At 45.0% G+C, this 118,502-nt stretch overlaps 2 protein-coding genes and 1 long non-coding RNA gene across 7 annotated transcripts; 2 read left to right on the top strand and 1 right to left on the bottom strand.

Moving 5' to 3' along the window:
• Window positions 1-824: 824 nt before the first annotated feature.
• On the bottom strand, window positions 825-34,508 carry LOC140719073 (uncharacterized). Of its 2 annotated transcripts, XR_012096854.1 has the most exons (4): window positions 34,380-34,508; window positions 7,671-7,847; window positions 5,840-7,304; window positions 825-972 (listed from the first exon to the last, which is right to left on the bottom strand). It is a non-coding gene; the product is annotated as an uncharacterized lncRNA (long non-coding RNA). The 2 variants fall into 2 exon arrangements; XR_012096853.1 differs by lacking the exon at window positions 825-972 and having other exon boundaries at window positions 5,246-7,304.
• Window positions 34,509-34,562: 54 nt separating this feature from the next.
• On the top strand, window positions 34,563-74,717 carry LOC140719068 (sodium-dependent neutral amino acid transporter B(0)AT2-like). Of its 4 annotated transcripts, none has more exons than XM_073033442.1 (13): window positions 34,563-34,694; window positions 39,934-40,184; window positions 50,676-50,919; window positions 53,182-53,339; window positions 54,209-54,335; window positions 54,451-54,626; window positions 55,972-56,082; window positions 62,293-62,534; window positions 62,982-63,162; window positions 64,388-64,589; window positions 65,298-65,457; window positions 66,163-66,325; window positions 69,867-74,717. In XM_073033442.1, exons 3-13 carry the CDS (start codon window positions 50,733-50,735, stop codon window positions 70,227-70,229), a joined length of 2,070 nt encoding a protein of 689 aa, XP_072889543.1. In that variant the 5' UTR covers window positions 34,563-34,694; window positions 39,934-40,184; window positions 50,676-50,732; the 3' UTR covers window positions 70,230-74,717. The 4 variants fall into 4 exon arrangements, with proteins under 4 accessions (XP_072889543.1, XP_072889544.1, XP_072889545.1 ...); XM_073033443.1 differs by lacking the exon at window positions 34,563-34,694 and adding an exon at window positions 39,259-39,404; XM_073033444.1 differs by lacking the exons at window positions 34,563-34,694; window positions 39,934-40,184 and adding an exon at window positions 45,773-45,906.
• Window positions 74,718-89,436: 14,719 nt separating this feature from the next.
• On the top strand, window positions 89,437-105,083 carry LOC140719491 (apoptosis regulator BAX-like). The gene is made up of 6 exons (XM_073034201.1): window positions 89,437-89,597; window positions 93,781-93,829; window positions 95,223-95,390; window positions 96,002-96,137; window positions 102,053-102,157; window positions 104,687-105,083. Exons 1-6 carry the CDS (start codon window positions 89,489-89,491, stop codon window positions 104,780-104,782), a joined length of 663 nt encoding a protein of 220 aa, XP_072890302.1. The 5' UTR covers window positions 89,437-89,488; the 3' UTR covers window positions 104,783-105,083.
• Window positions 105,084-118,502: the final 13,419 nt, after the last annotated feature.

Raw genomic sequence — 118,502 nt, 5'->3', positions numbered from 1 at the left:
CTGGCAGGGGTATTAGTGAAGAGCCAACACTGGCAGGGGTAGTGAAGAGGCAACACTGGCAGGAGTGGTGAAGAGGCAACACTGGCAGGGGTAGTGAAGAGCAAACACTGGCAGGGGTATTAGTGAAGAGCTGACACTGGCAGGGGTAGTGAAGAGCAAACACTGGCAGGGGTATTAGTGAAGAGCCGACACTGGCAGGGGTAGTGAAGAGCAAACAGTGGCAGGGGTATTAGTGAAGAGCTGACACTGGCAGGGGTAGTGAAGAGGCAACACTGGCAAGGGTATTAGTGAAGAGCCAACACTGGCAGGGGTAGTGAAGAGGCAACACTAGCAGGGGTAGTGAAGAAGCAACACTAGCAGGGGTAGTGAAGAAGCTATCTGGTAAACTCTCCTTAATGGATTTCACTGGTACATCCCTATCAAATCACCTCTCATCCCCTTCACTCCGAAGAGAAAATCCCTGGCTCACTCAACCTTTCCTCATAGGACAAGTTCTCTAATCCAGGCAGCATCCTGGTGAATCTCCTCTGCATCCTTGCTAAAGCTTCCAGAGCCTTCCCATTTTTTTTTTCTCTTCCCACGGACCTGCTGAGTATTCCCAGGATTTTCAGTGTTCACTTTCATGTTCCCGTTTCTGCAGCTTTGTTTTGATCTTTGCGTTGTAAGGGTACAACGTGACTCACTTGCTTGTGTACTCCAGGCCTCTATTTATAAAGCCCGGGTTCCTGTTGGTATTTTTAACAACGTTCTTAACCTGTTCTGCTGCTTTCACTGAACTGCTCACAAAAGCCCACAGATCTCAACACACGCATACCATTGTCTCTTTGCATTCTTCCTCATTATGCGATACCTTCCACATCTCCACCTCAAACTTCGTTTTCCATCCTCAAAGTTCAAAGTAAAATTCATTATCAGAGTACATCACCACGTACGACCCTGAGATTCCTTTTCCTGTGGGCATACTCAGCAAATCTAAAGAAAAGCAATTGTAAATAGGATCAGTGAAAGATCAAGTAGAGGATAGGAGACAACAGACTGTGCAAATGCAAATAAATATAAATAAATAGCAATAAATAACAAGAGCATGAGATAAAGAGTCCTTAAAGTGAGATCGCTGGTTGTGGGACCATCTCAATAGGAGAGAGCAGTTGTCCTCCTTTGTTCAAGAACCAGATGGCTGAGGGGTGGTAACTATTGTTGAACCTGGTGGTGCGAGTCCTGAGGCTCTTGTACCTTCTACCTGATGGTAACTGTGAGGGAAGAGTAGGCCTGGGTGGTGAGGATATTTGAAGATCAATGCTGCTTTTCTACGGCAGCATTTCATGTAGGTGTCCTGCACTCGACGTCAGCAAGACCAAGGAGATGATAGTGACTTCCTAGAGAAGTCACTCACTCACTCACACACACACACACACACACACACACACACACACACACACACACACACACACACACACACACACACACACACACACACACACACACACACACACACACACACACACACACACACACACACCCCCCCCCCCCCCCCTCACTGAGGGGTCAGCAGTGGAAAGGGTGAGCAGCTTCAAGTTCCTGAGTGTCAACATCTCGAGGGTCTATGCTGGGCTCAACTCATGAGCAAGTTTCTACAGATATACGGTGGAGGGCTTTCTAACTGGTTGCATCACCGTCTGGTATGGAGACGCCAATGCATAGCAATGCAAGAAGATTGTAGTCTCAACCAGCTCCATCACGGGCATAACCCTCCCCAGCATCGAGGACATCTTCCAGAGGCGATGCCTCAAGTAGGTACCATGCATCGTGTGGGCCCTCACTATCCTGCACAAGGCCCTCTTCTCATTACTACCTGAAGACCCACACTTGATGTTCCTCACCTCCACTGTCAGGTCTCTGAATGGTCCATGAACCCATGAACACCACCTGACTACGGTATTTCCCTCTCTTTTAGCACTACACTTTTAAATTTCTCGTTGTAACTTAGAGTAACTTTTTATGCGTTGCATTGTACCGCGGCTACGAAACAACACATTTCGTGACATGCAGTATGCCAGAGATTACAAGTCTGACTGTGATATCCTCCCTGAGAGCAAGTTTTATCGAGGTACACCAGGTTTTTACAGGGGAGAGGCGGTTTCCCCTGATGTGGCAATCTCAAACTCAAGATTATTGTCACACGACAGACAGGCATACACCATTATAAATGCCCTGCTAATTAGCCTTTCATAGCAGCAGTACAACACATGATAAATGCCGGTTTAAATTCTAGATTCAAGATTGTTTAATGTCATTCCTGGTACACGCGTAAAAAGGAGAACAGTCTAATTGTTACTTCGGATCTGAAGCAGCACAAAAAAAAACACAGAAGATAAAGAACACAACAATAATAAACACATGTAAATATGTAGATATGTCTTATGTAAATACATAAGATAGCTTATATAAATAGATCGATTGTATGTCCGTGAAGTGACACTAGGCCGTACATAGGTGACTGACAGGAAATAATAAAGTGGTGGTGGAGTTAGTGGGTGGAAACGTTAATCAGTCTTACCGCTCGGGGAAAATAACTATTTTTGAATCTGGTGTTTCTGGTCTGGATGTTTTATTTAAATTTTATTTACTGAGATAAAGCACGGAATAGGCCCTGGCCCCTCGAGTCGCACCGCCCTGATTTAATCTTAGCCTCGTCACGGGACAATTTACAATGACCAATTTTGCCAGGTGGCCTTCTCTCTGATGGGAGCGGGGGCAAGCAGTCCGCGGGCAGAGTGGGTGTTACTCGCCCTTCCCTGGCACCTTTCTGTATATATGTCCCTGAGGGCGGGTGATGTGTTTACATCAACTTAGGTTAACGTGAGTTATCCATAACTTACGTTGCACAATAAGCTGAGCAGTACTACTGCAAGTCGAGACAGAGGAATTTAGCCTGAGGTGGCGTTAGCGTTTTGCAGGTCGGTTCAAGAACTTCCCGCCGCTGCCTGTCAGGAGTTTGCGTGCTCTCCCTGTGACCCCGTGGGTTTCCTCTGGGTGCTCCAGTTTCCTCCCACAGTCCAAAGACGTACCGGTTAGTCGGTTAATTGGTCATTGTATAATTGTCCCGTGATTAGACTAAGATTAAATCGGGGAATTGCTGGGCAGTGCAGGTCGAAGGGCCAAAAGAGCCTATTTTGCACTAAACTCAATCAATCAATCAATAGATAGATAGTCAGAGATAGATAGATAGACTGATAGACAATCAGACAGTTAGATAGATTGATAGGTAGTCAGACAGATAGATAGACCAATAGACAGTCAGACAGATAGACAGACTGATAGATAGTCAGACAGATAGATAGACAGATAGACAGACAGTCAGAGATAGATAGATAGACCGATAGACAGTCAGACATATAGATAGACTAATAGATAGTCAGAGATAGATAGACAGACAGACAGACATATAGATAGCCTGATAGATAGTCAGACAGAGATAGATAGATAGACTGATAGATAGACTGACAGACAGACAGACAGATAGATAGACATAGATAGATAGATAGATAGATAGATAGTCAGTCAGACAGAGATAGATAGACAGACAGACAGATAGATATATATACAGATAAATAGACAGATAGAAAGTTGGACAGATAGTAAGACTCTTAGATAGTTAGTTAGTCATCATCCTTGTGCCTATCTAAGAGTGTCTTAGATATTCCTAATGTACCTGCCTGTACCACCACCCCTGGGAGGGCGTTCCATGAACCCACCACTCTCTGTGTAAAATCTTACCTCTGACATCCCCCTTTACGTTTCTCCAATCACCTTCATGAACAGTACCTTAAAATATTTTTAAAAATTATTTCTGCACCATTTATTTTAACTATTTAATAAGCACATATAGATTCAGTTTCTGTAATACTGTGATTCAGTTTCTGTTCTATATTTATCATGTACTGCTGCTGCAGAGTTAACAAATTTCATGACATATGCCGGCGATATTAAACCTCATTCCGACCTTAAAATTAAGCCCCCTTTCCTCCCTGGGAAAAAGTCTCTGGTATTCCACTCGATCTATTCCTCTCATCACCTTGTACATCTCTATCAAGTCGCCTTTCAACCTCCTTCGCTCCAAAGAAAAAAAGCCCTGGCTCGCTCAACCTATCCTCATAAGATATGCTCTCTAGTCCAGGCAGAATCCTGGTAAATCTCCTCTGCACCCTCTCTAAAGTTTCCTCATTCTTTCTATAAAAAGGCAAACAGGCTGTATGGTCTAAGCAGGATTTTACAGAGCTGCACCTGTGCTTCGTGGCTCTTGAATCCCCGGCTAACGAAGACCAACCGCCCATATACCTTCGTGGCAATTTTGAGGGATCTGTGGACATTGACCCCGACATCCCTCTGTTCCTCCGCGCTGCTGAGAATCCTGCCATTGGCCCTGCATTCTGCCTTCAAACTTGACCTTCCAAAGTGCATCACTTTGCACTTTTCCGGGTTGAACGCCATCTGCCATCAAAACCCAGGTGAGCGAAGAAATACTCAGCGGGAAAGGGAGCCACTGCAGAGAGAGTAGGACAGACATCCCACCTCTCCCAGAAGTTCCGGGAGTCTCCCACATATTGATAGCAGCTCCCTGACACCCGCAAATTAGATACAATATCCTGGAAATTCTTTTTTTTTGAGAGCGAGGGAGAGGGAGAGGGAGAGGGAGAGGGAGGGAGAGAGAGAGAGAGAGAGAGAGAGAGAGCGAGTGACAGTGAGGGCATCCTGATTGGTCTCTCTTTGTGCTAAGTTGACCTATCAGTTTTCTCTGTGGGCGGGCTTTACAGTCGACCTCCCTCTCTCTCTCTTTCATTGTCCGTCAGTTCAGTTTAGAGTCCTGCAGCACTTTGGCAGAGTGTTCCAAAAAAATAAAATATAAAACGTATCTCACCCCAGACTACACTAAAGTGTACCCCTGCCTAATAGGGGTCAAAAATAATGACAGTGTTGCTCGCTGCGCTGTTTGCAACGGTGACTTTTCTATTGCCCGTGGTGGGTTAAATGACTGTAAAAGACATGTTGAGGAAAGACATGTACAAAGAAAGTTTGCAAAAGAAATAGAAAAGTTATTTGCATTAGCATTGAGACTGCCAACAAAATACAACAGGGAATATATACAGTATATATGTGTGTGTAAATAGTTTCAATATGTGATCAAGTAAATTGTTGTGTTCTTTCATAATCAAATACACCCTTGGAGGACGACGGGGGGGGGGGGGGGTGCTACCTCCCTGAAATGAATTTTTGCAGGATGGGATGTCTGGCAGAGAGTCAACACTGCGGGTCCAGAGCCTCCTAATGAAGGAATGATTTAGAGAATTCCTGCATTCAATCGACGGGTTCGCACCGCCCTCCGCTGGCGAGAGGAGCAAAATGCAGCAATATGCGATTACGGTCGTATGCGATGTTCATCGGCGATTTATATAATGTGAAATTTAAGAGCAAACACGAGGAAATCTGCAGATGCCGGAAATTAAAACAACAACACACACAAAATGCTGGTGGAACACAGCAGGCCAGGCTGCATCTATAGGGAGAAGCGCTGTCGACGTTTCGGGCCGAGACCCTTCGTCAGGAGCAAATTTCGTAATGTGAAATTTGTTGTTTTGCCACAGAAGTACAGTGAAAGGACATAAAAATTACTATAAATAAATAGTGCAAAAACAAAAAGGAATAACAAGGTTGGGTTCATGGACAGTTCAGAAATCTGATGGCAGAGGGGAAGAAGCTGTCTTAAATTGCTGAGAACTCCTTTACAGGAACACAAGCTGACGGTGCAGAGATCTCGATCTATGAAGATCAAGAAGCTCACCACTTTAACTGGGACACCGCAAAGGTCCATGACGCAGGCAAACCCGAAGCAGGCGCACAAGTTTTTGGAAGCGTGGCTCTCTGACGATAACTCTGTAGACAAACGCACCGAGACAGGCTCCGTCTCCGAAGGTCAGCTGAAGAGTTAACCAATCAGGACCGAGGCAAGCGAACGGGGGCAATGAAGACGTCACCTCGACGGGTGAAGAAACCTCGGCAACCTCATTGCCAAGATCGGCGAACACCGCAACATCAAATTGCTGAGTGAGGGTCTTCGGGCTGCAGTAACTTCTCCCCAAGAGTGGTCATGAGAAGAGGATGATAGACGCTAGGTTCTGGAGGCGGCATTTTGAATAGTGGGGAGTGTTCTGCCAGTGATTGAGATGGCTGAGTGAAGAACCTGCGCAGTTTCTTGAATTGACTTTATTCCTTACGTCCTTCATATGCATGAGGAGTAAATAATTTTATGTTATGTCTCCAACTAAATGTGAAATGTGCAATTTATAGTAATTTATAATAAATAGTTGTGTTCATCTGCATTTTAGTCTCTGTACCAGGCCACGATGCAACTAGTTAGAGAGTTAGAGTGCTTTTCACGATACATCTATGGATTTTTAGAGAGTCTTTTCTGATAAACGTTGACTGTTTATTTCCATCCATAGATGCTGCCAGACTTGCTGAGTTCCTTCAGAGCTTTGTGTGTGTTGCTCAGGATTTCCAGCACCTGTGAAACCTCGTGTGTCTCTGTGGTAGGGGGATCGGGGTTTCATTATGGATAGGTAGTTTCCAAAAACGTCCTCGTGTTGCTGTTGATCCGGGCCACTCTTTCCACCTCAGTTCCTTGTTTCTGCACGTAGAGAAGGCCGTCTTCCGATTCATTGACATCTACATGTCCAACATTTTAACTGCCTGGTCTTAGCCTCTTCATTCACGCCAAACGTTTCTAATGAACTGCTCGACCGGTCTGCCACATCCACATCCTCCAGACCCTTGGTGCGGCCCTCATCTCTTCCACTTGAATGGACGCAGTGGAGACCTTCACCCATTCTGGACAGGGCTGGACTCCAAAAACCAGTACCAGGCTCTGACCTTAAACCCAAGAGATTCTGCAGATGCTGGAAATCCAGAGCACACACACACACATACACACACACACACACACACACACGCACGCACGCACACAATGCTGGAGGAACTCAGCTGGTCGGGCAGCATCTATGATGGGGAATCAACAGCTGATCGCTCCCAGTGCAGGCTCCTCCACATCGGTGAGACTGACATAGATTAGGGGACAGTCTGGCTGAGCATCTTCGCTCCGTCCACAGCAGGCAGGATTTCCAGCTGGCCGGTCATTTTAATTCCACTCCCCATTCCCATTCCGAAATGTCAATCCGTGGCCTCCTCTACTGCCACGATAAAGGTATTCTCTGTTTGGAGAAGCAACATCTGTGCGGGTAGCCTCCAACCTGAGGGAGGTGAGGAGAAGTGAAGGGGTAGGAGGGGAGCCGGAATGGGGAATGGAAAGAGAGAGGAGGGTGAGAAGTTATCAATTTCTCTAACCTCCATTAATTTCTCTACCCTTCCCCATCTCCCTTTTCCCATTCCTCATTCTGGCTCCTCTCCTACCCCTTCTCCTCACCTCCCTCTGGAGCCCCTCCTCCTTCCCTTCCTCCCCTGGTCCACTCTCCTTTCCTATTAGATTCTTTTTTTTTCAGCCAATTACCCTTTCCACCCATCACCGCCCAGTTTCTACCTTCATTTCCCCCCCCCCCCCCACCCACCACCTTCCCTCTCGTCTGGTGTCACCTATCACCTTCCAGCTTTCTCCTCACCACTTCATTCCGGCTTCTACCCCCTTCACTTCCAGTTCCTGATTAAGGGTATCCAACCGGAAACATTGACTCTTCATTCCTTTCCACAGATGCTGCCTGACCCACTGAGTTCCTCCAGCATTTTGTTGCTCCAGATACCAGCATCCACAGCCTCTTGCATCTCCACGTGTTCATGATCTGTGTAAACAGTAATCATCTGTCATTGAGACAATGTCACAGATGTAAATTTATTATCAAAGTACGTATATGTCATCGTACACAACTCTGAGCTTCATTTTCTTGTGGACGTACTCAATAAATCCACAATAACCATAACAGAATCAATGAAAGACCGCACCAACTTGGGCGTTCAACCGGTGTGCAAAAGACAACAATCTGTGCAAATACAAAAACAAAGATTTAATCATCAATAAATAAATAAGGAATAAGTATCGAGAACATGAGATGAAGAGTCCTTGAAAGTGAGTCCATAGGTTATGTGAACAGTTCAGTGATGGGGCAAGTGAAGTTATCCCATCTGGTTCAAGAGCCAGATGGTTGAGGGGTAATAACTGTTCCTGAACCTGGTGATGTGAGTCCTGAGGCTTCTGTACTTTCTTCCTGATGGCAGTAGCAGGAAGAGAGCACGGTCTGGGTGGCGGGGGTCCCTGATGATGGATGCCGCTTTCTCACGACAGTGCTCTGTGTAGATGTGGTCAATGATGGGGAGGCCTTCACCCGTGATGGACTGAGCTGTATCCATTACTTTTTTGCAGCATTTTTCGTTCAAAGGGCATTGGTGTTCCCATACCAGGCTGGGATACAACCAGTCAATGACCTCTCCACCACACATCTGTAAAAGTTTGTCAGAGTTTTAGATGTGCCGAATCTTCGCAAACTCCTAAGGATGTAGAGGCGCTGCTGTGCTTTTTCACAATTGCCCTTACGTGCTGGGCCCAGGAGAGAGCCTCTGAAATTATAACACTGAGGAATTTACAGTTGGTGACCCTCTCCTCTTCTGACCACCCCGAATGAAGACTGGCTCATGGACCCCTGGTTTTGTCCTCCTGAGGTCCATAATCAGCTCCCTGGTCTTGCTGACATTGAGTGAGAGATGGTTGTTGTGACACCACTCAACCAGATCTTAAATCTCTGTCCTATATGCTGATCCGTCACCACCTGTGATTCAGCCAACAGCATTGGTGTCGTCAGCAAACTTGAATATGGCATTGGAGCTGTGCTTAGCCACACAGTCATAAGGGTAAAGCGAGTAGAGTGGGGGCAAAGCGCACAGCCTTGTGGTGCTCCTGTGTTGATGGAGATTGGGAGGAGATGTTGTTCCCAATCTGAACTGCCTTGGAGTCTGCATGTGAGGAAATCAAGCATCCAATTGCACAAAGCGATATTGAGGCCAAGGTCTTGAAGCTTATTGATTAGTTCTGAGGGGATAATAGCATTGAATGCCAAGCTGTAGTTGATAAAGAGGACCCTGATGTAAGCTCCTTTGCTGCACAGATGTTCCAAGGTTGAATGAAAAACCAGTGAGATGGCATCTGTGGCTCCAGTCAAACTGAAGTGGATCCAAGTCACTTCTCAGGCGGGAGGTGATTTGTTTTATCACAAACTCTCAATAGTCATTGAGGCAGGTTACCGCACACTCCTTCACAGTATAAGTGAAGTCTGCTCGGAGCAGGTGGGCGCCCCAGACGGCCAAAGTGAGAGGTTAAAGATCTCAGTGAACACTCCAGCCAGTTGGTCAGCTCAGGTCTTTAGTACTTGGCCAGGTACCCCATCTGGGCCAGATACCCCATTTAGGCTAGGTACCCCTTCTAGGCCAGATGCTTTTCAGGGGTTCACCCTCCTGTAGGCTGCTCACGAGTCAGCCTCAGTGACTGAAATCACAGGATCGTTGGGAGTTTGTGATGGCTCCTCCACGTCATAATGGTCAAAGCAAGCATTGAAGGCATTCAGCTCATCTGGAAGCAAAACCCTGGTGTCGCCTATCGCTTGATTTTACTTTCTAAGAGGTGATCGCATTCAAACCCTGCCACAACTGTCGAGCATCCTTTGTTGGTTCTACTTTAGACCTTTCGCCTGTGAGATAGCTTTCCGGAGACCGTTCCTGGACCTCTTGTAGCTCTCGGTCACTGGACTTGAATGCCTCTGATCCGGACCACAGCAACCTGCAGATCTCGTGGTTCATCCAGGACTTCCGCTTGGGGAAGACTCTGAACGATTTTGTGGAGACACACTCGTCAACGACTGTTTTAATAAAGTCTGTGACAGCCATGGTGTATTTATTCAGATCCACAGATGAGCGCTTGAACACGGCCCAGTCCACCAACTAGAGGCAATCCCATAACTGCTCCTTTGCCTCCTGTGACTATCTTTTTTTGTTGTCCTAATCTCTGGAACTTTGCTCTTTAGCCCCTGTGTGTAGACAGGTATGAGAAGGACAGCCTAGTGATCAGATTTACCAAAATGTGGTCTGGGCATAGAATGGCCAGGAAGCTAAGGGCATTCCTTAGCTTAGCATAACAGTGGTCGAATATGTTGGGACCCCTGCTACGGGTTATATGCTGATGGTAACTGGGAAAGAACTCTTCCAGTTCTATCACATTCTTTCATCTTCAGCCCTTTATCTTATCACCTCTCATCACATTTCATCCTGCCCTCCCACTCCCACCCACCTTCCGCCTCACCTGGCTTCACCTTCCAGCTTGCGGCTCTTCCTCTCTCCTCACCACCTTATTCCAGCTTCTTCCCCCTTCCTTTCCAGTCCTGATGAAGGGTCTCGGCCCGATACGTCAACCCTTTATTCCTTTCCTCAGATGCTGCCTGACCTGCTGAGTTCCTCCAACATTTCTCCACACTTCTCATGCTTTGAATTTTTTCAATGATTTTAAGTTCCCTGGCCCCCTCCGTCTTATTTTCACCATGGACGTCCAGTCCCTATACACCTCCATCCCCCACCGAGATGGTCTCGAAGCTCTTCGGTTTTTTTTGGATTCCAGACCTAACCAAATCCCCTCTACCACCACTCTCCTCCGTCTAGCGGAATTAGTTCTTACTTTCAATAATTTCTCCTTTGGCTCCTCCCACTTCCTCCAAACCAAGGGTATAGACCCGTATGGGTCCCAGTTATGCCTGCCTTTTTGCTGGCTTTGTGGAACAGTCCATGTTCCAAGGCTATACCGGTATCCATCCCCCTCTTTTCCTTCGCTACATCGACGACTGCATTGGCGCTGCCTCTTGCACGCGTGCTGAGCTCATCGACTTCATTAACTTTGCCTCCAACTTTCACCCTGCCCTCAAATTTACCTGGTCCATTTCCGACACCTCCCTCCCCTTTCTTGATCTTTCTGTCTCCATCTCTGGAGACGGCCTATCTACTGATATCTACTATAAACCTACAGACTCTCACAGCTACCTGGACTATTCCTCTTCCCACCTTGTCTCTTGCAAAAAGACAATTCCTCTCTCACAATTCCCTTCTCACAATTCCTCCGTCTCAGCCGCATCTGCTCTCAGGATGAGGCTTTTCATTCCAGGATGAAGGAGGTGTCTTCCTTTTTTAAGCAAAGGGGCTTCCCTTCGTCCACCATCAACTCTGCTCTCAAACGCACCTCTCCCATTTCCCGCATATCTGTCCTCACCCCATCCACCCACCACCCCATTCGGGATAGGGTTCCCCTTGTCCTTACCTACCACCCCACCAGCCTCCAGGTCCAACATATAATTCTCCGTAACTTCCGCCACCTCCAACGGGATCCCACTACCAAACACATTTCCCCCCCCCCCCCCTTCTGCTTTTTGCAGGGATCGCTCCCTACGCGACTCCCTTGTCCACTTGTCCCCCCCATCCCTTCCCACTGATCTCTCTCCTGGCACTTATCCTTGTAAACGGAACAAGTGCTACACCTGGCCTTTACACTTCCTCCCTCACCACCATTCAGGGCCCCAGACAGTCCTCCCAGGTGAGGCGACACTTCACCTGTGAGTCGGCTGGTGTGGTATACTGCGTCCGGTGCTCCCGGTGTGCCCTTTTATATATTGGCGAGACCCGACACAGAGTGGGAGACCGTTTCGTGAAACACCTACGCTCGGTCCGCCAGAAAAAGCAGGATCTCCCAGTGGCCACACATTTTAATTCCACGTCCCATTCCCATTCTGATATGTCTATCCATGGCCTCCTCTACTGTCAAGATGAATCCAAACTCAGGTTGGAGGAACAACACCTTATATACTGGCTGGGTAGCCTCCAACCTGATGGCATGAACATTGACTTCTCTAACTTCTGTTAATGCCCCTGTAGTGTTCTCGCACAGGTGTAAAAGAACTCTGAACTAAACACCAAGCTTAAACCAGTCAATGAAGCGGTCCCAGTAAGATTAACCGTTTACTGTTCACTCTTCCACATTAACATATGGTGAAAACTGTTGATAAAACAATACAAAATATATACAGTATTTGTTTCCTTCTTGGCATCACATTTACATCATAAATACTTGCAAAAGTAAAACTACAACAACTATATTACATTAAAGTGCAACATACAGTCAGAATCTATCTACGCCATCGACTGGCTTTAAATACACTTCAACACAAACTATCCGCAACTCTTTAAATAACAAAAAACATAAACTTTATCAACCATCATTACTTTTAACAGAGTCAGCATTAACATTTTTAATTCAACATATCGATTATCTTATGAACTTATGGCGTTGCTTCACTGACGTTTCTAGTGCATAGAAATAAAACTTTTCTCGCGCTGATCCTGCACACACATAAGCCCCCTCCTTCCTGTTCCTCCAAACCGGTATTTTCCCACAAGACGCGGCGTAACCGGGTGTGACGTCATCGCATGCCGCGTTATATCACAGACAATGAATTTACTTTAAACAACTTTGACTTTAACTAGAAAACGATTACAAATGAATTACTAAAGCGAAAATATAATAAACTAAACAAATGCCTTAAAGGCAACACACTCCCCGCCTGACCTTCGTAAGGTCACAATGAACATAATACAAAACTTCAGTCTCTAAATCAGTCCTGAGGTAGAAGTAGAATGACTTCTGCAACTGGCCTTTGGTAAGTTTTCACATCCCCTTGGTCAGAAGTTTTCAACTCAACCTTCCTGACATGTCCATCCCTACTAGGGAATGTGGCAGTGATTCTGGCCATTGGCCAGCTGTTGCAGGTGATTTGCTTGTCCCTGAGCAGGACTAAATCTCCAACTTGAAGATTCCTGTGGGGTTCTGTCCACTTTTGTCTGTGTTGCAACAAAGGTAGATATTCATGTCTCCAACGAGATCAGAACCGATTTGCAAGAGCCTGAACCTGTCTCCATTGCTTTGTGTACAAATCCTCATCAGAGAAGTCCCCAGGTGGAGGGGGAGCTCCTGCCTTCTGCGTAAGGAGCATTGATGGCGAGAGTATGAAGGGGTTTTCCAGGTCAGAAGACACAGGTAGGAGTGGTCGTGTATTTATAATGGCTGTGACCTCTGCCATTAGTGTGCACAGTACCTCGTGGGTCAATCAGGTGCGTTGCTGCAGAAACAGTGAATCAAGAATTCTTCTGGCGATACCAATCATCCGCTCCCATGCGCCTCCCATGTGAAACTCCCAGTTGCATCCCTGCTGACTGAGGTACCTTTGCACCATTTTGTCCATCCCCAGCTCCTTGGACGCTCCAACAAAGTTCATGCCGCAATCAGACCTTAACTGTTTTGCAGGGCCTCTTAGCGCAAAGAAGCGCCTGAGAGCGTTAATGCAGCTGGATGTATCCAAAGATATGATTACCTCAATGTGTACCGCTCTTGAACTCATGCAGCTAAACATAATGGCCCACCGCTTGCTCTCTGCCTGTCCCCCTCTGGTACGCCTCGTAGTGATAGTCCAGGGACCAAATACATCGAGCCCCACATATGTAAAAGGAGGACAGGCTTCGAGGCGTTCTGGTGGGAGGTCCGCCATACGTTGAGCTTCCAGCTTCCCTCGCAGTTTCCTGCAGGTTACACATTTATGAAGTACTGAATTGATCAGTGTTTTACCTCCCAAGATCCACAGTCCCGCTGCCCTTATTGCTCCTTCCGTCAGGTGACGGCCCTGATGCCTTACTTGTTCATGGTGATGGCGAGTGAGCAGTAAGGACACATGGCTATCTTTGGGCAGGATTACTGGGCTCTTTTCTGCAGCTGGAAGGTGGGAGTGTATTAACCGGCCTCCAATGCAGATGATATCGTTCTTCAGGATCGGGTTGAATTTCCTCAAGGGGCTGTCCTTTGGTATTGGTTTATTAACTTGGAGAGCCAAAAACTCCCTTGCAAAAGCTGCTCTTTGAGTTGCTTTAAAGATGACGCCCTTTGCCTGGGCCAATTCATCCACAGTGCGAGGTAAGTTACATTTGCGCCATAAGAAACGGAGGAAATTGCGATGGTCCTCCTGTACTAAGAAGCTATGGAACATCTGCTGGATGTCCGCTAAGATTGCGACCTTCTCCTTCCAGAAGCGCAGCAGGACCCTGAGAAGGGTATTGTTGATGTCGGGGCCTGTAAGGAGCACGTCATTAAGGGAGATACCAGCGCACTGAGCACTGGAGTCAAAGACCACCCTGATCTGATTGGGCTTTTGTGGGTGGTAAACCCCAAACGTTGGGAGGTACCAGCACTCTTCACCTTCTCTCAGTGGCAGTGCTACCTCAGCATGTCCATTAGCGAAGATCTTCTCCATAAATGCTACGTATTGTTGCTGCATCTCAGGTTTCCTTTTCAGGGTTTTTTGCAAAGACGTGAACCACTTGACTGCCTGCTCTTTGTTGTTTGGCAAGCACTGGCGTGGTTCTCTGAAAAGTAGTGGGGCGACCCAATTATTTGCTTCGTCTCTGAAGACCTTGGTGTCCATTATTTCTAAGAAAATGGCGTCTTGTGCTGATGGAGCAAGTTTATTATCATGCTCAGTTTGAGCGAAGACTGACTGACCCAGCGTCTTGTCGGTTACTTTACATTTGTTAAAGCCTTGTCGTGCTTCCTTGATACACACGAAACTTGTGCAGGGTTGAAAAATTGAATGGCGGCCACTCTCCAGCACATTGGTCTTGAGTGTGTTAACTGACAGTTTGTGTACATTGCCAAGGCACACCTCTCCTATCACCACCCAGCCCAGATCCAGGCGTTGGGCAAAGGGGGCGTCGTGTGGTCCATTGACCTGCTGCCTAACCTTGTGCACCTGGAGAACATCTCTTCCTAATAGCAGGAGTATTTCTGCTTTTGGATCCAGTTCTGGGATGTGCTTGGCGATGTGGTGGAGATGCGGCTGGTGTCGCACCGCACTTGGCGTCGGGATCTCAGTGCGGTTGTTCAAAATTTCATTGCACTCTAAGAGTGGAGGGAGACAGAGGACAACTTTACTATCCAGGGACTCGAGCTGGAAGCCTTCTGCCTTCCTTCCATAAGTTTCCACGCTGCCTGAGCAAGTTCTAAGGTAGTATGGGAACTGATTACTCTCAATGTTGAACAAGTCAAAGAACTCTGGTCTGACTAGTGAGCGATTGCTCTGGTCATCCAGAATTACATAGGCTTTGATGGCCTTGTCTTTGGCTCCCTTAGGGTACACCTTAGTGAGGCAGATCTTTGAACAAGAATGGCTTGACTGAGCTTGACCACAAACTTCTGTGCAGCTCGAGCTGACAACAGTTGTCCTGGAGTGAGCCTCTCCCTCCCCGCCGTCCTGTTGTGAGGATGAAGGAGCTTTGTCGGTTTGCGGTAACGGGCCAGGATGCATGGTCCCATTGTAATTAGTGCTATTACATTCTGGGCACTTCACAGAGATCGTACACCCTCCAGCAAGGTGAGAGTTAGAGGAACAGCATTTAAAACATATTTTTTTCTCCTTGAGAAGGGCCATCCTCTCTTCAAAGGGTTTTTTCCTAAACGTTCTGCATTTTTTGAGGGGGTGGGGTTTGTTGTGCAATGGACAATTCTTGCTAGGGTCATTGTTAGTTGTAAAGACTTCAGTTTTACGTACTGAGACAGGTTTATTTATGTTGAAATTATTCGAAGTGGATTTAACTGGCTTGGTGTAAATTGTACTGCTACCTGGACTCATGAAGCTAGGGTCGTTTCGCTTCTTCGCCTCCTTGCACACAAACCTAGTGAAATACTCAAAGGGAGGAAATCGACCATCGTTCTCTTCCTTGTACTCTGAGCCAACAGACACCCACCTTTCCTGCGGCCCAAATGGAAGTTTGTCCACGATTGGTCTAATCCCGTATGAAGTATCTAGGTGTGACAGACCAGTTAAGTAGCCATCTTCTTTGGCGCCTTGAATCTCCATGAGTAGATCTCCAAGCTCTCTTAACTTAGTGTGGTCCTTGGCTGACACCTTGGGAAAATTTTCCAGACATCAAAATAGTGCCGTTTCAATAATTTCAGGGGCCGCATAGCACTCCCGAAGTCTCTCCCATGCTTTGTGTAAGGCTAGCTTGGGGTTGTTAATGTACACTGAGCGTATGCGTCTCACCTGCTCGCATGATTCTTTTCCCAGCCATTTCGTCATAAGATCCAACTCTTGGGTTGCTCCGAGCTGGACTCCGTGGATAGCGTTGGCGAATGAGGAGTACCATGCACGGTAATTTTCAGGTTTATCGTCAAACTGGTATAGTCCTGAAGTGACGAGATCTCATTGTGCTAAATACTGTGCCATGGGTTCAACTGCAAGTGGCATGCTGGCTGGGGGAATATGTCGGCGGGTATATGACTGAGGGTGTACATTTGTTATGGGATTTGCTGTTCTGAATTCAGCCTTTGCCTCTCCTCTCGCCAAATCTGGTAAGTTTGGTGTCGAGAAGTATTTGTTATCAGCCCTTTCATTCTTCAATTCGTAGCGGAGTTGCAAGGGTAAATTGTCTTCCTCAGATGGATGTGATGCAATTGGGCCTCTCTGAGTCTCAATAACATCCTCATGAGGTAGGATATTAGCATATAAGTATGGAGAGGAAGAACGAATCTTCAAGTCCATTTGAGATCGGACATAGTCGCTTGTGCGTTCCAATTACGTCATCCAGAACATGCATTTCTTCAGCACTTTCTAATATCTCTGCTTCCACCCTGGCAGCTTCTGCTTCTCGGTGTAGCGTCAGCACTTCTAACTCTGACTCTATCCTTACCTTTTCCAACTGGTTTTCGGCTTCTCTGGCAGCCGCTTCCTTTTCTCTGGCAGCCTTTTCCATTTTCAATTTTGCTTCTTGTTCGGCGTACAACGCTCGCACCTTGGCGGCTTCTGCCTTAGCGCTTGCATGGGCATCCTTATTTGTTGATGCCCTACTGCCCCTGTCGCTGGATGGCAACGACTTGATGCTGGATCGAGTTGTTATTGCAGCACTTGAAACACCTGGTAATGCCGCCTTTTCACTGCAGTGTTCTCGCACAGGTGTAAAAGAACTCTGAACTAAACACCAAGCTTAAACCAGTCAATGAGGCGGTCCCAGTAAGATTAACCGTTTACTGTTCACTCTTCCATATTAACGTATGGTGAAAACTGTTGTTAAAACAATACAAAATATATACAGTATTTGTTTCCTTCTTGGCATCACATTTACATCATAAATACTTGCAAAAGTAAAACTACAACAACTATATTACATTAAAGTGCAACATACAGTCAGAATCTATCTACGCCATCGACTGGCTTTAAATACACTTCAACACAAACTATCCGCAACTCTTTAAATAACAAAAAACATAAACTTTATCAACCATCATTACTTTTAACAGAATCAGCATTAACATTTTTAATTCAACATATCGATTATCTTATGAACTTACGGCGTTGCTTCACTGATGTTTCTAGTGCGTAGAAAGAAAACTTTTCTCACGCTGATCCTGCACACACATAAGCCCCCTCCTTCCCATTCCTCCAAACCAGTATTTTCCCACAAGACGCGGCGTAACCGGGTGTGACGTCATCGCATGCCGCGTTATATCACAGACAACAAATTTACTTTAAACAACTTTAACTTAAACTAGAAAACGATTACAAACAAATTACTAAAGCAAAAATATAATAAACTAAACAAATGCCTTAAAGGCAACACAGCCCCTCCTCCCCGTTTTACCCCATCCCTGACATATTTAGTTGTTTGCCTGTTCTCCATCTCCCTCCGGTACTCCCCCCCCCCCTTTCTTTCTCCCGAGGCCTCCCGTCCCATGATCCTTTCCCTTCTCCAGCTCTCTATCACTTTCGCCAATCACCTTTCCAGCTCTTAGTTTCATCCCACCCCCTCCGGTCTTCTCCTATCATTTCGCATTTCCCCCTCTCCCCTCTACTTTCAAATCTCTTACTACCTTTCCTTTCGGTTAGTCCTGACGAAGGGTCTTGGCCCGAAACATCAACATCGCTTCTCCCTATAGATGCTGCCTGGCCTGCTGTGTTCTACCAGCATTTTGTGTGTGTTGCTATTTTTTAATAATACTTTTTTAAATGAAATTTATACTGTTAACAAACTTGTGTATTTTTCACATTCACTGGCAGTAGCTAAACTAACAATCTATCACCTTTCTCATTTTTCGTTGACTAAATATTAGCACATTACCCATGTGATGTAATTGTTTTTATTATGTAGCCTATTAACTAGTTTATCTCCATCTAGGAATTCTTTTGTCTTACTTGGCATCAATTCCTCTCTTAGCATTGTTTCTCTGCTCTTTATTAGTTTGCTTAGTACTTGTACATTTGTTTGTACTCTAAAATAAATAGATGTGTTGGGGCGTGGCCTAGTAGATAAGGTATCAGGCTAGTGATCTGAAGGTCACTGGTTCAAGCCTCAGCTGAGGTGGCTGTCCGTCTGTGTTGTGTCCTTGAGCAAGGCACTTAACAACACATTGCTCTGCGACGTCACCGGTGCCAAGCTGCTTGGGTCCTAGTGCCCTTCCCTTGGACAACATCGGTGGCATGGAGAGGGGAAGGCTTGCAGCTTGGGCAACTGCCTGTCTCCCATACAACCCTGCCCAGGCGCAAATCCATGGGCTCACGAGACTAAAGGAATTTCCATTTATAAAATAAATGGAAATCTTGGAATGAAGACTGCTTGTCATTCCTGACTCCCAGAAGAAAGCTAAGGATCAGAAAATGAACAGAGATCCAATACAGCAACCATCTGTCACTGAGACGATGGCAACCCTTGTTGTCACAGCTGCACACTCTGGGTAACGGTAAGGTAACGATTAACGTACCATCCAGGCATCCAAAGGACTTTAAAAGGCTACTCAAAGACCAATTGTCCAGTGGTGTGGAGAGCTAACTAATAAACTAGATGAAGTCATTGACCTTCCAAATTTATGTCATCAGGGAACAACTTTATTCATCATATACATACATTTACATATATTAGGAATTTGCTGTGGTGTGTTGGCGTGACATGCAAGAAAAAGCAACATTCAACAATTATAAAGAATTAGATAAAAATCTTATTTTTTCATAAGGAAACATTGTTAACCCTCCCCCCTCATCATTGACACTTCATTATGTGATATTCTGCAAAGAATAAACTGGACAATAGGACCACATTCTTCATTGACAATGGCCCTGAATATCCAATGATCATTGAGAGATGCTGACAACATTAAGGTAGCATTTAATGTTAATTCAAGTTTGTGTTAACTTATGCTTTAAATGTACTGGGCTGCTGCTAAAAGCTCATCTTTGTGGAACTTATACCCTGGGTATGGATGTTGATGACAGTAAATTTGGATTATTTTTATTGCCTAGCAACCCTTCATTGGTACAACCTATGGACCAGGGTGCTATCATTACTGTTATGTTTTTGTAACTTCAAAACATTAAACTAGTTCAAAGGAAGACATGGGAGTCAGAAAATGCAGGTTTAATTTCAACTTTACTTTATGTGAGACATGCATGTATCACCTGGTAGAATGATGATGTATGCAGTTAACATATTTATATATATAAAACCCATAATGAATTATTTAAACGAACAAGGTTGCTTAATCAAACAATAAATATAATTACTCAAATATTATTGAAATATCAAGTTCACAACTCTCCTCCCTGCTTAGCTATAAACTCCAACTCTATATAGAACACATCTCAACTATATACACAGTACCCTATACAACTACTATATACAGACGTCAATGGCAGAGTAAATTTTAAATTGTCCCATTCAGGCCTAAAGATTCAATCACAGTGGATGATTTCTTACTCTTGTGGGATACATCTTTCCTGACAAGGAGGACCCCTATGCTCGGTCAGTGAGACTTGTGGCTGGGACCTCCTCCGTGATGGTTGCAAGAGTTGACTTTGGGACTACAGGAAGTGGTTCATACAGCTGTAGACACCTTTCTTCTCCTTCCTTTTTCTTCTTCAAGTTTGTGCATCTTCATCTTGGGAAGGTGCATTTAGTTCGCTGGAGTATCCTCTTATTAATCCTTCAATGCTCCTCTTGGTTCCCTCACCCCCCAACATCATCTGAAAATCCTCTGTCTTCGTACCTCCATTGACTTCTTTCTTTTTGGCCTTCCATTCGTCCAGCTGGGCTTCGGTCTTTGCGTCTCCTTTCACAAGCAACTTATTGTCTCCCACTTGAAATTCATGCAATAATCTTAATGCAGGCCGAGCAGATTCTGGTTCTTTATACTCACAAAAGCTGAATGCTTGCAACTTCCTTGTAGCTCCTTAAAGTCTCTTCCATCTTAAAATCAAGTCACATTTCGCAAGTAACTGCCTGATTAATGTATCAGAAGTTTTATCAGATATGTTGCCAACATAAACTGTTGCAGTTGGACCGCTACTTCCGTTATTTTCACACTTCCTCTGAGCAGCACGGTCCTTCCTTGGTCCAATATTCTTTCCAGCTAGAGGCTGAGATCTGTTTATCCTCCGTTGGGCAACAGTTCATGGTGTCCAGCTTGGAGACCTTCCTTAATTCACATTCAGCTGGCTTCATTTCAGGGGATGTGGCATGCAAATGGTGGATGGATCGCCAATCAAGCTGTAGTTGCCTCAACTAGTCACATCCCCACAATGCTGGCCCTCCTTTTTTTTACCACATTTCAGGCCCAATGTGGCTTACTGGTTGTTGTGTTTCACTGTTACAAATGTCATTCCCACATTGGAGTTACCTTTTCCCCATTATGAGTTGGATATCTACAGACTTCAGCTCAGTATCTTTGAAATGCCCTTCAAACTCATTTTCTGAAATGACTGAAACACAGAGGTAGTGTTCAATTCAATTTTAATTAATGTGTTGCTCACTTCTGGTGTAAGCCATATTACTTGTCTATTGTTAATTTTCACACTTGTAAATCTCAAGGCTACTGTCCTGTGTCACTCTCACCATTATCCTTTTTTTTTAATCAACAGTGTGCAGTTTAGTGCTCTTTATGTAACTTCAATTTTGAGCTTTTTCTCTTCCCTGTGTAGTCCATTTATTTTTGTTAGCTCAACGTACTCGTTGTATGTGTCCTACTTGGTTGCATTTTCTGCAAGTTTCACCCTTAAACCTGCCTTGGTCCGGTGTGTGAGAGCCCCTGGCACAATGTTAACACAATTTGTTCGGCCAGGCAGGCCTCCGGCTAAAGACTGCAATTTTGTTCAAGTTCACTTTCATTCCTGACTGCAACTCAATTGCATCTCTGTCTGCTGTTTCCACTGAAACAGCAAAATCAACTGCTCTTTTGAAGGTAAGTTGTGCTCCAGTTAGGAGCCATTTTTGAACTCTTTCTTGTAAGATTCCACAAACTAGATGATCTATTGGTGTAACATTAAGCCCGTGACTGAACTGACAATGCTCAATCACTTCAATTCAGCCACCTTTGCTGAAATGGACTCTCCTTCCTTTTGATTCCTGTTATGAAACCCCTAAAGCGTTCTGAAATCAACAACAGCTTCAGTTCTAAATAGTCTTACATTACTTTGACAATATCAGGAAAGCTCATTTCAGCTGGTTTGATTACCGCAGTTCGACTTTGAAGCACGTTTAAACCCAATGCACTCAGCACAGTTGGTTCTTGTTTCTCATTGGCTATTTCACTTGCTTCAAGATATTGTTGAATTAGCTCAGTATACATGAGCCAATTACCCATTGTGTAATCAAACACGTCAATCTTTCCGATATAGCCAGCCATTTCTGATTTTTTAAATAATTATTATCACTTAGTACTCACTCTTTATGAACTCATAAATTCTTACTTTTTAAAAAACTCGATCATTTCTTCCCTTCAGAAGTACACATGCCGCGCTGTTTTTTATTTAATTCGATATTCCTCACTGCATTTTCTTTTAGTAGTGCTTCACAGGTCAATAGCTGTCACAGATCCATTTTAAAAATAACTCCTCCCCAATGTTATGTTTCGTAACTTCAAAACGTTAAACTAATTCAAAGGAAGACACGAGAGCCGGGAAATGCGGGTCTAACTTCGAGTTTACTTTAAGCGAGGGGTGCACGTATCACATGGTAGTGTGATGACGTATGAAATTCATGTATTTATACATATAACCTGTAATGAATTATTTAAATGAACAAGAATGCTTTATCAAACAATATATACACAAGATTAGTAAAATATTATTGAACTATTAAAAACTCAAAGGGCTACTGCCTACAAACCTACCATTAGGGAAATTCGGACAAGTTACAATATCAGGTTAGGTGCAGAGGACATCAGAGCCTGTTGGAAGGACAGTTACCCATACAACAATTAGTGGGAGTGTTGGATTGGGGTGTTACTTATCTTGTTTAATTTTACCCTGCTTGAATGTATTTTTATATAATCACCATTGTTCAGTGAATTTCCAGTAATTACGGTACAGTTGCTTCTGTATTTTTTCTAGAAATTTCTTAGTTTCCACACAAGGTGTCACACTACTTGAATCTGGCTATTTTGTAGATGAATTGTTCTCACTGAAATTTGTTCATATCATTAGTCGGAGTATGACACAACCGCAACTGCCTTTTCTTTTTCCTTTGTTCTCTCAGTTCCTCTTTCTTTGTCCATGTAACACTAATAAAATAAAGTGGGTGGCAGTTCTGTGGGCAAAAATGCCCCGTTAATGATGGAGGTCAGAGGAGAATGGTCAGAGTGGTTCAAGCTGACAGGAAGGCGGCAGTAACTCAAAAAACCACGCGTTACAACAGTGGTGTGCAGAAGAGCATCTCTGAACGTACAACACGTTGAACCTGAACTAGAACAAGCGGGATGTCCCAGCGGCCACCCATTTTAATTCCATTTCCCATCCCCGTTCCGATATGTCCATCCATGGCCTCCTCCACTGTCATGATGAGGCCACACTCAGGTTGGAGGAACAACACCTTACATTCCGTCTGGGTAACCTCCAACCTGATGGCATGAACATTGATTTCACAAACTTCTGTTAATGACCCCCCCCCCTTCACCATTCCCCATCCCCCTCTCTCACCTTATCTCCTTCCTCTGGTGCTCCTCCCCCCTTTCTTCCACGGCCTTCAGTCCTCTCCTATCAGACTCCCCTTCTCCAGCCCTGTATCTCTTTCACCGATCAACTTCCCAGCTCTTTACTTCATCCCTACCCCTCCCGGTTTCACCTATCACCTTGTGTTTCTCTCTCCCCTCGCCCCACCTTTTAAATCTACTCCTCAGCTTTTTTTTCTCCAGTCCTGCTGAAGGGTTGTGGATCGAAATGTCAACTATACTCTTTTCCATAGATGCTGCCTGGACTGCTGACTTCCTTCAGCACTTTGTGTGTGTTGCTCTGATTTCCAGCATCTGCAGATTTTCTCTAGTTTGTGATTGAACCTTGAAGTGGATGGGCTACATCAGCAGAAGCCTACAAACGTACACTCAGCAGCCACTTCATTAGATACAGGAGGTACCTAACAAAGAGGCTAATGGATGTACCATCATCGCCATTATGTGCCGTGCCATACGATGTCAGAGGTCATGGATGACCTCGATTGGTCTTGGCAAATTTCTCTGCATAAGTGGTTTGCCATTGCCTTCTTCTAGGCAGTGTCTTTACAAGACGGGTGACCCCAGCTGCTATCGTCAATACCCTTCAGAGATTGTCTGCCTGGCGTCAGTGGTTGTATAACCAGGGCTTATGATATGCACCAGCTGCTCATACGGTCATCTACGACCTGCTCCCATGGCTTCACAAGACCCTGATCGGGGGTGGGGGGCTAAATAGGTGCTATACCTTGCCCATGGGTGACCTTCAGGCTAGCGGAGGGAAGGAGAACTTCATACCTCCTTTGCTAGAGACGTATCTGCACGCTGCCATCGAATTGAGTGTACAACAGACATTTTTAACCTCCCTTTAATTCCTTTAACGGTTCCCACCTGGAAACCACCATCTTCCCAGAAGAAAAATAAGGTGAGGTGCCTTAATGAGAACCATCCGGGGGCTCTGACATCTACCATCATGAAGTGCTTCGAGAAGCTGGCACACAGCAGTTCCAGTCTCCCAGACAGCTTCAACCCTCAGCACTCTGGTGAAACAGGTCTAAGGCAAACGCCATCTCCCTGGCCCTGCCCTCATCTCTGGAGCATCTGGACAGTAAAGGTGCCAATGTTAGACAATTGCTCTTTGACTACAGCTTCTCCTTCAATACTATCATTCCCAACGAATTTACCTCCAAATGCCTAGACTGGGACTCAACGCCTCCCTTTTAATTCCTTGACCAAACTTCTGACATGCCATGGAGCCTTACCGTTAAACCAAGGGGGTCCATGATGTGCTGAGCTGTCTGCAGTTCCTTGCAATCTTGGGCAGGGCAGTTGGTGAGTTACACTGGTGAGACCCATCGTAAATTGGGCGACCCTCTTCATTGAGCACCTCAGCTCCATCCGCCAAAAGCAGAATTTCCTGGTGGCCAAGCATTTTAATTCCCGTTCTCATTCCAGTCCAACGTGTCGGTCCACGGCCTTCTCACGGTGGAGGAGCAACACCTTATATTTCATCTGGGTAGCCTCCAACCTGATGGCATGAATATTGATTTCTGCTTCCGGTAAAAAGAAATGTTTCCCTTCCCCTCCCCTCTTCTTCTATTCCCCTCTTTGGCCTCTTACCTCTTCTCACCTCTCCCCCAGGTCCACTCTCCTCTCCTATCAGATTCCTTCTTCTCCAGCCCTTTCCCTTTCCCACTCACCTGGCTTCACCTATTACCTGCTGGCTCTCCTCCTTTCCCTTCCCCCCACCTTTTTACTCTGGCAACTTCCCCCTTCCTTACCGGTCCTGAAGAAGAGTCTCTGCCTCAAACATCAACTGTTTGCCCATTTCCGTAGATGCTGCCTGACCTGCTGAGCTCTTCCAGCAGTTTGTACGTGTTGCTCTGGATTCCCAGCATCTGCAGAGTTTTGTGTGTTTATGTAATATTTCAGAAGGTAATAAATAACATAAACAGGTGAACGTTGAAGTGGAACACAAAGTACACTGCAGATGCTGTGGTCAAATCAACACGTACAAACAAGCTGGAGGAACTCAGTAGGCCGGGCAGCATCCGTGGAAACGAGCAGTCAACGTTTCGGGCTGAGACCCTTCAACAGGACTGAAGAAGGAGGGGGCAGGGGCCCTATAAAGAAGGTGGGGGGAGGGTGGAAAACCAATCAGAGGGGTGGGGGAGGGGAAGCAGGGTGGGGATAGGCAGGAGAGGTGAAGAAGGAATGTAAGGGGAAAGCACTATGGGTAGTAGAAGAAGGCAGAAACATGAGAGAGGTGCTAGGCAGCTGGAAGAGGAGGCAGAGTGAAAGAGGGATGGGGGAAGGGAATTTACCGGAAGTTGGAGAATTCGATGTTCATACCAAGGGGCTGGAGACTACCCAGACGGTAGATGAGGTGTTACTCCTCCAGCCTGAGTTTGGCCTCATCATGGCAGTAGAGGGGTATGGACATATCCGAATGGGAATGTGAAGCAGAGCTGAAGTGGGTGGCAACCGGGAGATCCTGTCTGTTGTGGCGGACGGAGCAGAGGTGCTCGACGAAGCGGTCCCCCAATCTATGTCGGGTCTCGCCGATGCGGAGGAGGCCGCACCGGGAGCACCGGATGCAATAGATGACCCCAACAGACTCACAAGTGAAGTGTTGCCTCACCTGGAGGGACTGTTTGGGGCCCTGAAGTGGAACAAATGGCTCAGCATCAGCTTCTTGAGGCTGAAGATCTTCAGTGTGAGGTCAGGACTGACAGGCTAGGTACTTCAGGGGTTGAAATGGAGGTGACTCTTTGATGCCCCACCCTACCCTTGCCACTTCATGAACCAGGAGCCTCCATTCCTAAGAACATTGTGGGTTTCCTGCGCAAGTTAACTCTCAGCCCATCATTAATGCACTACTGTAGGAGCTGCTGGTCACTTCCACTCCCTCAGCAGCTTATTGAGAAACACTAAGACCAACACTGCTAAAATATGGCGTGCTGTAGACATTGAAGATACGGCATTTATGTAGTTTTGGGCCCCGTATCCAAGTGTAACATGCTGTAAGGTTTCACAGCTGTGTAACGTGCTGTAAGGTTTCGCTGATAATGTAACGGTTTCTCTGGAGCTGCAATGTTTGGGTTATGACTGGAGATAACGGGGTTTGGAATGCTGTGGTTCTTTCTTGTGAGTCTGGAAAAAAGATTTTCGCGGTCTTTTGCTGGGAAGAGATGAGGAGAGAAGACGCGAATGGAGATAGCTGGTAGACCGCCAGACCAAGTGGACTTGGAGCGAGGGTCCGAAGGGCAGCGAACGATTGGAGGAGGTCGATGGTGGACGACCAACATTATCAGTGAGCTCCAACGTTGCGCAATAGACTGTTTCAAAAGATTGGGCCCTTTTTCTTTTTTAAAAAAATGTTCTTTACTAACCATATAGTCAAAGGAGAATTATAAAGCTTTAATCAAATATTGTGTACTATTTGTTACTTCAGGGTACTGATTTGCAACAGGCGACACATTGCACAGCATCCACCCAAATGAGATTTCTTAAGTTTGGCTGGGCCGGGGGCTGTCACCCCCTATATTAAGCCGCTAGCTGAAGCGAGAGGTGCTCGCATTGGAGAGGGGTCCAGAGGAAGTTTACAAGAATACCCCCAGGAATGAAGGGGCTAACATATGAGAAGTGCTTGATGTCTCTGCGCCTGTACTCGATGGAGCTAGAGGAAGGAAGGGGAATCTCACTGACTTTACTCACTGACCATTATGCTGCAGGCGTTTAGGGCAGCGAAGAGGGTCCTCCATCTCTGGCGGTGTTCAGGGCTTCCTTCATCGTGGCAGCAGCTTCCTCCCAGTATTCACTACCGTCAGTCATGCATTTTCTGGGTGGAGACTCGGGAATACCGTCACACTCAGGTGTAGAAGGATTCCTCATCGCTGTTCCCAGAACAGTTGTGTTTTACCGCTCAGGGTCGTTGAACATGGAGGACCGGAGGACCACTCTGAGTCTATTAGTTTTGCTACAACAAGTGTATGGGACATTGGAAAAAAAGTTGAATTTCCCCATGGGGATGAATAAAGTATCTATCTATCTATCTATCTACCCTTTGACCGGTTTGGCATGGGTGACCCTACCAAGAGCCCTGAATCCAGCTCTCCGGGTTATTGAGACATGCAAGCCTCCAAACACAACGACAAGGATGTGGTCCTCTTGTTGGAATCTCATTGATACATAGTGGATACTGAAAGGACTGGAGAGAGTGAGCATGGGAAGTATGTTTCCAATAGTGGGAGAGTCTAGAATCAAAGGACATAGCCTCAGAATACATAAACATCTATTTAGAATATCTATGAGGAGGAATTTCTTTAGCCACAGGGTGGTGAAGCTATGGAATTCATTGCCACAGACAGCTGTGGAGGCCGAGACATTGGGTTGACAAGTGGAGGTTGATAGGTTCTTGATTAGTAAGGGTGTCAAAGGTTACAGGGAGAAGGCAGGAGAATGGGGCTGAGAGGGAAAATAAATCAGCCATGACCAAATGGCAGATGGCCTAGTTCTGCTCTATGCTTTATGATCTATGATGGTTATTAAGAACCACTACTATCATCTCTGATTTGAGTTAATTAATATGGTTTCCTTCCGGTTTTTGTTTAAATGGATTTGAGTTGGCAGATTGATGATTTTCTTCTATGGAAGCTTGTATGATGTATAGCTCCGGGGTTGCCCTCCCAATGTTTTTTTTTTTCATTTTATTTTAGTTAGTAGGGGTTCTTTTTTCTCTTTCAAAAAATATTCTTAACACTTTATTTTTTCTTTGTATTATTGATATATTGCTTAGCTTTGTTAAACAGTTATTTGCTAATTTAATTCTTCATTGTACATAATGATGTATTGACTTGATTACCTTAATGTATCTTTTGTTGATCTCTAATAATAATTAATAAAAAAGATTTTAAAAATGGAAGAATTAAAACAGGATTTTGTTCAGCAAGATAAATGGGATGTATAAGGGCAAATGAAGATTAATTCAGAGCTGTGCAAGTTACTGTATTTAAATCAAGACTTGAAAACACCAGGGCCCTTGGCAGTGTTGTAGAAGAGGGACGGGAGTCCATTCGGCCCTCCTTATCCACAAGGGATAGGTTCCGGGATCTCCCGCGTTTACCTATAAACACGGATGCTCAAGTCCCTTAAATAAAATGGCGTAGTATTTGCATATAACCTACGCCATCCTCCCGGATACTTTAGATCACTTATAATACCTAATACAATGTAAATGCTATGCAAATAGTTGTTACACTGTAGTGCTTAGGGAGTCTTGACAAGGAAAAAAACTGTACATGTTCCTCTCGCTCACAACACAAGCAGCGAACGAACGAGACGCGAGGCGAACAATGATCAAACGAGTAAAACTTTTAATCATCTCTAGATTACAGAATTTATAACATCTAATACAATGGAAATGCTATGTGAATTTGTGACGAGATCTGAAGGATTATTTTAAAGTGGACTGTTCCTTTCAACGAGAGAGAGAGAGAGAGAGAGAGAGAGAGAGAGAGAGAGAGAGAGAGAGGGGGAGCGAACAGCTTGTGTACTAATTCAGCAGCAGGGACGAGAGAGTCGGTGATTGATTTGCCTTGGAAACTGAAAGGCAGAGCTATATGATGGGCAGCTGGTGTTCCGCGCTACTGAGATAGATACAAGGACTTTTTAATGAGACGCACGACTCCAGAGGCAAGTGGGACGGTGAGGTTTGTGTGCCCACGACAGGGGTGGGGGGTTTTGCTCACAGTGTGGACAAAGGGGTGACCGGTGGGGAGCTATCGGTGTGTTTAACCCTGGTCTGGGGTTAATAACTCCACCACAGAAGACGGCATCTCCTTGTTTCTGGTCACAGGTTGGTGGCTTTTAAATAGGTTTCAGGAATAGGAGGAGATCTATCTCTCTCTCTCTCCCTCTCCTCTCTCTCTCTCTCTCTCTCTCTCTCTCTCCCTCTCTCTCTCTCTCTCTCTCCCTCCCTCCCTCGCTCTCTCTCCCTCTCCTCCCCCCCCACACACACATATATACACACATATACATATACTCTGCTAACCTGTTTACTTTATCTTGTTTTATATTAATTTATTCACGTAATTACTAGTAAAATAGAATTGATAAAGGAAGACTCAGACTCCAGGTGTGTCCATTTCTCTGATTCTTTTTGACCCGTTACGGGACACGTAACCAATTGTCTTGTTTAAGGAATATTGACAAAGGAAAAAAAACTACGTTCCTTTCGCTCACCACACAAGCAGCAAACGAACAAGACGGGAGGCGAACAATGATCAAATGGCGAGTAAAACTTGTAATACCTGTACAGACCTGACGAAGGGTTTCGGCCCGAAATGTCGACAGCGCTTCTCCCTATATCTGCTGCCTGGCCTGCTGTGTTCCACCAGCATTTTGTGTGTGTTGTTGATACCTGTACACTGTCTTGTTTAGGGAATAAGGACGCTTTGGGGGAGGCTCAATAATACTAAAGTCGGGAACTGTGGAGGTTGAGGGCTGAGGATCTTCAGGCGTTGAACGTCGAGACTTCAAAATTGAGGATGCTCTAGTTAGAAACATTGTTATAGGAAGCTGTCTCTTCTTTTTCTTTGCATCGTCAAACAAATCTTGCGAGGTAGCCTTTCTTTTCTGTGAGTTTCTTGAGCTCCTCTGGGAACGCCCTCGAATGCCGATTCTCCCGTGATCTTTACGTTCTTGAGGCTGTAGCGCTTTTCATAGCCAGCCAGCCATTCCTGACCAGCCTTAAACTCCTTTCTCTCGCTCTCATCAACCCCATCACAGTAGTGCTCATAGAGACTAAGAGCTTTTTCACGTATAATTTGGCCATCGACAGGGACATGCTTCTGTGACATGTCCTCTAGCCACACACTCGGTGAGAGATAGCACTCTGAGGATTTGCTTTGACCACGTAATAGCTTTTTAGGAGCCATTTTTTTCCACGGGAACAAAGTAGCGCACGATGCTTGAATGAATGCTAGAAGAGAACTTCCAGGTTTTCTCGATTCGTGGTTGGTTGAATTCGCGCATGCGGAACCCGCGGGTAAGGAGGGCCGACTGTGTATATGGTTCCCTGACAATAGACAGTAGGTGCAGGAGTAGGCCATTCGGCCCTTCGAGCCAGCACCGCCATTCAATGTGATCATGGCTGATCATCCACAATCAGTACCCCGTTCCTGCCCTCTCCCTATATCCCTTGACCCCGCTATCTTTAAGAGCTCTATCCAACTCTTTCTTGAAAGCATCCAGAGAATTGGCCTCCACTGCCTTCTAAGGCAGAGCATTCCATAGATCCACAACTCTCTGGGTGAAAAAGTTTTTCCTCAACTCCGTTCTAAATGGCCTACCCCTTATTCTTAAACTTTGGCCTCTGATTCTGGACTTCCCCCAACATCGGGAACATGTTTCCTGCCTCTAGCGTGTCCAATCCCTTAATAATCTTATATGTTTCAATCAGATCCCCTCTCATCCTTCTAAATTCCACTGTATACAAGCCCAGTCGCTCCAATCTTTCAACATATGACTGCCCCGCCATCCCGGGAATCAACCTCGTGAACCTATGCTGCACTCCCTCAATAGCAAGAATGTCCTTCCTCAAATTTGGAGACCAAAACTGAACACAGTACTCCAGGTGTGGTCTCATCAGGCCAATCACAAAAGCCAAGACAAGTAGACAGGGTGGTGAATAAGGCTTTTGGCGTGCAGGCCTTCATCTGTCAGGGCACTGAACATGGATGTCGGAACGTCAGTTTGCAGTTGTGAAGCATATTACCGAGACTTCATTTGTAAAATTGTGTTTAATTGTGGCCATTCTGCAGGAAAAGGTGCACAAGAGATTATGAGGATGTTGCCAGAACTCGTTGGCCTGAACTATAGGGAGAGACTGAGCAGACTAGGACATTATCTATTGCAGCATAGGAGAATGAAGGGTGACTTTAGCAATCTCCTCATCATGTGCCGTGGGCAATCACGGCCTTCCATCTGTCTTCAATCTGAGAAGTTCTTTTCGATCCATGACCATGACGGTTCTTGGCAATATTTTTCTATAGAACCAGTTTGCCACTGCTTTCTCTGGGCAGTGTCTTTACAAGATGGGGGACCCCAGCCATTGTTAGTACTCATCAGAGTCTGTCTGCATGGAGTTAGTGGTCACATGGCCAGGATTTGTGATATGCACCCGTTGCTCATACGACCGTCCACCACCTCTCCCATGGCTTCATGTGAGCCTGATTGGGGGTCTAAGCGAGTGCTATACCTTGCCCAAGGGTGACCCGCAGGCTAGCAGAGGGAAGGAGCACCTTACACTTCCTTTGGAAGAAACGTATCTCCACCCGCCACCCCAGGTAGCCTTATAGAGTTGTTTAAAATCATGAGGTGGATAGGTAGGGTAAATGCACAAAGTCTTTTTCCTGGGGCAGGGGAGTCAAGAGTTAAAGGACAGTGGCCACTTTATTAAGTACAGGAGTGTACCACCGAGTGGAGCCTGGCGTGGTCTCCTGCTGCCGTAGTCCATCCACTTCAAAGTTCAATGTGCTCTGTGTTCAGTGATGCTCTATTGTAATGTGTAGTTATTTGAGTTACTACCCGCCTTCCCATCAGCTTGAACAAGTCTGGCCATTCTCCTCTGACCTCTCCCATTAACAAGGTTTCTGCCACAGAACTGCCACTCACCGTATGTTCTTTTCTTTGGTTTTCACACTATTCTCTGTAAACTCCAGAGAAGGAGTTCCCAACCTGTTTTATGCCATGGACCAATACCATTAAGCAAGGGGTCTGTGGACCCCAGGTTGGGAACCCCTGCTCTAGAGACTGTTGTGCGCGAAAATCCCAGGGGATCAAGTTTCTGAGATACTCAAACCACCCCGTCTGGCACCAATAATGATTCCACAGTCAAAGTGACTTAGCTCACATTTCTTCCTCATTCTGATGTTTGGTCTGAACAATTGTTCATGCTTGCATGCTTTTATGCATTAAGGTAATTCCACACGATAGGTACCATGCAAGAAGGACATGGGAATCTGAGGCTACATCCACACTAGACCGGATGATTTTGAAAACGCCGGTTTCGCGTAAAAACGACAGGCTATGCTATGCGTTTTTGAAAATATCTCTATCCACACTGAAACGGAGATTTCGGCGGATCTCCTCCTCCTGCGCAGGACACATCTACCGAAAACAAGCGACATGTTTAGTGTCGAATCTCGCCTTAGAAGTGCGCGTTTGTTCAGTCACAGACTAAAAAAACTTAAAACGACAGACAGCTGTTGGCTCTCGCGCAGGAGAACTTAAAACTAAAAATAAACAAATACTGGAGCGTACGGAGGCAACCGACAGGGAGTTCACGGACAGATTGCCCCGGCTGATGACGAACATTGAAAAACTGATTAACTCTGTTTCATTAATAAAGCAAATTATTATATGCATAAAACATGTCAGCATCAGTGTTATCTTGTATTTCCATACAATGTTACTTTAGGCTGTTACACATCTATTGTCAGAGAAGTACTTGCATAAATAGGTAAACCACCTTCATACGAGCAAGGACAGAAAACAGGGCAAAGTGAGTACAGTATACTTATTTATTCAGTAAGTTATGGGTCAAAGTATTTGGTGAGTACATTTCTAACTCTTCTGGCTTCAGTCTCGTTGCCGTCTGTTCTGAAATTGCTAGGTTGTGTTTAAGAAAACAATGAAATAGCGCGCCGCTGTCTGATAGTGTTTTCAAAAGTCTCCGGTTACCCCATCCACACTGATCTGCCCGAGCAGCGTTTTCAAAAATACCCACCCTGCAAAGCGTTTTTGAAAAGCCCTGGTTTCAGGAGACGAAAACACCGTTTTAGTGTGGACGGAGGGTAAAAACAAAGAGAAAAAACTTTGGTTACAGATTTATCCAGTGAAGTGTGGATGTAGCTTGAAATAGATTATGTACCAGGCACTTCATTATGTCAAAACCACTCTGACAGACTGGACAAAAATGAGATTGGATGGCCCACCATCAGATTTAGACAGGCAATGGTAATTTCAGTCCAATCTCTGCCACATTAGCCTGTGAATACATTTGCACAGACATCCCACAGATGAATCAGGCATTAGCCTGGCAGAGTTGTTCTCAATCACCACCCAAGCTGATGTTCAATCTGTCCGGCAGAATTGACTCACCAGAGGTTCAAAGTTCAAAGTAAATTTATTACTAAAGTATATACACTTAGTGGCCACTTCATTAGGTACACCTGCTCATTAATGCAGATATCTAATCAGCCAATCATGTGGCAGCAACTCAATGCCTAAAAGCATGCAGACGTGGTCAAGAGGTTCAGTTGGTGTTCAGGTCAAACTTCAGAATGGGGGGAAAAGTGACTTTGATTGTGGAATCGTTGGTGCCAGATGGGGTGGTTTGAGTACCTTAGGAAACTGTTGATCTCCTAGGATTTTCATATACAACAAGTTTCTAGAGAGTGTGGTGTGAGAAACAAAAAAACGTTCCGTGAGCAGTAGTTTTGTGGGTGAAAATGCCTTGTTAATGAGAGAGGTCAAAGGAGAAGAGTCAGACTGGTTTCAAGCTGACAGGAAGGCAACAGCAGCCCAAATGTGCACTCTGAGTTGATTTGCCTGCACCTTCTTTCAGCCAAGTTCCCTTGGCCCTGGCACAGTTGCGTGACAGTTTTTCAGTATTCAATGGACTATGACTCAGCTTACCACCCTAGCACACCCATCCAGCTTCTTTACTTTGCCCGACTGAGAGTTGGGAGCATGTTGACCTGTACAGAGAGCCTCGTAACATGCCCCATGTGCTGTTCCTATCTGACATGGGGTGGGGTGGGGTGGGGTGGGGTGGGGGGGGGGACGTCTACAGTCCACACACAACTGAAAAGCAGAGGCAAAGTAGAATGATTTCCTTGTAAAGGCGACTATTAACCAAGGTCATTCTCGAAACAAAATTTTAAATACACAGCTGTGGTTTTATTGCCTACAATAGGTGTGAGCAAATATTTAAACAAGGTAGACCTTTTGTCCCATCCTCAACTTGAACCATATTTCTTCGGCACTTCTAACCCTTATACCACCTTCCAGTGCCGTAGTGATCCTTCACTCTGCCCTCAGCCTGCAGATGCAATAGTACTACAGTATTTCACAAGACCTACATTTTTTAAAATGAATTCCCTCCCATTTACTGAACTTTTTTTTTAAAAAAACTACGCTGTTCCTTATTTTGCACCATTTACCATTCCCTTTAATGCATATTTCCTCAAATAGGCATGTATTTGTATAAGCTTACGGGTTAACGCCAGCGGCTCTGACAGACTGGAAGCGAAGCACAGCGCCCACGCCCGCCGTCTTTCTCCGTCGGTGCCGGAGGGTCGGCACCGGGGCAGTCCGAGGCTCCCTTGGCCTCGGCCACGCGGTGGGCTGAGGGGAAGCAGAGGGCGGACAGGCCCGCAGGCCCAGGCCGGGCGGCGGCTGCAGCAGCAGCAGGGGTGGGCGGAGCTGTGCTGATGCAACGTTGTGCTGCTCGGAAGGGACTCCATGTGGTTGCGTGGCGGGTCGGCGCGATGGTAACGGCGGGATCGAGTGGAAGCCGGCGCGGTCTGAGGTAAAAAAAAATATTAAGAGTCGGTAGGAACGGGGTCCGAGCGAGAAAATGGTGGGGGCAAGGAGCGAGTGCAGGAGATGGAGGGAAGGGGAGGGCAGTGGTCGGAAGGAGGAGAGGGGTAATGAGTGGGGGAGGGGAAGGGGTTGACGGGGTTAGCAGGGCGAGAGGTAGGGGAAACGGGGTAGGGGAAGAGGTAGGGGAGACGGGGATGGGGAAGAGGAAGGGGAGACGGGGTAGGAGGGGAAGAGGAAGGGGAGACGGGGTAGGAGGGGAAGAGGTAGGGGAGGGAGGAGTAGTGCGGATGGGGGTAGGAGGGGAAGGGGTAGTGCAGATGGGGGTAGGAGGGGAAGGGGTAGTGCAGATGGGGGTAGGAGGGGTAGGGGAGACGGGAGTGGGGAGGGAGGAAATGGTATTGCAGATGGAGGTAGCAGCAAAATAAATGCTAACATTGCATTTGTTTTCTTTGCCACTTACTCAACCTGCAAATTAATCTTTAGGGAATCCTACATGAGCGTTCCCAAATTCATCTGCACCTCAGATTTTTGAAATGTCTCCCCATTTAGAAAATAGTCTATGCTTTTATTCTTTCTACCAAAGTGCTTGACCATACACTTACCAACACTATATTCCATTTGCCATTTCTTTGCCCATTCTCCTAATCGGTAGAGTCTTTCTGCAATTTCCCGGCTTCCTCAACACTACTTCCCCTCCAACTATCTTTGTATTGTATGCAAATTTAGCAACAAAGACATCAATTCCATTATGCAAGTCATTGATATAGAACATACAAAGAAGCGGTCCCAACACCAACCCCTCCAGAATATCGCTTATCAGCAGCTGCCATCCAGGAAAGGCTCTGTTTATGCTGTTATCTATCCTGTTACACCAGGGACTCTTGTTAAGCAGCCTCATCTGCGGCACCTTGTCAAAAGCCTTCTGAAATTCCCAAGTACTCCACGTCCATTGATTCTTCTCTGTCCATCCTGCTTGTTACTTCCCCAAAGAATTTCAGCAGATTTGTCAAGCAAGATTAAGGAAACCATACTGACTATGGCCTATTTTAACTTGTGCCTCCAAGTACCCTGAAAGCACGTCCTTAATAATCAACTTCAACATCTTCCCAACCACTGAGGTCAGGCTAACTGGCCTATAATTTCTTTTCTTCTGCCCCCTCTCCCTTCTTGAAGAGTGGAGTGACTTTTGCAATTTTCCATTCCGACAGAACCATGCCAAAATCTACTGATTCTTGAAAGATCGTTACTAATTCCTGTCATTTGGCATTTACCTACACAGTGCATGTAGCAAGAATCTGGAGCCACACAATGATAGAATGTGTGGCTCCACACAGACAGCATTGGGGCTTGAGGAAGCCATGCTAACTTCAGTGCTGATAGGGTCATGGAGTTATAGAACACAGAAACAAGACACCTTAGTACAACTTGCCAAGGTGCCTACCTCAGCTAGCACCATTTGTCGGTGTTTAGCCCATAACCTCTAAACCTTTCAGAATCAAGTTTAGTATCACTGGCACGTGTCGTGAAGTTTGTTAACTTCGCGCTGAAGCACTATGTGATTAGATTAAATTCAACTTTATTGTCATTGTGCCGGGTACAGATACAAAGCCAATGAAATGCAGTTAGCATGTAACCAGAAGTGCAAAAAGATAGTGTTATTTACAAAATAACTAGAATAAAAAGTAAGTAGTACATGATAATAGAAAAAAACTGTGAATTACAGTAAGTATACGGTATATATAAAATAGTTGATAGTGAAAAAAATAGGAAATAAAAGGCAGTGAGGTAGTGTTCATAGGTTCAATGTCTATTCAGAAATCAGATGGCAGAGAGGAAGATGCTGTTTCTGAATCGCTGAGTGCCTTCAGGCTTCTGTACCTCCTACCTACAGATCTGATCGAAAAGCTTCAGAACCTGAGTCTCTGGACCTCCGACAACTGCATCCTCGCCTTCCTAACCAGAAGACCATAGTCTGTGCGGATTGGAAATAACATCTCCACCTCACTGTCAATCAACACTGTCACGCTTCAGTGATGTGTTTAGCCCGCTGCTCTACTCTCTCCATGAGAACAAGGCATGTCCTGGGTGGTGGGGGTCCTTAATGATGGATACCAACTTTCTGAGGTACTGCTCCTTGAATATGTCCTTGTTACTATGGAGGCCAGTGCCCATGATGGAAGCTGACTAATTTTACAACTGTAGCTTAACTCGATCCTGTGCAGTAGCCTCCACCCCCCCCCCCCCCCCCCAATACCAGATGGTGAATCCAGTTAGAATACTCTCCACAGTGCACCTACAGAAATTTACAAATCATTTTGGTAACATACCAAATCTTCTCAAACTCCTAGTGAAATACAGTCGCTGTCTTGCCTTCTTTATAATTGCATGGGTCCGGGTTAGGTCCTCAGAGATACTAACACCCAGGAACTTGGAATTGCTCAGTCTCTCTCCTTCTGATCCCTCTATGAGGACTGGTGTATATTCCCTTGTTTTAACCCTTTCTGAAGTCCACAATCAGTTCTTTGGCTTCACTAACGTTGAGTGCAAGGTTATTGCTGCGACACCACTTCACTAGCTGGTATATCTCGCTCCTGTACACCTTCTCGTCACCATCTGAGATTCTGCCAACAATCGTCGTATCATCAGCAAATTTACAGATGGCATTTGAGCTGTGCTTAGCCATACCATCGTGGGTGTAGAGAGAGTAGAGCAGTGGGCCAGGCATACATCCCTGATGTCTGCCAGTGTTGATTAACAGTGAAGTGGAGATGTTATTTCCAATCCAAACAGATTGTGGTCTTCCAGTGAGGAAGGCGAGGATCCAGTTGCAGAGCGAGGTACCAGGTTCTGAAGCTTTTCCATCAGAGCTGTAGGAATGATGGTGTTAAGTGCTCAGTTGACATTGTAATTAACCGGCTCTACCCCTTATTCTGGCAGATTGTTTCGTATTCCTTCTACCTTGTATAGGAAAATACTTGCCCTTTAAATCTCTCCCCCCCCCCCCCCCCCCCCCAAATCCGTGTCCTCTTAGACTCCTCCACCCTGGGAAAGAAACTGTGACCATCCATCTTAGTTAATCCCCCTCGTGTTTTTACAAACCTCTATAAATTTACTGTAAACACGAGGAAATATGCAGATGCTAGAATAAGTTTGCATAAGTGTACTGCTTCAGTATTTAGCTCCAGGGAAAATGGTCTCAGGCTATACAGTCTCTCCTTGTGAATCAAGACCCTTGTCCAGGACCTTTGGACCTTTGGTCCTGAATCTTTTCGTTTACCTCCTCTTGCCGAATTGAATTGACCTTTATTTCTTACATCCTTCACATACAGATAGATAGATAGATAGATAGATAGATACTTTATTCATCCCATGGGGAAATTCAACTTTTTTTCCAATGTCCCATACACTTGTTGTAGCAAAACTAATACATACAATACTTAACTCAGTAAAAATATGATATGCATCAAACACTATCTCAAAAAGCATATCACTATCTCAAAAAGCATTATCACTATCTCAAAAAACATGAGTAAAAATCTTTACGTCTACTTCTAAATGTGCAATTATAGAGATTTGCAATAAATAGTATGTACACCAGGACAGTCCAATTTAGCATAGAGTACAACTGCATCAGTGTGAATTAACCAGTCTGATGGCCTGGTGGAAGAAGCTATCCCGGAGCCTGTTGGTCCTGGCTTTAATGAACTAGCGGTTTTAAGTTTAGGGTGAAAGGTGAAATATTTAAGGGGAATCGGAGGAAGTGTTAAAGTGGAATGAGCTGCCGGCGGAGGTGGTGGAGGCGGATTCAGTTGTAACATTTAAGAGGAGTTTGGATGGGTGTTATGGATGACAGTGTTATGAATGGGTCTACGCAGTAAAGCAATGTCAGCATGGACTAGATGGGCCTGTGCTGCTGCTCTGCTACTGAAAGCCACTACACACCCCTCCACATCATTAATATATATGATAAAGAACAACAATCTGTGTGGCACAAGTCTCCACTACTGTCCGTCGGCCTCCCTCTACCCCTCCCTCCCTCTCCCTCCAGCCTCCCCTCCCCCTTCCCTTTCCCTCCAGCCTCCCTCCCACTCAGCCTCCCGCTCCCCCTCACCCTCCGCTCCCTCCTCTCCCCCTCCCAGCCTCTTCCACTTCCCCTCTCCCCCTCAGCTCCTCCCTCCCTCCTCCCCTCCTCCCTCCCCTCACCCTCCTCCTCCCCCTTCCTCTCCCCCACCCCCAGCTCCCCTCTCTCCCTCCACTCTACCTCCCCTCCTTCCAGCTCCTCCCCCCCCCAGCCTCCCTCCCCTCTCCCCCTCCCCTCTCAGCCTCTCCCTCCCCCTTCCAGTTTCCCTCTCCCCACCCCCCTCGGCCTCCCTCTCCTCCCACACCTGCCTCTCCCCTCCCCCATCCCTCCTGCCCCCACCCCCACCTCCTTAAATACCCCCCCTCCCCTATGTGCTGGGAGCCATCCTCTACTGGAGCTCCTGTGCCAGGTTTGTCCACCTTCCCAGCAAGGGAACCAGTCCAGCTTTCCTTGCTGATGTGGCAGCAGCTGACTGTGCCTTCATTCCAGCCCCCAGCCCCTGCTACCGGAGAGCGGCCACAGCAGCTCACTTGAAACCAAGCTGCAGCTGTACACTTCACTCTCAGACTGAGGCCCTGCATCGTAAGGCCACAGATCAGCCGTGGCAGCTGACAGGTAGACTGAAGCTCAACAGGCCGCTTGTTCTTTCTCTTCCACAAATGTTCTTTCTCTATTCTAAAAAGTAATGTCTTTACCGGTTCTCCGGCAGGAGTTCTCCGGCAGGAATGGACTGCTACTTCTGCAGGAGTAAAGTGGCTGTGTGATTGAAGCTTGTGTCTTTTCCTATTCCCTCTTGGGTTGGACATTGTTTGGCTGTATATATTGAGGGTGTAAGAGACTGAAATACTTTATACAGCAGAGACTGTGAGATGTAGTGCATGGATTAAGGGGCACTGAGACCTGACGTGGGGATATAGTGTGTGTGTGTTCGTTCTAGAAGTACACAGAATTTAGAATGAGTGCTCTGTCTGTCGCTGTGTTTCTGTTTATCTTTCAAAATAGTTTGCAGGCCTGTTAACCTATTAATTCCCAAAATGGTGAACATTTTTCAGACATTGCCAGTCAACGTTACCCTCTTTGAATGCTGGCTTGCTTTTCCCACGAGCAGCTCACTTCAACATTAACAGAGTTGCTCTGTCTGTAGGTTGAACTTACTCAGCGACTGAGGGGCTCTGCCCGATGAGCCTTTGAGGCTGTTGGGGTCCCAAAGTGAATGCCTCGCTTCCTGTGGTCGCATTCTGAACTGGGCATTGCTGCTGGTCTCCTGCTTGGACTCTGCTTTCATCGCTTGGACCCCACCCGTATGGAAGCAGCCAGAACCCATTTCGCTGCTCGGAGCTGAAGGAATTCCGACGGCAGCTGTGTGCAGGAACTGGGACAAAGCTGGAGCAGGAGGTGAGCCAGTGCTCGATCGTTACCCCCGGTGTTGGCACAGATGCAGACCTTGGGGTTAGTGTTCATTAGGTGTTCAGCTCCTCTCAAACTCCGGCTGAGTACTGAGTGGGCTTGTTTGTCTTCAGTAAAAGTTTATTCACCAACAGAACATCTGGCATTATAATTGTACAGTTTCAAATTCAAATATTAATATCTACAGTGCATTCAAGCCCCTGAGGGGCCCGCCGATCCTGGAAATCCCTCACTGTGACTATCTGAGTGGATTCTGTCCTGCAATATCCAGTTTTGCCCCTCTAATCTTTCCAAGAGACTGGGCAGCACAGTGGTGCAGCTACCTATCAGAGGCGCTGTAGACCCAGATTTAATCCTGACCTCCAGTGCTGCCTGTGTGGTAAAGGTGTTGGTTTATATACAAATCAGATCATTACAGCGTGCACTGAGCTAGAACAGGGTACAATAACGGTGTAAAAAACATCCAAAAAAGTGCAACAACAAAGTGCAAGATCATAACGCGGCAGATTGTCAAGTTCGGTTTATTGTTATTTAACTATATACACGTATATAGAAACAATACAACGTATCTCCGAACCAGGTTGTAAATGCGACAAGCATAAACAACAGTTCATCACTACGACAGGAGAAACACACATCATAGTACAATAGTCTTGTTTTATTATTTCATACATTATTATTGCACATTAGTGAATTATTGTGTATATTCTGTACTTTATTATTAGTTAATATTATTATCATATTTATTATTATTGCTAAGTTGCTGCTGTAACAAAATAATTTCCCACTCGGAATAAATAAAGTACTTCTTATTATTAAAGCACAGTAGCACGCATAGCCACACAATAACTTGTGAAGGTAAGGATAAAATCCACAGATGAATCATGCATAAATCATGGAACTAAAGTGTATAAATTAAATTCTGTTAGGTTCCAAACAGATTAACCAGGGACATTTCGAATACAATGCAGCAGAGAGTTCAGAACCTAATTGTCTGAGGAAAGAAACTGTTTCCCACCCTCACCGTTCTTGTTTTTGTTCATCGGAGTCTCCTGCCTGATGTTAGAAAGTCAAAGAGGATGCTGGATGGATGGGTGGGATCCTTAATAATACTAAAGGCCCCTGTATACACAGTGTTCCTGATAAATCAGAATCAGGTTTATTATCACTGGCATGTGTCATGAAATTTGTTAACCTTAGCAGCAGCAGTTCAATGCGATACATAATCTAGAAGAAGAAAAAATAATAATAAATAAGAAATTCAATTACAGGATATGTATATTGAATAGATTAAAAATCGTGCAAAAGCAGAAATAATATATATTAGAAATGTGAGGTAGTGTTCACAGGGATCAATGTCCATTTGGGAATCGGATGGCAGAGGGGAAGAAGCTGTTTCCTGAATCGCTGAGTGTGTGCCTTCAGGCTTCTGTACCTCCTACCTGATGGTAACAGTGAGAAAAGGGCATGTTTAGGGTGCTGAAGGTCCTTAATAATGGATCCTGCCTTTCTGAGACACCACTCCTTGAAGATATCCTGGATACTTTATAGGCTAGTACCCAAGATGGAGCCGACTAAATTTACAACCCTCTGCAGCTTCTTTCAGGCCTGTGTAGTAGCCCACCCGATACCAGACAAGTGATGCAACCTGTCAGAATGCTCTCCACAGTACGTCTATGGAAGTTTTTTGGGTGTTTTTGTTGACATGCCAAATCTCTTCAAATTCCCATTGAAGTATAGGCGCTGCCTTGCCTTCTTTGTAAGTGCATCAGTATGTTGGGACCAGGTTAGATCTTGACACCCAGGATGGTCCCTGATCATCTGCCGGATGAATGATAGTGAGACCCCTATGATCCTCTCAGCTGATTGTGAGGCCAAGTGTCCATCTTAATCGTTCAGGAAGTCTGTTTAAGATTCTGATAACAGCTTTCCTTGAGCCTGATGGTGTGTGCTTTCAGACTTTCGTATCCTCTGCCTGATGAAGGGGAGATGAGAGAATGATGGGTGGGTGAAGTCTTGATTTGGCTGCTTTACTGAGACAGAGTAGGTAGGAGGGATTAGTGTTTGGGTGTTTTTGATTTGCTTTTCAGCTGGTTCACCACACTGTGGGCCGAATGGCCTGTTCCTCTACGGTATTTTTCGATGTTCAATGTCCTGGAGTACGTAGTGGGAGACTGTTTCCTGTGATGTACCGGGCTGCGTCCATAACTCTGCAAGTTTCTAGCTATCAGTTGCCACTACCAAGCCATTATGCTTCTAAGGTGCATCGATAAAAATTGTTAAGAGTTGATGGGGCCATGCTGAATTTCTGTAGCCTCCTGGGGAAGTAGAGGCGTCGGTGAGCCTCTCCTTGGTCTAATGTGATTAGAGCAGGACAGGCTATTTATTGGTGATGTTCACTTCTAGAAACGAGATGCTCTCAACCTCAGCACCGTTGATGTAGACAGGGACGTGTGCACCATCTTCTCCCCTCCCCCCCCCCACTGAAGTAAACGGCCAGCTCTTTTGTTAACATTGAGGAAAATGTTGTGATACCATGTCATAAAGCTGTCTGCCTCTTTCCGGTACCCTGACATTGTTTGAGATGTGGCCCACTACAGTGGTATCATCTGCAAACTTGTAGACAGGGTTAGAGCAGAATCTGGGCAACCACGGTTGTGGAGTGTATTGCAGAGGGCTGAAGAAACAACTTTGTTGAGCACCACAAATTGGTGGAGGTGTTGCCGCCTATCCTGTCTGATTATGTTCTGTTGGTCAAAAACCAGGGATCTAGTTGCAGAGAGAGATATTAACTCCCAGGGTCAAAGTTTGCTTAGTATTGAAGGCAGATCTGTAGTCAATAGTGTGACCTAGGTTTCTTTACTGTCCAGACACTCCAGAGATGAGTGCAGGGCCACAGAGATGGTGTCAGTAAGGCAAATTACAATAGGAAAGGTTGTCTGAAAACTGGAGTTAACATATGTTATGAACAGCCTCTCAAAACACCTTATGATGCTAGATGTTACCATCATGGTGGATTTTGCAAGTTCCCCAGTGACTGAATGATTTTCCTCTGGGCTGCCCTCTCCCTACCCCCGACCCCTCCCCCCTTTCTCATCTCCCTAGCCCCCACCCCACCCCTTGTTGACTTTCCCTCCTCTGCTATAAATTGTCCCTAGTGAATAGATGGGTGGTAATATCTGGAGGGAGTTGATGGGGAATTTTAAATATGTATGATTAGTATAATTGGATGGTTGATGGACAACATGGCCTGCTTCGGTGTTGAGGGCATGCCCTGTCCCAGGGATGCAGAAGTGGCCAGGAAGGCTTTGTCCCGTACCCAATGCCAAATGGCTGGAAGCTCACAGAATCCATAGCTTGAAATGAGAGGATTTGCACGTCTCCAACCCCCATCACCACCTGCCCTTGCCTCTGCCTCTGCCCTCCTCACGGCACTAACTGTCAGACCCTGCACTCCCACTCAGTGTGTTCATCACCCTTCTGTGCTCCTCATCCGACCCCCTCCACTCTCCCACTCCTCTCCCCCTCTCCCCTCTCCCTCCCCACTCCCTCCCCCCTCTCCCCACTCCCCCTCCTACTCCCCCTCTCCCCACTCCCCCTCCTACTCCCCCTCTCCCCACACCCCTTCTCCCCCTCTCACCCCACTCCTCCCCCTTTTCTACCCTCCCTCTCTTACCCCCTCTTCTCCCTCTCCCTCCTCCCCTTCCCCCTCCTTCCTCCCTGTTACCCCGCCCCTTCCCAGTGCTTGCTTTTCTTCTCTCCTATTGCACTCCAGCACCCCACCCTGCTCCCTCCTGGCCTGTTTCCAGCTATTGGTTTGAATGACTCTCAATATTGTGTTTCAAACCTGCGATAAACTCCACAAGAATAAACACAAGCCAATGCTTTCTTTGTTGGTGGGGGAGGGGGAGGTCATTGTTTCGCTGCTGCTTATGCCTGTGGGAGGGGGGAGTTTGGAGGGGCTCTGGGGTTCTAACATCTAAATGCCATTCATATCCTTGGGGCACACCTCTGTTTTGTGGATGTTTGCGAAGAAATAGGATTTCGGGATATATATTGTGTACATTTCTCTGACATTAAATGTACGTATTAAACTTATTAATTCAAGGGTCCACACGGAACACTTGCCCTATGGAAAACAGTCTCTGTAATCATTAACCAACAGGCTCCCGGGAAGTAGAAGTCACCACAGAGTTTTCAGCATTCCGTGACCTTGACCTACCCTCCTCCCACTCCCCAGACCAATCCCACCCCCAGTCCCAATCCTTCAGCCGTCCTTGGGACCATCTGTGAGGGAGTACGATCAGGTATCTACTGCTGGCAGAGTACAGACTGCTTGTCAAGTGAGGATCTGAAATAGATACATTCGCGAAACAGAACAGGCATCCTGATTCTGGCTCAGCGAGAAGTGTGGAAAATGTTTAGAGGTTTGGGGTTGTAGCAGATAGAACGCTAATTCAAGCGTCCGGTGAAGTGATCCTGTGCTGTGCCTCGGCGTTTCGGTCAGAGCTGGGGTGGTGGCGGTATTGGCTTGTTAGCCATTATGACGTTATGACGTGGGAATCCATGTCAAAATCATCTGTAACTTTCCATATGTCCCCTGCTGTTAGAGCAAGGCATTGGCACCGTTAACTTTCAACTTTACAGCTCAGGTTTAGAAAGTACACTGGCCTGCAAGCGGATGGCTCGGTTAAAATTGGGCATCTCTGCCAATTGCTTGGAACACCCAGTGATCACCCAGTTTGTACCCTCATGCTGCGTCTGCTCTGGGCTGATACAGAGGATACACATCGCTCCCTTTCCAACATGTGCAGCATTTGTCTGATGCAGTGGCTTCAACCTGACCTGGAATGTTGGAAACCACAGTGCAGATGGCACCTTGCCCTGTAACTAACCCAAAGCTACTGTCACCACAGCCTATCATCTCCCTGTGGTGTCCCTTCGTCAGCCCTTTACCTTTTCCACCTATCACTTCCCAGCTTCTCACTTTGTCCTCCCTCTTCACCCACCCACCCACTGTCTCCTTCGCCTGGTCTCACCTATCACCTGTTGACTCGTATTCCTTCCCCTCCTCCTTACATCCTTTTACTGGCTTCTCCACTCCCTTCACCTCCTTATTCTGGCTTCACCCCCTCCTTTCCAGTCCTAATGAAGGGTCTCAGCCCAAAAGGTTAACTTAATCACTGTCTCTAGATGCTGCCTGACTTGCTGAGTTTCTCAAACATTTTGTGTGTGTGTGTGTGTCTGGATGAGCTGTTTGAAGTGACTCCGAATCTCTTCTGATTCCCGTGCAGTGTTCTGTGACAAACGGGGTGGAATGAGTTCCAGTGCCCTGTTAAATCTAAGTTAAAGGGTCAGGAGGTACCACATCAGGGATTGTAGACTGACTTTAGGCTTTTGACAAATACAAGGGACACGTCGTGGGGGAGCTCGTGGTAAATTTGTTTTTATTCGGGAACACTGTGTCTGATGGTCTCCCACTGTTCACAAACATTTGGCTGAAGGGCACGTCCGTGTGCTAGGAGTCTGATTGGGTGAGTGGCTGGGGGTGGTGGTTGAAATCGACACTGAAGATTAGCTTTTCAGAAGCAGTGAGCAGCTGTTACTAAGTATTGCACTCGAATGTGTTCACATACTACAAGCAGGGATCAGGAAGCAACGGGAAAGGTTGCCGCTGAAGTAGTGTGTTGGGGAGCTTACAGGAGGCTACGTGAGTGTATCTGAATGAGAGAGTGTGTTTTCTGTAGAACTTGAAGTTGCTTGAATACTGGTGTCTCTCAGTCTTTCTCACTGATGCCTGTACCCCGGTGTCTCTCAGCCCCTCTGAGCAATGCCTGTATACTGCTATCTCAAACCTGCCGGGGTGATGTCTCTCTCCAGTGCCTGTAGCCAAGGTCCCTCAGCTCATTTCCCTGATACTAGTACCCTCATGTCATTCAGCCTTTCTCTCAGATGCCCGTATCCTGCTGCCTCAGCCCCTTTCACCGACGCAGTACCCCAGTGTTTTTCGACCCTCTCTCCGATGCCCATACCCCGGTGTCTCCTGGCCCCTCTCTCTAAAGTCCATACCCCAATGTCTCCCGGCCCCTCTCCAATGCCCATTACCTGGGGTCTCTTGACTCCTGTCACTGATGCCCGTACCAGGAGCATGTGACGCTAGTTGTTGTGTTTTGAAGTCTTCGCATAGCTGGTGTACATTTCAGTACTTGGATAGTAAATAGGTAAAACAGCAATACTATTTGGAAACGATATTACTTTTCAATTGTCTTTTTAAAAACTTAATAATTTTTGAACGGGTTTTCTATAATGCTTCATTTATTTCAGTCTGTCCCTGTTATACTTCTATTAACAGTAAAACAATGAACACATGTAAATAAGCAATAGAACTCATCATTTTTCTTTTTAAAAAAGTCCATAATTATTATTACTAATTTATTAACCTATGATAATCTCTGCTCAGAATTACCATGGCACGTGAGAAAATTTTTAATTGCTGATTTGGGCTCGCTCTCAAAAAGGTTCACCGCCCCGATCTATGCCGTCTCTACCACGTCTCTATCCACTCCTTCACAGCAGATTTACCCATTGGCATGTCTCCTAGGAGATCAGTGCACAGTGTTTGCTGTCTTTCACCTTTCTTGGGTCCCTACTGTAGGAAGAATCAGTGTTATCACAGGCATCCCTTTGCATCCCACTCTACCTCTATGTCAGCATTACCTCTAATTGTTTTTTACAGTTACATGAACCAATCATTGCTCTGAGAAGGAAATTTTCACATGGCCTGAAAACTGTGTGGCATTTTAGTATTAGCATTATATTTTTTAAAAAAAAGGACATTCCAGTTGCGTGGCAATAAAGACCATTAGACCATAAGACAAAGGAGCAGTAGTCGGCCTTTCGGCCCATCGAGTCTGCTCCGCCATTTTATCATGAGTGATCCATTCTCCCATTTAGTCCCACTCCCCCGCCTTCTCACCATAACCTTTGATGCCCTGGCTACTCAGATACCTATCAATCTCTGCCTTAAATGCACCCAATGACTTGACCTCCACTGCCGCCCGTGGCAACAAATTCCACAGATTCACCACCCTCTGGCTAAAAAAATTTCTTTGCATCTCTGTTCTGAATGGGCGCCCTTCAATCCTTAAGTCATGCCCTCTTGTACTAGACTCCCCTACCATGGGAAACAACTTTGCCACATCCACACTGTCCATGCCTTTCAATATCTGAGATGTTTCTATGAGGTCCTCCCTCATTCTTCTAAACTCCAAGGAGTATAGTCCAAGAGTGGTCAAATGTTCCTCATATGTTAACCCTCTCATTCCCAGAATAAAGGCTACGTGCGTGGGAGCATTTCTGCAGCCACGCATAGGGAAAAGTGTTCTAAGCCCAGTCTCTGACCTCCCATGTACTCCTCCATAGACCCTTCCCCATCCCTTGATTCTTTCCCCACTGTTTGCCTCTCCCTCCTCCTTTTGTGATATCTGTTCATCAGCAGGTGTGTTAAGTAACTGTACCTCTCCTGCCTTTTGTTAAGTGTATATTGTCTGATGTCTCCAGTCTTTTCAGTAAGTTATCTGTGCAAAGACTGGTGAAACTGACCACCTCTCTCATGGCTATTTTTATATACAGTTGTCTTTCAGTTCCCTCTGTGTCCCTGGGGATTGTGTGGCTGAAATACTCACTCACTGGCATAAGAACCCCTAACTGGATTCAAAGATTGGAGGTGCATCCGTTATCGAAGATTGTATAAATTATACAACTTAGAGATTTTTCTGCTCACAGGCAGCCACAAAGCAAGAAACCCAAAAGAACTCAATTTTTTAAAAAAACAAAGATCAGCCTCCAATGCGTAGAGAAAGAGGGCAAAAAAACAAATTATGCAAACAATAAAAGCGAGCAATGACAACAGTATCCCAAACCAAGTTAAATCCTTAGATGAGAATCCCCAGAGTAGGCCCAAAGCCTTGGCACCAGTTCATATTAGCAGTGCAAGTCATTTGCAAAGTTCGCAGAGATGAAGCACAGCAGCCGAGGGCAGTCTCACAGCCTCAGTGCCATGCAGAGAGGAGCCCCCAGTCTATTTGGGCTGGTGTTTAAGTTGTCCAAGCAGCAGATCATACCTCACATTAGGACCCATGGCGAATTGCTCCAGGTCTCGAACATGCAGCCCAGCGATCTGCTTCGGGCCTAGATTTCGCTGCCAAAGAATCCGTTCTCAATCTCTCCAAACACTCTGCTTTTCCAATCTATCTGAGCTGGTGTTTAAACTAATTATACTGCCTTTAACATACTCCATAGTCACAGAGCAGTTCGTGGGAGTGTTATCAGGCAGGATTAAATAAGTGTAAGAGCAGATGGTCAAAAGCTTGTGTGTCTGTGTAAAGAATGTCACGTCTCAGTAGCTAAAGACACGATAACTAGTGCAGGAGGGTCTAAAGTTAAGGCCAAAATTGGAAATTCATGTACTAGTAATTGAGTACTTCAGGGCTGAGTGGGCTACAAAGATGGGAGGGAGCATGCACAGAGAGATTTGAAACTAAGGGTGCCTATTTATTTATTTAAAATTATTTAGATACACAACGGAATAGCTACGCTGCACAACAATCCCCCGATTTGATCATGGGACAGTTTGACACTTCGTCAGGACCTCCATGGATGCTGAATTCCTCCATCATTTCTGTTTTATTTATTGAGATACAACACAGAACTAGCACTTCTGGCCCTTTGAGCCACACCGCCCAGCAGTCCCCGGATTTAACCCCGGCCTAATCACAGGACAATTTACAATGACCAGTTAACCTCCCAACTGATATAACTCAGGAGGAAACCCACGCGGTCACGGGGAGGATGTAGAAACTCCTTACAGGCAGCAGCGGGAATTGAAACCAGATCGCTTGTACTAGAGTCAATCTAATACAAAACTTGTGCTTATGGTGAATGTGACCTGGTGTGACGTAGGACATGTGATGTGATAATGGAAAGATTGATAACAGATGTTACAGTGGTTAGTTACAGGTAACTAAAGGCTCTTAGCAGACAGCAAACTGTTGCTGTTGAGGATTGGAAATGAATCAAAGGGTTAATTGGTTTGTTATCAGTAGATGGTACTCAATGGTGAGAAATCGGTCCTGCTCTTCATACTGTATGCCTAAAATCAGTGATATAGGTGAGGGGACCAAATGTAATGCAAGATAGATGGGTATGCAAGCTCTGTGGAATACACAAAGAGATTGCAAATGGATTCAAACCTTTTGTGCCATTATATAGGCCTTCAGCAGTGTTGGCGATGAGGGAGGTGCAGAGGCTTCAGGGGAGTGTAAATCAGACCATAAGACGTAAGGAAGAGAATTAGTCTGCTTCTCCATTCGATCATGGCTGTTTTACTTTTCCTCTCAACCCTATTCTCACTATAACCTTTGGTGCCTGTACTAATGAAAGGTCTCTCAACCTCCTGGTGACTTGGTCTTCACCGCCATCTGAGCCTAAGTGAATCTGCAAGGGCTTGCAAGATAGAATATAAGATGAAAGTAATGTGAGGTCATCCACTTTGGAGCTAGGGCTTTACTCTTTGGAGAGAAGGAGGATGAGAGGAGACATGATGGAGGTATACAAGATATTAAGAGGAATAGACAGAGTGGACAGCCTGCACCTCTTCCCCAGGGCACCACTGCTCAGTATAAGAGGACATGGCTTTAAGGTAAGGGGTGGGAAGTTCAAGGGGGATATTAGAGGAAGGTTTTTAACTCAGAGAGTGGTTGGTACGTGGAATGCACTGCCTGAGTCAGTGGTGGAGGCAGATACACTAGTGAAATTTAAGAGACTGCTAGACAGGTATATGGAGGAATTTAAGGTGGGGGGGGGGGGTTATATGGGAGGCAGGGTTTGAGGGTCGGCACAACATTGTGGGCCAAAGGGCCCTGTAATGTGCTGTTCTATGTTCTATTAAAGAAGAAGGGTCTTGGCCCAAAACGTCGACTATTTATTCATTTCCATGGACGCTGCCAGACCTGCTGAGTTCCTCCAGCATTTTGTGTATGTTATCTTAGAAAGGGCTTGAAAGAATACAAAGGAGATTTAAGCAAAAAGATGAGCTTCTTCTTGGTACAGAGAAAGCCAAGCGATACTTAGTTGAAAATATAGAGTCATAGTACATTGGAAGGGCCCAGTTGTGGGGGGGAGGGGTTCAAAAATTAGATAACGGAGCTTTAAAGTAATTGTTAGATAAAAGAATGATTTTTCATTGGAGGTTGGCAGGAGATTGGAACTCACTGCCAAGAATTCTGTTCAAGAATGAAACCTTATACTTGGATGTGTTCCCATCTATTTGCTGTCAATGACTGATACATGGTGTGATTTTGGTACTGAGATACTTCTCTGCTTTAGAGGGTAGTGCCAGTGGAATTTTCCGCTGCTGTAATGAGGCACTTCAGATGTTGGGATCCTAGATCACGCGTTGCATTTTACCTCCCTCCCCAGCTAGTTCCTTGAAAGCTCACTGCCACCAGGCTGCGTCTCCTTCACGTTTGACCTCTAATGGAAAAGAGCAAGACGGACTCCCCGAGTGTGGATGCAACTGAGTCCAGCACGGGGCTGGTGCTGGAGCAGCCTCACAGACCGGCATGGGGGAGCAAGCTGCAGTATATCCTTGCCCAGGTGGGGTTCTCCGTGGGACTTGGAAACGTCTGGAGATTCCCATATCTCTGCCACCAGAATGGAGGTGGTAAGTAACCTATTACATGTTTATTCGCTGTTCCTCCCTAAGTGACGATCTGTTGGACGATTCATAACAGTTCTTCAAACAGCTCACCTCAGTCTAATCCAGAAGCTATTCAGTTGTGGCACTCAACTGCCGGCAATACACTGGCTGAAGCTAACCCTTCAATGGGTGATGACTGTAACTCAGATGGGAAATTTGCAAAATACACTCCGCTAACTTTTCACTGGTGTGGCTCTCCACCTTTCAGGGAAGTCATTCCTTGTTGCAGGGAAGTGGATGAAAAAATGCAACACAACAGACTTTTAACATCTTAAATCAGCGAGTTGTTTGTTATGTCTCCCCTCTCTCTGTGAAATGGGGATACCTCTATTAGGGAGAGAGAGGGCTTGTGGTATGTTGAGTTACCGTGTGAACAAGTAGGGGTACTGCAAGCCTGTGTCTTTACTGATGTTTTGCTGCACGCTTGAGTGCTTGGTTGAGGGTGCCGGTGCTTTTTTGCTGGTTGGAGGGGGGGTTATTGCCTTGGTTATGCTTGTGCGTGGCAGGAGGGAGCTGGGGGAGGGGGTCTTTGGGGTTCTAATGGTTAACTGTCATTCATTCCTTGAGCACTCCTCTGTTTTCATGGATGTTTGCGAAGAAAAAGCATTTCAGGATGTATATTGTGTACATTTCTCTGACATTAAATGTACCCATTGACCTATATATTTGTGGATTTTTAGATATTTGGGCAATTCATCTTCCTTCGTACATTGGTTGTTTGTCAGTCTTTGCGTGTAGTTTTCATAAAACCATAAAATATAGGAGCAGAGTTGGGCCACTTGGCCCATCGAATCTGCTCACCATTTCATCATGGCTGATCCATTTGCCCTCTCAGCCCCAGTCTCTGCCTTCATGCCCTGACAAATCAAGAACCTATCTACCTCTGCCTAAAGAAAGCCCTATGACTTGGCCGCCACAGCTGCCTGTGGCCATGAATTCACAGATTCACCACTCTCTGGCTAAAGGAATTTCCTCTTCATCTCTGTTCTAAAAGGACACACCTCTATTCTGAAGCTGTGTTCTCTGGTTTTAGACTCCCCCACCTTAGGAAATATCCTCTCTACATCCACTCTATCGAGGCCTTTCAAAAGGTTTCAATGAGGTCACCCCTTATTCTTCTGAATTCCAGTGAGTAGAGGCCCAGAACCATCAAACATTCCTCATATGACAAACCTTTCAATGCCGGAATCATTTTCATAAACCTCGTCTGAACCCTCTCCGCCGTCACCACATTCTTTCTTAGATAAGGGGCTCAAAACTGCTCACAGTACTCCAACTGAGGCCTCACCAGTGTCGACCTGCAAATTAACCTTTAAGGGATCTTGCACAAGGACGTCCAAATCCCATTGTGCCCCATATTTTTGAATTTTCTCTCCATTTAGAAAATAGTCCATACTTTTGCTTCTTCTACCAAGGTGCATGACACCTCCCAACATGGCGATCTATCTGCCACTTCTTCGCCTATTCTCCTAATCTGTCCAAGTCCATCTGTAGCTTCTCTTCTTCCTCAAAATTACCCGCCCCTCCACCTGTCTTCATATTGTCTACAAACTGATGCAGTCATCAGTTCCGTCATCCAAATCACTGACGTATAATGTAAATTGAAGAGGTTCCAGTACAGACTCCTGTGGTGCACCACTATTCACCGTCAGCCAACAAGAAAAGACTCCCTTTATACTCACTCTTTGTCTCCTGCCAATCAGCCAATGCTCTCTTCATGCTAGTACCTTTCCTGTAATACTACGGGCTCTGAACTTGTTAAGCAGCCTCATGTGTGGCACCTTGTCAAAGGCCGTCTGAAAATCCAAGTACACAACATCCACCAATTCTTCTTTATCTATCTTGCTCGTTATTATTTCAAAGAATTCCAACAGATCTGTCAGACAAGATTTCCCCTTAAGGAAGCCATGCTGACTACGATTTATCACGTGCCTCGAAGTACACCAAAACCACATCCTTAACAATTGACTCCAACATCTTCTCAACCACTGAGGTCAGACAACTGGCCTTTAATTTTCTTTGATTCTATTGTATTTGTGTTTTTGCCCACAAGAAAAACATCTCAGGGTAGTATATGGTGATATATATGTACTTTGATAATAAATTTATGTTGAACTTTCAACTCTGAACTGTGTTCAGAGGACAGCGAGATGTGTATGTACAAAGCTGTCTCTGTCAGTGAAACCTGTAGACACAGACCTAATCAACAAAATGTAATTCTTGCAGGAGCGTTCCTTTTCCTCTATCTACTTATGCTTGTGGTGATAGGAATCCCGCTGTTTTTCCTGGAACTGGCAGCAGGACAGAGCATCCGCCAGGGCAGCATTGGAGTCTGGAAGCACATTAACCCAAAGCTGGCTGGCATTGGATTTGCCAGTTGTGTGGTGAGTGAGAAAGTAGGGGGAGGATGGTGAAGGAACGACTGCAGGGCCAGCTATAGAGGAAGAGGGCACAGTGCATGTTGGTGAAATTGGAATTACATGTACTAAGATACAGTGAAAAGCTTGTCTTACAAACAGTTCATACAGAGCATAGCACATTGAGGTAAAACAGTCTGCAATAAACTTTAACAGTTACAGAGAAAGTACAGTGCAAGGAAACAATGTACAAGATTATAACAAGACAGACTGTGAAGTCAGGAGTCCATCTTATCATGCTAGGGAACCATTCAGTAGACATGAACGTCCTTGAACCTCGTGGTACGTGCTTTCAGGGTTTTGTGTCTTCTGCCTGTTGGGAGAGGGGGGAAGGGGGAATGTCCTGTGTGGTTGGATTCTTTGAATGTGCCGGCTGCTTGACTGAGGCAACAAGAAGTGTTGACAGAGTCCATAGAGGGGAGGCTGGTTTCCGTCACTTGTTGAGCTGTGTCTGAAACTTTTTTCCTGCAGTTTCCTGCAGTCATGGGCAGAGCCTTTGCCATACGAAGCGCACTATACATCTAGACCGGAGATTACCAACCTGGGGTCCGCGGGCCCCTTGCTTAATGGGGCAAAAGGGATTGGGAACGCCTGAACCAGACAGAATACTTTCTATGATAGACCGATAAAAATGGTAAAGATCAAATGGGAACCTTTCAGCTTCCTGAGGAAATACAGAGTGGAGACAGGTTCAGTTGGTATGAGGTAACTGGGGTGGGAGGGGTAACTGCAGTATTCCAGGGAGTATGATGGGGTGGGGATGTAGATGGTGAGATTGCTCTGTGAGACCCCCATAAGACTGACATCTGCTTTACTTGTTGCCTCTGCCACCACAGGTCTGTGGCTTTGTCTCACTCTACTATAATGTCATCATTGCCTGGAGTCTCTTCTACTTTGGTCACTCTTTCCAGTACCCACTGCCCTGGGAATCGTGTCCCTCTCTCCCCAACAACACAGGAGTAGGTACGTATCTACACTTAAGTTGTCTTTTCACCACCCCCCACCCCCACAACCCAGTGCCTGCTCTCTTGTGCGCCGGTACTTGCCCTGATTGTTTTATTTCCACTCTCTGCCGCAGTGACCGAGTGCAGTAAGAGCTCCCCCACCACTTACTTCTGGTACCATGAAACCTTAGAGATCACCGGCTCCATCAATGAGAGCGGAGGCCTGAACCCCACCATGACAGGCTGCCTGCTTGGAGCGTGGGTCATCGTCTGCCTCGCCATGATCAAGGGGATAAAGTCCTCGGGGAAGGTAACACATGATTCCATTATCGTCATTTCCACAGGGAACAATGGCAGCTCCTGCCAGTCAGGTGTCTGAGGGAGTTACATAGATTTAACAGTCATCTCTTGAATAAATTGAGGTTTGCCTCTCCAGGTGCTCCTGGAATTCCACCAAAGGAGCAAATCAGCTCCTGGAGAAAATGGGGTTGATTTTTTTAAAAATGGGAATGATGAAGAAAATATCCCACAGGATTTTTGCAGAGCAGAGCGCGGAAGTTTCAGAAGGTTCTGAAAGCTAAAGTTCTCACTAAAGGGAGAAGGGATGAGAGTTCATTGGCAGTTGTTTCGACATGTAGCCTGAGCAAGTCCATCTCTCTGCTGCTCTGCGGGAGGTTGGCTTATACTAGAGGCCTGATGGTGAATCTGTGGAATTCATTCCACGGACAGCTATGAAGGCCAAAGTCTTTGGGTATATTTAAAGCGGAGGTTGATTAATAAGGGTGTCAAAGTTTATGGGGAGAAGGTAGATGAATGAGATTGAAAGGTATAATAAATCAGCCGTGATGGAATGGCGGACCAGGCTCAATGCGCCAAATGCCTAATTCTGCTGCTATGTCTTTTGGCCTGCATGAGGAAAGCCAAGAGTCAAGAGAAAGATGCTGGGAGTGGCTGCAGGCAAACCTTGGAAGGAAGGGTAGGGATCAGTGACCTGCGTAAGAGTACAGCTGAGAGGAAGGATGTGTGTCAGATGAATGACACGTGTTGGGCAGGATACAAGCTGGTCAAAATTGGGCAAGAAGAGAAATCCAAGGAATAATTAAGCCCTGGTAATGACACTGGAGGGCCGGCTGGTGGTGTAGTGGCATTAGCACTGGACTTCAAGGAGGCAGGTGGCCCTGAGTTCAAACCCAGCCTGGTCCCAACCTGGGCAGCAGCAGTATCTACGCAGAAGAAAGGCCTGGTAATCTACTTCAGTATCTTGCCATGAAAACCCTATGGACCCTTATGGTCCATGGAGTCACAAAGAGTTGGACTCGACTTAACGACTGAACAACCACCACAAGTGACATTGGAAGAGGAGCTGTGGAGTTGGGCAGTGTCAGGGGGGTAATATTTATTGAAAACAATCAGGTGCAGTATGTTCAGGTCAAGGAGTTGGGAATGAGCAGTGAGAATGGTTAGAACCAGTGGCACGAGAAGTCTGTGTTAGTATAAGGAGTTCAGGGAAAAGCTGAATGGCCTCTTTTATTCCTACCATGCTCCATGTTTCTAAGTGGGAATATTTTTGCACACACTCATTTGTACTGGGTGGCTAAATGTACATTGTTCTGGTGCGTAGAGAGTTGTTAACATCTTCGCTATTCACCCCACAGGTCATGTACTTCAGTTCCCTCTTCCCTTACCTCGTGCTTTTCTGTTTCCTCGTTCGAAGCCTCCTACTGGAAGGATCCGCGGATGGAATTCGCTACATGTTCACTCCTAAGGTAGGGGGTGGCAGAGTAAGAGGGAGAGGCTACAACTTGGACCAGGAAATGGGCTGCAGATGCTCATACTGGCTGAGATGATCAGTTGAGGGTTGGAGACACGTTCTGCTCAGTGACAAACTGTGTCATTCCTTCCTTCCCCTAGATCCATTCCACTTTGGTTCCCAGGCAGATGAGGTGGGGAAGGTGACCGAGGGAGATGGAGGGGGGTCTTGCACTTTCTCAAATGTGCCTGTTATCAACAAGTGTCACTCTGTGGGAAGTTACAACGAAAGTTCCATTCCTACCCACTGGCATCATTTTACAGAAGTTATAAATTCATAAAGACTTCAGAATTACAGATATATTTCCACATCCTGTATGTCACCACAGACCACTACAGCACAGAAACAGGCCATTTGGCCCATTTAGTCTGGCTGACCTGGTTTTCTGCCTTTTCCCATCTCTCTACAGTTGGACCATTGCCCTCCATGCTCCTCTCAATAGACAATAGACAGTAGGTGCAGGAGTAGGCCATTCGGCCCTTCTAGCCAGCACCGCCATGCACTGTGATCATGGCTGATCATACACAATCAGTACCCCGTTCCTGCCCTCTCCCCACATCCCTTGACCCCACTATCTATAAGAGCTCTATCTAACTCTCTCTTGAATGCATCCAGAGACTTGGCCTCCACTGCCTTCTGGGGCAGAGCATTCCACATATCCACCACTCTCTGGGTGAAAAAGCTTTTCCACATCTCTGTTCTAAATGGCCTACCCCTTATTCTTAAACTGTGGCCTCTAGTTCTGGACTCACCCATCAGCAGGAACATGCTTCCTGCCTCCAGTGTGTCCAATCCCTTAATAATATATGTTTCAATCAGATCCCCTCTCATCCTTCTAAATTCCAGTGTATGGAACAACAAATATATCCCTCTTATCCATATACCTATTCAAATTCAAGTGTTACAATTGAACCCACATCTGCCACTTATGCTGGCGACTCATTCCACACTTGCACCACCCCCTAAAGAAGTTTCCCCTTAAGATTCCCATTAAATATTTTACCTTTCACCCCAAACCTATGACCTCTAGTTCTAGTCTCATCCAACCTTAAAGGATTGCATGGATTCACCCTCCATAAGATCTCCCTTTATTTTCCTGCCCTTCAGAGAATAAAATCCTAAGCTATGCAACCAATCCCTGTAACTCAGGTCCTCAAGTCCAAGCAACGTCAATGCAAATTTTCTCTGCATTCTCTGATATCTTTCCTGCACACAGTACTCTAAATTTGACCTCACCAACATCTTCTACAACAGGTCCTCAACCTGGGGTCCATGGTGCATTGCATAAAAAAGGGTTGGGAACTCCTGTTATACAATTTTAACATAACAGCCCAACTCCTGTACTCAGTGCTCTGAATTATGAAGGCTGATGTGCCAAAAACCTAACCTATTTAACCTATCCCTGTGGGAGAGAATTAATCAGTCCATTAGATCTGCTATCAGATGTTCTTTGTCTGCTGGCTGAGTGAGATTTTATTGCTGTTTGGTATACACATTGTTCTGGCTCTATGCCGTGGTTTTATTGACAGGAAACTGGCTCAAACAAGATAGTGCAACTGATGTAGGAAATGTCTCGAGACTCATTCCAGGAGCATCAGAAAGTGAAGATGGGTTGCAATGTTCTCTGCCAGGTTTTCACGACCAAGCAACAGCAATACTCTGTGTCTGTACCTACCCTAGAACTGTTTAAGACCATGACATGGGAACAGAATTAGGTTATCTGGCACATCAAGGCTGCTCTGCTATTCAACCACAGCTGATTGATTATACCCTCTCAACCCCATTCTCCTTATTTCTTCCCATAACCTTTGACACCCATACTAATCAAGAACCTACCATCCTGTACTCTAAATATAGTCGATTCCGGATAGTTGGGACATCGGTTGATCAAGACAGCTGCAACTCTTAAAAAATAAACATTAATCAAGAAAATAACAGCGATTCCCTTTGTTTATTTAGGGCACTGATTGGGACAATAGACTTTTGCTGAACAGTCTCTAACTAGCGTCAGACGTGTGCACTTGTGCGGGCGTTAGACATTCCACTGTGCTTAGAGCAAACCATTTTGAAGTAGCGTCAATTCCGTGAGCTTGTATTCAAAAAGCAATGATTTTTGTCGCTGATAGTTGGCGAGTAATAAGCAGTAAGACAATTCAGAACTGTTTTGCTTACTGCGGTTTCAAACATTCAGGCTTAGAGATCTCAGAAATGGCTGGGAGTGAAAATGAAACAATTTCACTACATCAGCAAGCTAGGAACTACAAGGGGTGCAGGTATAATCTCCAGAAAGGGCGGTGGAGATTCGGACTCCCAATTCGGATTTGGAATCAACAGGGGATCTAGACAGCTGTGGCAAGGTTTGAATGCCATAACCTCTTACAAAGTTAAATCTTGTGACATAGGGGACAGCAGAGCTTCGCTTCCGGATAAGCTTAATGCCTTCTATGCTCACTTTGACCACTAGGACAAGGAGGAACAATTGCACACTCCATGTCTCCCAATGATCCTTTGGTCTCAGTATCTGAAGATGACGTGCCTTCAAGAGAGTGAATCCAAGGAAAGCATCCAGTTCAGTCCAGACAGAGTACCTGGCCGAGTATTCAAGACCTGTGCTGATCGGCTGGCTGGTGTGTTCAGGGATATCTTGAACTCTTGATCCGGCAGTGTGTGGTACCCACCAGCTTCAATCATACTGATGCCCGAAGAAGAGCGTGGTAACCTGCCTCAAAGACTATTCCCCCGTGGCACTTACATCCACAGTGATGAAGTGTTTTGAGAGCCTGGTGTTGAAGCACATCAGCTCCTGTCTGAGTGGCGACTTGGATCTGTTCCAATTTGCCTACTGAAGCAACAGGTCTACAGCAGATGCCATCTCATTGGCTCTTCACACAACCCCGGAACATCTGGACAACAAAGATGCATACATCAGGATGCACTTTATCAGTTACAGCTCAGCATTTAATACCATCACCCCCTCAAAACTAATCAGTAAACTCCAAGATGTAGGCCTCATTGCCCCCTTGTGCAATTGGACTCTGGATTTCCTCAATTGCAGACCCCAGTTGGTTTGGATTGGCAAAATCATCTCCACAATCAACATTGGCACAGGAGCACCACAGGGATGTGTGCTTAGCCCCTGCTCTACTCGCTTTACACCTATGACTGTGTGGCTAAGTACAGCTCCAACACCATATACGAGTTTGCTGACGACACCACTGTTGTGGGCTGTATCAAAGGTGGTGATGAATCAGCATACAGGAAGGAGATGAAAAATTTGGCTGAGTGGTGTCATAACAACCTGTTACTCAGTGTCAGCAAGACCAGGGAACTGATTGTAGACTTCAGGAGAGGGAATCCAGAGGTCCATGAGCCAGTACTCATCAGGTGGAGAGGGTCAGTAAATTTAAATTCCTGGATGTCACAATGTCAGAAGACCTGTTCTGGACCCATCATATAAATATATTTTCAAAGAAAGCACAACAGTTCCTCTACTTCCTCAGGAATCTGTGAAGATTTGGCGTGTCATCAAAAACTTTGGCAAACTTCTATAGATGTGTGGTGGAAAGTGTGTTGACTGGCTGTATTACAGCCTGGTATAGGAACAGCAATGCCTTTGAGCAGAAAATCCTACAAAAGGTAGTGGAATTGGCCCAGTACATCACAAGTAAAGCCCTCCCAACCATCTAGCACATCTACATGAAACAGTGCTGTAGAAAAGCTGCATCCATCATCAAAGATGATCACCACTCAGGCCGTGCTCTTTTCTCACTGCTGCCATCAGGTAGAAGGTACAAGAGCCTCAGCACTCGCACCACCAGGTTCAAGAACAGTTACCATCTCTCAACCATCAGGCTCTTGAACAAAAGGGGACAACTACACTCATTCTATTTCTGGTGTTCCCTCAACCGATGGTCTCACTTTAAGAAATCTTCATCTTGTTATTTCATTCTTTCATTATTTATTGCTATTTATTTATATTTGTATTTGTACAGTTTATTCATTGATCCTGTTTACAGTTACTGTTATATAGATTTGCTAAGTATGCTCGCGGTAAAAGAATCTTGGTTGTAGGTGATGACATGTATGTACTTGATAATTATAAATTTTACTTTGAACTTTGAATGTGAAGATACCGACGATCGTCTTACAGGTCCACTGGGTATATTCAATTAGAAACTAATACAGTTTTATAGTACTGTACTGTAGTAGTATTGGTAGTGTTCTAATTTATTCTGCATTTCATTAAAAAACCTAATTTGTTACTCAGTTAAACGGTAGTTTGTCTTTTTTATGTGTTTATAACTATTTCCATGAAACTTCGGCTAATTGGAGTAGTGTTTAATTGGGTCAAAATGTGCTGGTCCCGATGTGCCCCTATTAAACGGAATCTACTATATATCCAATGATTTGGCCTCCACAGCCATCTGTGGCATTGAATTCCACTGACTTACCACCCTCATGCTAAAGAAATTCCTCCTCATGTCTGTTCTAAAGGGGCATCCTTCCGTTCTGAGACTGTGCCCTCTGGTCCTACTATTGGGAACATTTTCCCACGTCCACTCTATATAGACCTTTCAATAATGGGGCATTATAGAAGAGATTTGCTCTGTCTCTTGTTAGGATAATTTGATTCCACTCCATTTCTGAAGAGTGGGACAGTGCACACAATTTCTTCTGGCAACACAGTTGTCAAACTGCTCTGGCTGGATGGAGTTTTGGTTAAGGGTGGTAGAGTGTACTGCTGTGCTCCCTTACATGTTCTCCTTGGACTATGTCAAGTTAGGAAAGGGGGAAGTACAACAAGATCTAGGTGTTCGTGTACATCAGTCAATGAAAGCAAGCATGCAGGTACAGCAGGCAGTGAAGAAAGCTAATGGCATGCTGGCCTTTATAACGAGGAATAGAGTATAGGAGTAAAGAGGTCCTTCTGCAGCTGTACAGGGCCCTGGTGAGACCCCACCTGGAGTATTGTGTGCAGTTTTGGTCTCCAAATTTGAGGAAGGACATTCTTGCTATTGAGGGAGTGCAGCGTAGGTTCACGAGGTTGATTCCCGGAATGGCGGGACTGTCATATGTTGAAAGATTGGAGCAACTGGGCTTGTATACACTGGAATTTAGAAGGATGAGAGGGGATCTGATTGAAACATGTAAGATTATTAAGGGATTGGACACACTGGAGGCAGGAAGCATGTTCCCGCTGATGGGTGAGTCTAGAACTAGAGGCCACAGTTTAAGAATAAGGGGTAGGCCATTTAGAACTGAGATGCGGAAAAACTTTTTCACCCAGAGAGTGGTGGATATGTGGAATGCTCTGCCCCAGAAGGCAGTGGAGGCCAAGTCTCTGGGTGCTTTCAAGAAAGAGTTAGGTGGAGCTCTTGTAGATAGCGGGGTCAAGGGATATGGGGAGAGGGCAGGAACGGGGGTACTGATTGTGTATGATCAGCCATGATCACAGTGAATGGCAGGGCTGGCTAGAAGGGCCAAATGGCCTACTCCTGCACCTACTGTCTATTGTCTATGTCATTTCCTCAGGGCATTCTGATTTCCTCTACCATCCCAAAGTCATGCAGGTTGGTAGGTTAATTGGCCACTGCAAGTGTGCGGTTAAGGGTCGAATCAGGAGGGCTAATGGAAAGTTGAGCAGAATAAAATGGACTGAGGGTAGGTAAGTGGTTGATGGACTATGTGTTATTGCCAATTAACTGGCCTCACACTCGTCCCTCAACCACACTATTTAGTTGTGCACAAGGAGAACAGCATGGCCCCTGTCAGCACACTGTTCTGAAGTTTGAACAAAGAAATGCTGTTTTTATACAGAATTGACTAGTTGAATACAGTTCAAAGCTCAAAATAAATGTATTATCAGAGTACCCACTGTACATGTCGCCATATTCTACCCAAAGATTCTTGCAGTAGAACAAAAATACAATAGATTCAAAAAACACACACAAAGACTGACTTTGTCTTAGCCCTTACCTTGCCACAACTTCCACGTATGAACCCAAGGAGCCTGTAGCTCTCTGATAAATTTAAATGATAATTTAATAAATTTAATTTGAACATTAAAGACTAGCCGATTCTGTGTTTCAGTCTTCACTTCCAGAGTTGCTGGACATTTCTAAATCAGATCAGTCTCCTAACTTTAGATTATTTGCATCTTTTGCAGATTGAAATTTTGGTGGACACCCAAGTGTGGCGTCAGGCTGCAACGCAAGTCTTCTTCGCCCTGGGTCTGGGCTTTGGCAGTGTCATTGCTTATTCCAGCTACAATTCCCGCACCAATAATTGCCATTTTGATGCCTATCTCGTCTCCTTCATCAACTTCTTCACATCCATCTTTGCCACGCTGGTTGTCTTCGCTGTGCTGGGCTTCCGAGCAAACGTCCTCACTCAGAAATGCGTACAAAGGTACAAGGCATGAGAACTGGCTTATAAAATGGCAACACCCCCCCCCCCCCCCACACACACACACACACAAAATGCTGGAGGAACTCAACAGACCAGGCAGCACCTCTGGAAAAGAGTAAATCAGTCGGAATTTCAGGCCGAAGATGTGGACTGTTTACTCTTTTCTGTAGATGCTGCCTGGCCTGCTGAGTTTCTCTTGAGACGTTTGGGCTAAGTAGGTTATATGTGGTTTAAAAATGAATTGTGTGTGGGGGTGTTAATGGGATTAGAAGTGTAATTCCTTTTTGGGTGTGGGTAATGAACCATTTCCGGGAGAGGCAAACACTAGAGAGGACCACAGACTCAATTCCTCCCCCCTTGACTCGAACCTGTGTCAGGCTGGCTGATGTGATTCACAAGCTGGCTTCATGGTGGAGTTGTTCATCAGTTGATTGTGCTGTGTTTCAGGAACACCCTTCTGGTGACAGATCTGATTAACAGTGGCCTTTTAAACAGAAGTTTGATCCCCGAGTCTTTAAACTTCTCAATGGCGTCGCACGAGCAATACAGCAAGTGGTTTGACTCTCTGGGACCGGAGCTGGTCCGTTATGGTGTGGAGCAGTGTGACCTCAGACATGAAATGCAGAAGGTAAGTCAGCCAACTTAGTTAAGATTAGAAAGTAGGAATTAGTCTGGAAGGTGTGTCACCAATGGACAGAAATAAGAAGAATTTAGTTGTAATAGAATACTGTTTTAGGTGCTTAGACTCAAAAGCAGTCCGGTTGATCAACATTTCATCCATTAATCCACCCCATCCACATACATACGCATCAGGCACTTCTCCCCATAGCCCCTCAGCACCCTTCAACCCCCATTTACTGTCACTTAGGCTTCCACGCCACACCTCATGCCCACACTGACACAGTCATTGACCTGTTGTGCTTTCAGAAGCCCTGCTGCGACCTACGGTACTGTGCACAAGTCTTTGACGCGTTTTTATAGCTAGGGTACCTAAGACATGTGCACAGTACTGTATTTGTCAACGTGGAGCGGGCAGCGAGTTTGTAAGTCTGGCGGAAGCAAAGGATGTTGGGAATGGCGAGGGTGGAGCGCCGCGGGAGGGGTGTGTGGGGGTGGGGAGTGGCAGAGGAGAAGTGCCACGGCTAGGGTGGGGGAGAGGGTGGGTGGTGGCAAGGCTACAGACCTGAGACAGTAGGCAAGACCATTTGATTCCAAACAAATGGTTTATTGATCATTACAGAATGTCTCTCTGGTGCTTCCTGCTCCCTTTCCTTTTTTTCCCAACCATGATACCCTTCTCGCTGCCCCCTTCCCACTCTCAGTTCAGAACAGAGACCCAGATCAGAATCAGGTTTATCATCACTCACACGTTATGAAATTTATAATCTTATTTTTTGCGGCAGCATTAAAGTGCAATATATAAAATTACTACAGTACTGTGCACAAGTTTTAGACACTCTAGCTATATATATTTGCACAGCTCTGTAGAAGAGATCCTCTTGCTAAAAGTAACTATGTCACTTTATCATTTCCTATTGGAGTCACCTTGTATAGAGATGTTCCTGCACTTAGTGTCACTTTATATACGTACAATCAAATGCTATATAAACTAATCTTATGTATGTGCAGCTACACTCAAACAGTTAATTGCACATTGTGTTTTATAAGATTGATTTTACATTTATTGTGGGGTTTTTTGTATTTAGTGTTCTTTCGGTTTATTGTATTTTTTATTTGCATCTAGAGTAACCATCACTTTGTTCATTGTACATGAGGGTAAAGGGGAACAATCTTGAATCTTGACTTTTGCCTCTTCTGCTGTGACTGAAGAATTGCTTCTCTCTATTCACCAGGGCGCTGAGGGTACAGGACTTGCCTTCATTGCTTTCACTGAAGCCATCACACATTTTCCTGCATCGCCATTTTGGTCTCTCCTGTTCTTCCTGATGCTGCTGAACTTGGGGCTGAGTACAATGTTTGGAAACATGCAGGGAATTCTCACCCCACTCCTTGACAACTTCCCCTTGCTGTCCCGGAGGAAGTCACTCTTCACAGGTACGGTCTAGTGCAGTCAAAGCTGGCCAGCACCCGTGACTGGATACTTGCATCCTGATCCAAGCCCATCATAACATCTATAGTCACACTGACACTGCCTGGCCTCTTTCCATCTGCACCCTCTACAAATGGAAACTAATTTAACATCTACCACCACAAACAGAGGTTTTCTTCTGTTCTGCTTTTGCACTTGGCTGTAAGGTAGGAGGAAGCGATCAGGTGCCCCAAATCCACCGCGTTCTGTAGTTCTTCAGATAGTTCATTCTGCTGTCCCCTTGATCCCTGGCTTCTTTCCAGAACCACTCCCCCTTGCCTCTTCCCGGGATCTTGTCACCACCCACAGACACCCTCCCCCCCCACCACCACCGCCAGCATCTCACCTATTCCCCAGGTCTGACAGCACCCGCCTCAGCTCTTCCCGGGACACGCACTCCTGCTTCACCACTTCCCAGGATCCAGTCAACCCCCCAACACCCCTTATCTCTCCTCTTTCTTGGGTCTAGTGACCCCCCCCCCCCCACTCCCCTGTCTCACCTCTACCCTGGGACTTGCCCTTCTGCCTCACCTCTTCTCTGGGTCCAGCCCACCCCTTCCCATTCCACCTCACCCAGGATTCCGCATCCCCACCTCACCTCTTCCCAGGGACCAGTACAAACCTCCTCCCGGTAACCCTCACTGCCTCAATCCTTGATTTTCTTTTTATTCCAGTGTTCTGTTGTATCCTGGGGTTTATCACTGGACTACTCTTTACACAGCGGTCGGGAAATTACTTTGTCACCATGTTTGATGACTATTCTGCAACGCTGCCTCTGATTATTGTCGTATTCTTTGAGCTGATGGCAGTTGCTTGGATCTACGGAGCTGAGAAGTAAGCTGTGGTTTCCAACTCTCTGTTCTTTTCCCAACATCCCTCTCTCTGCCCATACCCATGTTTTCTGTTAATGGTAAACTCCATAAATCCAGCATTAGTGGAAGTTTTTATAGAATGTTGGATGTTATTTCAATGAGACTCCACCCCTTCTCTCCCCCTTTCCTCCCCTCTACCCCCTTTCCTCCCCCTCTACCCCCTTTCCTCCCCCTCTACCCCCTTTCCTCCCCTCTACCCCTTTCCTCCCCCTCTACCCCCTTTCCTCCCCCTCTACCCCCTTTCCTCCCCCTCTACCCCCCTTTCCTCCCCCTCTACCCTCTTTCCTCCCCCTCTGCCCCTTCCCCATTCCCCTACCCCTTCCCTCCCCATCTGCCCCTTTCCTCCCCATCCCCTTCACCACTGCTCCCTTCCTCCCCCTCTACCCCTTCCCTCCCCCTTTACCCCTCCTTCTTCCCCTTCTTCCCCCTTCCCCTGGTGGTGCAAGTTGAGTCCCGAGGTTCTTGTACCTTCTACCTAATGGCAGCAACACAAAAAGACACGGCCTGGGTGGTGGGGATCTCTGATGATGGATGCTGCGTTCCTATGGCAACGTTTGATGTAGATGTGCTCAATGGTTGGGAAGGCTTTACCTGTGATTTTCTGGGCCAGATACACCACTTGTGAGGAAATATGGATCAACTGTAACTGGAGTTACTGTCATTGTAGGTTTATTGATGATATCCGGGAAATGATTGGTGACCGGCCATTCTTTCTGTACAAGTACTTGTGGAAATTTATCTGCCCCATTGTCATGCTGGCTCTGCTCCTTGCCAGTCTGATCCAATTGTGCGTCAAGCACCCAACATATCGAGCGTGGAATCAAGCCAAGGTAAGGACACTCAGTTATTACTTCATTAGGTGACCAGGACTCCTGATGAAGGGTCTTGGCCCAAACCTCCTCCTGTTCATTTCCCTCCATAGGGTGCTGCCTGACTTGCCATTTTGTGTGTGTGTGTGTGTAGCTCAAGATTTCCAGCATCCGCAGGATCTCTTGTGAATCCATTGGAGGAACTTAGCGGGTCAAGCAGCATCTGTTGGGGTGGAGGTACGGGGAGAATTGATCAATGTTTCAGGCTGAACGTCGGGGTGGTTCCTCCAATAGAGTGGTGACTCCATATTGCAGTCTCTTATGTGAATGGTCGGCATGGACTCAGTGAGGCCAACGGCTATTTCTGTGCTGTATCTTTCTCTATATCAGGGGTTCCCAACTTCGGGAACTCCTGCTGTATACCTTTCTATAAGCTGCACAAACTTCGCTCCCCGCCACCAAACAAAACCCCCCCAGGCACAAAGTAGCAGTGAAAGGGTTAAAGATTGTCATGGTGCAAGTCCGTAGCTCCCTGAAAGTGGCAACGCAAGTAGATAGGGGAGTAAAGAAGGCATATGGCAAACTTTACTTCATCATTTGAAATACTAAGTTATAAGAGACAGTCATGTTGCAGCTGTATGAAAGTCTAAATTGGGCAACATTTGTAGTATTGTGTGCTGTTCTGGTTAGTTTATTACAGGAAGGATGTGGAGGCTTTGGAAATAGTGTAGAAGAGGTTATAAGAAGTTGGATTGTTTTCTCTGGAGTTTTGCAGGCTGAGGGTAGACCTGATAGAAGAACGATATAGAATTATGAGAGGTGTAAGTGGGCATATAGTGTTTTATTTTCCTTGAGGGTGTTAAAGTCAAAAACTAGAGGGCATTAAGGTAAGAGGAGGAAAGTTGAAGAAGGTTTACGTGGTAAGTTTTTTTTCCCCGCACGGAGTGGTAGATACCTGAAACACACAAACACGAGATGCTGGAAATCCAGAGTAACTCAAAACGTTGGGTGAACTCAGCAGGTCAGGCAGCATCTATGGAGAGGAATTAACTGTCGATGTTTCAGGTCTAGAAAGGAAGGGGGAAGAAGGTGTGGGGAGGGAGTGGAGGGGAAGGAGTTCAAGCTGGCTGTGGATAGGTGAAGCCAAGTGAGTGGTTGGGGGAGGAATGTGCAGCCAGGGGAAGTGGTGGAAGCAGACACGATAGAGATGATTAAAAGGCATTGGCAGGACGTAGAGGGATGTAGACCATGCACAGGTAGATGTGCAGTTTAAATTGGCATCATGGTTGGCACAGACAGCCACCATGGGTCTACTCCTGTTCTATACGGCACAATGTTCTAAAAAAATCCCTATATTATTGAAGAAAATCAGTGAAAGTGGCCAGGATATTTAGGAAATTCACAGCAAATTACAACAGTGTCCCTCTAATACACACCTATCAGCTCATCCCACAGAGATGTAGGTGAACACCCTCTATGCCTTACTGCAGCGTGATACAGGGGACCTCAGCATGTCTGACCATGACACTAGTCAGGGGGATCTTTGCCCTCTCCACTCTAGTTGTGGGCATTAGAAATATCCCAGTCACGAGAAAATCTGCAGGTTCTGGAAATCCAAGCAACACACACAAAACTCAGGAACTCAGCTGGCCAGGCAGCATCTATGGAAATGAACAAACAGTCAACATCTCGGGGCGAGACCCTTCTTCAGGACTGAAACATCCCAGCGCTGGTTGGGGCTGCATTCAGCTCAGCTTCAGATATAAATTTGACCTTTCACCAACTTGATAGTTATTAATCTGCGGTGTAACGATCACAAGCCTGCAATGTTAACAGTTTCTATCTCCACAGGTGGTGCCTGATCTGCTGAGCATTATTGCTTCATTTCTAATTCTGAATATCTGTAATTTTTTTTAGAACATAGAACAGGACAGCAAGACGGTGTGCCAACTTTTTAATGTACTTCCAGTTTAATCTAACCCTTCCCTCCCATATAGTTCCATTTTGCTTTCATCTATGTGCCTATCAAATGTCCCTAATGCATCTGCCTCTGCCACCACCTGCCAACAGTGTGTTCCATTCACTTACCAACGCTGTGTAAAATAGAAACACCACCTCTGACGTCCCCTCTGTACTTTCATCCAATCCCCTTAAAATTATGCCCTGAGGAACAAAAGTACTGGCAGTCCACTCTAGTTATGCCTCTTGTCATTTTATACACCTCTATCAGGTCACCTGTCATCCTCTTCTGCTTCAGGGAAAAATCCCTAGCCCGTCCAACCTTACTGCAGCATCCTGGTAAACCTCCTTTGCACCCTCTCTAATGCTTCAGCATCCTTTTTGTAATGATGACCAGAACTGAACACAATTAGAATCAGGTTTAATATCACCGGCATGTATTGTTGAATTTGTTGTTATGCCATAGCAGTACATTGCAATACATAACAAAAATTCTGAATTACAGTAAGTATATATGTATTACAGAGAAGCACAGCACCAAAACATGCCCTTCAGCCCATCTAGTCCATGCCGAAACCATTTGAACTGCCTAGTCCCATCGACTGGCAGCGGAACCATAGCCTCCATACCCCTACCATCCAGGTACCTATCCAAACATCTCTTAAACATTGAAATCTTGTGCTGGAAGCTCATTCCACACTCTCTTGACCCTCTGACTGAAGAAGTTTCCCCTTAAACTTCTCGCCTTTCCCCCTTAACTCACAACCTCTGGTCAGTGGAAAAAGCCCGCTTGCATTTACCCTCATGATTTTGGTGTGCTATTAAAAAGTTAAATAAGTCATGCAAAAAAAAAAGAGTATTGAAATAATACAACACGAGTGAATCTGCAGATGCTGGAAATAAATAAAAACACAAAATGCTGGCAGAACTCAGCAGGCCAGACAGCATCTATGGGAGGAGGTAGTGATGACGTTTCGGGCCGAAACCCTTCGTCAGGAGACATAATGTTCATTATGGGAGCATTGAAATAATGTTCATGGGTTCAGTCTCCATTCAAAATCTGATGGCCGAGGGAAAAGTTGTTCCTGAATCATTGAGTCTGTGCATTCAGGCTCCTGTACCTCCTCGCTGATGGTAGCAATGATGTCCTGGGTGATGGGGATCCTTAATAACAGACACTGCCTTTTAGAGGCTTTGCCCCTTGAAGATGTCCTGCTTAGTCCTCAGTATTCCAAGTGTGGACTAACCAGAGTTTTATAGAGCTGTAACATTTCCTTGCTGCTCTTGAACCCAATCCTCCGTCTAATGAAGACCAACCCACCATGTGCCTTCCTAACCACCCTATCAACTTTGAGGCATCTGTGGACGTGGACCCCAAGGTCCCTTTATCCTCCACACTTGCTAATAATACTGCCATTGACCTTGTACTGTGCCTTCAAGTTCAACCTTCCAGCAGTGTATCACTTGACTCTCTTCCGGTTTAAGCACCACCTGCCACTTTCCAACCCAGCTTGGCGTCCTTATCAATCAAATATTGTAACTTATGACAGCCTTCAGCACAGTAAACAGTACCACCAACCTTCTTAACCTTCTGTGTTCTCAGGCAGAGGAAGTATTGGTGGAGTACCCGGACTGGGCATTAGCTATGATGATCATCCTGATTATTGTTGCCTCCCTGCCCATCCCTCTCCTGTACCTCCGGCAAACGCTTCTGGACAGACTGAGCAGTCGCTCAGACTACTCCGAGTGCGCCTACATCGAGGCTGATGCAGGCGACGAGGCTTCCTTCCCTCTGAACGAGGACGACGATGAGGCCGTGGGGCCAAACGGCTACCTGAAAGTCGACACCGAGGAGGGAGGTATGGAGCGGTCTGAGCTGCTGTTGGACGAGGAAGGAGAAGAGGATGTGTTCGAAATGGACAACATGTCGCAGGAGAAAAATCCTGAAGTGGATTTGAAGCTGTAGCTCCCGTGGAGCTTGTTCTTTTTTGGACACTTCAAGCCTTTCTACAAAATACATGGTGCAAAAAAAATGTTAACACTGCCATCCGATGATCTAGGTGGGGCATTTCTTTGTCAATCTGACTGGGTTTGGGGGCGATAGTCCTCTAGCAGGATATTCTGGCTCTCTGCTCATTGCAAACAGCCAGCCTAAACAGACACGGTTCCCATATGATAGGTACAGCCTATACTGAAGTTTCACCTTAGCAACATCCTAAAGGAACTAATTTATATTTTGGATGAGAAAAAGAACCTATTATGTAGAAAAAGAAGCATGGAGCAAGAAAGAGTGAGTTTCCAAAAGGAACTAAAACTTTGAGAACAATATTGACCATTGGCTTTGGAGCTGGGGTGTGGGGTAGGGTGGAGTATGAGAAGGAGGAGTGGGGGGTGCAGGTGGGGAGATGTGAGCCAATGTAATGCGTGAGAATGGATCTCATTTCGTTGTGACACTCGAATTTAACGTTTATTCAACATTGTTTTTTAAAATACAACATTGGGGATGAGCTACTGTGGAGTCTCCCACAGAGTATAAATCTGTATTCTGGGCAGTTTATGAGTGGGTATAAAACTATTCTCTGCACTTGTACATTTCTAAATCTCTACAGTGCAGTCAAATGACTGAATGTCCTCATGTACACTGGTGTACGGTTTTAAATCTCCAAACACTTCATTCAGTGAAGGATTCGGGATCAGTTCCACATTAGTCTGGTTCTTTACTTCGTGCATTTGGCCTGTGGTTCTAAATCTCGATTCTATGCAAACTGCATGTTACTCTATATCTGTACTACACAGTTGAGGTCTAGTTCTAGATTTCTACAGCTCATAGAATTATAGAGCATGGAAATGGGCCATTCGGCCCATCTCATCCATACTAACCAGGTCAATCCCATTTGCCTGCATTTGGGCCGTATCCCTCTCAACCTTTCCTATCCATATACTGTCTTTTAAACATTATTATTGCATATCCATTTTAACCACTTCCTGTGGCAACTCGTTCAAGATATCCACCATGGAAATGATCTCAGTGTTTTGGATCTCCGCTGCAGTGTTTCTACAGCTTGGTACTTACTGTACATTTCACAATGCAGCAGAAGGCTATTCAGTCTATCGTGTCTGTGCTGGCCAAAAAATAGCTACCCAGACCCCAACTGTACCTTCTGGTGCTTGGTCCATACCCAGTTCTATTACATTTCAAAAATGCCACAAGTGTTTCTGTCTCTACCACACTTCCCAGCGGTGAGTGCTAGATCCTTTCCACCCTCTGGACTGAAAAACATACAATACTTTGGCTTCCAGCTCATCTGTCTAGCAAGGACTTTAAATATATGCTCCTTTTTTTTGACCCCTCTGACGAGGGAAAAGGGTCCTTGCTATTTACTCTTATAGGCATCTCGTAATTTTACATATCTCTTCCTAGCTTTCATTGTTCTCAAGGAAGCAATCCCATCATATCCAGCCTCATGGCTAAAACCTTTCCAGCTTTGAGCAACTTGGTCGTAAATCTCCATTGCATCAACTCCAGTCGATCACATCTTTCCTGTCCCGGTCAGTGTTATATACCCCTGTTCCAGGGTAGCCACCCTGCTCTTATATATCAAAGGAAAGCATCCCGGGTGCCTTTTTCAGCACCTCCTCTGTTTTATGGATCAGAGGGTAAATCCTGCGGGGGTCCTTGCGCCTCTCCACACTGTCTTGTTTCACCTCACCCCCCCCCCCCATGCATCACCTTGCACTTCTCTAATTTAATTCATCCGACACATTTTTGCCTAACTCACCAGGCCTTCAATGTCCTCTTGCAATCTAAAGCCTTCCTATAGTCCTGCAGCCTGTTTTTGAATCATCCGTAAACATCTTTATCGGACCCTCTGTATTGAAATGTATATGATTTTGTATTATAAATACAAAGGGCCAAGTAGTTACCCCAGTAGAACAACTTCCCAATCTCAGAAATACCTGTCAATAAGTGCCCTCTCTGTTCTGCATCTGATCCAATTTGGATTCAATTTGCCACTCCACCTTCAATCCCATGGGTTTTCACTGCAAGCCTTTGTCAAAAGATTTGCAAAAATATACACTAAGCGGCCACTTTATTAGGTTGCCTGTATACCTCATTAATGCAAACGTCTAATCAGCCAATCACGTGGCAGCAACTCAATTCATAAAAGCCTGAAGAACGGTCAAGAGGTTCAGTTGTTATTTAGACCAAACATCAGAAAGGGGAAGAAATGTGATCTAAGTGACTTTGACTGTGGAATGATTGTTGGTGCCAGACGAGGTGGTTTAAGTATGTCAAAAACTGCTGATTTCCTGGGATTTTCACGCACAACACTCTTTAAGAGTTAACGGACTGGTATGAAAAACAAAACAATGTTAAGTGAATAACACTTCTGTGGCTAAAAATGTCTTGTCAATGAGAGAGGTCGGAGGAGAATGGCCAGACTGGTTCAAGCTGACAGGAAGGCAACACACTCAAATAAGAGCATATCTGAACACACAAGAAATCAAACCTTGAAGTGACTGGACTACAGCAGAAGACTGCACCAGGCTTCACTCCTGTACCTAATAAAATGGGCTCTGATTGTATATAGACTACGTCAAACATCTTGTCCTCATCCACCATTGATTCATGCTCAGAAAATACATTTCCATTAATAAATCCTTCCTGACCTGTGACTTCCTAAATTTTACAAATTGATTCTAACAGACCTCTGACATATCACCTTTCTTTGGTATTGCCTCTTTCTGATCCAAAATCAGGATCTTGATACTGTGCTGTCCTTCTGGGATTCTTGATCATGCAGTCAATTTTTGGACTGTGCCTTCAATACACAATTCTAGGTGCTATCCTATCCAGTTGGTGTATGATTGTAGGTCTCTGCAGTGATGTTGGATCGTACTTTTAAAGCTCCCTGCAATATGGTCATTGTGTGGTGAAATCTGTAAAGTCTAGATCAGAGTAATATGCCAACGGCAATGGTGCTAGATCTTTTTACTGTAATGTTTGTGTACAAGTTAAGATCTTCATTTGTCATGATTAGCACATTGTCCTTAAACTCCATCTCTGAGGTTTTAGTTGGTGTACTGTCAGTCATGGATCTCTGTACCCTACAATGCCCTGAAGGAGTTGATACTGGTTTAGATTTCCACATGGTGTACAGTTGAGGTGATTCTGGTGCTTTCCTGTACTCAAGACACCTCTGGTTATTTGTACTGTCTAGACCTCACATGGTTCTAGCACACATGGAACTGTACAATCTGTTCTTGATTCCAGATCTCCACACTTAGTTCATGCACATGTCTAGAACCCGACACAGTAGGCAGTGAAGAATCATTGTTATTACATGTCTCTACAGTGTTGTTTGAGATCTCCATACCACGAAGCCACAACTCTGCAGTACGAGCACAATTCTAAACTGACAGTGGCTTACAATAACGTCAATGGCGTGTAACCAGGAGCAATGTCACAGCCATGAAACAAAGGGCTATTAGAAAGAGAAGTAGAGTGCTGACGGGTGCTAGTAAATGATGCAACACTGAACTGCAAATTCTGATACTGATCTTTCTGTAGGACAGGTCTTCCCCTCCATATAATGTGGCAACTTGAGATCCTCCAGTAATATGGGACTACTGGGGCAGTGTTCTCCTCATCCACCACCCAGCCTTAAGAGAGAAAGACCCAACACTTGTGGTTTGGGTGGGTGAGGTTCCTGGTCTCATTGACGCAAGAGATTCTGCAGCTGCTGGAAATCGCGAGCAACACACACAAATTGCTGGAGGAACTCAGCAAGTCAGGCAGCGTCCATGGAGGGACATTTTTGGCTGAGGCCCTTCATTGTGACTGGAAAGGAAGGGTGCAGAAGACAGAATAAGGTGAGGGAGGGGGTGGAGGAGGCAAGTAAATGAAACCAGGTGAAGGGAAAGTGGGTCTCTCCATTAATACTGCCTGACCTGCCGGTTTCCTCCAGCATTTTGTGTGTGTTGTGCTTATTGACTTCATTTGATCATGTGACTTCATTTCTCCAGGAGATTGGAAAGCCCAAATCATTGATTTTAAAAATTGGCTGATTATAACATATCGAACAGCTGCAAGGGCTGTACATTACTGATTCTGACCGATTCAAATTGTGGATGTATGCTTGTAGTTGTTAGCTTGCTTGTGTATGTGATGTGCATTTGTAGATGTTTGTACAGTATATATGCGTGTGTGGACACATGCTTGTCCATTTCCCCACATGGATGCAATTCTGTCTTTGACGTTCAAAGAACAGACTCCTTTATCACCCAGTGTTAAAGGATTCAGGCTATTATATAGTTAATGTGAGAAGCTGTTAACTACTAAAAGTAATTATTAATAATGTGTGCTCTGTTACCTGACCCCTTTCATTTAAAAAAAATCTTAGTATTTTTGAACGGTGCTTCATTAAAAAATAAAATGTGTGCAAACAGACAAGTTGAGATATATTTTGTACATTTGATCCCCTACACTACAGTCATTTGCATTATGGAAATCAATTCTTACAGAAATCATGTCACTTTCTAAAAATTTGAGATACAAAGTAAAATCCACTCTCATGGAATTAATATGGGGTGAAAAAATAAATGGAAATTTTATCACCTCACTTTTCTAGATGTAGTAGTACCTGTAAGCACAGATGTGGCTGTGTTAGGAAGTGTCTTAGATCATAGCGCCGTAAGCACAGAAATAGGCCATTTGGCCCAACTGGTCCTTACTGAACATGACAGTGGACAATATAAACTCTCGTGTCAAACAGCATGCAGTGAATAACTGTCAGTTCTGTCATTTGAATAATGACATGAGAACTTGCATGTTCACATAGTCTGGTGTTGATGCTAGGATCTCTGCTTTGACCCTGATATCTTTCTCCTTGATGCTCCCATACTGGCAGCAGTGCAGTGTTTCAGTGCTGCTCTCCTATCAACGCTGCACATTGCTCCTTTGATGCAAAGTTAGAAATGGCCCTCTAGGGTAAAGGGATCAGGGGGTATGGAGAGAAAGCAGGTACAGGGTTCTGAGTTGGATGATCAGCCATGATCATACTGAATGGCAGTGCAGGCTTTGAAGGGCCGAATGGCCTACTCCTGCACCTATTTTCTATGTTTCTATGCGGTCATGTTACCTCCCTGCGGCCCAGAGAGGTGGGAGCATGTCAGGGCATAGCACAGGATACCGTGCACATGTTTGCTGTAGCAAGAATTGGAATTAATGCTTTCTCATCACTGCTCCTCTCACAGAATCGTTTTCCCGTGTTCCCTTATTCCAATTTCTCCAGACCCTGACTCAGAAATGTCCTTCAAACAACAGTCCTTTAAAGCAAATTCAAAATAAACTTAATTGTGAAATGTACAGAACTTTCAAGAATGTTGTTAACAGCATCCTAGTTCTGTTGAACTATTCAAGTCATGTCATATCATTTCCATTAGGTTAGAAACATAGAAAATAGGGGCAGGAGTAGGCCCTTCGGCCCTTCAAGCCTGCACCGCCATTCAGTATGATCATGGCTGATCATCCAATTCAGAACCCTGTACCTGCTTTCTCTCCATACCCCCGATCCCTTTAGCCACAAGGGCCATATCTAACTCCCTCTTAAATATAGCCAATGAACTGGCCTCAACTGTTTCCTGTGGCAGAGAATTCCACAGATTCACCACTCTCTGTGTGAAGGAAGTTTTTCCTCATCTCGGTCCTAAAAGGTTTTCCCTTTATCCTTAAACTGCAACCCTTCATTCTGGACTTCCCCAACATCAGAAACAATCTTCCTGCATCTAGCCTGTCCAATCCCTTTAGAATTTTATATGTTTCAATAAGATCCCCCCTCAATCTTCTAAATTCCAGTGAGTATAAGTCTAGTCAATCCAGTCTTTCTTCATATGAAAGTCCTGCCATCCCAGGAATCAATCTGGTGAACCTTCTTTGTACTCCCTCTATGGCAAGAATGTCTTCCCTCAGATTAGGGGACCAAAACTGCACACAATATTCTAGGTGCGGTCTCACCAAGGCCTTGTACAACTGCAGTAGAACCTCCCTGCTCCTGTACTTGAATCCTCTTGCTATGAATGCCAACATACCATTTGCCTTTATCACCGCCTGCTGTACCTGCATGCCCACTTTCAATGACTGGTGTACAATGACACCCAGGTCTCGTTGCACCTCCCCTTTTCCTAATCGGCCACCATTCAGATAATATTCTGTTTTCCTGTTCTTGCAACCAAAGTGGATAACCTCACATTTATCCACATTAAATTGCATCTGCCATTCCTTGCTAAAACACAGGTAGTGAACTCTGTGCGGTATTGTAGTGGTTAGCACAATGCCTTACACTGCAGGCAACCCGTGTTCAATTCCTGCCACTATCTGTATGGTGCCTGTGACTGCCTGGGTTTCCCCTGAGTGCTCCAGTTTCCTCCCACAGTTCAAAGACGTGCCAGGTAATTGGTCATCGAGAAGAGGGCCTGTCCTGGTTGACGGGGGTCCCCTTAATAATGCGCACTGCCCTTTTGAGGCGTCACTCCTTGAAGATGGCCTGGATACTGCAGAGGCTAGTACCCATGATGGAACTGACTAAGTTCCTTCTGCAGCTTACTTCAACCCCACCCCCATACCAGACAGTGATCCAGCCAGTTAGAAGGCTCTCCACGATACATTTGTAGAAGTTTGCGAGTGTTTTAGGTGACATTGCAAATCTCAAACTCCTATTGAAATATAGCTGCAGTCTTGCCTTCTTTATAGTTGCACCAATATGCTCGAACCAGGTTAGGTCTATCATTATGTGTCATATTGTATGACGTAGGCAATTATGGTCTTTGCCCAGGTTTGTTTTTGGCAATACAGAAGTGCATTGCCGCCTTCTGGGCTGCCTTCCAGCCATTATCAATACTCTTCAGAGATTGCATGGTGCCAGCGATCGTATAACCAGGACTTGTGATATGCACCAGCTGCTCATATGACCATTCATCATCTGCTCCCATAGCTTCACGCTTGGTGGTGGTGGAAGGGGGGGGGGGTTGCTAAGCAGGTGCTAAAATTTGCCCAAAGGGTGACCTGCAGGCTAGCAGGCAGAAGGAGCACCTTACACTTCATTTGGGTAGAGACGTATCTCCACCACACCAAGTGGTCATAGAGTTGCTAAACTAGTGATCAGGGTTGTGGCGATTGGTGCAAGAAACGAGTGAAGGTGCAAAAAGTTGAGGAGAGTTGGGCCAAAGAACAACCAGAACATAAGGAGAAACCCCTTCAAATATTCCAACAGGGGTGCAACCTCTCTCATTCAATACTTGCATGGAATGTGGACTTGTAAATGGAAGGGGCCTGGGAGTCCAACTTCAAAGCCTGTTGCACAATGCTGCACCGGACTTCCATTGTAGAGTGCAAGGTCTCCCCTCTGCCAGAAAGCAGAACAGGTTGCCAAGGCTTGACCGTACAGCAAATGCAGGAGAGGGGCCAGAGTGTGTGTGTGTGTTGTGACAGCCCATGTAGGAAACAGTTCCCTGGCGCTGTAGGAGGGCAGGGAGGGTTTGTCTGAGAGATGGTCCATGTTGGGTAGGACCTGCTCCTGAAGAGGTTTGCAGGGCCTGGATCCAGTGAGCAAAGCTGAGAGAGCAAGAGGCCAGCTCAGCTGGAATCGCCCCATGCCCCTGAACCTCTTCACATTCACACTTTTGGACCTCTCCAGCGGATCTGACAGAGCAAGAGGCCAGCTCAGCTGGAATCGCCCCATGCCCCTGAACCTCTTCACATTCACACTTTTGGACCTCCCCTTCCTCTCTCTCTCTCTCTCCGTACGTCTGCTCCACAGCCAGATCCTCAACAGCCTGACCCAGGCAGGACAACCACTCAAGCACCTTCCCCTCAAAGCCCTCGATACTGGATTCCTACAGCTCAGGCATCTCCGTTTTATACTCCTGGTCGAAGAGACAGGTGTGAATCCTGTCCATGTTTCACCACAGACAACAGGAGGGAAAGCCTCCCCCCGAATCGACTGAGTACTCCTGGAACCCTCCAGCAGCTGGTTGCTAACGTGCCACTACAAGGACCCTCTCCTCTCCCGGGGTAGGTGACAGGATGAGATCCAACTTTGAATGAACTTTGATCTACTTCAGGCGGTTCAGGAATCTGCAGAGGGGCGGGAAGGGTACAGGCGATCAATGCGAGAGACTCCTCCTGCAGGTGAAGGTATCTGCGTGTGACGATCTCTCTCCCTCAATGCCGTTGGAGGCTGGTTCTAGAGTTCCGGGTCCTGGGCAAGGCTTAATCGATGTGGTTTGTGGATTGGACTCTGTAATACACCTTATTTCACCCGGTCTCCAGTCCCACCCTTTTTTTTGCCGTTTTGGACGATTTTGAATCAGAGTGGCCTGCAGATAGATAACGAACACAGAGCTGAATGAAATATGCCTCCACTCTTTCAATTTTGTTTTTTTATCATCTGTGTTTTTCGCTCTTTTTTTTGTTGCCATTTGCGCGATTTGTTGTTTTTGTTTTTTGCGCGGGGGTGGGGTGGGGTGGGGGGGGGGGGGGTTGGTATTTTTCTTTGAACTGGTTCCATGGCCAATTCGGGGCTGTATGCTGCATACATACTTTGATAATAAATGTACTTTTAATCTTTGGAGCCAAGATGGAGAGTTTGCCGGCCAGTTCTTTCTACTTCTCCACCAACCCTTGGCTGAGTGGGAGACTGGAGCGAACTTTCTGTAAAAGTACACTGAACGTCCCCCTCCCCAAGGAAGGCGCACGAGCTGCAATCAACAAAACTCGGAAAGGAGGACACTTTTCCAAGTAAATTTACTATCAAAGACCACATACGTCACCACAGACTATCTTGAGATTCATTTCCGCGCAGGCATTTACAGGGAAAAAAACTACAGAATTTAATGATTTAAAAGATCTATACATGCACCTACACAGACTAACAATCAACCAATATGCAAAAGACAAACTAGGCAATTCAGATTTATTTATCACGTGCATATCAAATCGTACGGTGAAATGCGTCATTTGCATTAACACCCTGCACGCCCGCGGATGTACTGGGGGGGCCACCTGCAGGTGTTGCTACCTGTTCCGGCACCACGGTAGCGTAAAGGCGCCGTACAGAACTAGATTGGCGGGTTCAGTGAGTGTAATGGCAGGCGCTGAGAGCGGGCGTGTACGACAACGGTTTATTCACAAGCAAACGACGAAACACTTTATTCACATGCAGGTCCAGCAAGCACTCGTCCAAGTCTCCCAAGTTAAAGAAACTACAGCACTCCATGCGCTTGCAAGATCTGCCCAAGTTACACGACAATATTAAACAAGCGCCCAAACCACAAGCCCCTCCCTCTGTTAACTGTAACACACCTTCCAGGTGATTTCTCCAGTGCTGCCCGCCATGGGGGTGGGGGGGGGGGGGTTGGTGTGGCTCAGACTGTGGCTGTTATCTTGAACAGCCCTCTCACATGCTAAAGATGATTCCCAATATGTCGTGTTCGATATGCGGGACGGTGCAGTCGGAACACACACCAGGAAGCCTATATTTATTATGTCAATTCGTAATTCAAGTCAGAATGACTGATGCCAAGATTAAGGAAGGCTTTTTTTGTTGGTCGACAAATCAAACGGGTCATCAATGACAGACAATTCCAAGAACTTCTAGTGGGACCGGAGAAAATCACATGGAAGGCACCGGAGGATGTTGTTAAAAAAAAAATCCTTGGCAACTACAGAGCGCCAAACTACGTGCAGCTGGTTGACAACATGCTCCAAGATACAAAATCTTCTGCATTCCCATTTAGATTTCGTCCCTACGAATGTCGGCGGTGTTAGTGAGCATGGGGAAAGGTTTCACCAGGACATTGTGGTCATGGAGAAACGGTTTCAGGGGAACTGGAATCCATCAATACTGGGTGATTACTGCGAGACCTTTAAGCGAGAAGCCTCAGGCACTCAGTACAAATGAAAATCAACGAAAAACTTTTAGTTTAGTTGAACTATTGCAAAGCGCCAGCACCATTATGTAATTAAACACATTCCATTCAATAAAAGTTGATTTCTTATTTCTCGAAATTCTTACGTGATACAAGTAGTCAGAAATTATATTTGTGTTCATCTTCAAGCAGTCGATCATAAACAGAAACAATTTCTGAGGAAGCAACACTTTCGAAAGAAATTTTTGTCCGGTGTTATAGAAAGCATTCTGTCTGGATTCATCGTGGTTTGGCGGGGCAACAGCTCTGCACATAACCACAAGAAACTTCAGAGACGCACACAAAACGCTGGAGGAACTCAGAAGGCCTGTGGAACAAAGGTACAGTCGACATTTCGGGCCGAACCCCTTTCCGTAGACGCTGCCTGGCCTGCTGAGCTCCTCCAGCATTTTGTGTGTGCTGCTCGGATTTCAAAGATTCAAAGATTCAAAAACTTTATTGTCATTCTAATCGTACATTCATCTCTGCAGGGCAGAATGAGACAGCGTTTCCCAGGGGCAGTGCAATCATAACATAACAAACGCAACACTAAATAATAAACATAACAATAAATAGTAAAACACAACAGCCACGTCAGTTAAAATCAAGTTATAAGTGTCCAGTGCAAGTTAAAAGTGTCCAAAGCAGAGTCAGGTAGAGCAGCTATTTAGCAGTCTGACTGCCTGTGGGAGGAAGCTGTTTAGTAGCCTTGTGGTTTTAGTTTTGATGCTCCTGTAACGTTTACCTGATGGCAGAAGAACAAACAGTTCATGGAGAGGGTGTGAGGGGACTTTAATGATGTACCGTGTCTTCTGGAGGCATCGACTCTGAAAGAGGTCTTGGACAGAAGGTAGGGAGACCCCAATAACCTTCTCTGCTCCCCTAACCACCCTCTGCAAGGCTCTTTTGTCGGCAGCACTGCAGCTGGAGTACCAGGTTTCCAAGATCTGCAGACTTTCTCTTGTTTTAGAAACTTCAGAGAGTTGTGAACACATTTCAACACAGCACGGAAACCAGTCTGCCCTCTATGGAATCCGTCTATACTTGTCGCAGCCTCGGTAAAGCATGGTAAAAGAAATATATGCAAAAGAATAAACTCAGTAAAAAACGTTTTTCATTCTTTGTGTCATGTGGTAAATACATTCAATAGTTCTATCTTATTTTAAAGCATAGCACTGTTACGTTTTTGTAACTTCAAAGCATTAAATTAATTTGAAAGGAAGGCGCGAGTGTCCGAAATGTGAATGAGTCTAACATCGGGTTTACTTCAAACGAGGTGCGCACGTATCGTATGGTAGCGTTCGCGTGTTTGTACATATTCGCCGCAATGAGGATTGAAACGAGCAAGGATGCTTAATCAAGCAATAAATTTACAATATTACTCAAATATTAAACACTCAACAAGCACCATTGCTACTCATATGGGCCCCTCCGGGATGATATACCATTTCTAAACACAAAGTACACTGCAGATGCCGTGGTTAAACCCTGACGAAGGGTCTCGGCCCGAAACGTCGATTGCTCGTTTCCACGGATGCTGCCCGACCGGCTGAGTTCCTCCGGCTTGTTTGTACGTGTTGATAAACCACTTCAGTGTTTGAGGGGCTTCCCTTCCCCATTCAGCAGCACACCCCATGTGTGGTAGCAGAAAGAGCCCTGGCTGAGGTCCTTCCGCACAGAGGCTTTGTGGTGGGTGGCTACGCTGAGGAGCCGGCATTGTGCCTTTGGCAGTACAGCACTCCCCTTACGGAGATCCCACTCTGATCGAAGACCAAAGGACGTCTTTCACCAAGTTGATGATCTCCACCTGATGTCCACCCCGGGAACACCCGTAGATCAGAGAATCGTCTGTTAAGCAACTGCTGGGGATGAACAGGGGGAAGGAACAAGCAGCTTCACAACTTCGCTCTCTCTCCCTGTCTGTCTCTCTCCAGCTCAGCAGGTGGCGGTAGCGCACCGTTTCAGTCGGTCTACCAACTGTGAGAGAAGAAGATTTCAGTCTCCTGACTGAGGGAGATGGACAAATGCGACTAGCAAGCGCCTCCTGAGCACAGGAGGGGGCGACAGCGCCGGGACCAGTCAAGAGTTACAGCCCCGCCAGGAGCCGGAGGAAAACGCACTGAACAAGTTCTGCCGTGCACTACCTAGGACAGAAGGAGGAAGAGGAATAACAGACTTTTAAAAATTTACGCAAGTCAAATAAAACTTATAAGGATTTATTTTCATCAACAGAAACAGGATTTAGCTCTCATAGAAACATAGAAAATAGGTGCAGGAGTAGGCCATTCGGCCCTTCGAGCCTGCACCGCCATTCAGTATGATCATGGCTGATCATCCAACTCAGAACCCTGTACCTGCTTTCTCTCCATACCCCCTAATCCCTTTAGCCACAAGGGCCATATCTAACTTCCTCTTAAATATAGCCAATGAACCGGCCTCAACTGTTTCCTGTGGCAGAGAATTCCACAGATTCACCACTCTCTGTGTGAAGAAGTTTTTCCTCATCTCGGTCCTAAAAGGCTTCCCCTTTATCCTTAAACTGTGACCCCTCGTTCTGGACTTCCCCAACATCAGAAACAATCTTCCTGCATCTAGCCTGTCCAATCCCTTTAGAATTTTATACATTTCAATAAGATCCCCCCTCAATCTTCTAAATTCCAGTGAGTATAAGCCTAGTCGATCCAGTCTTTCTTCATATGAAAGTCCTGCCATCCCAGGAATCAATCTGGTGAACCTTCTTTGTACTCCCTCTATGGCAAGAATGTCTTCCCTCAGATTAGGGGACCAAAACTGTGCACAATATTCTAGGTGCGGTCTCACCAAGGCCTTGTACAACTGCAGTAGAACCTCCCTGCTCCTGTACTCAAATCCTTTTGCTATGAATGCCAACATACCATTTGCCTTTTTCACCGCCTGCTACCTGCATGCCCACTTTCAATGACTGGTGTACAATGACACCCAGGTCTCGTTGCATCTCCCCTTTTCCTAATCAGCCACCATTCAGATAATAATCTGTTTCCCTGTTCTTGCAACCAAAGTGGATAACCTTACATTTATCCACATTAAATTGCATCTGCCATGAATTTGCCCACTCACCTAACCTATCCAAGTCACCCTGCATCCCCTTAGCATCCTCCTCACAGCTAACACTGCCGCCCAGCTTCGTGTCATCTGCAAACTTGGAGATGCTGCATTTAATTCCCTTGTCTAAATCAATATATATTGTAAACAACTGGGGTCCCAGCACTGAGCCTTGCGGTACCCCACTAGTCACTGCCTGCCATTCTGAAAAGGTCCCGTTTACTCCCACTCTTTGCTTCCTGTCTGCCAACCAATTCTCTATCCACATCAATACCATACCCCCAATACCGTGTGCTTTGAGTTTGCACACTGATCTCCTGTGCGGGACCTTGTCAAAGGCCTTTTGAAAATCTAAATATACCACATCCACTGGTTCTCCCCTATCCACTCTACCAGTTACATCTTCAAAAAATCCTATAAGATTCATCAGACATGATTTTCCTTTCACAAATCCATGCTGACTTTGTCCGATGATTTCACCTCTTTCCAAATGTGCTGTTATCACATCTTTGATAACCGACTCTAGCATTTTCCCCACTACCGATGTCAGACTAACCGGTCTATAATTCCCTGGTTTCTCTCTCCCTCCTTTTTTAAAAAGTGGGGTTACATTTAGCCACCCTCCAATCCTCAGGAACTAATCCAGAATCTAAGGAGTTTTGAAAAATTATCACTAATGCATCCACTATTTCTCAGGCTACTTCCTTATGCACGCTCCTCGGAAGCATATGCAATTCTGATCAGAAGTACAAGCCACTAAGTTTAAATGAGAACACAACTCGGAAAAATGAAGTAAGTATCTCTATTGAAGAAAAAGTTAACCAATGAAAGAGCGTGAGCCTTCATGGAAGACAGCCCCATGATCTGAGCAGACTAGGTTTGGGCTAGGAAGCGTGGAACATCTGGTTCAGAGTTGGAGACCTCTTCCCAGAAACAGAGGGCGTTCCTCGTGACAATACAGGACCAGGTGGTTAACACAAAAAAGATTTTTTAAAAAATACGGAATGAAGGTCCAACAAATTCAAGATGATGAATGCGGAAAATGCCAGGAGAAACCAGAAACAATCCAACACATTACAGGATCCTGCGGCAGTTTAACTCAACCTGATTACTTACACAGGCACAGTCAAGTGGCAAATCTCATTCATCAAAATCTTGCTTTAAAATACAAACTCATAACATAAATCACACCTTACTATAAATACAAGCCTGATCCAGTTTTAGAGTCAGAATACCAGAAATTATATTTTGACTGATCTGTTATTTCAGATAGGACAATCCATGATAACTGTCCGGATATGATAATACAGGATAAACAACAAGAACAGCTTACTTAATAGATATAGCCATTCCAAACACATACACAGTTTATGGACATCATTAAGTGAAAAAACCCCAGAAATATGCTGAATTAAAAGAAGAAATGGAAAGACTTTGGAACATGAACTGGGTATACATCGTCCCGATAGTAATATCGACAACTGGTATCATCCCAAAGTCACTGCACAATTGCATTAGACAATTAGGGCCACTCAGTGATATATATGGAAATCTTCAGAAAGCCACAATACTAAACACTTCTAGCATAGTCCAAAGAAGAAGAAGACGAGCCCTTAACTCGGCAGTGGAGTTATCGGGGCACCGTCATGACGGTGCTTCCGTGGCAAGCTATTCTTGTTTTTACGAGGCCGAGTTGCTAGCTCGACGCTCAACCCGACTTGGATTCGAACTCGGGAACCTCCACTCCAGAGTCCGGCGCTGATATTATTGCGCCACCAAGCGGGACAGCATAGTCCAAAAGTTACTGGCAATTGAGAAATGAGTGTGCTTGGCTATGCCCGCAGTTCAGATTTTACCAGCTTGAGCTGAGGAAAAATAAATTCCTATAATAACTAATTAAATAAATATACAAGCACCCAATGCTATTGAGTTAAACTGCATGAAACAACTCATCAATTTTCAAGAATTTAAATACCTGCTTATGCTTCTTGTCCACAAACCATCCAAAATAACAATATTGCTTCCCAGCATCTACTTACTGTCCCACTCATGTTCCCTACATTCCAGCAACACGAGACTGCTTCTGCAAGTTGGCACTTTCTATATTCACCTGAAGTACATTCAGCAAGTCTAAACAATGTGGCATTTAAACCTATATGGCCAAGTCTAAGGCGAGTGATTATAACTTCTTCACTTCTGGGCATTTCTCTCCTCCAAAGTAACCTTTTTTCTAATTCCATATAAATGTCTCCTCCCCAATTGTGTAACCCACAGTCCTTGTCAGATTGAGGGAACATGGTTCACCCCCGCTTAGTGGAATCTGTGGTTGTCCATTGTGTCCAGCGATGACAGGAAACCTGTGTGGGAGATTTTTTAAGTTACACTGGGCATAGCCACTCTCTCTCATCCTCAGAATCCAGCGGTATGAACAGGCAAACTGAGATCTTCCTCTGTTGCATTGGATGACCATGACGTCTTCTGCGCCTCATCATGCACTTCGCTCTCCATGCAGCGTTGCAGTAGCGCCTCCCTGGCCGTTAGATCTCATCCACCCGGTCCGCTGGAGCTGACTTTGCACGCTAGGAATGGCATGTCCCTATCTCACTGGGGTGTGGCCGCTGTCACACGCAGACAGCTACTTGGAGCCACAGGTGAGAGCTGAGTGTCCACCAAAGGTGACTCAGCTGCCCCGGAATGGACCCCTTCACCAGAGGTCCTACCACTCCCTGGACACCCCAAGCACCTTACTTAGTGGAATATCAATATCGTAAGCACTGACCTTCATAGATTGTTTAGCCAGCCTATCGACTACTTCACTTCCTTCCACCCCTACATGAGCTGGGATCCACAAAAAAACAAAGAAACACTCCTAAATACAGCAGCCACAATAACGTTTCTCCAACAAAACGTCTGCATGATTACTGGACACACTCACCCGGATGTGGTCCTGAAAAACGTTGTCTCGTTTTTACTAAGTACTGCACTAGCAGTTACGGTCGAAATGACAATAAAGAGTGACTTGACTTGACCATAAGACTACATAATGCAGAGAGGAATCAGAACAGACAACTGTACAGGTGGACTATACATCCCCTCTATCTGCTGCAATGCCAGAAGCATTGCACAATTTCAATAGTATAAATTGAAAGTTAATTAGATAACCTTTTCCTAATTGACAGCTGAAATTCTGGGACATAGACTGCCGCACTGGCATTATGAGACACTGAGTCTGTAGAGCCACCAGTGAACACTGGAACCATTCCATAATATTGAAGATGCACACATAGGGTCATACTACCTCTTCAGATACACACCAGGCACATTCTGACTGCCTCTGCCAAAGAGTCAGATCTACCCTAGTTGAAGGAAATCACCAGGGAGGAACAATGATTGAAGAAACACGAGGAGAATAACTCTAAATACTAGACAGAGTCTTGTTCTCTGCCTAATCATTCCCTTCCCCCCCCAAACTGCAAAACTTGTGATCTTGATGTCCCCAAGAATCTTTCAACATATTCTTAGTTGAATGATTATCCTCATGACCACCAATAATTCTAAGCCGTCTGCCATGTTCGCAAGTACATTGGCATCTGACCTGCTTCCACCTGCACAGCAGCAACAGGTGCAGACGGGAACAGCACCAGAACACAGACAGAAAGCCTGGGCTTGAACAACATCACTGGACAGCAATTTTTTTTTTTGAATTTTATTTTGCTTATGATAGTCTGCTGGCAGCTGAACCTAAATATGATTTCAGGCTACTTGTATCACATAGGAATTTGGAGAAATGAGGCACTAACTTTCATTGAATATAATACGTTTAATGGCACAATGGTGCTGACGCATTGTAATTGTTTAACTGAACTAAAATGTTTTGTTGACGATTTTCATTTATACTCGGTGTCTAAGGCTTCTTGCTTAAGCGTAAATCAATAATCAGACAGCATTGATGGATTCTAGTTGCCCTGATTCCGTTTCTCCATGATCACAATGTCCCGGTGAAACCTTTCCCCATGCTCATCACTGACAGCGCCAAGATCTGCAGGGGCGGAGTCAAAATGGGAATGCAGGAAATGAACCTTGAGTGAAATGTTGCACTTCATGGTTTTATTTGCTTGAAGGATGCTGCCAACCAGCTGCACGTAGTTCGGTGCTCTGTAGTTGCCAAGAAAATTTTTAACAACGTCCTTGAATGCCTTCCATGTGATTTTCTCCGGTCCCGCTAGAAGTTCTTCGAATTGCCTGTCATTGATGACCTGTTGGATTTGTGGACCACCAAAAATGCCTTCCTTAATCTTAGCATCAGTCATTCTGGGAAACATCTTGATGCACCATCAATAACTCTCGGAGACGGGAGGCAAAAGATAGGCTTTTATTAGCTGCAAGAAACAACCACACAACATCCTGGAGACGGAGGGGGGAGCAGTGCCTCCAACCGCCTTTATACAGGGGTCTGTGGGAGGAGCCACAGGAGCAGTCAGCAGAGGGGCGTGTCCAGACAGGTATATGTAGTTCACCACACATCTGTCTCAAACATTGAAATTTTTGTGCCTAGTGACAGCAAATTCCATCCTCGTGGTCTTACTGAACCTAATAACTCTGCTTTTGCCTTTGACAAACCCAAGTGGCTAACCAGGCATTAATTCAGATTGAGTTACAGGATGAGGCTCACTGGACATAAAGTGTTCAAAATCTATACCAGTATCAGTCTCCTTTTCATTCCTGGCTGGCGCATCGTGGCATCTCTTTTTGCCTCCTCTAGACTCCATGTCCCTGGTGACTTCGGTATGGGGAAGACCAGGTCTCACGGCTGAAGGGAGATTGGGTATTCAATAGATGTATTGTTTTTAGCAGAGAAACCAGATGTATTGGTCAGACAGAAGTCGTACTCTGTCACATGATCCAGAATTCTGCTCTCGCCATATTTTCGGCATTGACTTCCGAGTAGCTCTCAGCCAAGCTCAAAGATCGACAGCGCATGTCGCACAACAGATGTGAGGACCCCAGTCTTTGTCTTGCTCGCAAATTTCACACCCAAAGTAGGCTTTCTTAATACGAGGAGCCATGCTCCGTCCTTCGCACACACGTCAGGAAGTATCGCGGCTGTTGTAACATCGGCGAGACAATTTGCTGTCACAAATGATCCCTGAAGACACACTCAATGTGTTGTGCGCGCAGAGGATATGCGCACCAACGTGATCGCAAACCGGTATACACGTAAAGACAATGCCTAGAACGGTGCGTGCGTGATGCTTTTACAGCCTAAAAACCTATCCCGCCCTGCCGAAGCATGCCCAGACATGCCTGGACAAGCTAGAAAACTTTTCAGCTTACATTATATGCAACATTTTAATTGACTTGAATTATGAATGTAAATAACAAACATAGACGACTCTTTTTTTAAAAAAAATGGTGTGTGATGGTGAAAATTCGTGGTGATTTTCGTGAGCAGCTGCCCAAAGTCCATTCGATACACTCACAAGTATTCAGGACGCAGTGCATCCCCGATTTTAAAAGTGAGGGGGCGGCAGACACACGTGCAACACAGCCATCATGTAAGACTGCTACAAAATAATCATAGGTTATCTATTAGTGTCCCGCTCATAACAAGGACAGTCATACATCTCCCAAGTATTTTATTGGCTTGATGCCGTCAAACTTCACATCCATCCACATGCCCAGGAACATAATCACCGACACTTGTTCCATCGTCTGTTCAGACCGTTTACTAAAATTAATAAACGGGAGTTTTTTTTTGCTGCTGCTGCAAACTTAACCCCCCCACCCCGCCCCGTGCAGGAAGTGGAAAAATGGAGTGAGCAGCCTTAACCTTATCATTTACAAAATTTAGATTACTGCCCTTTTTTTCCATACAGGCCCCATCAGCAGCATACAAGTTTTTGGAAGAGTCAGGATCAACTCTGGACAAAAAAAAATATCATTTATCATATATTGATCCGGACAGGACTACTCCCTTTTTGGGCTGGTCCAGAATTTGAAGACTAAAGTCTGAAGTCTTCTTCAGTCAAGTGAAACGTTCCGATTGGACGTTCGGCGGAGGACCGCGCGCCTTATGAATATTAATCACGGCGGTGGGCGGGTTCACGCATGCGCGTTGCGCCTTAGCAACCCTGGGAGCGCCGGGCTGCGGAGCTTCGGGTGGCGGCTGTGTGCGCCATGGCGGAAGTCGGCGCCGGTGATTGTGGCTGCGGCGATGCCGAGAGTCGGAGACAGACACCGAGTAGCAGGACCGCGCCCGGGCGGGTGCCAACGCAGCGGTCAATGGGTGAGGAGCAATCCGAGCGTGCCCGGCTCCCGGGGAGGCCTCTTGCGATTGCCGGGTGCGTTGGGGGCGGCCTCTCCCCTCCGCTCGGAGGGGGAGGCCCATCCCGTTACTGAGGCTGAGGTGGGTGGTGAAAGAGGCCTAAGCCGTTGCTTGGGGCGTGGGTGGAGAGGCCTATTCTGTTCCTTAGATATGGTGAGCTCGCCGTTTTATCTGAACGCAGGAAACTTGAAGTTTAAAAATAAATGCTGGGAATCCTCGGCAGGTCGCATTCCATGGATACAGGCTGGGTAGCAGAGTGAGGTCTGTTCCGTTGCCCAGGGTTTTGTAGAGAAAGGAGAGGTTAGTCTCCTTTGCACTGCTGAAGAAGTTGGCGGGCGGTGGGAGGTCTGCTCCAGGTTAGCCTGGTTTGCCACTTTTAGAAGCTGGGGGGTGGGGGTACTTGTTTGTAGGCCTTGTTTTCTTTGCTTGGATGTTGGCTGTCAGCTTGCGGCTGGGCTTTGTGCATATACTCCTTGCGGGCAGGTTCCTTGAGTTCGGAAGTGATGCCTGTTGTCCTTTAGCTGCTGGGGAGATGGAGGCGCTATCTTCTTGCCGTGTTGGTTGTTAAAGTCCAATTTCCCGGCTCCTTAATCAGGATAAAGGGGCCAAGATCTAATATTGATGTTGCATCGTGGGTTGCTAATGGACAGTCAGGGCTGTTTTGCTTTTTTTCCCGAGGCTGAGGGAGCTTTTGACCTGTTTATACTTCACAGGGAGTTGTGCTTCTCACTTCCTTTTGTTAAAATGACTGGTTTCGTATTCAACATTCTTTGGACATCATTGCACTTGAAATCTAATTCATTTTGATTGTGTCAGCTGTGCTGACGCTGTTTGTTCTTTTCAGCTGTGTTTACTGGGAGATACAGTACAGTTTTTGTAAACTTAACTCTTAGATTTGTAATAATTGTGGTTTAATATAGTTTATACTTCGTCCTGGACTTGCCAGTGTTCACAGCTTGTGTTTGTGTCTTGAACTCCAGCTGTTTTCGACCATAGCACAGTATGGTACAATATAGGCCCCTTAGACCATGATAAGCTGACCTTCTGACCAACCTACCTTCAACCTAAACCTTCCCTCCTATATAGCCTTCCATATTTATTTCATCCATATAACGATCCAAGAGTTTCTTAAAACCTCCCTGATGTATTTGTCTCTACCACCACCCCGACAATTTACTGTGTTCTGGGTAAAAGGAAAAATAATGACTTTTTTTCCCTCTTTTCCCCCACCCCTTTCCCCTATACTTTCCTCCAATCACCCTAAAAGTATGAGCTTGCATATTAGCCATTCTTGCCCCAGGCATAAGGCACTGCTGTCCACTCTGTCAATGCTTCTTATTCACTTCCATCAAGACACCTCTTGTCCTCCTTTGCTCCAAAGAGTAAAGCCCAGCTTGTTCAACCTTTCCTCATAAGGCATGTTCTCCAATCCAGGCAGCATCCTGATAAATCACTTCTGCATCTTTCCTGAAACAACTGAACACAAATTTGGTCCAGTCAGAGAGTTGCAATATTACCTGTCTGCTCTTGATCTCAGTCCACCAACTAATGAAGACCAATGCAACATATTCAAAGTATTGAACTTGACTGGTGTTCACTGACCTTGGTGAATTGATGTTAGCTTGGTTGTTTTCCCTGATTTGTTGCTGGACTGGATGATCATGTCTCATTTTGGGACCTTTGTGTTCACAATATTTAACTGGATAAGTTAATTGGCGTTAGTTTACTGGAAATGAAAGTAAGTACATTCTGTGTTATGTTCAAGTTCAATAAAACACTGACAGTGACTTATCACACCCTTGCTCCCCAATCTTTCACTGTGAATAAAATTGTGCAAATAAATTCTGTGCAGTTAATCTGAAGGCATCAGCAAACCTCAGCAAAATGCTCGCTCATTGGTCAGTTTGTGCTGAACATTATATTTAAGAATGTCCTCAACTGATCAGGTAGCTCTTACAAATATGGCAACAATGTCGGTGTTAGTACTTGTGTCAGGTTGGTCTGTGCTGTTGCCACTGTGATTTAAAATTAATGTTTAACATCTGTTGGTGAACCTTTATATGCTTTTGTCTGGTGAAGAAATTGCTTTTCTGTTTGGGGTTGAATGCATGTCATGTAGTAGATTAAGGACAAGAGTTCCCTCTGAAGCTGCAATTTGGTGTCACTGTGCATCTGCAAATCTGCTCTATTCTTGGTTTATGTCCTGAACCTCTACCTTGGGTTCTGCCAGGCGCATAGCAGTTAGCTTTGTCATGCAGTATAAGATCAGGTGCTCCAATTCCTTCCCCACGTCGTGGTTAGGTTGGTGAGGTTTGAGCTTGCTGTGTTGGCACTGGAGGTATGGTGACAATTGTGGGCTGTCCAGCACAATCTTTCACTGATCTGACACAATTGTGCATTTCACTTCACGTTTTGCTGCACACATGTGCAAAGCTAATCTTTATGTGGCTTGATTTCCTATCACAAACTGATTGCTACTCTGAGGGGGAGTGGTGGGAGGGAACTAACAGTTCCTGGAACCACACACCCATTCTCACTTTTAATCTTGCTGTTGTGTGTCCATGGCTTTATTTAGCTCTTCGTGTTACAATACCTGCAGCAGTAAAATAAGGCTGAAGGTTTTCTTTGACAAAGCAAGATTAAACTGCTTCAGGCACTGATCACTGTTCTGCTATTCCCTGTGGGTGTGTGCTTTCAGTAAGTGCTTCCTAGTGCAGTTAGCTAATACAGCAATAGTGCAAAGTAATTGCACCTTATCTCAACAAGCTGTGTTTAATACAAAGCCTACATTGGATGATCCATGGGACATTTGACTCAAAGCACAATTTCAAAAAGCTGACAAGCTAAAGGTGGAGACTTTGCATCAGGCTGGAAAGAGGTTTTTGTGGAAGTCTGTTTAGAGTAATCTCTTGAATGGGTGAGAGGCTTTTACTAAGTTTTGGATCTAGATAGCTGAACAGCATGTCTGCTGGTGATAGGTTGCACAAAATAGACTGGAGGCAGAGGTCAGAAGAAACTACGTAATATTCTTCCACTTTCATCAGACTGCTGGTTGCCTATAGCTGCCTGAACACTACTGGTTCCCTTCCTAGACCCACTTAATTCCTGCTGCTGTCTGAGGAGTTTTTAATGTTTGCATTGTCACCACATGGGTTTATTGAGTGCTCCTGTTTCCAGTTGGTAGGTTCATTGGTCATCGCAAGTTGTCCCATGATTAGGCTGGGATTATATCCGGGGGCTGCTAGGCGGCATAGCGCGAAAGGCTTGTTCGGCACTGTATCTCGATTACCGTAAATAAATATGCTGGAGGAATTCAAGCAAGGCAGGCAGCATCTATGGAGGACCTGCTGAAGAGTCTCAGCCCAAAACACTGCACGTGACTGACTGGAAATGCTCAGCGGCACGGGCAGCACCTGTAGAGGAAGAAAACTGATTTTTTTTTATGACCTTTATTTAGAATAATTTTTTTTAAATTGTAAGTAAGTTTTAAGTTGTAGAGAAGAGGGTCTGGGGTTGTCAAAGTTGGGCACCATGGTAGTGTAGGAGTTAAGTGCAACACTATTACAGTTTAGGGCATTTCCAGGTTCTGTTCTGCCACCGTTCTGAATGGATTGTCTGCGCATCCTCCCTGTGGAATGTGTGGATTTTCCCCGGGCATTCTGGTTTCTTCCCATAGTCCATAGACATGTGGACAGGTTAATTGTTCATTGTAAATTGTCTACGATTAGGTTGGAGTTGCTGGGTGGCGTGGCTTCACTCTGTATCACTCTAAACATAAATACAATACAGCATGATGCCACTGAGAGAAGACAGTGAAAGCTTTTGATAGCAGCCGATTTGTTTAGAGAAGGTGTAAAAGAGCGAAATGGAACTTGCTGTTTCCCGTCTCAAACTTTATTTTGTTCCATCCCCTAATTTGCTGTCGGTCCTTTTCCTACCTAATTGAATTTTTCAAAATATAGAACGTCTTTTCCTTAGTTTAATGGTTTTTATTTCTGTCGAGTTCTTTCACGTGTTGGGAGTGAAAGTTGTGCTGTATATTAACAGTGACCGACAGTGTGTGATATCCTGCAGCTGGGCCTCTGTATTTATAGGTGACTATATTCAAACAAGGCGATCTAACTTTGTTTCTCTTTTTTTATAGATCAAATTAGTGAGCAAATTATGCATACAGGGGGAACACTTTTACGTGAGTAAGTGTCAGATTTTTTTTTTGATTGCTTCATAACAGTCACTGCAAGGTCAGAATTGCTGTGTCTTTGTGCTCAGATGCATGGTGCAAATTCCCAGTTTTGGGCCATGTTAGGAACTGTTTCTCCATGGGTAAAAGATCTATGGAATATCTGGCATCACCTGCAGGAGGTGTCTGATTTGCTGGTTAGAAAGCATTGAGGGGCATCTGTACAGAATAATGAGAATGGAAGGTCCTGGAAATAGATAGATAGATACTTTATTCATCCCCATGGGGAAATTCAACTTTTTTTCCAATGTCCCATATGCATAACAACTTGGCTGTATTTGTCAGGGGTGGAGAGAGTGACAATTTCAAGTTGCTGGTTGTCAATATCTCTGAGGGCCTAACCTGCATGAGACATATTGATGTAGCTATAATGAAAGCAAGACAGCGGTTATATTTCATTAGGAGTTTGAGGAGATTTAGTTTGTCAACAAAGACACCTATAAGTGTACAATGGGGAGCATTCTGACTGCCTGGTATGGGGATACTACTGCACAAGATCAAAATACAGAAACTTGTGAAATTAGTCAGCTCCACCATGGATACCAGTCTCCGTAGTCCCCAAGATGTCTGCGAGGAGCGGTACCTTTGGAAGGCAGTGGCCATCATTAAGGACCCCCACCACCCAGGACTCGCCCTCTTCTCATTGCTACCATCAGGAAAGAGGTACAGAAGCCTGAAGACACACACTCAATGATTCAGGAACAGCGTCTTCCCCTCTGCCGTCCGATTTCTGAATGGACACTGAACCCATGATCACTGCCTTACTACTTTTTATTGGTCTCATTTTAATTTAAGTATTTAATAAACTTTAATGTAGTTCAGATTTTTTTTACTCTATTTGTTGTGTAGTTCATTGTACCACTGCCATAAAGTTAACAAATTTTGTGACACAACCAGTGGTGGGTGTACTGCTGGCAGCGGTGGTGGAGGTGGATACGATAGGGTCTTTTAAGAGACACTTGGATAGGTACATGGAGCTTAGAAAATAGAGGGCTATGTGGTAGGGTATCTCTCGGCAGTTTCTAGAGAACGTTACATGGTCGGCATAACATTGTGGGCAGAAGGACCTGTATTGTGCTGTAGATTTCTCTGTTCTATGCCGGTGATATCAAACCTGATTCTGATGAACATATGCAAAGAGAATGGATGTTGTGTGGTTCAGTATAGATCTGTGACGTGCAGGGTAAGGGAACCCTTGACCAATCAACAAGAACTGTGGGATCCGAGGCACTGCACAATTAGCTGAACGGGGAAAGTGAGGTAATTAATACTAAAGAAGGTGGAGGAACAGTAGGTTCCTCCTGTTTTATTGCTTCTGAGAAAGTAATGAGGTATTGAAATTTCAGATTCATCGTGGATCGAGCAAATAGAGGAGTTGATGGTTGTGAGGTGCATTTAACTGTAGCTGAGCTTGGTGGTCGAGAGGAGGAACTGCGTAATCCTGATGTGAAACGCCTTGCCGTCTGCCTGAGACAGATTGGGGACGAGCTGGATAACAACATGGAATTGCAAAGGTGAGGTGTTCCTGCCCAAAGATGGGGTCCTCAGCTCTGTTACTGCTGGATGCTTCATCTCACCATTGGCCAGTTTGGGTTTGCTTCTCCCCAAGCCTGACCCACTAGTCATCCTTACTCTCATTACCTGTCTTTCCATTACAAAACACTTGGGGAAAGTGATCAGTTGGGAGTGGTTTGGTGTGAAAGTCCAGGAATGCTTTATTCACTGGCCCACAACAAACTTATAACCATATAACAATTACAGCACGGAAACAGGCCATCTCAGCCCTTCTAGTCGGTGCCAAACGCTTACTCTCATCTAGTCCCACTGACCTGCAATCAGCCCATAACCCTCCATTCCTTTCCTGTCCTATTTATTTATTTTTAATGGCAATCTGGCACACATTGACACCATCAACCTGTCAACTGAAAACCAGCTTTGGTGTAAACATCAGTACCTGGATTGTCTGGCACCATGTGATGAGGTGCCTATGATCTGATTGTCCAACTTATCTCCTGATCATTCCTTGTGCATTTCCTAATTTCAATTCTTGCTACACCCTGAATCCTTGTTAAGTGTAAAGGTAATACAAGTAAAGCAAGTAATTTTCACTTCCTCCTGCACACAGGATGATCGATGATATTGGTGCCAAGTGTCCAAAGGAGACATTTATCAAAGTAGCCAAGGAACAGTTTGCTGACGGAGTCATCAACTGGGGGAGAGTGGTGACACTCTTTTACTTTGCCTGCAAGCTTGTTGTGAAGGTATGAATGTTTACTGTGCGTGTGAGCAACGTGCCTGTTAACTTGAATGTCGATTGTTCTGCTATTGGCAGTGAGATTGCTGCATTGGTAGATAACCTTACTTTACTTTATTGTCACCAAATAATTGATACTAGAACGTACAATCATTACAGTGATATTTGTTTCTGCACTTCGTGCTCCCTGAAGTACAAATTTAAATTATAAAACATAATTGGAAAATAGAAAAGGGAAAGTAAGGTAGTGCAAGTCAGGTCCGGATATTTGGAAGGTACGGCCCAGATCCAGGTCAGGATCTGTTCAGCAGTCTTATCACAGTTGGAAAGAAGCTGTTCCCAAATCTGGCCGTATGAACCTTCATGCTCCTGAACCTTCTCCCGGAGGGAAGTGGGACAAAAAGTGTGTTGGCTGGGTGGGTCTTGTCCTTGATTGTCCTGGCAACACTGCTCCGATAGCGTGTAGTGTAAAATGAATCCAAGGATGGAAGATTGGTTTGTGTGATGTGCTGGGCTAGGTTCATGATCTTCTGCAGCTTCTTCCAGTCTTCGACAGGACAACTTCCATACCAGGTTGTGATGCACCCTAGAAGAATGCTTTCTACAGTGCACCTATAAAAATTAGTGAGGGTTGTAGGGGACAGGCCAAATTTCTTCAGCTTTCTCAGGAAGTAAAGGTGCTGGCGGGCCTTCTTGGCAGTGGACTCTGCTTGGTTAGACCAAGTCAGGTCATTTGTGATATTCACCTCGAGGAACTTAAAGCTTGATGTCATCCATGCATTCACCAACTTCTTGATCAAGTAGTAGCTCCCAGGGAAAGAAAGTAATGGACTACCTATGGAAGGAAAGGAAAGTCTCTAACTTGCATCTGAATTTTTGAGTGATGCAAAATGAATAACCCCTGGTATAGAGGGATGAGGGGACTGCAATGATAATTTTGTGTAAGGGCAGGTCCATAAGTTAGAGAAGGAAAAAAATTCTGCAGTCTAAAATAGTTCAATGGGAAACACAAGAAAATCTGCAGATGCTGGAAGTCTAAAGCAACATGCGTGAGATGCTGGAGGAACTCAGGCCCGGCTGTATCTATGGAAAAGACCAAATAGTTGACATTTTCAGCTGAGACCCTCCATCAGTCCTGTTTAAAGGGACACTTGGGCAAATCTATCAAATTTTAAGAGTGGGCCTATTTGAGGGAGGGGAACATGAATTTGAAACAGAACGTATTCAAAAATGGAGTGATGTTGGTGAAGACAGATTAAGTGTTTGGAAGGGGAGGTTTTGAAAGCCTTTGAAGAAGGTTTGATGGAAGAGTTGGAAATCTGTTTGCTGGTATAGCTCCATGCATCAGTAGAGAGAAAGATGGGAAGTTATTTCATAGCCATTGCTAAAAGAAAAGTTGATCTTCTGGCTGCAGTCTTCTGTGGCACAATGCAAGTTGCTAGTGCACTTTCCATGGAACAGTAATAGCGGGGGAATGGTTTGGATTTGCTGATGATAAACAGCTCTTCAATGATTGGTTCGAGCTTAATGACATGAGAAAAGTTCAGTGGAAGCCTGTCTTTTAGTTATGGAAATGCTGGGTATGAGAGTGATTTGTGGTTTTTTTTTGTGTTCTCTTTGTCTTTGCCTCATCCAGACAGATTACCTGTAACAATACAAGTCTTCACCAACCTTTCTCAGCCAGCAGCGGAGCCATCACCACCCCTGTCATTGTCTCTTGCTCACCTTGCTATCACAGGCATTCTTTCCATTCCTCCCACCTTTGCCCTTCTTTACAACTAATGTATGTTTGATTTCTAACTCTTCTCATCAACCTGAGATTTTAACTCTGCTTTCCTCACCACAGTTGCTCCCTAACCAGTTTGTTTCTAGCATTTATCGTTTATTTTTGTGGAGAATAGGATGCTGTGGGACTGGAGGCAAATTTTAACCTTTAACCCCTAGAGCTTTTGCTCCGTTTCTGATAATCCAACAATTCTAAATTAGTACTTAATTAGTCATCGTTCACCAGCTCTGTGTAGTGTTGTGGTCTCCTGAATGTAATTCCCAGGAATTTGATCACATCATCATGAACTGTTCCTCCCACTTCCTGTACCTTTGGTTATCCAAGATGTCGGTAGTTGCCTGGGTTTGCCTTCCCCGCAAATAAAAAGTTAATGACAATTTTCTGATTGCTGGCCAGATCAGTCTCATACCCAGCATTTCCATAACTAAACATAAGTGTAGCCAGAAAATTTTGTTTGTTCTTTTTCTGCTGTGTCACATGACGTGGGTGATCATGGTCTTTTCCTGACCATTGTTCTTGGCCAGTTTTTCTACAGAAGTGGTTTGCTACTGCCGCCTTCTGGGCAGTGTCTTTACAAGTGACCCAGCCATTATTAATACTCTTCAGAGATTATCTGCCTGACGTCCATAGTCACATAACCAGGACTTGTGATGTGCACCAGCTGCTCATACGACTATCCACCACCTGCTCCCATGACTTCATATTCCCCTGATCAGGGGAATAAGCAGGTGCTACACCTTGCCCAAGAGTGATCCACTGGCTAGCAGAGAACTTGTCTCCTTTGGAACCATTTCTCCACCCTACCACCCAGAAGATATACAAATGTCCAATTCTGCTTAGATCCTGCCTCAGTGCCATAGGGATGATAGTGCTGGGTTAGATGGATCTGTGACCTGTCTTTCCACCTCTGCAACAAATGACCTTCCATCAGGGGTCCCCAACCTTTTTTATGCCCTGGACCAATGGCATTAAGCAAAGGGTCCGTAGAAGGAACCCTTGCTCTAGAAGGCACAAATATAGACCACCAGGCTCCTTCATTCACTATGAATGTTGTTAATTTAGCTAGATCTTAATTCCCAGTCATAGAACACTTCAGCGCAAAAACAGGTCTATTGGCCCATCTAGTCTGTGCCAAACTATTAATTTGCCTAGTTCCATTGTCCTGCACCTGGACCATAGCTCTCGCTAACCCTCCCATCAAAGTTCAATGTAACATTTATTATCAAGGTACATGTGTCACCACATACAGCCCTAAGATTCTTTTTCTGTGGGCATACTTAGCAAATCTATAGAACAGTAACAATAAATGTCAGGAACTGTTAACAGTAAACAAAATGCAAATGCAGATGTAAATGAATAGCAATAAATAATAAGCATGAAATAACAATATAGTGAGTCCCTAAATGACTTTAGTTATCCCCTTTTGTTAAGAGCCTGATGGTTGAGGGGTAGTAACTGTTCTTGAAGCTGGTGGTGCGAGTCTTGAGGGTCCTGTTCCTATCCAAATTTCCCTGAAATGTTGAAGTAGAACCCAAATCCACCACTTGTGCTGGCATCTCGTTCCACGCTCTCATCACCCTCTGAGTGAAGACGTTTCCCCCTCATGTTCCTCTTAAATATTTCGCCCCTAACCTATGGCCTCTAGTTCCAGTCTCACACAAACCTCTGTGGGGAAAAAACTGTTTACCATCTACAGCCCTCAATAATTTTGTATGCCTCTATCAAATGTCTCCTCATTCTTCTGAGCTCTAGGGAATAAAGTCCTCACCTTTTCAACCTTTCCCTATAACTCAGCTTCTCAAATCTTGCCAACATCTTTGTAAATTTCCTCTGCACTCTTTCAATCTTAGATAGATAGATACTTTATTCATCCCCATGGGGAAATTCAACTTTTTTTCCAATGTCCCATACACTTGTTGTAGCAAAACTAATTACATACAATACTTAACTCAGTAAAAAATATGATATGCATCTAAATCACTATCTCAAAAAGCATTAATAATAGCTTTTAAAAGGTTCTTAAGTCCTGGCGGTTGAATTGTAAAGCCTAATGGCATTGGGGAGTATTGACCTCTTCATCCTGTCTGAGGAGCATTGCATGGATAGTAACCTGTCGCTGAAACTGCTTCTCTGTTGCTTCTCTATCTTATTGATATCTTTCCTGTAGGTAGGTGACCAGAAGTGCACACAATACTCAAATTAGGCCTCATCAACATGTAATACAACTTCAATATAACACCCCATCTCCCGTTTTCATACTTTGATTTATGAAGGCCAGTGTGCCAGAGGTTCTTTTTAAGACCCTGTCTACTGTTATACCGCTTTCAAGAATTATGGATCTTTATTGCCATACCTCTGTTCTACTGCACTCCTCAGTGCCCTACTGTTCACTGTGTAAGTCTTACCCTGGTTTGTCCTTCCAAAGTGTAATGCCTCACACCTGACTATATTAAATTTCATCTGCCATTGTTAACCCATTTTTCCAGCTGGTCCAGATCCCGCTGAAAGCTAGGATTGCTATCCTCGCTGTCCACTATGCCCTCAATCTTGGTGTCATCCATAAATTTGCTATTCCATTTTACTATGTTACCATCTAGGTTGTTGATATAGATGATAAATGACAATGGATCTAGCACTGATCCCTGTGGCACACTACTTGTCACAGGCCTCCAGTCAGAGAGGCAACCATCTACTACCACTTTCTAGCTTCTCCCACGAAGCTAATAGTTAATTCAATTTCTTCATCCTGATTGCTAAGCACCTGAACTTTCTCGATCAACCTCGTATGCGGGATCTTGTCAAAGGCCTTACTAAAGTCTATGTAGACCATGTCTACTGCCTTGCCTTCAACTTTCCTAGTTCTTCCTCAAAACTATGAGATTGGTTAGACACCACCAAAGCCATGTTGACTATCCCTAATCAATCCCTATCTATCCAAATACCTGTACATCCCTTAGAATACCTTCCAATAACTTGCCCACTATGATTGTCAAGCTGAGCTGTCTACAATTTCCATGTTACTTTTAGAGATTTTCTTGAACAACATTAGCTATCCTCTAAACCTCCTGCACCTCACACATTAAGGATGTTTAAGTATTTGCTAGGGTTCCTGCAATTTCTGCACTAGCCCCCAACAAGGTCGATGGGAACATCTTATCAGGATCTGAGAATTTATCCATGTTAATTTGCCTCCTCTATAATCTGTATACAGTCCACAACCTCACTGTTGCTTTGCCTTGCTTCCATAGACTTTGTATCCATCTCCTGAGTAAATACAGATGCAAAACAGCTGTTTAATACCTCCCCCATCTCTCTTCTCAATGGACAGATGACTATTCTGATTTTCAGGAGGACCAATTTTGTCCCTTGCAATCCTTTTGCTCTTAATATAATCTGTAGAACCCCTTGGTTCTTCAAGTACCTCATTTGTTCCTACTTGCCTGCTCCTCAACTCTCTCGAAAACCAAGTTTCCCTAACCCTGTTATCCTTGCCTTGTATTCTGACAGAAACATAAAACTCTGCACTCATTTCACTTTTGAGTGCTTCCCACTCACCAAACACACCTTTGCCTGAAAATAACCTGTCGCAATCCACGTGCGGCAGATCCTTTCTGATCCCGTTTAAAACTGGCCTTTCTCCAATTTAGAATTTCAACCCAAAGTGCCAATTTCCCATAAGCTCTCCATCCTTAAGTCTTTCCAAAATTTATTTATCTCCATTTTTTATACCCCTAATGATGTAGCTTCCACAACCCCGCAGGGTAGAGAATTCTTCAGAATCCCATAATAGAAGAAATTCATATGCAGCCCCATTTTAAACAGCACCCGCCTTAACTGTTCCTTCTGACTGATGAAATTATCTTGACATCATCCAGATTGTTTCTTTGAGATCTTGAAATTTCTATTAATTCCTCCTCCCACCCGTGTTCTACTTAATTCTCAGGACAAGGGTTTGTATTGCTCTTCGGTCACCTACCAGTTGATGTTTTCTTTTATTTAAAAAAAATTGCAACTTGTGTCCCAGTTTGTTGCAGTGATATATTTTCATCTTCTTTACCCCATTGTAGAAACATTAGTCTCTGGTTATTCTATTTCCCTTTAAGGCATGTGTCCAATCAATAATCTGTCACTTCTAGGCCCTGTGCCAGAAGATTCCAGACATGATCCAGACTATAATCAGTTGGACTATGGAATACATCCAGGAGCACATTCTCCGTTGGATTCGTGACCTTGGGGGTTGGGTGAGTACTTTGTCTCCTCTTGCTTTAAAAGTGCATGGATAAAGGGTAAAGTGGAAGCTTCCTCCAATGTTGGAGTGTGACTAGATCTGTTTCTCTGGAGAGAAGGACTGATCGTGTAGTGGTGGTTGGGGCACATTTCCCCTGCTCTTCACAATAAGCCTGTGGGATGAGAAAATGGGAGTGCTGCATTCAATCCCTTGCTCCTGTACTGTCATTCAATATAATTGAGGTTAATCAGATCTTTGGCTCTATTCCCCGATTCCTTTATAGTTAATGAAATTTATTGGGGCCTGTATGTCTAAGTTGACATCCATACCTCTCTGGGGTAGAGAATCAAGATATTCTCAAATGAAATTGATCCTCATTTCATCCTTAAAGGACTCAATCAGTTATCTTGAGCTTGTGCCCCGTAGACTTTTATTAACCCTTTCCCCCCACCCCCTAGTCAGGTGAAATGCCCATTGAGGTTTCCTCACAATCTTGTGCTTTGGTGAGCTTTTCATTTTCCTCTGCCAGATACAACTTGCCCCTCAGCTTCCATGGCAAATGTCCCAGCCCAATGAGCCTTCACTATGCTGCCTCCAAGGTAGATGTATCTTTAAATATGGGGAGACATCCTCCAAGAGGACCACAATCTCGTCGCAGGGTTTGGAGGCTTGCGTGCCTGAATGACCCGGAGAGCTATGTTGGCCAGAGTCAGGGCTTTGTGCTTTGGCTCTTGGTAGGGTCACCCATGCCAAACAGGTCAAAGGGTAGAGGACAGACCCTAGAGGACCAAAGGGTAGGTGGTCCACTGGCCCCTCAGGTTTGAGCATTTGGCTCAGGGCTAAAAACCCTGACTGGTAAAAACAAAACTGTTACAGAAACAGCAATGAAGAATCGTACATTGAGTGCAATAGTATTCCTGAGTTTCCACCTGGGACTTGCATGACTGACAGTAGTGCAAACTGAGAGGAAGCTACTGACACGATGAAGGAAGCCCTGAACACCGCCAGAGATGGAGGATCTTCATTGTTGCCTTAAACGCCAGTGGCATAACAGGCAGTAAGTAAATAAGTTGTGGACGCTGCTCCACGTTGGTACACCAATAGCTAGGGTTTCCCACTATTGTGCTCAATGCCTTGCAAGAGAGGACAGCTGCCTTAGTTCTGTACCCGAGTTCTGTCTTTGTCAGTTTGCAAATGGCTCGGTGCTGACAATCACCCTATTGAAATTCAGGCTATAACTGGATGAGAGATCAAGCAAGGGTGTAAAAGATTTTAAAAGAGAGGGTAGAATGTTTTTCAGTGTGTGAATTCTGTGCCAGGTGTAGAATGTATTGCTTTATGCCTTCAAGCCAGAAATTATCTTGTCATTCTACTTGCTTTAAATTCTAGCTTCTATTCTTCCCTTGGCAGAGTCTCATTTCTTGGTTCTGCCTATTCTCTTTGTCTCCTTCATGGGTTATGACTATTGTTCTCCCAGTGACTGTGTGAGTTTCCTCTACTGTTTGCATTTTCTCATATATGCTGGCAAATGAATTGGCATTTACATATTATCATTTAGTCTCGTTTACACTGGCATCTAATTTTTCTGAAATTTTTGCTTCCTCAATTTTTTGTTCATGATGGACCACTTGAAGTTGAACACAAATATAATTTCAGACTACATGAATCTTAAAGGAATTTGGAGAAACAAAGAATTAACTTTCATTGAATATAATGCATTTAATTGCATAACGGTCCTAATGCTTTGCAGTAGTTCAACTAAGCCAGAAGTGTTTTGTTGATGATTTTCATTTGTACTCAGTGTCTGAGGCTTCTTGCTTAAGTGTCCGACAATAATCAGCCAGCATTGATGGATTCCAGTTGCCCTGATACCGTTTCCCCATGACCACAATGTCCTGGTGAAACCTTTCCCCATGCTCGTCACTGACTGCGCCAAGATTTGCAGGGATAAAGTCTAAATGGGAATGCAGAAAATGAATCTTTAGTGACATGTTCCACTTCATGGTTTTGTGTGCTAGAAACATGTTGTCAACCATCTGCACAAAGTTTGGTGCTCTGCAGTTGCCAAGAAAATTTTCAACATTAATAAATGTCTTCCGTCCAGTTTTCTCCAGGCCCACTAGAAGTTCTTCAAATTACCTATTACTGATGACCTGTTGATTTGTGGACCAACAAAAAAGCCTTCCTTAATCTTGGCATCAGTCATTCTGGAAAACATCTGTCTCAAATATCGAAATCCTTCTTGGAAATTTATAGCCATTCTAAAACCTGTCCTGCCATGCAGTATCTGCCCTGCCTAAGCCTGCCCGGGCAAGGTAGAATACTTTGCAGCTTACATTAGCATTTTAAGTTTTGCAATTAAATGTAGGTTATAGGGAAATTTTATGGCGATTTTTCATGATCAATGGCCCAAAATCCATAAGATTCACCCAAAAGTATCCAGGAAGCAAATCTTTGTTTTCCAGTGTTACAGGTTGCTTGAGAATGTGGACAGTGTGATGCTGGTATAGGTGGTTTAATGTAACATATTTTCCTTTCACAGGAAGCACTGCTGGGCACCCCCACCTGGCAAGCTGCTGCCATCTTTGGCCTCGGAGTCCTCACCACTTTGGCTGTGGTACGATGGAAATCTTCCTAAAGCAGCATGTGGAGTCCAGGGGAGTAGTAGAGGAAAGTGTGCTGGCGTGAGTGCACACTGCTCAATGACCTCAAGCTGCCACGGACCATCGGCTAGCCTGCCAGGCAGATTCCAGAAATTTAGACTTGTTTCTTGTCACCAGATGAGGACATCTTTTTTATTTTTGTCTTAAGGAAACCCTGTGACAAAGCTCCATGTGATTTCTCCAAGTACCAACCCACTGTTGAGCAAGCATTTTTTTTTAGTGCGGGCTAATAGGTATTCTATCAGTATTCTGAGAATCTAAACTGCACTTGCTTTAGCTGGGGTGGGTGGATTGGGTGGGTGGGGGGGGTAATTGGGGGGGAAGTTGGGTGGACTTGTCAGCTGAATCACTTATGTTGCTGCCAGTTCTCCAACATTTTGCAGCCATTTGCAATTCTTCTTTCCACCTAGTCTCTGTGCGGAGACCTCTGGTAAGGTCACTGGTGGAGTGGCATCTGACATGAACGTGCACAGGAGCAGTTCACACTCTAAGCATTGATTAGCAATAATTTGTTCATAAAGTGATGGACCTCGTGGGTCTCAGATTCACAACACAGTGCATTATTTGAGTTCGACTTCCATTGCCTGTTGCATGCAGTATTCATTGTCGGGCACATTGTGTGGGGTAAACAGGAAGCCATTAAAATGGAGGTTTTGTGCCGGCATATGAGAGCTGAAAAAACTGAACACACTTAGAGAGGGGAAGCGTAATGGAGGCGATACTCCAACTAATGAATTGATCATTTGCACACTGATTTGTAGACTTAAATTACATTAAAATTTTGATACCAAGAAAATTGATTTATTCTTAAAACTGAGGCACTAAGGAATGTATTTTCTTTGAAAGTACGTGCTGGTTTTGACTATTGAAAAATAAAGTTCACAGAACTAGTGGGTTGCTGTTCATTGGTTGCTTCTGGGTAACGGTGGCAACAGGTCTGCAGAAGTAAGCTGTGAAGAACCCAGGCAAGGTTTCTGTTCTTGTTCATTGCCTCACTCAAATCCCTGTACTGAAGAACATTTTATGTACTGAAATATCTTGGTTTTACAATGGGATGGAAACGTCCTGATGCCCTGCCCTGCCAGGAGAGGAGTAAGGTCAGGGATTATTCCAATGTACATAACCTCAGAACAGGAGATCAAGTGTGTTTTCTGGCTTCCAGATTGTGTGTGCCAGTGTTGAAGGCGGTGTCTGTAGCTGTTGGCAGAGTCACAACAGTGGAAGGCTAGAAACCCAATTCCCTTTTTTTTTTGTTCTAATTGGTTCCTGGAGTTGAGAGGGCTGAAGTAAAATAAGGTGATAATGACATCAAAGGATGGGCAAGAAGCGGTCCGACAGATATTCAAGCTGTCAGTTTAAGTAATGAGTTCAGCAACTGGTACTGCCTATGAAATATGCAGGGTGTTGAGTATCCATTCTGTTGCATCTCTCTGCTTCACCTTTGCTACATCCAGTTTGAGCTGCTGTGTCAATTAGTGCCTTTCTGATTACTTTACTCAGTCAGTTTTACTGCCACTTCATTAAACATGGCATGGCGTTCAATTCCATTCCACCAGCACTCCAATGCAATACACTCAGGAACATCAGAAAAGCCATCTTCCTGTTGCAGTTGTTGAGGATCAGCCTCTTGCCTTTGTTAAAGGGAACAAGATTGGAGGGCCTGTCCATCTTGCCTTGGACAAGAATCTGGTCAAGACCAGATTTGTTATAACAACTCTGTCGCAGAGTTTGTCGTGATGCTCCTCTTGAACTTGCCTCCTGCTGAATCTGGCAAAAGGTGAAATACACTGTTCATCATACAATGTTAAAACCACCTTCTTGACTAAATCTGGGACATGGAATTGGTATCTCAAATGCGCTTGTCAGTTCTTGAGAGGTAGCTCACCCCAAATCTTGTTCCCTTTTCCTTCTGTTCTCGACAGAAATGGCCAGGCCTCCAGAATGTAATCCTCGAAAACCAATTTGGGCTCTAATTTTTCATGGTGAATTTTCAGTGGGTTATGAAACCATGAGTACAATTACATTTCACGATAGCGAGCAATGTTTGGAGGATGCCTTAATGGAATGCTGTTTTGAATTGTTTCAATTGTATGTAACTTGTCGCCATTGTTTCATATGTACCTTTTTAATGTGAGAAAGCTAAGGGCTTTTAGATGGTAGAATTGCTGAGAATCCAAGGGAAAATGACAAAACTCTTCTGCCATACAACTGTTCTAATGGTAGTTGGGTGCCTATGTAGCATCTGTTGTTGGCCATGTTTGTATCCATGACATCCTTCAAATGCCTTATCTTGTATACAAGAATGTGAAATAACCTTTATTGCTGTGAATATCCAAGGAGCAATACGTCTAATTCCTGATGAGTTCTGTTCCTATATTTGTAATCCTTTTGGAAGAACTTGAGACATGTTATTTCTGGTGCTGTTTCTGATTTGCAGCAGGTTTGGGTACTGCAGCCCTGTTCGGTGGGGTTGCGGTGCCCTGCACTGCATGTGGTTTGATCTCTACATAGAATGCCTATACTACATATTCTTTATTTCAGGACTTCAGGCCTTTAGGAGAGGATGTCCTGTCCCATCTCCATTTAAAAGGATCAGAAAACCTAGGTTCAGTACTGTAACTATCCTCTGTGGGGATAGTTTTTAGTTACTTCACCATATCCTGACTCTGGGATTTTATACTATACTAAAATGTATGCCTGTGTGTAGGTAGTTGAATCCACAGTAAAACCAGTTACTGATGCAATCCACAGGATGTTAAAATTGAGGGCCAAACGTTGGCATGGGTGAAGGTGACTGACAATCAGTTATCAATTCAGTAAATATTTAAACCTCTATGTGCAATTCTATCAGTAGACCTTCCTCATTTATGACTGTTCTGCGTACAGTCACCTATCATGGGAATGTAGTTTACAAATGCCTGAAATCGGAGCAGATCGTCTTGTCCCTCAAATCTGCTCGGCCTTTCCGTAAGATCATGGGTAACCTTACACAGCGTCACCCTATTCTTTTATTTTTATTCAGTATTCCTTGATACCCAATCTAAAACTATCCCACAGTCAACAAATTCTGAAACTTCAACCCTCAATGCTGATGCTTTCCCTCATTTCATCCCCAAGGAAGTGGCAGACCCCTTTCTGGTCCTATAGTTGCAGAGGGAATGGTGTCTCAGCATTTGCCCCCTCAAACCCAGCCACTCAAACACTTCATTCTTCTAAATTCCAGTGAGTCTTGCACACTCTACTGGGAGGAACTGTTCCCTTTCTGATCAATTCTTTGAAGGTAGGTTGCTGTCTCTTTCTGGCATACGGACCAAAGACTTTTGCTACACTGGAGATAATTTTAACAAACCTTATAGAATTGCAAAAAGAAAACACAACTTCCTTGTACTCTAATCCTCTTCCCATGAAAACAAAAAAAAAGTACCATTTGTTTTCTTATAGAATGTTATGCCTGAATATCTTGTGTAGGCACACCTGGTGCTCTGTCACTGTATATATAAACCTGACAAATCGGTGAAAGTTGTTCAGCTACCCAGATCAATCACATCACTTCTCCACACAATGACTTTTTATCTAGCCCCTATCATATCCCTCCCAGAATTTATCAATGCACATTATAGCCATTGAAACATTTTGCTTTTGAATGTAGGATTTGCATAATGTGGGCTTCATCTTCTCATTCATTTAATCTGATTTTCCTGCTCATGGGTATCCTTTCCTACCCAGCCTAATGCAATCAATAAATTTAGATGTAGTCCATTTTTCAACTTAATCATTAGTATCGATTCTGAATAGTTGTTGGTATCTCTATCCTTATCACAGCTGCATACAGACTAAAAAGGACCCTTTAGATGTCCAGTGTATATCTTAATCTGTGAGCTTCATATCATTTATCAACCCTTTAGTGTTGGACCTTGCCAGATGCCTTGTGAGAGTCCAGATTACTCTACTCGCCAGCTTTACATTCTCTGCCCAGCAAGCTGCAGCTACGTATTCTCTTCTATGGAGTTGTACAATAAGATCCAGGGTTTGGCTCCTCTGAAGTTCTATTGGTTCCATGTCTTCTTTGCCACACTCCTATTCAACTCACTGGGACCTGATTTCTCATGCACTCCACAAAATAATTGGAGTAACTTTTCCTGCATTCCCTTGAACTTCTGGGAAATTCATTATAGTACAATATAATACCCTTTTTTAAAGAAATGACTCCATTTTAGTAACATCCAATATCTTAAAAATTGGCGAGTCCAGCTCCACCAAAATCCTGTGTGTGCCAGATTATTGGAGTTCACGGCACTGCCTCTTAAATACATTCTCCCTTGAATACATACTCTTCCCTGTTCTAAACAGGGCTTAATTCTGCTGTTTTTGCTGCTGCTCTGACTAAACTGAGATGGCTTGCAAAGTCAGGTTTGCAAGCAGTGCAGATAATTTTAAAACTATTATATAACTGCCCTTGATTTATACTGCCAACTGATCTTGATGACTGTGATCAGCACTGCTAGCTATAATTTGGGTTGTTGCTGTGCACTGTGGTTTTACTGTGTTCAACAGCCTGTGCTTAAGGTGCAAAGTTTTCTGTCTGAAACTTCAATCTCTTTTAATATAAAATGTAATGTGAATTAAATACTGTTGGACTTTATGGATTGGAAATGTTCCAAAAACTTTCATTGTACAATTATATCATGCTGTTAAACTATCTCAATTTCAATATCAAAAGACATTTTGTACTCTTGGTAAATTCCTTATTTTAGTGAATTTTTTTTCCAGAATAAACAGTAACTTGAATTTCAGTTGTGTTTGGTGATTCCATGTCTTTCCAACTTAATGCATTGGACCTCTTTTCTAGATGACCCCCCCAACAAGGCACTGCAAACAGATTTTGCAGAAGTTGCTGATTCGGTTCCACTTGGATTTTCCATTCTGCATGTACTTGGAACTAGGAATTTTCAATCAATCCAACAAATAGCAAATAACAAATCCCTGGGTTGTTTTAATGGGGAAGGTTTATTTTTATTGCATTGACTTGAGTTTGTATTGGAACTCATTATAACAAAGTGGAGGTTTTAACTGAGAGAGAGTCTCTGGGATTATATCCCAAGCTGTACTGATGGGGTGATGGAGAGGGAGGTTGACCTCCAATGCCCACTGCCCTGTGAAAGTGTAATGGGACAGTACCTAGGTTGTGCTCTTGTCCATCTGAGTTCTTCCAACACTGCTCTCTGGGCTGTTACACACAGGGAGGGCGCAAAGCAAGCAAGTTGAATTCTAGCACTTTCACAGTTGATCTTATCACTCGTAAATGTCCCTCACGAACACTAGGTCTTGTTGACCCTCCTCATTACCTGGAACCAGATCCAGAAATGCTTCCTGCCTTGTCAGAAGGGAAAATGCTGCAAAGTTTCCTAAAAATAAATTCTCTCCCATTATGATTTCTATCACACCAGTTTCCGTCGGAGTGATTGAATATTACCTCATTCGAACGATTTGATGGTTCTAACAATTACCTGTAAATTTGCTCTTTAAACTTCTCAGTTGTTGAACACACAGTAGTGAACTGCTAACTTTTATAACTCCAGTGATGAGGTCTATGACCTCGACATCTTCTCTCTCCAACACTGACACCCTCCTTAGTTTCCCATTCCATCTTGATCTGACCCAGTTCTAGGCAAATGCCCCAACTTGCACCTACAGTTCATCTTTCTCAGAATCAAGGTTATTTGCTGATGTGTTGTGAAATTTGTTTTGTGCTGCAGTACAATGCAAGACAAAATTACTACAGGTTACAATTGAAAAGAGTGTAAAAGAAGAATTGTTTATGGAATATGACAGCAGAGGGGAAAATGTTGTTCCTAAATGTTGTGTGTGCATCTTCAGGCTTCTGAACTGTTGCTGGTGGTAAAGAGAAGAGGGCATGTCCTGGGTGGTGAGGGTCTTTTATGACGGATACTGCTTTTTGTAGATGTCATTGCTGGTGGGGAGGTTTATGCCTGCGTTGGAGCCCTCTGATACATTCTCTATATTAGATCCTCCCATATCTTCTGAGACTCTCCCTATAACCATTTCACTCAAGTTTGGATATCTCAGTCCTAGAGAGATGCAGTAGGAAACGAGGTCCTTAGCCCCTTTACACCACACTGACCACGAGCCACTCACTTATATTGTTCCATTTATATTTAATGTTTTTTTAAACCACTCTCATTCCCTGATCAACAGCCCCAGCATCTACCGTTCTACATGTGATTCATAGTGACCTGCACAAGGGTGATGTAGGATACGACAACACAAACAGCTTCGGCGTTCAGGGTTGAACCCGGTGGTCTGGATCCATGAGTCAGTGGCTCTACCCATTGTGCCCCTGTGCTGTCTCAACCAATGTCTTGGGCTCCTTATTTTCCCCTTCCAATGTTGCATTCTGCTTCGTGTCTCTCTTGGTGACGGCAAGGAAATTGGTCTCGGATCCAATTTTTTTTAAATCGCACCTTGCCCCAAAGTGTGTCTTAGTACTTTATACTTATTTTGACGCTGAAAGATGCCATTTGGCCCATCAGTTCTCTGTTGGATCCCATTCCCCCTTTTGCAGCCCTTTAACCTATTCCCTTTCATGCTCATCAATCTCTCCTTGCTTTTTTCTGCCATTTAATGCCACCAAGGGCTAGTTAACCCACCAGCACAACCTTGGGAAGTGGGAGGCAACTGGAGCCCCCTGGGGAGGCATGGTCAGCAGGAGAACATGAACACCCAAGGTCAGGGCTGAACTGAACTTTGGTCTCTGCAGCAGAACTAACCGGTGTGGCAGAGGAATATAAGTCCCTTTGCCCTGCGCCATCTCAACCGCACAGTTCTCTCTGCCATCCTCCTAATCCTACAGTAACTGCCAGGAATGTATCAGACAATTGAACTGGTTTAAATTGCTCTCCCAGAGGCAAATCACTGTACTGATAATAGCCTCAGGAATGCGTCTGATTCACCTTCTGTTCTCGCCCACCCGTGACCCCACTAACCTCTTAATTGTCTGTCACCACGGGGTTCTTCCTCCACAACACAAACAGTGCCATACAGTCATAGCTCCAGTTAGTAGTACTCAGACAGTGGGCTCTTGTACTGTGGAAGCTCTCCTTCGTAGTCTAGATACCTGCTTTGCCAACTATTGCTGCTCCCTGCACCCTCTCAGACGGGAGGCAAATGTGGATTTCCACATGATGTGACAGTTCCCTCAGTAGCATTAAGGTGACTCCCTTCTCTTCATTGTGCCAGTTAACTCACTATTAGATTCTTTCAGTATTCTCACTGAACCTTATCACCTTTACTTGATTTGCTATTTTTAATTTTTTTTAATCAACTATTTAATTGATGTGAGTTAAAAGTAATGAACAATTCTTTCCCCTAATTATCTACATTTAATCTCCCACTTACGCCAAGATGGCAGTTATGCCCACGAGCCAATCAGCTTCTTGCAGAGCTCTGATGTCATTGTGATTTTTTAAAAATTGCTTTAAAATTTGGAATGTCTGTCTGTTACTTCTGTTACTTCAGAGAGGGGCCATTGAGTGTGGATCTCCATCTGTCTTCTCCTGGTAAGAAAAAATCCCTGATTGTCCCTACTGTTTGCTCGTGACTTTGTGTGGTTCCTTGTAGAAGCAAATGACAGAGGCAACCTTAGAAGCAAACATCCTGTATTATAGGCAGTAACTCTCAACCAGTATCTACAAAGAGTTAAATCCGCTCAGACAGCACCGGAGGTCAGGACTGAACCTGGATCTGTGGAGCAGCATGAATGGGTGTGGCAAAGGAATCTTAAGTCCCTTTGTCCTGCATCATCTTAACCACATACTTCTCTCTGCTATCCTCCTAATCCTACAGTCATTACTGGGAAGTACCAGACAATTGAACTGGTTTAAATTACTATCCCAGAGCCAAAACACTGTATTGATGATAGCCTCAGGAATGTGTCTGCATCCCCTTACATTCTCGCCCCACCCCTGAACTAACCTCTAATTGTCCATCAGCACAGAGTTCTTTCTCCCTGTCCCACAACACAAACATATGGTCATAGCTCCAGCTGCGTGCTCCAGATAGTAATACAATAGACAGTAGGTGCAGGAGTAGGCCATTCGGCCCTTCTAGCCAGCACCACCTTTCACTGTGATCATAGCTTATCATCCACAATCAGTACCCCGTTCCCGCCCTCTCCCCATATCCCTTGACCCCGCTATCTATAAGAGCTCTATCTAACTCTCTCTTGAATGCATCCAGAGACTTGGCCTCCACTGCCTTCTGGGGCAGAGCATTCCACATATCCACCACTCTTGGGGTGAAAAACTTTTTCCGCATCTCTGTTCTAAATGGCCTACCCCTTATTCTTAAACTATGGCCTCTAGTTCTGGACTCACCCATCAGCGGGAACATGCTTCCTGCCTCCAGTGTGTCCAATCCCTTAATAATCTTATATGTTTCAATCAGATCCCCTCTCATCCTTCTAAATTCCAGTGTATACAAGCCCAGTCGCTCCAATCTTTCAACATATGACAGTCCCAACTAATACACGGTCAGGGTTGTCTTGTTCTCTGCCTCTGGCAACAGTAGCTCTCCCTCATGGTCCCATCTTTTGCTGAAGTAGCAGATGCTCACTGCGCCATCTCAGATGGAAAAAGAATGTGGATTTCCACATGACGGAACAGTTACACTCACCAGGATCTGGATGACTTTATTGTATCAAATGTCTAACTCACTGAACAAGGATCTAGAGCTTTCCTGGCCAATAGACTCTTCAGGGAACAACTTTAACCAACATTTCAATGACAAGCTCTTGCCATCTTCATCAGGGATGATGCCTAGGTCTGTGATACATACAGTTGCAAGAAAAAGCTTGTGAATCCTTTGCAATTACCTGGTTTTCTACCCTGGAGCGTAGAAGAATGAGGGGAGATTTGATAGAGGTATAAAAATTATGATGGGTATAGATAGAGTGAATGCAAGCAGGCTTTTTCCACTGAGGCTAGGGGAGGAAAAAAAAGAGGACATGGGTTCATGGTGAAGGAGGAAAAGTTTAAAGGGGGGGGGGTTCACACGAAGAGTGGTGGGAGTGTGGAATGAGCTGCCAGATGAAGTGGTGAATGCGGGCTCACTTTTAACATTTAAGAAAAACTTGGACAGGTACATGGATGAGAAGGGTTTGGAGGGATATGGTCCAGGTGCAGGTCAGTGGGACTAGGCAGAAAAATGGTTCAGCACAGCCAAGAAGGGCCAAAAGGCCTGTTTCTGTGCTGTTATGTTCTATGGTTTAGTTACTTAAAATGTGGTCTGATTCCCATCTTAGTCACAATAATAGACGAGCACAATCTACCTAAGGTAATAATACACGAACAACTGTAATTTTCATATCATTGAACATTTTGTTTAATCATTTACGGTCCAGGCTGGAAAAAGTATATGAACCCTTATATTTAATAACTGGTAGAACCTCCTTTAGCAGCAATAACCTCCACCAAACGTTTCCTGTAGCTGCTGATCAAACTTGCACAATGGCGTGGAGTAATTTTAGACCATTCCTCCATATAAAACTGTTACAGTTCATCAATATTTCTGGGATACCTTGCATAAACAGCCTTCCTCAGGTCATGCCACAGCATCTCAATTGGGTTAAGGTCTGGACTCTGACGTGGCCATTCCAAAACACAAATGTTCTTCTTTTTAAACCATTCAGTCATTGATTCCCTCTGTGTTTCGGATCACTGTCTTGTTGCATCATCCAATTTCTATTAATTTTGTTCAGTGTTTTTCTTACAGTGGGCACATGAACGGAGACTTTAGCAAGTTTGAGAGATCTCTGCAGCTCTTCTGCTGTTACCCTTGGGTTCTTTTTCACCTCCTTCAGCATTGCACGTCGTGCTCTTGGTGTGATCTTTGCAGTATGCCCTCTCTTAGGGAGAGTAGCAACAGTACTGAATTTCCTCCATTTGTAGACAATTCCTCTTTACTGTGGACTGATAAACACTGGGGTCATTAGAAATACTTTTGTGGCCTTTTCTAGCTTTGTGCAACTCTACAATTTTATGGTCCTCTGAAAGTCGTTTTTTATCGAGGCATGGTGCACTGATCTTTCTTGAGAAGAGCAGGCTCTGTCAGTAACCTGACTGTGTGTGTTTTTTTTTTATATAGGGCAGGGCACCTCTACAACCCACACCTCCAATCTCATCTCATTGATTGGAACACCTGACTCCAAATAGCTTTTGTAGAAGACATTACCCCAGAGTTCATATACTTCTTTGAACCTAGCCTGTGATTGTTTAAATGGTGCACTCAGTATTAATGAGAAGTAGTACAATTGTTTGTGTTATCAGTTTAGGCAGATTATGTTTGCCTATTATTGTGATCCCATCTTGTTCTGACCCAGTTCTATGCAAATGCCCCAACTTGCACCTACAGTTCATCCTTCTCAGAATCAAGGTTATTTGCTGATAAGTTGTGAAATTCGTTTTGCGCTGCAGTACAATGTAAGACAAAATTACTACAGGTTACAATTGAAAAGAGTGTAAAAAAAGAATTGTTTATGGAATATGACAGTGGAAACCTGATTGGTTGAGGACTAACCAATCAGGAAGGATAGATGACAGGGGGTACATATACTATGAGACTAGACGTGCCAAGGCATCATCCCTGATGATAATGGTGGACCTCGTCATTGAAACATCAGTTAAAATTGATATCTATACCCGGCTAGAAGTCTGAGAAGAGTTTATTTGTTAGATACGCTGAGAAAGCACTAAATCCTTTTTTGTCTCAACCACATAAAGTGCCTATAAAAAGCACTCACCACCCCACAGGAGTTTATAACGTTTTATTGTTTTACGCAGTGAATTTAGGTTGGCTTTTTTTGGACACTGATCAACAGAAAAAGACTTTCTTGTGTCAAAGTGAAAATCAGCTTCTTGCAGGGCTCTGATGTCATTGTGATTTTTTAAAAATTGCTTTAAAATTTGGAAAACCAGGTACGTCCCAACCCCGACTGGCTAAGTCCCTGCTTGATGAGATGTCGCGGGAGCTGAGACTGCAGGAGGGAGAAGATGCCGATGAGATGGGGCAGACACAGAGTGAAGCTCCCTCCACACCGTCCCATCACACACTCCCTGGGTCAGACACAGAGTGACCCTCCCTCCACACCGTCCCATCACACACTCCCTGGGTCAGACACAGAGTGACCCTCCCTCCACACCGTCCCATCACACACTCCGTGGGTCCGACACAGAGTGACCCTCCCTCCACACCGTCCCATCAGTCTGTTACTTCTGTTACTTCAGAGAGGGGCCATTGAGTGTGGATCTCCATCTGTCTTCTCCTGGTAAGAAAAAAATCCCTGATTGTCCCTACTGTTTGCTCGTGACTTTGTGTGGTTCCCTGTATAAACAGAGGCAACCTTTGAGGTAAATGTCCTTGACTGTAGGTAGTAACTCTCAATCAATATCGTACAATGTATCAAGTACCATTTAGTAAAAACAGTTCTTAAAGACACACAGCACATGTAGGTAGAAGACACTGGTATCTTTTAAGTAAAGAAAACGAAGTGAACCATCACCCTTCCGAAAGGGTAAGACGAGGGAACACACACCAGTCCTCACAGAGGGATCAGATGTGGAAAGAGTGAGCCATTTCAGCTTCCTGGGTGTCAATATCTCTGAGGATCTGTCCTGGACCCAACGTATCGATGCAGCTACAAAGAGGGGTGATTTTTCATAGCGAGTTTGAGAAGATTTGGTATGTCTCCAGAAACACCCAGATTTCTACAGATGTAAACACAAAGTACACTGCAGATGCTGTGGTCAAATCAACACGTACAAACACGCTGGAGGAACTCAGCAGGTCGGGCAGCATCCGTCGAAAGGAGCATTCAACGAAGGGTCTCGGCCCGAAACGTTGACCGCTCCTTTCAACGGATGCTGCCCGACCTGCTGAGTTCATCCAGCTTGTTTGTACGTGTTGATTTCTACAGATGTACCGTGAAGAGCATTCTAACTAGCTGCCTCACCGTATGGGGTGGGGTGGGGGGGCGCTACTGCACAGGATTGAGTTATGCAGCAGAGAATTGTAAACTTGGTCAGCTCCATCGTGGTCACTATCCTCTAGTATCCAGGACATCTTCAAGGAGCAATGTCTCAAAAAGGCAGCGTCCATCATTAAGGGCCCCCAATACCCAGGACATGCCCTCTTCTCATTGCTCACATCGGGGAGGAGGTACAGAAGCCTGAAGGCACACACTCAATGATTCAGGAACGACCCTGGAGAGGAGAATTTTGTGCATCGTTGCAGGCTCGGTCACACGAATCTCTTCCAGGTACGATTGGAAGCACGCAAGCCAGAGTTCAAAAGCGATGCTGGCTTCCAGAGATTGAGGGTCAATATCCAATCTGTCGGGTCGTAAAATGCTCTCCGTGTTCTCTGAAGTCTTACGCACATGTTGAGAGGGAGAATGCTGCCACACTTCATAGTACTCGGTAACCCTGCTCTCTCAGTCTTGCAGGCCGACGTCAGAACTTTCTCCTGGCCCTTGCGAGGCGTCAGCCCTGCCGCGTACCTAGTCAAGTGCACTGGCCAGCTGGCTGGAGAAGTTACTTCATTAAAGTTATATAAAGAAAAGAATACAGAAAGAAAGTAGTAAAAGAAACAAAATAGTATTCATCAACAAGTCACTAAGCCACTCCTCACAATATACTGAAAGAGGGAGCCATGAGTATCTTTCTCCAGTCTGTCTCAATATCCTTGTCTCCAACCGTGACCCAGTCTAAGAGGAGATTCCCACTCGTCGCTGAACTGAGGCTGTGGCCAGCTCTGGCTGCAGTGATGCCTGGCTTCGTGTCTTTAATAAAACTTCAGTTTTGAATGGCGTTTGCCTGCTTTTACTGTTTGCATAATTTTTTTTCTCTCTTCGCTCATTGGGTGTTTGGTTTTTTTTAACGGGGTTGCTTTGTTCTGTGGCTGCCTGTAAGGAGACAAATCTCATGGTTGTATAACGTATGCGTACTTCGATAATGAAGTTACTTTGAACTCCACCTCCCATTAATCCAGCCAAATTTCCAAAGGATCATTTTTTCTATCCTTTGGTAACCATCTGTGCTGTATCCTTCGATAACTCCACCAGTTCTGTGGTGTCTGCAAACTCACTCATTAAACTATCTACCTTTTCACCAAGATCAGTCGTCGCCGTCAGCAGATGTTCCAGGACCGATCCATTGGTCACAGACCCGCTCCATTGATAGGGTGACATTATTGAAACTTAGGATCCTAAATGTAAGGACATCAAGATATTTCATAACTCCTCCATCCTGATCAAAAAGGCACAGCAGCGCCTTTATTTCCTGCGGAGCATCAAAAAAGCTCACCTCTGTCCCAGGATACTGACGGACTTTTACCATTGAGAGCATACTCACCAACTGCATCTCAATGTGGTATGGCAATTGTCCTGTATCAGATCGCAAAGCACTCCAGCGTGTGGTGAAAACTGCCCAGTGGATTATTGGCACCCAATTGCCCACCATTGAGAACATCTACCATAAGCAATGCCTGGGCAGGGTGAAAAGCATTATCAAGGATGCATCTCACCCTAACCATGGACTTTTTACTCTCCCCCCATCCGGTAGGCGCTACAGGAGCCTCCGCTCCCGCACCAGCAGGCTCAGGAAGAGCTTCTTCCCTGAGGCT

This window comes from Hemitrygon akajei, chromosome 31 (genome assembly GCF_048418815.1).
Source record: "Hemitrygon akajei chromosome 31, sHemAka1.3, whole genome shotgun sequence".
NCBI classification, from domain to species: Eukaryota; Metazoa; Chordata; class Chondrichthyes; order Myliobatiformes; family Dasyatidae; genus Hemitrygon; species Hemitrygon akajei.
The sequence above is the reverse complement of the archived record's forward strand: the minus strand, read 5'-3'. Positions and strand labels throughout refer to the sequence as shown.

What these genes read in the sequence shown, in the direction of transcription:
- LOC140719068 (XM_073033442.1), top strand. Translation starts at nt 50,733, where the DNA reads ATGGAAAAGAGCAAGACGGACTCCCCGAGTGTGGATGCAACTGAGTCC. An exon ending in TCAGACATGAAATGCAGAAG is followed by an intron (nt 63,163 to 64,387) that starts GTAAGTCAGCCA and finishes TCTATTCACCAG; the next exon opens with GGCGCTGAGGGTACAGGACT. An exon ending in GAGGAAGTCACTCTTCACAG is followed by an intron (nt 64,590 to 65,297) that starts GTACGGTCTAGT and finishes TTTTTATTCCAG; the next exon opens with TGTTCTGTTGTATCCTGGGG.
- LOC140719491 (XM_073034201.1), top strand. Translation starts at nt 89,489, where the DNA reads ATGGCGGAAGTCGGCGCCGGTGATTGTGGCTGCGGCGATGCCGAGAGT. An exon ending in GGGGGAACACTTTTACGTGA is followed by an intron (nt 93,830 to 95,222) that starts GTAAGTGTCAGA and finishes TTGAAATTTCAG; the next exon opens with ATTCATCGTGGATCGAGCAA. An exon ending in TTCGTGACCTTGGGGGTTGG is followed by an intron (nt 102,158 to 104,686) that starts GTGAGTACTTTG and finishes TTCCTTTCACAG; the next exon opens with GAAGCACTGCTGGGCACCCC.